Source organism: Lithobates pipiens, unplaced genomic scaffold, assembly GCF_037356315.1.
Source record: "Lithobates pipiens isolate NorthernLeopardFrog02 unplaced genomic scaffold, aLitPip1_a1.2 Scaffold_22, whole genome shotgun sequence".
NCBI classification, from domain to species: domain Eukaryota; kingdom Metazoa; phylum Chordata; class Amphibia; order Anura; family Ranidae; genus Lithobates; species Lithobates pipiens.
Window position 1 is genome coordinate 295,196,960 of NW_027507784.1, and position 144,179 is coordinate 295,341,138.

The 144,179-nt window shown below is 42.8% G+C and overlaps 2 protein-coding genes and 1 pseudogene across 3 annotated transcripts in view; 1 reads left to right on the forward strand and 2 right to left on the reverse strand.

The window, feature by feature from the left end:
• Positions 1-12,732: 12,732 nt before the first annotated feature.
• Positions 12,733-12,854, reverse strand: LOC143925778 (U2 spliceosomal RNA; annotated as a pseudogene).
• A 4,691-nt stretch (positions 12,855-17,545) lies between these two features.
• On the reverse strand, positions 17,546-75,841 carry SCNN1G (sodium channel epithelial 1 subunit gamma). 2 transcript variants are annotated; one of them, XM_077449171.1, is made up of 13 exons: positions 75,596-75,841; positions 64,262-64,591; positions 47,804-48,104; positions 45,023-45,216; positions 43,138-43,241; positions 41,278-41,441; positions 38,226-38,324; positions 36,094-36,211; positions 33,626-33,704; positions 29,886-29,943; positions 28,881-28,942; positions 23,742-23,817; positions 17,546-23,131 (listed from the first exon to the last, which is right to left on the reverse strand). In XM_077449171.1, the coding sequence occupies exons 2-13, from the start codon at positions 64,582-64,584 to the stop codon at positions 22,736-22,738; spliced, it is 1,974 nt and encodes a 657-aa protein (XP_077305297.1). In that variant the 5' UTR covers positions 64,585-64,591; positions 75,596-75,841; the 3' UTR covers positions 17,546-22,735. The 2 variants fall into 2 exon arrangements, with proteins under 2 accessions (XP_077305297.1, XP_077305298.1); XM_077449172.1 differs by lacking the exon at positions 75,596-75,841 and adding an exon at positions 67,270-67,406.
• A 41,345-nt stretch (positions 75,842-117,186) lies between these two features.
• Positions 117,187-144,179, forward strand: part of USP31 (ubiquitin specific peptidase 31) — a 165,119-nt gene continuing 138,126 nt past the window's right edge. The window contains exon 1 of the mRNA XM_077450182.1: positions 117,187-117,873. Within this exon, the coding sequence (XP_077306308.1) occupies positions 117,388-117,873 (486 nt within the window). The 5' untranslated portion in view covers positions 117,187-117,387. The remainder of the gene's footprint in view (positions 117,874-144,179) is intronic.

Below are 144,179 nucleotides of genomic sequence, written 5' to 3' on the forward strand. Positions count from 1 at the left end.
ATGTTTCTGCCAGTTAAATTGTATGTTTTTATAGAGTTCTGAGCTAAAAAGGGGGACAAATCAGGAGGAAAACCAGCCAGTATTTGGTTCCAAAATAGGGACAGTTTCTCCAAATGAGGGACAGCTGCCACCTATGAGACTTCAATTGGCCTTTTATCTTGTTTTAATTTTTTTAGAAAATGTATTAAAAATAATCAAATGAAATAAGGAAACAGTCGCAAGCAACATTATAAGAAGTATTTCAGTGGTCATGGATGTTGAATGTCCATTAAGAGTATTTAAGTGTATGTAAACCCAAAATTTGTTTACTATTTTTGTCTTACTGTATACTGTTTCCTTAAACCCTTTATGACTGCCTAACATATTGTTTTTTCTATAACAAGCTCACAATGTGGTGCCCAAAAACAAAACACTGAATGTGAACCAAAAAAGTGTATGTGAAGACTCACAAAAAAGTACCCCTCAGGCGTACACATGATCGGACTTTCCGGCGGACCGGAATCCGTCAGACAATTCGATTGTGTGTGGGCTCCAGCAGACTTTTGTTTCCCAAAAGTCAGACGGACCTAGAAATAAAACATGTTTCAAATCTTTCCGACTGACTCAAGTCTGGTCGAAAAATCAGTTCGTTTTTATGCTAGTCCGACGGACGAAAACCGACGCTAGGGCAGCTATTGGCTACTGGCTCTGAACATCCTTATTCTAGTCCGGTCGTATGTCATCATGTTCAAATCTGTCAGACTTTGGTGTACTTGTGTGTGGCCAGGTCTGTTTGTATGCAAAGTCCATTGGAGCTCCGCCAAAAGTCAGTCGGGAAGACCGTCGGACCTAGTCCGTCGAAAAGTTTGGTCGTGTGTACGCGGCATTAGAGTGTGTCATATGATCCCCTGCCAAAGTGGGAGGACCTTCCCTGGCCCCCTGTGGTGCAAGATTCCTGATAGGGGCAACACATACTTAGATCCACCTAGCCAAAAAGCCTTTCAGACCCTGTTCATCATGATCAGCCAACCAATCAGTACTAGGTTGACACATAAATAAGGGCAGGTGCAAATAATAAAAATAAATAACAACATAAATAAGGACCAAAGTGCAGCGCTTATTCAAGTTCAATCATTGAAGAGACTGCTGTAGAAACGCTTTATGATAGTGAGAAAGCATTCACCATTTCCAGAAAGTGCAAGGAAAGTCACAAAACACCCAGGTGTATCAAATCTGCTTACCAGAGCACAAATAGAGAAGTGCATCAAACCATATATATCACAGCTTCCACTTCTCCACCAAATAGGCAGAAGATCACCAGGATGGGGCCACTTTTAGTTGATATCAATCTCTTACAACCACCATGCATGTATCCAAAGAAGCAATCAGGATGACTCATTAAACTTCAGGCTCCAGCAATCCAAAAAGTTTACATATGACATGTAAAGCAAAAGGTGAAGCAACAAAACATAGTGAAGTCCGTAAATAAAACTATATAAATTTTATTGTAGTGCACTAACAGTATTGAAGTTACACACGGGCGTCTAAAAAAGCAGTAACGTCAGAATTCCATGTTCAGCATGCTTGCATCAGTCAGCCTTACATGTTCCATCATGCTAAGAGGGTGGCTCTTGCCAATGGAGGGGCAGTGCCCCCCTCAGGCCCTGGTCCATATTCTAAACCTAATGTTGCTGTAGTCCATGTGCGTGATAGGAATGATAATAGTAATCATACACCGAATGGGAGCTGGAGAAGGGTTGGTTTCAAGAAACCGGCACAACTCAAGCACCCACAATTAAAAAATGATCATCACGGTAGCCATATGGGACAACAACGTGGTGGATATAATCAATATCCCCCGTGACCTTATCCTAATGATATTACGCTATACAATCGCTATGATGCCCCTGGTGGGAGCCATGGCGATAATTATGATGGTTATAATGGAGACAATCGATATATTGTTCAACATTCATTAGTTCCCTCTCCTAGGAATCCCTATTTGAGCTTTAGACAGATGGGATAGTCCAGGGTATTTTCCTCCCAGGAGGGTGCAATAATACAATGATGGCCCTCCTTCATATATGGTCCCCTCCACATCTTCTTTTTTTCGTCAGGCCCCTGCGCTAAACAAAAAATATGGGGATCCAAGAGAGGCGCCAAAGGGGGGCGGAGAAACAGACAGAAAAAGACCTAGAGTATAATAGATTCAGGTATATTTAATTTAAGCAGCTGCACTCTCTCTGATAATGAGAAATTTGTACTTTCACGTGGACTTAAATTTGCTCCTGATAAGCCTTTGAATACATGTAATACCTTTATAGACTTTCAAAAGTTTATGAGAAGAGTTAATATTAAAAGAATTTTTTTTTATCCCAGCCTAGTGTATCATCATGTGATAACATGGAGACCATTAGACATTAAGGGTTGGCAAATGCCTCATTGTTCAACCCTCTGGGGTTTGTTCCCCCTTCTGTTTCTGTTTTTAAGGAATTAGTTATGAAAGACATTGATAAATTGAAAGTGAAAAAGGGATGTAATCGTTTTAGATTCCGGGATGGCTTATGCCGCGTACACACGATCAAACAAGCGGATGGAAAAGTCCGGCAAACTCAAGTACAGCGGACAATCCCCCCATGTGTAGCCTCCGGCATACTTTTTTGACCCGAAAGTACGGCGGACTTAGAATGCCGTGTTGCACTCCAATCTTCCCGCCGGACTCTCATTCCGGCAGACAATCCGGCCGTGTGTATGCCAGTCCGCCGTACTTTTGAAATGAGCGGACTTTTCCCGCCCGGAGAAAAGTCCGCTCATTTCGAGCGGGTCTCCAGGTAGGCGGGGCCCACGAAGGAGACGTTGCTGGCCCCGCCGCCTGGTATGGACTTAAAGGGGAACCCCAACGCCGAAAAAAATCTGCGTGGGGGTCCCCCCCAAGTCCACAACAGACCCTTGTCCGAGCACGCTACCCGGCCAGCCAGGAAAGGGGGGGCGAGCCCGCCCGCAGACCCCGACAACCAAAGGCCAGGGTTGTCGGGAAGAGGCCCTTGTCCTCATCAACATGGGGACAAGGTGCTTTGGGGTGGGGGGGCCACGCGGCCCCCCCTTCCCCAAGGCACCCCCCATGTTGAGGGCACGCGGCCTGGTACGGCTCAGGAGAGGGGGGCGCTCGCTCGTTTTTTTTCGGCGTTGGGGTTCCCCTTTAAGTCCATACCAGGCGGCGGGGCCAGCGACGTCTCCTTCGCGGGCCCCGCCTACCTGGAGATGCGCTCGAAATGAAAAAGTGCCGTGTGTGGGCAAGTAGCCCGTTCGGAAAGTCCGACGGACAGTCTGGCGGGAAGTCCGCCAGACTAAGTACGTCGGACAGACGGCTACGTGTGTACGTGGCTTTAAAATCACTTAAAGAAAGAAGGGACATTGTAGTTCGTCCTGCTGATAAAGCGGGGGGGGGGGGGGGATTGTGGTACTTGATAAAATAGCCTACATCACTGAAATGAATCATATCCTCTCTGACACTGTTACTTATGTACCATTAAAATATGATCCGGTTTATAAATACACCAAGGAGTTGAAAAAGATCATAGATTATGGTTTTAATCAGAAAATTCTAAATAAGAAGGAAAAATTATACTTCGGACCTGTAGCTACTAAAAAACCTATTATGTATTATTTACCTAAAGTCCATAAGGACCCTGTAAATCCCCCTGGAAGACCCATTATTAGTGGGCTGGACTCTATTACTTCACGTATTGGAAATTATGTAGATGTTTTTTTGCAACCTCTTGTCTCTGATTCCATCTTATATGAAGGACTCTGCTCAAGTGATTCAAGCACTTGAGGGATTTGTAGTGACTGAAGGTTTAATTATTGCCACAGCAGATGTGGTGTCATGGATCTGCCACCTAGGGGTTAAAATAGTGCAGACTAATTTCAGTGATTGGTAACAGACTGCCTTATTTAAACACCTCAGCAGCACTGTGTCTTTGCTGTCTGGTCTGCAGCTCATACCTGTTCCAGTGACTGCCTGTTCCTGTGATCCGATCTGTTTCCTGTGTTTGACTCGGCTTGTTTGACTACGATTTGATCTCTGCTATCCTGACCTTGGCCTGCCTTGTAACCACGCTCTGCTCTACACTGCTTGATATCCCGTTGCCGAATTTTGCCTGTATCCTGACCATTCTCTGCCTTTTGTCTATATCTACATCTGATCATCTGTTACCAAACCTGGCTTGTCTGACTACGTATTCAGTGTCTCCCCAGCTTACCAGCCTGCTTCCTGTTTCCTGCTGCACCAGCTGAACTGACAAGACCAAAGACGAACCAGGCACCCATGCACCGCCAGGCTCTTGTGACCACTGTTGCAACATCGGTGGCCCTTGAGCCGGGGTTGTACGAGACAGCCTTTCCACTGCACATCAGGCTCATCCGGCAGGTACGTAACAGTACCAGACAGCCATGTCTGAGCCTGCAAGTGGGAAGTCAGCCATGGCTGACATCTGTCAGCATCTTGCAGCCCTTACCCAAGCAGTCAAATCTCTACAGGAGAGTTATACACAACTGGAACAACGTGTACAGACTATAGCTACACCAGCAAGCGCTACTACGCCTTCTGCCTCAGGGACTGCCACTGCAGCAACCTCAGTGGTGATGTTGCCCCCTGAACCCAGAGTTCCAGCACCAGAGAGATTTTCAGGTGACCGGGGGAAATTTCGATCCTTCCGTAACGCATGTGAACTGTATTTCGCCTTGCAACCTCGAACCTTCTCCCTTGAAGCCACCAAAGTAGGATTCATCAAATCACTGCTTCAGGGTGAGCCCCAGTCCTGGGCTCATCGGATGTTGGAGAAGAACGATGTCTTGTTACAGTCCATGTTCGCCTTCTTTGGCGCGATGGCCGAATTATACGATGACCCGCAACGAACCACCACAGCAGAGGCTGCCCTTCATGCACTCCAGCAAGGCCGCAGAACAGCCGAAGATTACGTTGCAGACTTTAGATGCTGGAATGCAGACACACAGTGGAATGACGCAGCCCTGCGACACCAGTTCCGCTTGGGGTTATCAGAAGGTCTGAAAGACGAATTGGCACGTGTCGGAGTCCCAAATACCCTGGAAGCCCTTATCACACTGACCATTCAAATTAACCGTCGGCTCCGTGAGCGAGTCACGTTCGGTCTGGATGATGCCACGGATCCCAGCTCCTACTCACTCTGCACCTGCTTGCTTCACTCCAGTTCAGCCAGCTCCTGTTACTATTGCCACCGAAACACCAGAGCCTATGCAAGTTGGCCTAATACGCCCCTCTCTGTCTCCAGCGGAACGCCTGCACCGACGACAGAACAACCTCTGCCTATACTGTGGGGAAGCGGGCCACTATGTACGTTCCTGTCCAACCAAGACACGTAAATGGCGGATGTTTTCTTCCGTTAATAACTTTTCTTCATCTACCAACGCCACCAACCTAACCCTTGCCATCTCTTTCCAGCTGCTAGAAAGGGAAGTGCCAGTTACCGCAATCATTGATTCCGGGGGCCTGCAGTTGCTTCATCGATCTAACCTTTGCAATACAACAATGTATCCCCTTAAGACCTAAAGCACAAGGACTTTCTGTTTTTCTAGCTGACGGGTCATGTATCAAGTCTGGACCTGTGACCCAAGAGACAGTTCCCTTACCTGTGTTGGCTACCTCTCAACATAAGGAAATCCTAAGCCTTGATGTCATCTCTTCTCCACTATTCCCTGTTATTCTGGGCCTACCCTGGCTGCAGGCGCACAATCCACGAGTTGACTGGGCCACAGGGAAAATTGACTTCCACTCAGCCTATTGCCAGGAACACTGCCTTCCAAGAGCCCCAGCTTCTTCTACAACACTACTTTGTGTGGACTCTGAGTCTGAGGTGCGGCAAGTCGTACCTGAACCATACCATGAGTTCCTGGATGTCTTTAGTAAGCGAGGGGCTGACACTCTTCCCCCGCATCGACCATATGACTGCCCAATTGAACTGCTTCCAGGGTCTGAAATCCCTTTTGGTAGAATCTTCCCCCTCGCTGAACGAGAACAGGAGGCACTAAAAGAATATATCCAAGAAAACTTGGAAAAGGGGTTCATCCGACCCTCTACCTCCCCAGCAGGAGCAGGAATATTTTTCGTGGAGAAAAAGGACCACTCCCTACGACCTTGTGTGGACTATCAGGAGTTCAACAAAATTACAGTTAAAAAATGGTATCCTCTCCCTCTAGTACCCAAACTATTTCAGAGATTAAGGTCGGCAACCATTTTCACCAAACTAGATCTACGTGGTGCCTACAATTTAGTCCGCATCCGTCAAGGGGATGAGTGGAAGACAGCTTTTCGCACCCGATTCGGCCACTATGAATACCTGGTGATGCCCTTTGGACTATGCAATGCCCCGGCTACCTTCCAACACTTTATCAATGACATTTTCCGAGACTTCCTGGATATATTTTTGATTGTTTACCTAGATGACATCTTGATTTTTTTCCATTTCCCTAGAACCCCACTGAGATCATGTCAAAAGGGTGCTGAGCCGGCTCCGCCAACACGGACTCTATGCTAAAGGGGAAAAAAGCGAGTTTGAACGAAGCAGCATCCAATTCCTGGGACTGATAATCTCACCTGAAGGCATTAAGATGGACTCTATAAAAGTCTCTGCTATCTTAGACTGGCCTGCACCTACCGACGAGAAGATGGTGCAGCGCTTCGTAAGATTTGCCAACTTTTACAGGAGGTTCATTAGGGGCTTCTCCGCTATCATAACCCCTATCACACAGCTGACTAAACAGAACCTCCGCTTCCATTGGACACCCGAGGCACAAGCCACATTTGATACCTTGAAGGGACTGTTTACTTCAGCACCTGTTCTTGGGCACCCAGACCAGTCTCTGCCTTATACACTAGAAGTAGACGCATCTGAAGTTGCTATTGGAGCAGTCATCTCCCAACGCCAAGGCCCTAAGGATCTAATGCATCCAGTAGCCTTTTTCTCCTGCAGGCTGTCTCCAGCAGAGAGAAACTATGACGTTGGGGACCGAGAATTGCTGGCCATAAAGGCAGGCTTTAAAGAATGGATGTACCTCCTGGAGGGAGCAGCGCATCCCATATTGATCTATACTGACCACAAAAATCTTGAGTACCTGAGGACTGCTAAACGCCTTAAGCCACGGCAAGCACGTTGGGCCTTGTTCTTTTCCCGATTTGTTTTCCACATTACGTACCGGCCGGGCTCGTAGAATGTCAAACCAGATGTACTGTCTCGTATGTTTGATGACCCCAAGGAACCACCAGTGGCAGATACCATCTTGTCTGAAAATAACTTCCTACTTTTACAGGGCAACCTTCTCAACCGAATGAAGCAGGCTTCAACAGATGTTCCTAGCCCTCCAGGGGTCACGCTGACACTCCAGGAAGGATTGCTGTTTAACGGAAGCAAGGTATTTGTGCCTGAATGTCTACGTATAACCATTTTGGGTCTGTGTCATGATCATCCCCTAGCAGGTCATTTCGGGGTGCACAAGACGCTTGATCTCCTGAAACGTACGTTCTGGTGGCCAGACCTGGAAGAAACCTGTAAGAGATACGTAAATTCCTGTGCAATCTGCAACCGGAGCAAGGGTACAAAGAACCGAGCCTGGGGTCTACTTCGGCCACTGCCAGTCCCTGACAGACCATGGAGAATGATAGCCATGGATTTAATTGTGGTACTTCCCCCATCGGAAGGATGCACAGCGATCTTCGTGGTTGTGAACCGATTGTCCAAAATGGCCCATTTCTTGCCTCTGAAAAGTACTCCCTCTGCCATGGAGACGGCTAAAGTATTTATCAGAGAGATTGTTAGGCTTCATGGAGTCCCTATGAACATTATCTCTGATCGGGGGGTTCAGTTCACTTCCCGATTCTGGAAAACTCTGTGTGAAGCCCTTAAAATTGAAAGATCTTTGTCCTCCGCCTACCATCCCCAGACCAATGGACAGACAGAGAGGACCAATCAGACGTTGGAGCAGTATATCCGATGCTTTATCACTTTTGTCCAGGATGACTGGGTATCGCTGCTACCACTGGCGGAGTTCGCCTACAATAATGCCACTCACTCAGCCACAGGTCAGTCACCCTTCTTTGCAAATTATGGTTTTCACCCATCCTTCTTGCCCGACTTTATTCCAGGAGATCCGACTTTATTCCAGAGACCACAGTTCCTGCTGTCCAAGACACAGTGGATTTCCTCAACCGCAACAAAAAGTTACTTCAAGAAGTGGTTACCAAGGCACAAGCAACAAGCAAGAGGGCTTTTGACAAGAAAAGAAGGGGTGAACTGATTCTCCACCCGGGAGACCAGGTATGGCTGTCTACTTTGAATCTCAGGTTGGCATGTCCCTCAAAGAAACTGGCACCTAAATTTGTGGGACCATTCCCAGTCAAGAAGAAACTCAATGAGGTTGCTTATGAATTATCTTTACCTGATTCACTTAAGATACATCCTGTCTTCCATGTTTCTCTCTTGAAACCCGCAGTCCCTGACTCTTTCCCAGATAGAGTATCCAGGCCACCAGAACCTGTGACCATCAATGGCGAAGAGGAGTACGAGGTAGAGGCCATCATAGACTGTAGGAAAAGAAGGAATCAGGTACAGTACCTAGTTAAGTGGAAAGGTTATGGCCCAGAGGATAACTCTTGGGAGGCTGAAGAGGATGTGCATGCCAGAGACTTGGTTAATGCCTTTTTTCGCAGTCATCCGCAGAAGAGAGACCTGTTGGGCACCCGGAGGTTGCCCGTAAGAGGGGGGCAATGTCATGGATCTGCCACCTAGGGGTTAAAATAGACTAATTTCAGTGATTGGTAACAGGCTGCCTTATTTAAACACCTCAGCAGCACTGTGTCTTTGCTGTCTGGTCTGCAGCTCATACCTGTTCCAGTGACTGCCTGTTCCTGTGATCCGATCTGTTTCCTGTGTTTGACCCGGCTTGTTTGACTACGATTTGATCTCTGCTATCCTGACCTTGGCCTGCCTTGTAACCACTCTCTGCTCTACACTGCTTGATATCCTGTTGCCGAACTTTGCCTGTATCCTGACCATTCTCTGCCTTTTGTCTATATCTACATCTGATCACCTGTTACCAAACCCGGCTTGTCTGACTACGTATTCAGTGTCTCCCCAGCTTACCAGCCTGCTTCCTGTTTCCTGCTGCACCAGCTGAACTGACAAGACCAAAGACAAACCAGGCACCCATGCACCGCCAGGCTCTTGTGACCACTGTTGCAACATCGGTGGCCCTTAAGCCGGGGTTGTACGAGACAGCCTTCCCACTGCACGTCAGGCTCATCCGGCAGGTACGTAACATGTGGCTTCCCTTTTATACTATCATATCACATACTAATGGACTAAATGCTATTGACTTATTTTTACAGAGAAATGTCAGTCTGATTAATTATCAAAGATGTTTCATTTTAAATTATTAAAATTTGCAATGACACATAATTATTTCTGGTTTGGTGGGGTTCACTACCTACAGAATTGTGGAGTTGCCATGGGCGCGAAGTTCGCGCCTGGTATGGCAAATCTGTTTATGGCCAAATAGGAAGAGGATGTCATCTATGCCAACAGGAGATCGGAGTTGGTCTTCTGGGGTAGATACATAGACGACATCCTCCTCTTATGGAATGGTGACACGCAGTCACTGTCACTGTTTATGGAACAACTGAATGGAAACTCTTTGGGTATTTCATTACAGTTTGAATTCAGTACTTCTAAGATACATTTTTTGTATCTGAACATTGAGATTGTGGATGGAAACTTTATTACCTCCACATATTTCAAAAGTATTGACAGAAACGGCTATATTGGGAGGGGAAGTTGTCATCATCCTCAGTGATTAAAATCTGTACCAAAGAGCCAATTTATATGTTTGCGATGTAATTGTACTCATAAAAAAGATTTTTTGAGACAGGCCATTGTGCTAAAGGAGAAATTATGGAGGAGGGTTATGTTGTCATCGACTTGGATCCATTAATTGAGTCAGTTGCGAATATGGATCGCCAGTCAATGTTTACAGCTAAAGATAGAACATCTTTTGGAGAGAACAATTTCAGTTTGGCCATGGTTACCACTTATTCCCAGCAGCATTACGACATAAATAAAATTTTATCAAAACATTGGAACATACTTAAGAACGATAAAATTCTTGGGTCCACCCTACCAGATAGTCCACGTGTTATTTTTAAAGGGGTACCCCCACTGAAGCTCTAAGTGGCGCCAAATATTTTGGACACACCGAATCATGTTCCTTTCTTTCAGAAGTCTAAAGGCTTCTTTCCTTGTTGGAATTGCAGAGTTTGCCGTCATAATATGATTAAGGATTGAAAAATGTGTCAATTTAAATCTAACGTCGATATCAATACATTTATCAATTGTACCTCAATGAATGTGGTTTATTGGATAACTTGTCCATGCAGCCTACAATATGTAGGTCGCACTATACGAGCTATGAATGTTCGTATTAATGAACATATTGGCAATATTTATAGGGGATTTCCGAAGCATAATGTCTCATGGCACTATCGTGATTGCCATAAAAAAGATCCCCAGGGTACAAGTTTTATTGCTATAGATAGATTTACTGCTTAGGAATGAATATAGACTGGGATGTGAATTGTTTCATCAATAATAGTTAGACTAGTTTATGAATTTTTATACATATATATATATTTATTATGTATATATTTTCTATTTTTTATTATTATTCATTTTTTAAAATGTATGATTATGTTTGACTTGTATCCCTAGAGGAGTGCTAGTTAACAATCATTTGATTAATTAGACTTTGGAATCACTGATTATATATATATATATATATATATATATATATATATATATATATATATATATATATATATATATATATATATATGCATTGCCTCAATATAATTTGTTTTATTATGCTGATTATATATTATATAAATTTTTTATCATATTTTTATCATTGCACATTTTATTTGTTAGTATTTTTATATAGTTTTTTTGCTCCATATTGATTTATTGTATATATTCAATGTCTATTTTTTTCATTTTGGATGTTGATAAAGATCTGGCTTTAAAGGCTGGTTCTTGGTTTCATATGTCTATTTTATGGTTCCTGTGTTGGCTGAGATGCAGCGCAGAACGGCATACTGTGTTGGCTAGAAAGGCTATCTCTACATTGTTTTAAGCCCTCCCTCCCCCTGTGATTGTAGGTGGGAGATCTAGGTTCTACTGTTTACTGTGGTCTCCATTGGAATGGGCATTCTCTGCGCTTCAGTGACCACTTCTGGATGTGTTCCAGTGATCACTTCTGGTTTTCGGGTGTGCTCCAGTGACCATTTCCGGTTGACAACTTCCACCCTTCATCCCTCTATTGGAGTGGAGTGTAGGTGTTATCTCTCACCTGATAGGGTGAGAGATTACTAATGTTTCAATCTATTAGGTTTGCCGAAATTTGCGCCCCAGTGACCACTTCCGGTTTCCGGATGTACGAACTGGTGCGCTCTAAATTACTACATCCGGTTTATTATGGGGATTTTCCAGAGATTATCATCTCCTGTTTCTCTTACCTGATAGGGTGGGGTGTTTGCAGGAACGCCTCCTGGGACACTCTGGTGAGGGAGTTTTTCAGCCTCACAGTGCGCATGTTCTGATGCTAAACATACTTTTGCATACAGTTGCTGCATGGAATGTGAAACTCAGCACCTGACATTCATATTGGGTTATTATATATAGAGCATGCTTGCATCTTTTGGTCATGCCTCTGATGATATCCCTCTTGGATGAAACATGTAAGGTTGACTAATGCAAGCATGCTGAATATGGAATTCTGACGTTACTTACTGCTTTTTTAGACGCCCGTGTGTAACTTCAATACTGTAAGTGCACTACAATAAAATGTATATATTTTTATTCACGGGCTTTACTATGTTTTGTTGCTTCACCTTTTGCTTTACATGTCATATATAAACTTTTTGGATTGCTGGAGCCTGAAGTTTAATGAGTCATCCTGATTGCTTCTTTGGATACATGCATGGTGGTTGTGAGAGATTGATATCAACTAAAAGTGGCCCAATCCTGGTGATCATCTGCCCATTTGGTGGAGAAGTGGAAGCTGTGATATATATGGTTTGATGCTCTTCTCTATTTGTGCTCTGGTAAGCAGATTTGATACACCTGGGTGTTGTGTGACTTTCCTTGCACTTCCTGGAAATGGTGGATGCTTTCTCACTATCATAGTGTTTCTACAGCAGTCTCTTCAATGATTGAACTTGAATAAGCGCTGCACTTTGGACTATATTTTATCGAGTTTGATGATCAACGAACTGTGCTGGTTGCTATAGTTTCTCTTTATATTGTTTGTCCTAGCGCTGTTACCAATTTTTATTTCTAAATGAATAAGGGAAAAAAAAGTATGCCAAGGCAGTGGCAAGGCCTTGTGACTTTATAACAAAAGCTAGGCCATTTGCCAAAAGGCCTAGCCCATGAGGTATGGTACAGAAAAATACTTTTAGTGCTGTGGTCTAATGCAGTTTCATACAAGAATGTCCAAAATCCATAATACTACTCTGGCACCCCCAGGATTCCATTCTCAGAGGGAACTTGACATTGCGGGCCCTTAGCTTTCCCAGTCCTCGGCCAGATAAGGTAGCACAGTTCAGGAGGCACTATGCTCCTCGGAACCCTCCACACTAGGGAAATGCTCCCAACCACCACTTTACCCAGTGGGTGCCTAATTTTGTTTCTTTCCTAAGCAAAGGACTCTCAGGACCCCATCATACAAGCATCATACACTGATAAGAACAGATACTACACTTGATCTTAGCCAGAAGACCAAGAAGCAATAACATACAGTATGTGCAGAGGTGGTAGGCTTTAATGCCATATGCACCATGCTGAAAATGCACTCACTGTGCACTCCTAGCACAGAGACCGAGCTGTAAAACACAGCTCTTGGTCCCTTTTAATGATCAGTAGGAGATTATGTGACCACTGTGACAGTCAATCACAATGGTCATGTGATCAGTCAAACTTTACCACCCCCCCAGACCAACCCACCCATGACATTCACAACTTTTTAAAGGGCTACTGGGGCAGGTTGGCAAGATGTATTCACATGGCTTTATGCCCATAACTTGGCACCCAGTATGTCCAGTGGCTTTAAAAGCAAGAGGGTGTGGATTTCTCTTGAAGCTGCTGGACATACTTGAGGCCAAGTTGTGGGCACAAATCTACGTGAGTGCATTCATGTGTGTGTTTGTTTGGTGATTTTACTATTAACATATTGCACTATGAGCACCTTTGTTTTGTGACTTCCCTAAATGAATGTGAGTGTTACATATATATGTATTTATTTTGTAAATACTTGTATTTTTGTATTTTTAGGAGAACATTTCTATTTGATCTATTTCATTTTCCCTAGCGCTGCTCCAAGTTTTTTCTCATGGTGTAGCACTAAACTCACTAAGTTGAATAGCAGGCTTTGGTCACATACACAATTTTGTCTGGTTTATAGTATTAGAATTTCATATTCACAGCCTGTGGAGCAGGTAATATTGTTTTGTCAACTACTTAAGCCCCAGAAGATTTTACCCCCTTCCTGACCAGAGCCCTTTTTACATTTGTGCACTGCATCGCTTTAACTGACAATTGTGAGGTCATGCAATGATGTACCCAAACAAAACGTGTGTCTTTTTTCCCACAAATAGAGCTTTCTTTTGGTGTTATTTGAGCACATCTGCGGTTTTTATTTTTTTGCACTATAAACAATAAAGAGCGACAATTTGGGAAAAAAAAAAATATTTTTTACTTTTTGCTATAATAAATTTCCCTCAATTTTAAATAAATAAATAAATAAATGTCTTGATCAGTTTAGGCCAATATGTATTCTTCTACATAATTTTGGTTAAAAAAATCGCAATAAGCATATATTGATCAAAAGTGTAATAGGTGGTTGAGAAAAGAGATATATAATTTATGCTTGAAGGTGCTACTTCACTGGTGGGCTGTATGTGGCCAGGCAAAAGTAAAATGTAAAAGTCTCACACATGTGGTATTGCCATACTCAGGAGGAGTAGCAGAATGTATTTTGGGGTGTCATTTTTGCTATATACATGCTATGTGTTGGAAATGTCTTAAAATTTCCAACTTTGTGGAAAAAAATGCGTTTTAATTTTTTTTCCACATTTTCCAAAAACTTCTGGAAAAAAAATGAACCATTCAAAAGACTCATTATGCCTCATAGATTATACGTTGGAGTGTCCACTTTCCAAAATAAGATCATTTATATTTAGGGACATATTTGTACTTTCCTGACTTGTTAGGCTCCATGCACACTGAAGCTCAAAAAAGCTATTTCTGGACGCCAGATTGCTGGCAGAAAACGCTGGTTGAAAAACCTGCTTTTAACACTAGCGTTAATGAGCGTTAATGAGCGTTTTACAGCGTTAGCGTTAATGGGCGTTTTTTATAAAAATACACAGAGGACACTCCAAAAATCCCACAATGCATTGAAAAATAGAATGCCGAACACTAATGAACGAGCGTTAATGAGCGTTAATGAGCGTTAATGAGCGCTTGTCGTTTTTTGCCGCTGAAAAACGGCACTTTGAACGCGAATTTCTGGCGTTCAGAAAAAAGCCCATAAACTCCACTGCTCATTAAAGCTGAAAAACGTCCATGTGTGCATGGACACATAGGCTAACATAGAGTGGAGTTTATGGGCTTTTACAAAAAATGCCCAAACGCCAATAAACTGCAGTTTATCAGCTTCAGTGTGCATGGAGCCTAAGTGTTTCAAAAAATGAGATAGGTCTTCAGTACATCAGGTGTGATCATTTTCAGTGATTTGGCACCATAGCTTGCAGACTCTATAACTTTTACAAAGACCAAATAATATACACTAATTAGGATTATTTTCACCAAAGATATGTAGCCTTATAAATTTGGGCCAAAATGTATGAAGAAATATTACTAATTTGCAAAATTTTATGACAGAAACAAAGAGACATTTTTTCACCAAATTTTCAGTCTTTTTTTATTTATAGCACAAAAAAACCCCCACTAATGATTAAATACCGCCAAAAGAAAGCTCTATTTGTGTGAAAAAAGGACACAAATTTCATTTGGGTACAGTGTTGTATGACTGAGTAATTGTCATTCAAAATGTGAAAGCGCTGAAAGCTGAAAATTGGTCTGGGCAGGAAGGGGGTGAAAGTGCATTGTAGGCAAGTGGTTAAAAGTATCACAATTTTCTTTTTGTTTCTCTTTGCATTCTCTTTAGAGATGTGGTGCCTAGGATACTAATTCATACTAATTTCTATATAGACTCAGAGAATTGTATTTCCTTCTAGACTGCTTTTATGAATGGTTTTCCGACAGCCATTTAAGACTGGAGTCATTATGTCTTTTGGAAAATCAGGTCGAAGTAGGGATTATGATTTTTTTCATTCTTTTATCACAGATCTACTTCATGTCAAAGGAGAGAGGATAAACATTGCTTATTTAATGGCTGCCCACATGTCAATGGCATTCGTTTTAGATTAGTTTGAGACGCTTCTGAAATGAATCAGACTTCATTGACAAGTGTATTTGATCCACAGATCACCATCTCCTGACCTGCATTTTGAAATCAAATTGGGGTCCAGACTCCAAAGTTCTCATGATTAAACTTTAAGAATTACCACCTGTAAGGGAAGTCACAGCCTCAACACCCCACATCAACTGCCAGAAGTCTATATACAAGGGCTCAGCCAATGCAAAATGTTTTGTTTGTTGCTTCAAATCTTATTCTTCCTTCTACTGGTTGCTAGTTACCACTGCAATGACTATTTTGTATAGACTTAGCTGTTTAGTTTAACTATGAATGATGGAATTGCTGGCTGTTTGAGTGCACTTCTGAATTTTGTTTACATGAATTTTCCTGAATGGGTCTGAGAGTGTGTTTGGCAGACCTAAACTGTTCATTCAAAGAAACTGGACAGAAGCCAGACTTAAAGTGCACTCACAATGCCTGTGCAACGTTATATCCACCTTCTCTGCTTCCTGTTTCATCAATCACATTTAAACTATCAAGACAAGTTGGAGATGTACTTGTGGAAAAACATCTTAGTACTGGCATGTTTTTAAATCACAAATTCAAAAATATTAAACATAGGAGGTCATAGATTTTCCTGGTACCCCAAAAACAGAAAATAAACTCAATATAAAAATATCAAAGTTTATGACAATAGTTAAAAATATTTTTTTTTATTTCGTTTGTTTTCTGTCTTTGAGGTCTTGGGAAAAACCATGACCTCCAATAATGTTTTTTCGTTTGTAGTGTAATAGGATGTGGTATCCATTGTTTTTGAAGTACTCTTTTGGCACTTCCTTATTGATATATGTTTTTAAATCAGGTGTTCTGTATTTAAGAAACAGTATGGTTCCTGCAGTTGATGTGTTTGGGAATAGCTCTCCTGCTTCAAAAGCATGGGTTCTCAGATCATTAATTTATCAACTAAGTAGTGGGTTAAACCTCTATACTACAGTATTACCTAAAATAAAAAACAAACTAAAATAGTACAGTCACGTGGTTTGGATGGTTGGTTGTTTTGTCGTTTCCCTCTCTTCCAACATTCCTTAGCAGACTTCCTTTCACATAGTTTAATTTTTCCCTTAATTTTTGTCACTGATTCTGGGTAATTGGGTTAATTTCTCCTTTTATTTATCCAGGTACACCTACAGTAACATCAGCCTATAACCTTTCTGGTATTTTACACTATAACATTATTACTTTACCGTGGCTGATCTATAGTTGGATACAAATATATAATCTTATTTGACATACAAATACTGTATATTTTTCACAGCCATCACTCAGGTTGATATGTTGGATTGGACCTATTGCCTTTGTTGCCTGTACTACATCCTGCTCTGTTTATCCTCATGGGTCCTTGCAGATCCTATGCCCACAACTCCCAGGTCAGACATTCCTGGTGGTCACCATTGTTATATAATCATGTGCTTTAATTTTTAGCAAATTTGTAAGTATGGGTCACCTCATGGTGAACCTCAGCTTTAACACAGTTGTATTTTTTACCAACTTTGTCATGTATTTTAAAATCATTTTACTTTACAGATATTTGTGTGTGCATCAACCCCTAAGGAAGTGAATGTTGATTAACAAAACGAATCAGGTCTTAAAGATGCACCTTTTAAACTAATTGTTTACTGATTTTTGGAATACTGTATTTTGTTAGGGTCATGTCAATTACTACAAATCTGCCTATTAGCATGGTATTTGTCTGATATGCTATTTTAGTAGTTTTGTACCATTCAATAAATCTGCATATCATTTATTCCTTTAGTGGGTGTGTTGCGCCTCATTCAAAGTCCCAAGGACAAATCTGTTTGTATATGTTTGCACTGGGAATGGAGTTGCTTTACGGGGTGCATCAAACCACATCCTATATTTTAGAAACGAATATACCAAGAATATCCTTTGTTGCTAAAGTTTGGCTGCTGAGCATCATTATTTTTAAAGCCAAAACACACAATGACACTCAATGGAAATATTTTATTAAAAAGACAAAATTCACATCAATCTTAAATATAGTATACTAATATACATACTATCTCTCTTAATATGTACATACATGAGTACAAATATATATATTTTAAAATATCTATGTATTTATACTTGTTGTATAAAGAATGCTTAACCTGTACAGTACATTCATGTTGCTGGTAACCTGAAGGTGCAAGATAGTGCTACAGGACAGTGTTCATCCCTATTGACCTCTTTGTCAAGCCACAGAATAGGCTAGTAACTCTCTAATAAACATAGCAGCATTTTGTGCACAGCACAAAAATCCTATAGCACGCAAAACAAGTGTTAAACAAGTCATAAAGATCAGTAAAATGTGTTACAAATAGTTATGAATACCAAAAATTTTGCATTTTTTGGATAGGTACATATTTCAAAAATAGGTTTACGTAAGAGAATTTTTTTCTGTAAAATGATGCAATTTCAGCTATAGGGTTTTTACCTACAGGAAATCTGTCCATGTTTGTTTTAGTATAAGCAGAATTTCACTTCTAGGTGAACACAGCTCAGATGATTAAAGATGATTAAAGAGAGATGATTGTGAGTTGATTAAAGCAGAATGCACAACAAACAGCAAAATATACGATTTAGAATAATAGCACCAAAATGTTTGTCATTCGGCCTAGCTACTCTTGGGACTCATATTGTTACCAGGCTGTATAGCTAGTGGGTAGATAATTTAGAGCCTGCATTTCTACTTTCTGTGTCACCTCTCCACCTCAAGTTTATTCAATAAGATAGGTCTGTGTAACCTAGCCATATTGGCTTACAGTCCTACAGTCCCACTTTCCTCCTCGCTTTTGGAATGCAGTGGATAATGTCAAGTTAATATAAAAGGCAGACTTAATGGAATATTATTAGTATTATTTATTAACCGAATTCATGTCATTTTGATTAACCAAATAACTCAGCTACAGGTTTTATACAGCATCTGCTGGAGTTTCACTTCAATATCTACTGGGAAAGTATGGTGGTAGACAAGAGCTTCTAAGTTGACCACCGAATGAATTACTGGCAGAACTCAAACATGTCCTAATACTTTACTCTAAATCATGTGTATCCTGGTCAGTGCTGAGGTCTGTGTTTAGTGTTGGATAACCTCTCCTTAGCTTCTAGTGAAAAAAAAAAACTAGCTCCTACAAAACCTAGACTAGCCAGGTACATAAACCCTAGTCCACAAAATTGGCATTTAATGACAAAAACACAAAACTATATTCATTTCAATCTCCTGAATCACCCGAGTGGAAAATGATCAACTTTATTGGAAGCACTAACTAAGGTTAGGTGACCTAAAGAGGCATTCTACCATAACTTGAATATATTGATATATAAAAGACAAGTTCCCTGAGTAGGATTACATAGGGACCCAGTTGGGGTGAGGAGATATTAATACACTTTCTGAGTTTTGAAGCACTGTGTCACACCAGAAACCTTCTCACAGAAACTGCTGATATGCTGAGGGATCTGATGGACAATATATTTTGTATACTTTCTGCAGCTATGTTTACTGGGAACTTCTGGATGCAAGCCGTGTCAGTGTAAAGGATAATTGGATGCAATTAAAGCTAAGCTGTTATGTTTTTAAAGAAAACTTCAGATTTTCAAAGACTTTAAACATATTAACATTTAAAACATGTTAAAGCTTTTACAAAGTTTTAGTGACTGGGTTTTCATCTACTTTAAATCCACTAACTTTTAGTCTGTGATCACTTATTGGTGGAATTACTGCCATAGCAGACCATGTGGCATCAGTATCCTAGAGATGAGAAGGGTCGGCAGGAGATGTTCTGTTCTTCCAATCACACCAGGCAGCCTAACCCCATCTAGACCTCCAATCACACTCGACCGGCAAAGGATTTGACAGTTCATCTGACCACCGCTACCATTTGTGAACACAGAAGTCTGCAAAGGAATTCTTCTATCACTCAGTTCTTCTGCCATATTCTGCAATAGTTATCATCTGACTGAGCCACAGAAGAAGTTAGTAGTGGAAGACTTAATCTATTTGCTTCGGTGTTTACAAATTGCAGCAGTGATAAGGTAAGCTGTCATATCCTATGTGGCTCATTTGCTGTTCTGTCAATTACACTTCTGTTCTTTCAGTGTGAGATTGACAGAAAAGGAAATCTTCTACCCAGCACTTCTCATCCCTGGGGTTCTGACCAACCATCTCACCCCCCCCCCCCCCCCCCCATTTCCCTCTGACTTGATGATGGAGGTCTTAAAAGGGTCAGCTTGAGCAGCAGCAGCACAGATAAGCCATTTTTTATGACCTTTATAGCTACTCTCCACTGTCTCACTCTGTTGTAAGTTCCCTTCACCACAATGCTTTATTTCATATGGCATGCTTGCCATGCACCATTCTGCATCCCCTTGTTCAAAGTGCGATGCTGTCCAATTCCTTTTCGCATCCCTCATTCCAAATGCAATGCTGTATATTACCTATGTTGCCAAGCATCATTCCGTATGCCATGCTTTACATCCTCAATCACACCCCATCATTGCATATGCCATGCTGAATAATCCTAATGCCATTCAGTATAAAATGCTATACATTTCTCATGCTGCACCATCTCATTCCACATTCCATGCTGTATGTTCTCTATTTCCACTGCCTCATTCCATATAACATGCTGTATATTCCCTATTTAACAACACCTCATTTAATTTACCATGCTGAACATTACATAAAATCTTTCCATGGTGGGAATGTGAGAGGATATGCCCCTTTCTGGACTCAGGTATTTAAGATATATAGTACAATTTATGAAGAGCCTCTAACACCAACTCCAGCAGCTCAGCAGCTTATCCCCTTATATTGGAAGACTGCCACTACATCACCATTCCCCCTCTGTGAATGACATCATGAGAATGGAGGAGAAGCTGGCACTGGATAATAACACATTTGACAAATATAAGGCTTTATGGTATATTTTGCTCCGCTTCTCTTTCTCTGATACCCTCACAACCATGCTCTCGAACCCGATGGGGCCATCTCTGGCTTTACCTTGACACAGGGCTTCTAGTGATGACACTACTAAAAACTTGATGTTATCAGAGTATTTTCCCAGCCATTCTTTCCTCCTTATTTTCTTCTCTCACCCTCTGTATCCTCCCCTCCCCCAGGGCTGGATTAACGTAGGGGCTATTGGAGCTGCAGCTCCAGGCCCCTACTTTAATATAGGCCCAGCCACCCAAAAAGGACAGACTGCCCATGGACTGCCCATGGACCCAATGGGTCGACGGGAAGAGATCTCTCCTGATGGGCCCTGCATTCCAAATGCACCGCCTGGGCAGGGTGGTGGGATTGATAATGGGCACTGCATGAGCAGGAGTCCTAACAGAAGCCTGGGGCACGCCAATGCAGGGCTGTTACAGAAGTCTGGGGCTTCCATAGTGTTAGGCCTGCGCAGCTGCACTCTTTCAGCTCGGAGTGCACGCCAATGCAAGGCCCTTACAGAAACTTGGCAAATCAAATACCAGGCTTCCCTAGTGTTTGCCTGTGTGGTTGTACTCTTTTGAGTTGTGGCACATGCCAGCACAGGCTCTTGGAAAGCAGAAGGGTGCCCAGTAAAAGGTCCACCAAAATCCTCAGCACCAAGCACATGATGCTCTTAATCCGGCCCTGCCCTCCCCCTTCCTACCCTTTCCTTTGGTTTCCTTTTTCCTATTTTATTTCGTTTTTTCTCTTTTTCTTATATAAAAGACAGATAAAAAAGGTTCTGGTGTTTTATAGTGACACTCCTCACAATTTTTCTACTATATTGTTAATATGTACAAGTCATGCTATGGGCGATAGCCATTGAGCAGACTTACTGTTTAATCTTGTGTCTTACATATGTGTTTTGACTGTTTTCATAAAAACGTTTTCAACCCCAATTTACCACGCTGAACATTCCCTATTCCACACCACCTCCCTTTTTTGCCCTTTTTCACTCCGTGTGGCATGCTGTAAAGTCTCTATTTTACACTGCAGCATTCTTTTCAGTCTTTTGTCACTGCCATTGCAATTAGGGTTCTACACAATAGTGTTTTGTTTTGTTTTCTGTTGGGGCCCGTTAAAAGTTTTGCTACAGGGCCCTGTGATTGCTAGTCATGCCCCTGTGACCACTCCATGCAGACCATATGATTTCTTTGAGTCCACCACAAGGTTTGTATATTCTTTCTGTTGATGATTGTTAAATGTATTGATATAACACAGTGATGGTGAACCTCGTCGCCCCAGATGTTTTGGAACTACATTTCCCATGATGCTCCGGCACTCTGTAGTGAAGATGAGCATCATGGGAAATGTAGTTCCAAAACATCTGGGGTGCCAAGGTTCGTCATCACTGATATAACATTTGTATTTGCTTTTAAGCTTATTGGCCATTTGTTTTGCTATCTGTATTAAATGTCTTCATATCCACAGAACATATTTGAGTTACTATCAGGCTACCAAAAACTGCTCTGCCTGAAATTAGTACCCTGAAAACAGCTAAAACAAGTAATATTTTAAGAAAAAAATACAGTTTTTGTAAATCAATACAGTACCAAAAGGACCATCAATTTCATTAAAACTAGCCTACACCTAGGCATTAGTGTCCCACCATATTATTACAACTGCTCATATAATCAATAAAAAAACGATTGAACTTTTAGTTTAAATTTGTTAAATGCACTTCAGGTGCATTAAAACAAAAGGTTCTCAATGTCTAATGGCATACAGAAAGACCACTGCTTCCCTACACAGATCAGGCTGCTGGCGGGAGACAGGCTTTTCTACTCAGACTTCTTTCTTACATGAACTGTTAGACATTGAGCAACTTTTGCTTTGATGCATCCGAAATGCATTTAGCAGATTTAAACTGAATTTTCAACTAAACTTAAAAATACCTAGTTGTGAAAGTCAAATTAGCATTATATGCAATTATTTAATAATCATAGGTATATAACTAAGTGACAATACCAGCCAGTGAAAAATTGTCAGCTCAGTTGTTGCACATTGTGAGGGATCAAAAGTCTACATTGAATTTCAATCAAGCACCAAAAATAACATTTACTACCAAGATCCTTTGAACAATTCAGCTTCTCTTTTGAACTATGGCTTTTTTAGTGTAAGAATTCATAAGTGACTAAAAAGTTCTCTCTATGAAGTTTCTTACATATATTCTATAGACATAATATCGTCTTCACTTGGAGACAACTCATTGAAAGTTGATTGTAGCTGTAGAGACCTATATAAGGGTGGTGGTGTTCTTGGTACTTGGCAGTGTTGAGTTTGAGGCAATTGTAGGGCTGTGTTAAAAGTAGGTGGATCATCATCTGTCAGGCATGGGTTGTCATGACCAGCTATGCCTGAAGAAGGTGGGTCAGGGGTATGTTCTGTTTGTTCCTTACGATTCTTCCACCATCTGATGAATTTGTTCCATTTCTGACGTAAGACTACCCAGAAGGAGTCAATGAGGAAAATTTCTGCAATCTCTAGGACGCAGACCATAGAGCAACTCATCCACAGACCCAACTGACCTCCAAAGTTAGACAGTAGATTAGAAAGCTGTAGAAAAAGAATAAGCTAGAGTTAATAAAATAAACACTCCTCTGCCCTTTAAAGATTAAATCTATCTATTATGAAAATGTACCCTGAGAAAACACTACAGGATTGTCAGCTTTTCACCAATGCTCTGTTTTCCCAGAGTTTATACAAACAGAAGAAACCAGGAGGCCATAAGATTAGTATCTCATCTAGAATTTTTCTCTTTGCCTCTTCTCTGGACTGTCCGTGTTATTAGTAAAAACAATTGAAGATGGAACTGTGAAGTTACACTATGCAAGACCTCTTGAGGAAGTCATCTGATATATCTTGGTACACTTATCCCATCAGCTTGGAAAAACTAATCCACACATCTGTTCAATAAAAATATTACTTTCAATATATCATGCTAGTGCTTCAAATGTGCCAACCGATACTTGGCAAGATTTATACTTATGTGTATGGTATAATTGTTTTTCAACCATATTTCTATGGAATTACTAATTGTTGTACATAATTTCATTGTGTAATTGCAATTTTACATTCTATGATTAAATGGTATGGCTTTTAGATTTGGTTGTGTACCTAAAAGCCTCATTCAGTATTAGGCTTTTCTAAATCATTCTTTACTTACACTGGTAGAAGGGCTCTCAGCTATTGTCTTGAGATTTAGGTCTTGGTAAAATATGCCCAGGTTTGCCAGATCATATCTAAAAAAGAGAGAGCAAATGGGATTATTAATTGTTAGATGATGACAATAATGGATTCATAGATTCAGTATAGAAGTAACCTGAAAGTCTGAAAATTTAGTGACATTTTCTAATTTAAGGGGAATATTCCAAGAAGCTTAGAAAATCTTAGCTGGAAGCAGCTTATTCTTGACTGCTACAATTCATCTACTTTGAGACAGTAACTTCAATAACAGTAAGCTGAATAGCTTTAGCATAACTGCACTGAAGCAGGTATATTACCCTTGAATCTGGAAAAGTTGCTTCCAGCAGCTGAGTTAGGTATTTTGCTAAAAACCTAAAACTGAAATTCCAGCTTTGGATAGATTCAGGGATTAGAAATCGTGGAGGGAGTTCCATTAAACAATTGCTGGAAAATTGTGGAAAACTCATTGTTGCCTGATGGAGGCCCAGTTGGGTTCCTAAGAAAATGGTCTTGAATGGAGTGAAAGGATGAGAGCACTTTTATACAAGCGTTGGATAGATGGCATCAGGTTAAATTAATGCATGTCATGGTATATAACTCCTGAGGAATGGGGAAATGGTTCCCACTTGATGCCACCTGACATGATCAATGAAAGAGTTTTTCACTCTACCTATTGGTTTTACAGCCATTACAGAAAGAAAACATCAACAGAAAAAGTGAGACTTTATGATACTTGGGGTGCATTTATACAAAAAGAGGTGGCTGGAAATACACTTTAAGAGGTCTGTTTATAAATGTCTTTACACAAGAATCACACAGCTTTCACCCATGATTCACACATTTTTTTCAATTGAATCCAATTAGAAATTGTTTCAATCTTTAATGAATGATGTGTGAATCTTGTGTGAAGACATTTATAAACAGACCTCCTAAAGTATATTTCCAGCCATCGCTGTTTGTTTTAGTTTTGGACTGAGTGAGAACTTATGTTAGATTTTTATTGTTACCCAAGGCTTGTTAACAGAGATTTCCCCTCACTTAAGCTGCACATACATTTGTCAGTTTTTTTTGGGGTTGAATAAAAAAAAAACTGACCTCATTACTCCATCCACACACTTGAGGTGGATGGCAAAATCCTCTTTGTATTCCGACAGGAGGTAGACTTCCCCACTGTCATGATACACTGGGCTATAGAATGCGCCACTGATCAAGCAGCAAAAATCCAACAGGATGGTTGAACAGAAGTCAATCGGTAGATTAAGCTTTGCTCAAATACAGTGCCCACACATGGATTGAAATTTGTCCGGTCACTCCTGAAACGCTCAAATTACAATCAATGTATGGACCGCTTTACTCTTTCTTTCACAAAACAGCAAGCGCGGGAAAATCTACAAAAGAAAACCAAACATAAATAAAAATACTTTTTTTTAATGGGGGGGGTTCTAGAACCCCTGTCAACTTTTTATTGCTATCTATCTCCCAGCTGCAGATTTTTTTTTTCTTCACATCCTGACTCATGTAACCACTGTCTCCATTATAGGAATTGAAGAGAAACAGAACTCATTAAAGCCATGAAAACTGCTATCTAAAACAAAAATGGATGAAAAAGTGGATGATTTGATGCTTCAGCATTTATCCATGACAAAATATCAGCATTTTAGGACACACAGGGATAGGGAAAACATGGGAGCATGTATAGATGGTAGGAAAAAAGTACCCTGACCCTAAGATCCCATATCTACAAAAGCAATGATTAGATTTTGACATCATTAAAGCCAAATAAATAATCTAAGAGCAATTATCCAAATGTTGGGTGAATGTTAAAACCCCAACACCACACAGACAACACCAATGGTGCTAATATATACACGTATTAAAGCATAGTAGCAAACAGGACTTTCAAATCGTGATTACACAGTGTATACTGGATGTTACCACTAATGGTGTTCTCTGTGTGGTGTTGGAGCAGTAAGGTTTACCAAGTATTTGGATAACTGCTGTTAGGGTATTCATTCACCTTTACTGATGTCAAAATAAAATCATTATTTTTTTAGATCTGGCGCTGGCAGTGTGCTTTTTGCCTCTTGTCTGTACAAACTTTGGTGTTTTTAGGATTTATTTGTAGAAAGAGCACCCTCCTAATTTGGCTGCACCAGTCAGATGAAATGAAGATGTGAAAACACTTACTACATATGTTTTTCTTTGAAGAAAAAAACATGGATGCATATTACCATGGGCTCAATGTAAAAGAAAATGTATAGACAGAGATTAAGTGCTAGCAACCAATCAGAAATAAGTTTACTGCCCACTCTATAGCCTTTTATCTCTATTAATCTTCAAGACGGTCATAGAGGGTTCGAATTGGAATCTTGACTGGTCCCTGATGAACCAGCCAAGCTTCTAGCTATATATAGGCAGGTCCAATGCACCCAAGTTGACCCATCGATCAACTTGGGTAAAACCAGCATGTCGGAATAGCCGCTAGCAATAATCGCTGTGTTCTCCTGGCAGGGATAGCTCCCCCCCTCCCTATTGATCCCAGCTGCTGGGGGATCTATTGTTGCTGGGGATGTCGACTGCTGCTGGTGGGAGAACTTTTGTTGCTGGGAGGCATCTACTGTTGAGGGAGAGGCTATTGTTGCTAACTGCTGTAGGGTCTATTAATGTTGGCTGCTGGAAGATCCATTGTTACTTGCTGGGGTCTATTGTTGCTGTGGTGGATCTATTGTTGCTGGGGGGGTATTTTTTTGTGGGGAATCTTATGTTGCAGAGAGGGTCTATTATTTTTGAGGGATCTATTTTTGCTGGGGAAGGGGATCTATTTGACTGCTTTTCCTATTATCATCAACACACAAATTCCATACAAATTATTTACCACAAAATGATACTTGGTTCTGTATTCCCTAAAAGGGGCGGCACTGGAAGGTAGGTAGGGATGGAACCAAGGGTTGTGCTTGGAGATAGATAGAGGGCGGAGACAAGGTTGACTCAGAAGTGGGGACTGCCTGCGTCTATTCTCTATGGAAAAAGAAGCCCTGCCTGCAACCCACAGTTGCAGGAAAGAAAATTGCACCATCTATGGCCTACCTTACAATGCATGTGTCCCAAAAGTCCATAAGTATCTATGGACTTCCAGGGTTATCATCAGAGTCAATGGGCATTATTTATAAAAGTATCAGCTGTTCTGGTTGCCCATAGAACTCAACTGGATTATTTCCTTCATCCACGTGAAAATTGCATCTAAATGAGACAAATGCAAATGCACGTTTAATTTGGTGAACCCGTATTACCAAACTGGCAAGTCCTTTCTTAATGCACTGTAATTTTACCAGCTCTCCTAAATAAACATAGTTCACTAAACTGGAAATTTAATCTTCCTGTAATTAAAAAGTCATTATTGCAAACAGAATGTAAGGGTATAATTTAGCTGCATGAAGTCATTGTTAGGTACAGCCCTTTTTATAGGGATGAAAAGATGACTCTACTGTATAGGACAATTTAGGAAAGGCAGTGATGTAAAAGTCTTATAAGGAGGACAGAATAAAAGCAGAAAAACATTCAATGGCTGCAGTATAAGATTCATTCTATATGAGAATACATTCTGTACATGGCAAAATCTGCAAAAGTGACAAATGAATCACCACCAAGGGCAACAAAATCAAAAGGGGCATGATATTTAGAAGGTGAGCAGGATTTCAGAAAAGTGGGAATATTTGTGCAGATTTAAAGGGAAGATGGGATTCAACTGCAAAGCTGAAGTTAGGGCTCTCCTGAATGGGTAGGCTTGATTTCCTTTACAGAAATTATTTTGCAGCCTCTCTTTATGTCTTTTTTTAAATACCAATGGGAAAGAATATGACGCACGATATCTAAACATGTTGGAAAATATAAGTATTTTTATCTTATATTTACATTTACATTTTTGTTTAACCACTTCCAAACATCGGCTGTTTGAAGAGGAATATCGTTGTTATGGCAGCAGCTAGCCACCATAACCCCCGATATCCTCTTCTTCAGTGAGCGTTCTGGTTTCAGATAAAAGTGGTCTCTGTGGCGGGTTCACCACGAGATCACTTTTATCGGTGGCAGGAGAGGGCCCTCCCTCCCGCTGCTTACCGGAGCCATCGGCGGAGGCGATCAGATCTTCACCCTTGCTGGCCATGGAGACAAGTGAGTGGAAGATGGCCCCCACCCGTCTCTATAACAATGCACATCACTTCCACCCATAGCACCTAAAGGGCCATTTTTTTTAAATTATATTTTTAAATTACACTTTTTTTTATTGCATTTTAGTCTAAATATGAGATCTAAGGTATTTTTGACCCCAGATCTCATATTTAATAGGTCCTGTCATGCTTTATTTCTGTTACATGGGATGTTTACAATGTTTTATCAATAAAAGGTAAAATAAATAAGAAAAACATTTTGTTTTTAAACGCACCCTGTCCCGACGATCTTGTGTGTAGAAGCGAACGCATACGTGAGTAGCGCCCGCATATGAAAACGGTGTTCAAACCACACATGTGAGGTATCGCAGTGATCGGTAGAGCAAGAGCAATAAGTCTAGCCCTAGACCTCCTCTGTAACTCATAACAGCAACCTGTAGCATTTTTTAAACATCGCCTATGGAGATTTTTAAGGGTAAAAGTTTGTCGCCACTCCACGAGCGGGCGCAATTTTGAAATGTGACATGTTGGGTATCAATTTACATTATCTTTCACAATATAAAAAAAATTGGGCTAACTTTTCTGTTGTCTTATGTTTTAATTAAAAAAAAAGTGTATTTTTTTCCAAAAAAAAGTGCGCTTGTAAGACCACTGCTCAAATACGGTGTGACAGAAAGTATTTGCAACGACCGCCATTTTATTCTCTAGGGTGTTAGAAAAAAAATGTATAATGTTTGGGGGTTCTAAATAATTTTCTAGCAAACAAAAATGTTTTTAACTTGTAAACAACAAATCTCAGAAAGAGGCTTGGTCCTTAAGTGGTGATAAGAGTGGTTCTTTTTAACAGGTTTTTGTCAGCATGACCTGTTAATAGAACTCCAATACACTTATATGGATTATGGCTTACTATAAGGAAAAGAATGAAAATTGGTTTAAGGGCTAATCAGACTTACTTTGTCAGGTTTTTATCGAGTTTGCTTCCAAGTTCCCAGGACAGAATCCGCAATGTCCACTCCTGACAAAAAATAAAAGCACAAATGTGACATATAATGGCAAAAAAATTTAAGTGCACCTGTACAGCAAGAAAATAAGCTGACATTATTTATTAGTTTTAGTGTAGAATCAAATTCACTGTAGAAACAAAAGCAGGCCATTGATTATGTGATTTTTTTTTCATTTTTAAAAATTACTAGATTCCCCTGTAAATACAGTCAGTGTTGATGGGGGAATCACAGGCAGAAGGCACTAGGAGCCATCCCAGGTGGGAGAACACGGTGGTTACTGCTAGCAACTATAGCCACTGGCAGTAATCACATGCTAACCAGCATATCCAATATGCTGGTTCTACCCAAGCCTGGAAAAGGAAAACTACTACAGCCACCGCATCTAAGGACGGACTGGTAAACTGCAATATATCACATTTTATTCTTGGCCTGAACCACAAAATTTGAATCTGGTGTATATAACCTTGACATGTGGATTTCTATTTAACCCAATGTGCTAGGACCGACATTATGTCTCAAATATGACTCTTCGAAAAAATCTTTATCATGGGTAGAACCACATAAGGTGCACTTTAAATACTAACTTTTTTAGTTTTGGATAGGGTGGGTAAGAAAATACATTTCTGTTAGTTCTTTGTTCTCTCCCATTGGGGAGATGTCCCCTCACTTCCTGTCCCTTTGATGTCCACACAAGAAAAATGGCATGTGTTTGTCAGTGGGACAGCAATGATAATAACCTGTTCCTATTCTCTTATTCTACTAAAAATGTGTTTTTGAATAAGTCGATGGAAGTACAGTATATACCCCTGACAGGAGGTGATGAGAAATCAACTCCACCTTTCTTATTAAAGCTGACAATAAAAACCTGTCTCTGCTTTATCCATAATAGAAAAAGTCCTGGGTGGAGTTGGGCTTTAATGAAATATATTTGACAAGATCCTGACATGGACCTACCTCAGATTTCACTGATGGCCAGTCTGCCACACTTCTTATAAATGCCCATTCTTTAAAACTGAAAAATAACAGAGAAAACATGCAATTTCCACCATGGTGTGAGATTTTTCAAATAGTATAATCAGGCCCCCTTCCCGCTGATGATAAGCCACACCTACCATCATGGTAAGTCTCCCTCCCTGACACAAAAAAATACTTGCCCATTTTCCTGAAAATGGGCAGAGCCTTTTTTAAGCGGGTGGCTAACAGAATAAGCTAATTTCTATCTTCATGAAAGTCAACTGTTTTCAAGTATGTCTTTTAACCAATTAACATGCAGTACTAAATCATAAATGCTGCTAATAATTTAGGCCTAAATTTGTTGGTAGTCTTCTTTTAAAGCCCAAATTGAACTCTCTTGACTTATTACTGTAAGGCAGCCAGGCTGCATAGAGAGTAATAGATATGATTGTCTTTTAGGCCTTATTCACATGGGCAATTAGGGCCAGTCTGCGAATTCTGATGGCAAGAATCAACAGTCTCTTGCAGCTGAAGTCACCAGTGTTTAGCCATGGGTAATCACAAATGCCGGTTGTCCAGAGGTAATAATCTGTCCCTTACACCAGGCAAATGCTTCCATGGACTGCCACACGTCAGCTTACCATTCACCCACACAGTCAGAGCAGCCACAGCTAACAGTAAGTAAGTAAGTAGTAGATTCTGTCAAGCGTATTTATTGGTCTATGCAGCCTGACTTCACTACAAACAATAAATCAAGAAGGTTCATTTTGACTTTGACGTAGCAGCTTTATTACACTTTTTCATTTTATTTTGTGCTATATTTTGATATGGTCAAATGCAGTTTATTATTCTATAAGTGTTTAAAGCTGAAGTTTAGATATAGTGATTTTTGCATAATTAAATTGGCCCAGCGTGGACCAATGTAAGTATGTATGATCCTGGTAGAAGCTGGATATCACTGTGGTAGGCACCACTAATGCAGGGATTGCCAGTAGCTTTATGGTTCAATGCCAAGAGGCTACCCTGCTGCGTTTTGTGAACACAGGAGATTGCTTGCTTGGCCCAGCATCATTCAAGGAACACTTTGCATTTTTTCAATAAATGCTAACTGTTTTTTTGGTCTGATATATAAACCTCTAATAAAAAAAAATGTACTATTCAATTACTAAAAGAGTTATAATATGCTAAAACTTTTATCCAACCACTAAATATATGGGAAAACTGAGCATAAGCTCAAACCATCAGGGAAAAATACTCAAAAAAGAGAGAATTTCCTAATAGTTAAGTGGGAACAGTAGGGAGTATTACGGTATCGTGTAATAATAGTAATACATAAAATTCAAATATATTTTATTATAAATAAGTATACACAAATAATGACAAAAAACATATATATATATATATATATATACACAACAAAACCAAAATAAACAAAATACATTCAGTTCAAAAAAGAAAGGACAGAATAGATTCTGGGGTGAAGGGAGTTTCCTTCCTTCCTTTCTTTAAAAATGCCTTAAAAATGCTCTAAATTGTTGGTTCATTTATTCAGATCCATGAGCCCTCTCTTTTTTTGTCATTCATTCTCACTTACCTAGGCGCCAATACCCTTTGAATATATCCAGCATTTTAGTATAAAATGTTACCTTTAAAGTTTATATTTAATTGTATCCTTTTTTCCCATTGTGAGATTTTGAATACATTTGATTTTGGCAATCTCCTGTTGGGATGGTTTTTATTTAATTATGTTCCAGTCTTGGTGGCTGCCGTCGGCTGACGGTTCTGGCTTTCAGGGTGGGACTACTAGTTTGGGTTGCCCCGCTCCGTGCCCGGGCCCTCAGCCGTATGACCGCTATCAACTTTTATATGTTTTTTGTCATCCTTAATGTGAATGTCATGCCTCCCCCTTGGCTCTGCCTCTTCAGCCACCGAGACCTGAGGAGTTCATTCTCCCCCCCATGGGCGGACATGTGGCAGCCATTCAGGGGTTTTTCACCACCTATCCCCCTTCATTCCACTGCGGACACTATGTTCAGCAAGGAATAGTAGCGCATATGTAATTCACAATGCGCTGGCTGCCTGACCCGGATTTACCTCCATTCATCTGGAGTGACGGCGGACGGGGACCGCTTGGTATGTAAGTCCCCGCCGAAGTCACGCCCTCCAGCTTTTCCCTTGCTCCATCTTGTTTATTTTCTTCTGCGCACGCGCGTATCCCGCGCTTGCGCAATAGACGGAGGGACACTGAGAAGGAGCGCACAGCTGCGCCCTGATCACTTCCGGGTTGGGGATATGTAAGGCGCTGCCGGAATTTAATTCTTAGAGCGACGCCGTGGTAGATGAGAGACACACACGTGTATGGCTGCTATCTTCAAGGTAAAGCCCCCACTATATCTCTGTCCTGTTGCTGCTTTCAGCTTAGCTGCATTTGTGACCTTTGCTGATATAATCTTTGTTTTTAAACCTTCTATTAGAAAATGCCTCCTATTGAACTTGTTGGTATTATACATTGAAGATTTGTCGGGTTCCTTAGTATGCAGTATACTTTTTAGTGACCTGGACAGAGTCTGGGTAGGTTTTACCTAATAGCTATGCTCCTTGGCTTTCACTTAGTGATATAGACCATGGATCACGGGGTGCTCTTTTTCCTTTGGTGTGATAGATTCATCTATCTATTTTCTAATAAACTTAACCCCTTAAAATTTCTTTGTCCATGGTCTTTAATACATCTCCATCCATATATATTTTTAAAGGGACTATGTTATTTATTCTTTATTCTAGTCCTATACTCGTTGTGTAGAGCCTCTCTACCCACTATACATACCCCCCGTGTCCGCCCCCAGGGGGGGCACCCCAATTTAGGGTGTCTCGAGTTTGGTCGCTTGGCTGCAGATGGTTTGGGAGATCCGGGGGTGAGTCATGACTCATTATTATCTCTTATGATGTATTATATTTGGCTTATGACTATTATTTTCTGATTGTATCCGATTATATTTTCCATTTATGTATTTATGGTTATAAAATTTTATTTACTGTATCCACTAAAAATTATATTTTCTATATATATTAGATTTGTAAATTGACGTTCCCTGAGGAAGCGGTGTTTCAGTACCGCGAAACCGGTCGGATCTATGCGTCAACTCCACATTCCTGTAAAAAATCCCTTTGCTGGAAAACCTCTTAACCATTTCTGAATCTATTCTGTCCTTTCTTTTTTGGACTGAATGTATTTTGTTTATTTTGGTTTTGTTGTGTATATATATATATATATATATATATATATATATGTTTTTTGTCATTATTTGTGTATACTTATTTATAATAAAATATATTTGAATTTTATGTATTACTATTATTACACGATACCGTAATAGTCCCTACTGTTCCCACTTAACTATTAGGAAATTCTCTCTTTTTTGAGTATTTTTCCCTGATGGTTTGAGCTTATGCTCAGTTTTCCCATATATACTCATTGGGACGATGGTATCATATTTAAAGTTGAGGCTGCCACATTGTCCCCAACCACTAAATAGTAATTTCTGTTATTTTGTACAGCCAATATAAAGGAAAAATAGTGGTGATAAATACACTTCTGGGTTTAACCAATCATTTTGTTTTTGCATATAATTTTTTATGATCCACGTATCTGGAGACCTGGAAGGGCGCGTCCTTCACCTACATATCTTGTAATAAATAGTGTTCCTTTTACCATGTCAGAAAGTTAGAAAGTTAGTTCTTACCTGCAAGACTCACGACACGTGTCCTGACATCCCAGCTCTTCCTGGACAAATCTTTTATGCAATTTGAAGTAACAATAAACTAAAATGAAAAGAAAAATAAATGTAAGTGACAGGCAAGGTTTCTGAAAAAAAAAAGCATTGGGGAATTATTGATTCTCAAATAATTTCATATGTTTCCTAAATATGACTAACATGGGACTCTGAGGGGTTGATTTACTGAAGGCAAATAGACTGTTCACTTTGCAAAGGAAGTTGCATTTTGCATGGGAATTTAGAGCTTAGAGCCAAAGCTTAGTGAATCAGGTGAAACTGAAGACTTCTATCGTCCAATCATATGAAAGCAAAAATGCTATTTTTAACTTCCTTGCATGTGATTGGGTATTCTTTGAAAAGTGCAAGTGCATGACCCCACGGATCCAACATGCGCACCCTTCTATATTAACAGCTAGCTACACCGCGATGAGCACTGAGACCCGGGGTTCCGGCTTGGGCGCTCCAGATGTCCCATTCCACTTTTCTCTTCTCTCTCTCCCATCCTCTTTTCTTCTTTAACTTCCCTTGTTTATTTTTGTCTAGTGAATTTTATACACTGACATCATATCCACCAGTGTCTGTTTTCCTGGTATAGGCGCATTGGATTTCCTCCCTTGTTACCTACAATGTTTTTCTGTTGCAATATAATGTACTTTACGACATACTTAATGTTCTGTCATTTGCTATGACTTCTCAATTTGATGTACGATTGCTTTTGACTTGCAAGTCATCGACCTTATGCTTTTATCTGTGTGCCTGACACTGACAGCGGTCACAAGCGGCATTCTTTAAAACGTTTCAATAAAAATTTATAGAAAGTGAAAAGTGCACCACATTTGCTAAGCTCTGGGTAAGATGAGTTCTTTTTTCTGTATCTAAAAATGTATAAAATTGTGCCATTCGGACTCTGTAATTAGAGTGACAATGTAACACCTGGGCTACACATGATTGTCTATATTGATCTCAGTCACATGATTTTCATCAGTCTAATCTACCCTTATCATATTCAATACTTGCCGAATCATATGACCTACAGGTATGCAGAGAAGAAGTTCTATCTGACTTACTGCATACTGGCCAGCTCTGTCAAGTTCCTGGCCAGTGACTCAGAATATTTTTTTAGCCAAAGACTGCCAGTTACTACCATTCTCAAAAAGATTTTTGAAATGGTATCCATCATATATCTCTCAGGAAAGGACCCTTTAAGTTGTTTGCACTGAGCTATTATGCGTGTGCATTTGTCATTCTGCAACTTGAAATTACCTGTGGAAATTGCACTGTAAACTTGGCGGTATAAATAAAAGTAACTATTTTGCCTCCCATAAAAACTCTAATGGAGTGAAACGATGCTTATGCTATTTTTGTTTCATCAACACATTTTAAAACCTGTAATTTTAATATCCATGCCAACCGTGCTGTTAATAGGGACATTCAAATTGCTTTTGTGTTTTTTATTTTGAGAAGGGAGTTCCTTGCTTCAACTAGCTGATACATGTATTTAATTAATATATTTTTCTTTTAATCCTTAGCGCTGAGAGATTCGAATTTGATTTGTTTGACACGTGTTTAAACCTTGCCACGTATACAGGAGATGTCCCTTTATCTACGCTGCCATGTGTGAGTATTGTAAAAATGCAGCATTTTAGCGCATTTTATTTTTTACATTTTTAATTACCATTAAAAGAACGATATTTAACATCAACCACAATATTTCCAGTAGACATCTTCCAAAAATACTAAATTAAACATATTCTAGAAACAACCCTTTTACACTTGGCATCTGTGGAAATGGCATTACTCCCTAAATAATGTACACGCACCTCAGGAAAATAAAGAAGAGTTTGGGGGAAAAAATCAACCACCATAGTCTTTTTTGCACACATATATTCATTTTCCAGTAGGGACCCAATAGCCATTCCCCATAAACAGCTGACCCCACCCCCTCTGACATTATGTGACGTCAAAATGGTGAAGGGTCACCTGTTTACATCACCAGGTGGCCCCGCCCTCAGTTATATAACAGCTGGCATCGCAAAGAGGCCTCAGTCAATGGGAGCCCCCCATGGAGGCAGAGTTTTTTCTGTTTTTTTTTTTTTTTTTATCGGGTTGCCAGACGCTGTGATTGAAGATGAATGGACATCATGGGATAGTTTTTTTTTTAAATAAAGGACTTCTCCCAAATTGTCTACTATCATTTTTACCATTTTGACACTTTTTTTGGTGAATGGGCAGGGGTACAATGTACCCGATACCCATTCACATGGGGGAGCTGGGATCTGGGGGTCCCCTTGTTAAATTTTAGTGCATGATTAGTCTTCACAGGCCAATAGACAGCAAAGCAAAGGCTAACATTTGGTAAAACATACCAGAAAATGGCAGAACCCATGGTAAGAACATATACTAACATAAAAAAAGAAAGTTAAGTTAAAACTTACTCCAGCTGGGGTATTCTTCATAATTGCAGTATTTTGCTCCTTCTGGCAGGGGCTGGTCATAGTGTGCACAACCACAGGTTTTTACCATTTCGAGCTGGAAGCAGGAATAAAGGCAGATCTAGCAGAAGGAAAGACATGAAAAAGTTAAATACTTGGCATAGTGTACTTTAATGACCATTACTAACAAACCTGTATATATGTAAAAAAATAAAATCAGGGAACTGATCTACAGAATATTTCTTGAATGAACTCCAGCTTTCCAACAAATCATTGTTGTCAGGTATCATTATCAATTGTATTAATCACCTAATTCAGGGATATGCAATTAGCGGACCTCCAGCTGTTGCAGAACTTCAAGTCCCATGAGGCATAGCAAGACTCTCAGGCCGCGTACACACGCGGGGACTGTTCGCTCAACTTTGTCCGCTGAACAGTGTTTCGGCGGACAGTCCGCTCGTGTGTGGGCTTTCAGCGGACAGTTTCAGCGGACAGTCTGCTGAACAAAGTTTTTCGGAAATTCCGAAAAACTGTCCGCTGAAACTCTGTTTCAGCGAACAGTCCCCTCGTGTGTAGGCTTGTTCGTCAAACTAAGTTCCGCGCATGCTCAGAAAGGATTTACACGCCGAAGTTTGCATTGCAGTGTATAGGACGTCGTATTTTTCGTCCCGTCGTACGTGCCGTTCACGTCATCGCGCACGGTTTAAGCGGACTGTTCGTTCGTCGTGTGTGGGCAAGTCCGTCCATGCTAATTTTGAGCGGACTGTCCGCTGAAACTGTTTGACGGACAAAGTTGAGCGAACAGTCAACGCGTGTGTACGCGGCCTCACAGCCACAAGCATGACACCCAGAGGCATGATGGGACTTGTAGTTTTGCAACAGCTGGAGGTCCGCTAATTGCATATCCCTGACCTAATTTATTCTTTATATTGTCAATATGGACAAATTCAAAAAAAACATATGATGTCATGAGTGACATTAAAGTAGAACTATAGACAATTTTTATTTTCATCTTGGATAGAGTAAGGGAGAGTTATAACCTCTGTCAGATATTTTTCTGCCATCTGTGTCTAATTGTGGATATTTCCCTTCAATTCCTGCCCCATAGCCAAACAGAAAGTGAGAGGAAACCCCTGCAAATTGAGGGAATTCCTTGGGGACCCCCAGGTAACCAGAACTAGTGCACCCATTGGAGGATTTCCTCTCTATTACTTTTCTGGGGACAAACCAGGATTCTTGATTTTCTTTTACTTTCAATGATAATGATAAACAAAACTTAATCAGGAGACTAACCGGGAGGTTAAATCTCATTAACCTGGGGCACAAACAGCAATAAAATCATACAAGTGTTCTAAACTAAAAAAAAGTTTTGCCTTTGGTTATACTTTACATAATGGTTTTCCTTTTTCTGAGCCCCCCATAACATAGTCCTATTAACTGTAGATCCTACAAGTAAGGGTCCTTTCCCACGGGGCGGATCAGTGCTGATCTGCCCCGTGGATATCCGCTTGCACAGCGGGGATCGCCGGAGCGATCTCCGCTGAGCAGGAAGATGACAGGTCCGTCTCTGCACACTGCACGGGGACGGACCTGTCACAGCGCCGCTCTACCCTATGGGAGATCGGGTGACGACGGACCGCAGTGTCCGTCGTCATCCGATCCGATGACGGATGGAAAAATAGCTTTTTCCTCCGTCACACTTTTTTGGATCGGAGCGGGTCGGATGTCAGCGGACTTGTCACCGCTGACATTCGATTCTCCATAGACCTCTATGGAGCATCCGTTCAGGTCCGCCTGAAAAACTGACAGGCGGACCTGAACGGATCGTCCATGTGAAAGGGGCCTAAATCAGTTATTTCTCCACTTTCTTTAGGGTGCCAACACTGTTTATTCTGCAGTGAAATCGCACAGTAGAATTGTTGCTCTTCAGACAGCATAGTCTTGGACATATAGTTTTAAATGGACTTTAAGTAAAAGATCAACAAATCAAAGCCCAACTCTAGCTAACACTTTTTAAGCAGGTAGAGTGACAGTTTTTTTTTTTTCACTTCAATTTCCTGGTTTAGCCTTTTCGATTCCACAGTCACCTCTCCACCTCCAACATGCTAAGAAATATTTTAACCACATACACATACCTGATAAGTGTACGTCTTGTTGTAGAGATTTGGGACAATGATATCACTTCCATCAATAGTACACTCGCTGTAAGGGCTACTTAACTTTGACGACTCTGTCTGAAATCAGAATCAAATGGTATCAGAATATATTGTTTTACTGTTGGTTGTTTATAAAAATCCCCATAAGACTTATTTTCCCACTACAATGTTGAGTTACCTTAGGGCACTTTCACACTGAGCCATGCCAGGCTTCAGCGGTAAAGCACAGCTATTCTTAACAGCGCCTTACCGTCATTTTAGCAGCACTTTTCGGCCACTAGCGTAGCACTTTTAACCCCCCCTCTGGTGGCTGAAAAAGGGTTAGAAGCGCTGCGGCGCTCAATGGGCAGGGTTGCTTTAGGAGCAGTGTATACATCGTTCCTAAAGCACCTCAAAGAAACTGCTTGCAGGACTTTTTTGAGCGTCCTGCCAGCACACCGTTCCAGGCTTTCACACTGGAGTGACAGGAGAGGCACTTTGCAAACGATATTTTTAGTGCTATAGCGCCTGTAAGGCGTCTCGGCGTGAAAGTGGCCTTAAAGTTGCTGGCATCTATTTCCTTATTTACATTAACATACATTTACATTACGATAACTGGGTATGATCATGTCAAAAAAGAGAGTTTCTACTTAATATACCAGCCTTCCCAGAAGAGTTGAAGCTAGGGTGGGCCAACTCAATATTGAACCCTACGGACTAAGACTGGAATGCCATTAAACTTCACGTGCGCATAAAGGCAAGCATCCCAATACTTTTGGATATATAGTGTATCACTTACTTACTGCAGAATTAGTTTACTGCAGTGCACATGAGCATTACAGTTCATGACCCAGGGTTTCCTAAGGTGCCAGATGTACCCCAGGGCGGTACTTCTGGCACCTTCACGGGGGAATTCTGCTTGTTGTGGTAGCATCTTCAGAACAATATCTACAATATCTAACAGTTAAAAGCTTGGATATAAAATAGATCTTACAAAGTACTTAGTTATTTCTTTCTAAGGGAGAATTCTGAATATGTCTGAAAAAATATGAAAACAGCAACCCCAATATTTCTTTAGATACGCAATTAGCCTTACTGCTCAATAGGGTGAATTAAACAAAGACAAATAGACTGTTCCCCTTACATTTTCCGTGGAGCTTTCTCCAGTGCTTAGTACATGTGCTTCCAATATCCAATCATGTTCAAGCAAAATGCTGTTTTTTTTAGTTTCTTTGTACCTGATTGGATATTCTTTGCAAAGTAATACTTTACCACATTTACTAAGCTAAGCAAGAAAGATCCGGATGGCTGCACTCCCAAAGAAAGGTCCAAAAAATGCCTTTATTGATAATTCATATAAAAACAGCTCAGATGTACAAACAGGGGAGGGAAGAGGTTTACATGTTTTTATGCTAGAAAAGCACTCGAAAATTAAATGACAAAACCATTTTGGATAATGCAGGTAATAATAAGAACCCCTATCATGTTTTTTTTTCATCTACAGTATGTTCCATTGGAGAGGTTTCCACAGCAGTGAGAGAGAAAAACTCTCTGGATAAGAAACATACAGGTATATCCTCTCAGACAGTCATCACCCCAACAATTGTGCTTATTGGAAGATTTCCACTCTATTCCTGTTTCAGTGCTAACTCAAATTTTTGGATTTTTCTATCAATTACTTTGGCAGTGATATTGGTAGCATTACAAGTAGATAGGGTGTCACAGACAGCAATATAAACCTGACTGGGTTCTAATCACTGTCTATGCTATGCAAAACTATCAGCAAATGTTGTTTACATATACTTTAAATGCTAAAGTGAATCAACTGACTCCATAATGCATTGGTCTGACTTTAGCAAAGTGAATTCTGATTGGTTGTTCTGTATTATTATTCTTAAAAATAAGTACCGTATTTATCGACGTATAACACGCACCCTAATTTCAGAGGGAAGTTTCAGAAGAAAAAAACTTTCCACAGCCCCCTGCACAGTACAAAGAACCCTTCACAGTACATAGACCCCCTGCACAGTACACAGACCCCTTGCATAGTAAACAGTCCCCCTGCACATTACACAAACCCCCTACATAGTACACATAAATACCATATTTCTACAGGGGTTATAAGTAGGAGCCAATGTAATCAGTGAGTCTCCATCACTTTTAAAAAAAAGAGGTTACCTCTTACTAGTCTAAAAAACATTTTCCAACTGTAATGCTTAAAATAGCTTGTTTAAAGTATAACTAAAGGCAAAACTTTTTTTCTTTTTGGATAGAATGGAGAGGGATTAGAATGCCTGTCAGTTTTTATTGCTGTCTGTATCTCCGTTAAGGAGATTCACCTTCTGTATTTGTTCTATTTACCATTATCATTGAAAGTGAATGAAAAAGAAAATAACAAATTGTGGGTTGTCGCCAGAAAAATAATAGAGGGGAAATCCTCCAATGGAGACGCTAGTTCTGGTGACCTGGGGGTCCCCAAGAGTTTCTCTTAATTTACAGGGACTTCCTCCCACTTCCTGTTTGGTGATGGAACAGGAAATGAAGGGACACAGATGGCTAAAAAAAATAATCTGACAGAGATTATAACCCTCACTTGCTCTATCCAAAATGAACAAAAATGTTGCCTAATATTCTACTTTAATCTTGTCCGAAGAAGCCTTACGCACAGAAAACAGCAGCCTAAATATTTTTTCCTAGCCAATGTTTGTCAGTGAGAGCAAGCATGATTAGGTATTGACACCACTTGCCACTGCCGATATGTAATGGGACCAGAATTGACATTGTTTGTAGCCTGGTGAGACTTTTGCTATTGCAATAAATGAGGCTGAGCATTCCACAAAAGATCATATTGGCCCATACAAGCCACCTGCTACCCCAGTCCTTATGGCAAATGCCAGAATTAACACATAATCTGGTTAGGTCTAATTTTGAGTCATGCAGTCATCCAGCATGTGAATGAAAAAAAGAACTGAAAGCCTATGTTGGTTAGGTTGGGATTCCAGAGCAGGAAAACTGTAACAGTAATGTTCTTTTCACTCTGACATTTACTTACCAGATGCATGCCTATAGATGTCTGAGCTGCTGTCTGAAGTTCAGTCCCTGACTCTTCAATGAACGGATAATCATTTTGGTCATGGACTAATATTTTGGCACCAGCTGCTGTAACTAGGAAGGGGTTATATTCTTCTTCATCAATGAAAATAACAAGCTTCAGCCCTAAAGAAAGATAAAATAATTATAGTACTACCATAAATAGAGGCGTGATAGATATATCAGATGAAAAGCAAGTAAGGAATAATTAAAGGGCTGACTCAAGACAAGCTTGTATGTGGTCACACCTCTTTACGATCTTTAAAAGCTCAATTGAGTCTTAAATTTAAATAAGCTAAAGAGATTACAGGAAAAAAAAGATGTGCAATGTCTTCCAGTTCATTTTCTTTCTGAATCAGCCACAGCCTAAGTAGAAAAGCCTATTCCCTGCCACCAGCCACTGCTCTCTCTGCTCATACTGTGGAAGTCCACGCACCCCCTACTGAGTCAAACCTGTAGTTCTGCAATCATTAAAACTCAGTGATTAAGAACTTCTAACTCAGCAGGGGCTTGGACCTCTGCAAAAAGATTGCTGCTTCCCCAGAGAGAGCAAAGGTCCCATTCTGTAGCATGCTGGCAGGGCAAAGGCTTTTTTACTCAGACTGTTGTTCTGCTTTAAGACTCTTGTTTTAATCAGATAATTTTTATTTAAAATAATGTTTTGTGGTTTACAATGCACAAAAGAATGCACAGAAAATAAAGGTAGATGCGTATGTTAAGATATACCCTCAATAGAACAATATTCCACAAAGTGTAGGATTTCAAGTATCGGTTATACAAATTGTATAGTGATGCAGTTTAGAATATCAACTCGAAAAAAGTGAAATAGAATACATCAGAAGCTAAGAACAAGGAATGGGATGCCTTATACAAATAGCATATGGTCAATCATCACCGTTCGTAAGTGTGATACATGTGCCCTAACCAATCAGAAAATTTGGGATAAGACTGCATCTGTGAAACATCTGTTAGAATCGAGATTAGGCCAAAGGAATAACAAAGGTTTCCCTTTAAAATGCGCTGCCTTGAAGTATATATATCTCAAAAGCAGTATTAGTGCTGTGATTTGTTTCTAGTGTGGTCTACTGTGACAGCTCTGGGAGCTTCCATCCATGCCCCCTTTTTTTAATGTCAATTTCTCCAATCAGAGTGTGGTGTTGACCTCCCTGATCCATTGGACAACTGTAGGGGGAGCTATCAGCTTCTGGCTAAATACAGTAATCTACCAATGGCTATAGTCCATAATCGGTTGTCCCCAGGTATGTACAAGATGCATAGTAAGAGATTTAAAGCAATACAAGTACCAAATGTTAGGTTAATTAAATCAACAATGTCATGCCAGTATCTAAATTATTAACAGCATCACCAGAACATGTGAATTAAGTATCCAGTGTCCTTCAAGCACCTGGGGCATAGAAGAAAATCACTGCGGCTGTATTGATGCAACCATTCAGGGGTGCAGTAGGTTCTAGATTGTACAGTTGAGACAGATATCTGGAATTAGAAGGGAAGACTAAGGAAAACCTTTGTAAGACAGATTCCCACTGATCCAGAAATGCCAACATCCTGTTGCAGTTTAAAGGGTTTGCTTGCAAGATAGAGATATGTAAACTTGTGCATACATAGGAAACATTACCCCTCTACCTGTCAGCTTTGAGTATGGTGTTGAACACAGGGGGTCTGGAAACTAGTGCAATACAAAATTCTATCTCTAGTTGCCAAATTTTAACTGGAACGTCATGGCTTGACTAACATTGGTATAGACTTAAAAAAGGCTTGCAGTAAAAAATGATGTGTGATATATATATGACTGAATTCTCACCAGCTTCTGCTCCACCCATAGAAGATACAAACAGCTGCTCTCTTGATGCATCATTGAATGTGTAGCAATTTCCATACAGAGGGTGAGTAAATAGAGTGAAGTCCCTGTATTGGAAAAAATATTTTTCATGAGTTTTTCTGTCTCTTAATTAATAGGTCAGTTAACCCAAAATTGATGTTTGAACAATAGTTGGACATTTGTTAGTTGAATCCCTCATTGATCTTCTAATATCTGTAGAAGAGATTAGCTGGATGATATTGCCAGCTTCTTCCCCAGACATGGCCAATATGAAGCCAAGTGAGTAAATCTCACGCCACCTGCTGAATGCTCTATATAGCAAAGTAAATTAAAATTGTATATTACAATGAATGGCCTAAATGATTAGCCCTTTTCCCTTGCAGTACTAGACATTGAATTGTTAGCTCATTTGGGTAGCAGGCACCGGGGTGACTCAACTACTCTGTATATTCCTTGGCTGACACGAAAAATATAATACCTAAAGTTTATGATTCAATCTATCAATGTTCACACAACTTTATAGATCAGTTTCAGGTGGAGTTTATTCCATAGATGTTTGGAACATTTAAGTTCATCTGCATTAATTAAAGGTAATTACATGCATGGGTGCTCTATAAAGAAGTATTTTCCCAAATATCAAATTCAGTTTCTTGAATTTGTTTTGGAGCTGGGGTAACATGGTTGAGACAAACCATGTAACACTGACAGGAGTGGTTATTATGGTCAGTTTTTATTTATGTAAAGCCAACAGTTGCTGCCTAAAAATGTTAAATTAAATTTGGATTTAATTTGTAAACCAAGGGGCGAGCGCGGGCGTCCGCCTCCCCCATCAAAAAAAAAAAGAAAATTTGTAAACCAAGTTTATTTAAATCTGCTAGTACATCTAACACTACACTCTTCCAAGATTGCAAATGCTGCTGTACAAAGATGGCTTTGTTGCTCCTTTGTTGCTCCTTCATCCAAACTGGAGACGAGCCGTTAAATATTGTCACCTTAAGGAAGAGGCTCTGGTAACCCTTGAAACAACAGGGGAATTTAGTAACCAGTCATCTTGGAAGTTCAGATGGAGTGCTGTTTTTTTTTTCCATGTTAGGTTTTTATTGCTGTCTGTGTCGCCTGGGAAGAAACACCTACACTGCTTGTCCTGGTGACAAGGGGTGAGCTGGATATGAACTCAGTCAAACCTAGTTAGGCAGAACCCATGGGAAGCTGTCATATGATCACATCCCCATTGGGGCAATCAGCTGCGGCTAAGACACTCACCACCCTGCAGCTGCACATATACAAAAGGAAAGGGATGCTCATACCATCATTGAAATAACATGGCCTCTAATAAGCAAGCAGAAATGCAATCACAAGACAGCTTCCCATGGGTAATACCGATCTGAATGTGGATTGAGTTCAGATTGAACCCAGCTCATCTCTGCTGGTGACCCTTGTCCTCAGGAGAAGAAAGTAATGTCTTCCAATAGGTACACCTTTTCCAGTAAGAACTGTTTAAGAAGGAATTTCTATACAATTTAGGGAGAGTTCTTTTTACTTCCTATGTGTCTCAAGGTCAGAAAGTGAATGGAGATCTCCTCGATGGGACACAATGTTAAAAGTTTTTGCTATAGATACAGTTTGATGGAAAGGGTGTTTATGGGCACAGGAGGCATGGATTAACATCACCCTTTCATAATCACCTAAATCCTTCGTAATTTATAAAAAATGTAATCCCTTTCATCATATAGTTTTCTCCAGGACTCTGGATTTACATTAGGCTCCTTCAGAGGCACAAGAAGATACAAATAATTTAGGTAAATCCCTATGATATTTATTGCTGCTATATAAAATAATTTAAAAAAATATTAGAAGTTAATTTCACCTTGCACTACAAGACTGACCATCAAAGGAACAACTGATAAACAGGTCCTCGGCAGAGTAACCCATTTTAATCTTCTTTTCTGTCGGAATCTTGGCCAAGATGTTTGTATAATGTAACCTGTACCACTCCTGGATGGCATTGATAGCTGAGCTGAAGGTGAACACTGTGCAATCTGAGCTGTTGTTTGGGTCACACTAGAGCATGAAGAAGAAAACAAATCTAAATTAGTAGACATATTTGCAAAGTTTACCAGTCAAGTAACATAAACCCAACCAATCCAATCTACAGTGCCCAAAAAATATTGGGCCACATGGCTAATTTTAAAAGATCCAGAAATGTGTCTCCCAAGATATGAGTTGTGTTCATGCTGTGCCTCTGTACGTGTACAATAGGCAGTACCGGTGTGATTAATATAGTGAATAACTGGGTTTAGATTACCTATGAATGGATAAGGTACCTAATATTGCAAATGCAGTGATTCTCAGGTAATCCTAATGGCAAGGTAAGGTAAACATTCCAATATGTTTCCTATACATCCACAAATGGGACAAATGACCAATTACTTGTGTTTTAAATCTAAGACCCTGTTTGCTGATGTTTAAGTATTCTAGACTTGCTGCAAAGTATAGAAATTCTAGTTAAAAATTACAGCATTTATCATTAATATGTTTTTTTTCCCCTTAAGCAGGTGTAGGCAACCTCGGCACTCCAGCTGTGGTGAAACTACAAATTCCATCATGCCTCTGCCTCTAGGAGTCATGCCTGTGATTGTCAGGGTCTTGCAATGTCTCATGGGACTTGTAGTTTCAGAACAGCTGGAGGGCCGAGGTTGCCTACCCCTACCCTAAAGTATGTACATCACCTGAGATTGTTGGGTAAAGTACACCTAAACTTAGTGATGATCTCACTAGGTTTAAAATAAGGCATGTAATAAAAACAGATAAAAACCATAAATAGTGTACAGCGCTAATACAAATGGCAGAAACTATTGCAATGAAAACAAAGGTTTATTTTAAACATTTAATTTGCATGTTGATGGGGGTGGGGAGTAAAGTTCATCTTTAAGTATCAAATATGCTTGAGAAACAAGTGGGTTCAAAACAATCAAGAAGGCTTGCATTGAACCAATGAAAAGCACAGTTGAGCCAAGTTTCACCTCTGCCATAAATCCCCAAAATATAAGTTTTTTATCCCTCATTTTAAGTTAGTCTGTACAAACCAGGTGTTCTGGAAGTATGGGAACCAAATGATGAGTACTATAGCTATAAATAATTTGGAACAGGATTATCTGGGGTATTAAACTGAAACCAAAGTTGAAAAATTGGCATGATGCAAGCAGCTTGGCTAAAAAGAATTTACCTTGATTCTATTTCTTGATTGCACAAAAACTGCAGAAATGGCTTCCTGAGTTGCAATAAGCTTGTGTATTTGTGACTTGCAGATAAAATACTTATGATTTTTATTCAATTGTTCTATTTTCAGCTATCCATATGAAAGTAAAACCAAGCTATTGACATATTTTCAAGTCATATTTTTTACCAAATAGTACTGGTGATGAAGATGATCTGGCAAAAGTCTTTATGGGGACATACTGGACAATCGATTAGGGATCTATAATTAGGAAAAGTTTAGGAACCACTTATTTAGACTATTCACCATTGGCAATAGACACCATATGTTTGAAATTTGTGATAGAAGTGAGACTTTCATATACCTGTTTTAAGAAGTATTAATGGTGCTACATACTATACTTGTAAATCTATAATACTGAAGTGGAAATACAGTCTTCGATGCTTCTATATTAGATTAACCCAGTTTAAAGATACCTTTCCCTGTAAACAATATTATTCAGAAGTAGAGGGTGTCAAACATTTGAGATGATGTAGGGAATTTGAACGATTCGATTTAAACAACAACAATTAATCATTTCATGTGAGATAAGTTTTAGGGTAGAAACTTCTAGCATAAAAGATGTAGAGACAAAACTGTTCTGAAGGTTTATGGTTAAACTTAATTGTTTTAATAGCTTTATTGTATATGCAGAATTAATCAAAATAATTTATTAAATGTGTGTATATCTCTCTACAAAGTGATGCAACCTCACTGCTTTCTAATAGGCACCATGAGTGGTGATTGCTGGGTCTGTTCTTTTGGTTTAATGTGGTATGACCTATTGAGGGTAGCATGAGGGATGGATTTGACATAAGCACAATACAATCTATTTCATTTAAAGGGATGGAACAAAGGAAACATTGCTTCTAGCGGTAGTAAGGCCTCATGCATGCTGGACGTTTTTGGATGTTTTTGCAGCTGCTGTTTTTGGCTTCAGACTTTTTTTCTACGGTAAATAAACATCCCATCATGTTATCCTATGTGTCCATGTACACATAGGCTGTTATCAATTGATTTTGGCGCGGGTGTTTTTTTGCCTGGGAAAAAAAAAAAACTAGTGGTCTCTGAGACGGGTTTTTCAGCTGTAAAAACGCTCTAATGTCAAAAACTCATAGAAATGCAGATAAACACTCAAAAACAAGGCTCATTAGCATCTTTTAATGTTTTTGATCCCATTGAAAAAAATTCTTAAAAACAATAATGCTAAAAAACGCAGAAAAATGCTAAAAAACGCTATTGAAAAACTTTGAAAAACTCACTGCAAAGCTACTGCCATTTTTATAATGTTATTATAACATCCAGTGTGCTTGAGGCCTAAGGTGCAGTAAAATGGAATTGGAGGCCCCCCTTATCATTTAAATAGCATTATGGAATGTTCATGTGACTCACCAACTTATAACCAACAATATTTCCAGCTGTTCTTTCTCTGTTCTGGTGGACCACTCTGGCGTTCATTCTGGAACGCCTACCTGTACGAATGTCATCAGTAACGACCTCATTTCCATTTATACTCCTAATTTGAAATAACTTGATTTCTTTAAGGTACTGTAACTTTTCTTCGGGAATATCCTCTTGTTGTTGTAAATCTCTGCGTCTACGAGTAAGAGGATTGGAGAAACCATATATGTCCCTCAGTGCCTGGTTGGTCTCTAATTCCAGTCCAGTCAGATATTCCTTGATTGCACTGTACCTGTAAATCACAGAAATTAGGTAAAAAAATAAATAACATGACTAGACTACCTAGACCAGTTAATATTATATAGCAGGTGCATGCAGTGAGGTGTGCCCCAAAAATACTCCAAATATATATCCAAATGTTTAAATGTACCAATCTTTACGCATCAAACCGCTCATTCTTGTGAGATCTGTGTATATGCGTATATATCTAATTGCTGGTATAAAATAATGCACAGCGAAAACACTGGAGAGTGTTGGCAAAACAGATTTAAATAAATAAAATAATAATAAAAATAATCAGGGCTTATAACCAAGCAATAAAACTGCCATGTAATCATAATTACAGATGCAAAGGTTGGGCAATTTTATTTCTCCATCGTTAGAATCAGGGCCCAATAATATTTCAGTGGACGTACATTGCTCAGGCTGCCTGCTTGCTTCCCATTTAGCATATTTTTATCTGGTTAAGTTGTGGAGCATCTTCCAGACTGTCAAGAGTCCTTTACAACACATTACTATAGCATTTTATCTCTCCTTCTACCGGCTTTTGTGAAAAGATACCTTTGCATTTGTAATAGTGTTTGGATGCAATGGGATTTTTATTTTTTAGTTATAAACCCTTTTCAAATCATTAGTTTGTAATCGTTTTTTACTTAAAGAGGAAAAAGTGAGCTAACGGACTATTGCGGTACATGTGAACATACAGATCACAAATTGATATAACACCAATAAAATATAACCAAAGTTTATTTGAACAATAAAAACAATTCTCATCAAGTGAATTCATACAGATGGTGATGTATTTCAACTAGTTTCGCTCTAAATGAGCTTCTTCAGGAAAATACATACGTCTATAAAAGAACACATGATAGCAATACATCAGATAAAAGTTGGTTGACTTTTCAAAGCCATATAACAAAGTATAATGGGAAAAAATACAAAAATCACAAAAGAAATAGTGGTGTAGCTCTTACCCACAACAGCGTACCGACACGATGTCTAGAGGGCCCCCTGGAAGGTCTCACCGGGCGACTGGGGGAGGCATTGCAGACAGACAGAGCAGCATCTATGTACCAAAATATATAGAATATATATATGATGATTGTATGTTAGAGAAACCCAATCCTAACATATTTGGGAGGAGCAGATGCTAAGGTCCGGCAATCCATGCGATTTTTGTATTTTTTCCCATTATACTTTGTTATATGGCTTTGAAAAGTCAACCAACTTTTATCTGATGTATTGCTATCATGTGTTCATTTATAGACGTATGTATTTTCCTGAAGAAGCTCATTTAGAGCAAAACCAGTTGAAATACTTCACCATCTGTATGAATTCACTTGACGAGAATTGTTTTTATTGTTCAAATAAACTTTGGTTATATTTTCTTGGTGTTATATCATTTTGTGATCTGTATGTTCACATGTACCGCAATAGTCCGTTAGCTCACTTTTGCTCCTGGGTAGTCTGACATGGGAACCAGGCTCCCTATCTTCTTTTTGGTTTCCTTGGTTTATTGTCAAAGCGTAATTGAACAAGCTGAAGTTAGAAGGTGATTGGCTACCATGCACAGCTGCACCAGATTCTGGGTGCTTCAGTTTTAGTAAAATCTCCCCCTTTGCCTACTCTATGTAAGTATACCGAGAACCAACACCTAGAAGAGTAGAAAAAACTGCTGACCTTTTCTTGTGGCAGTTTTATTTTGTAATTTATTAGTTTTAGTTCCAGAGTAGATGAATTGTAGGTACACAGTACACTTTATCCATCAACAAATAAACACAAACGGTGCAGGAACAGCTATGATAATTGCTTAGCCTGATTTGTCTGATAGGCAGGGTGGCAGTCTAAAATAGCCATTCTCAACCAAGATTCCTCCAGAAGTTACCAGGGTTTTTGGGTGTAGCTGATTGGCCTCCTCTTTGATGGTGCCTTTTTCATTTCAAGGCCAAAGCCACATGGCAAAGACAGCAGCATGACCCTAATTATCTCTTTTAGCTATCTGTAAGAGTGGCATTTTGGCCACCACTGTAAGGGTTGTCATCTTCCTTTTGACCACCAATGTAATAGGCCTTTTTCCTATTGGCCCACAATGAATTGGTTATGTAGGTGTCCCCCGAGACCGGAACATTATTTTAGGGGTTCCTGTTTTAATGACAGTCGGTAACATGGTGTATGCTATGTTTACTTTTTCAGGCAGAATTTCACTTTTCACAATAAATAAAAGCCTTTTCTAATGTCTTTTCTGTCCAAGTCATTCCAATATGCATATATCTCACTTGCCTATCCCAGGGAAGCTTTGAAGCTTGACCTCTCGTTTCAAAATGTATTAATATGCATTCTGAGCCCTGACTTCATGTGGTATTATGTGACCATCCAGGAAACCTTATATCCCAGGGATCTGCAATTAGCGGACCTCCAGCTGTTGCAAAACTACAAGCCCCATCATGCCTCTGCCTCTGGGTGTCATGCTTGTGGCTGTCAGAGTCTTGCTATGCCTCATGGGATTTGAGTTCTGCAAGAGCTGGAGGTCCGCTAATTGCATATCCCTGTTATATCCTATCATGCACTGCCTTACTGCATCACAGAATAAGGCATGTTTTACTTCTGTGGACAAGCCTCCCTCATACATGTACCACCTTTTTAATATTTCCACCCACATTCTTACTTCTTTAAGTTCACTATACACATTGTTCAGGTAGTTTCTCTTGTTACATAGTTGTGGTAAATTTAAAGAAATTTAGTGTTTTTAAAAAAATGAATTGTATGGCCAGCTTTATACAAGTACATGGGGGGGGGGATTTATCTGTCAATGTTCTTGTAATCCAGGTCCAACTCAAGCTCAGGGAGGGTGTAAACACACAAATTTCACACAGCGTATTGGAAGTGCATGTTCTTTGATGTGCATTTCCCATGGCACGCATAGGGCAGCCCATTGGTTTCAATAGGCTGCCCTACGTGCAACAAATGCAGCAAAGTAGCTAATGGGGCATTTTGGTGCATTGCAGTTTGCAAATTTTTTACTGTGCTTTTTTTGTGCGCTTCTGCATTCGACAAGATGCGTGCTTGCTTCGGGTGCATTGGGGTTCCATTAACAATTAACCTCCCAAGCGGTATGATTATTTCAGATTTTAGGTGCTGAAAGTGGTACAACTATTTTGCATGGAAATTTGGCGTTTTATATTGTAGGCCTGCAATTCTTAGGATTAACTCTCTTAAATCTGTTCAAACAAGAGTCTAGTAGACATCCTGGGTATGATAAAGTTTATAATATAATAAATAATGATAATAAATAATAATAAAAATTATTCAATAATGTAATCAAATCCAAAAACACAGAAATTTGCTAGTTTGCAGAATTGTCCCTGTCATTAGATTTAGTGTTTGATGACGAATTTCCCCACAAATCGCTATCGCTCAATTCTGCAAGTGATTATAATTTATTATCGCTGTTTTCTAGTTGGTCTAAAATCACTTTTGACATAAAGGGACACTTTTTGGTTGCTATGGACAATCTCCAAATTCCAGGCAGAAAGAACAGTATTTATAATAAAAAAATGACATGCAGGGCACTGGACAGACCACTAGGGACAAAGGGGATGTGTATTTTTTTATACAGTACTGTAATCTGTAAGATTACAGTACTGTATGTGTTTTGTGTATTTTTTCTTTTTTGAATTTGGTGCCGATCTCTGCTCCCATGCGTCATAATGTCACAGGGAACGGAGCTCTGCGGCACTTGGGCACTGTGTGAATCGAGCGGAGGACGGCTCGCACACACAGCGGGGGAACATCGCTGGATCCAGGGGACAAGGTAAGTAACTTCTCCCTGTATCCTCCCTGTATCCAGCGATGCGATCCCGAGTCTGGCTCGGGGTTACCGCTCGTGGTACTGAAATTGCAGCCCGAGCCAGACTCGGGATTACCACTAGGGAGGTTAATGGCACTGAAAGTGGAATTAGTTGATTTTAGTTGTATAAAGGTGGCCATACACTGTACAATCTCTGTACAATCTCTTTTAGTTTAATCTAAGCTATATAAATAGGACACACCTATCTACCTAATTGCTCTGCATCCAATTGGCTGATGGTAGATCTAAAGGAAACTGTACAATCAGATTTTATAGCATAATGTGAGCTTTATACACTTTCAGGGACACATATCTCCTGTTTTCAATGCTACAGCTCTGCTCCACATAGGCTGTTATATGATCACTGAGCTCCTGCACACTCTGCCAAATGAACAATCTATGCAAGATGAAGGTAACATACAAAACAATAGATCATCCATCGGATGACATTGGCTGTGTATTCTGGGATAATGGTGCTCACTGACTGACTGCCTTGGAAAAGCATAAAACTGCAGAGGTGGGCGGGGGGCAATCTCCTCGAGGGGGAGGGCAGGTGCAGGGTGTGTCTTAATAAGATCAGCTGCTGAACTACTTCCTTAGTTTGCTAACAGTTTTTCCATCCCAAATACCAGAGCTAATACCAGAAAGTAATGGAGGAGTTTTCTATAGGAGTCAATAGAGGCCCAAATAATGCCTGTCCTAGAATATAAAGAATGTTTTCTTTTCTGCAACAGAGGTACATTAATGGTGCAATTGTACACAAGGAAGCTGGAATTTAGAAAAAGAAAGGTGAACTAAGCCTTTAAGGACCTAAGTCTTGGCTTCTGTTGCAGAAATCAAGTTCTGCCAATAGAAATATCTGTGTTGCATTCCTGCAGAAATGGAATACATAAATGCGGATCTTATTTAGTTGTGCAACCAGATTCGAAGCTTGGAGCCATACAATATGGGGAGTATATAATGACATGAAGATGCACAGATAGTCAGGAATGGATTACCATCACTGGGGCCTGTAAACACAACAACTTTACTGCTCAAAGCAATACCCCTCTGAAATTTGCAGAGAACCTTTTCCTGTTTTACTGGTTACAACCCAACTTAGAATAAAACAACAATATATAAATAAAACTACATTGACTAATGAGCGATACATGCATGATATTATGAAATACCAATTCTGTATAGAATGCACTGTGGGAAATGACAGGGGAACAATGCATTCCTTCACCTGTAATGTATCCTTAGGCTATACAGAGAAGTCACACTGTCTTGGTGTTTATTATGTACCTGCAGGGCACAGAAATGAACGCGGGAACAAAGTGCTGTGGTTATTTGTCCTTTGTCCGTAAGAGCGAGAAAACAGGTACAATGCATTCTTGTATTAGTGCTTAGTTGTATTACGTGAGTGCGTGTCTATGAGTGTGGGAGTGAGCACACTTAACTGAAATAAGGGCTCCATTCACACAAGATTACCTGTTATTTGTTTTAGCTTTGTGACTGTAATTTCCAAATCTCATTAAAAAATAACTGAAAATACCTATCACTTTTTTGAAAATAAGCATTGTTATTGTGGTGTGTAAACTTGCACTCAATGAAAATTTAAAATGCAGTATTGAAAATAACAATCACTCAACAAGGAACTGATTTATCATGAACAGTATCATCAACAAATCAGAATATTTATATTTCGTTAAAATCTGGATTGCAGAAATGGCAGATAAAGCGGAACTAAAATTTATTTTTAAAGTAGAGATTTATGGCAGAAAAGTCTATTCTGTATGTCTCTTCTGCCGTAAAAACTCTTTTCCTGCCTGCTATAGTAGGGTTTTTTTTTTTTTTTTTTTTTTTGTATACTGATTGCCATGCATATTCATATTAGTGTAGAATCCTAACAACTGTAAAATGCCAGTAGTAAAAACTAGGTGCTGGGGCAAAGTAATTCCCATGTGTAAGAGGTATGTCATCCATGGTCAGCCAATAGTAATTTCCAGACCCAGATGAAGAACTGGAGAACATGGCAGCAGTGGTAAGAGGGAGATGATAGCAGTGTTAATTTAGTCGACTAAAACATTTTAGTTGACTAAATGAATACTATTTTAGTTGACTAAAATACGACTAAAACGAAAACAATTGAGATGACTAAAATACGACTAAAACTAAAATGGGACTAAAACTAAGATGCCATTTTAGTCAAAAGACTAATACTAAAACTAAATTGAAATTTGACTTCAAAATTAGCATTGGTTTGTAGTGTATGTTCATACCTCAATACCATAAATTATAACATATGAGATTTTTCACTCCAGCAGTATATAATGAGTTTGGAAATTGTAGAGAAATGTTAACTAATACATTACAATTTAGTTACACCCATTTGATTTTAGACAACTAAAATGAGTTTTAGTTGACTAAAATGTACTGGAGATTTAGTCAACTAAATACGACTAAAACTAAAACAATTGCAGAAGACTAAAATGGGACTAAAACTAAAATGACATTTTAGTCCTGAGACTAAAGCCCCATACACTTCACGGTTTTGGTAAAAAATTAGCAGAAAATCTGATAGTGTGTATGGGGCTTAAGACTGAATCAAAATTAGCTGGAAAATTAACACTGGATGGGAGTAAGTGTGGACCTTTCAGCACTGAACAGTAGCATATTATGCATACTTGTATATAATGGCAAGAACTATGGGTACCCATATTGGCACAGTTCCATTTGAATTGATTGATAGAAATAGCATAGAAAAGCATTTTACAGTAAATGTATTAAAGGTCATGTTCCTTTTGAAAAGGGGCCTGTTCATACTTACAGTATCTCACAAAAGTGAGTACACCCCTCACATTTTTGTAAATATTTTATTATATCTTTTCCTGTGACAACACTGAAGAAATGACACTTTGCTGCAATGTAAAGTAGTGAGTGTACGGCTTGTATAACAGTGTCAATTTGCTGTCCCCTCAAAATAGCACAACACACAGCCATTAATATCTAAACTGCTGGCAACAAAAATGAGTACACCCATAAGTGAAAATATCCATAATGGGTCCAATGTGTCAATAGTTTGTGTGGCTCCCATTGTTTTCCAGCACTGACTTAACCCTCTTGGGCATTGAGTTCACCAGAGCTTCACAGGTTGGCACTGGAGTCCTCTTCCACTACTCCATGACGAAATCACAGAGCTGGTGGTTGTTAGAAACCTTGCACTCCTCCAACTTCCGTTTGAGGATGCTCCACAGATGCTCAATAGGGTTTAGGTCTGGAGACATGCTTGGCCAGTCCATCACCTTTACCCTCAGCTTCTTTAGCAAGGCAGTGGTCATATTGGAGGTGTGTTTGGGGTCGTTATCATGTTGGAAAACTGCCCTGCGGCCCAGTCTCTGAAGGGAGGGGATCATGCTCTGCTTCAGTATGCCACAGTACATGTTGGCATTTATGGTTCCCTCAATGAACTGTAGCTCCCCAGTGTCAGCAGCACTCATGCTGCCCCAGACCATAATATTGGTGTTAGTGTTAACCAACAACAAAAAACATTGGTCCCAGGTGCCAGTGCATGAAAATGTTAAGTATTCCACTTCAGATGGGACTAAAGTAATATTGGAGTGTCTTCCTAAAAGCACCATTGTATGAGCATAGTTTGTCTAATTTGCTGTCACCCACAAAGTCCCTGCAGATATTCTTTAATCATCTTACCACCTATAAAGCTGCAAGAACTGTAAAGTGACAGATATCAGAGAACCCTAAGAAAAATGGTCAGCCATGAAACTTAATATGTTACTAATCCCAGGACCCTGCATTCACTATATCCGGTCTTCCACAGTACACAGAACATGGAAATGCAATTATGTTAGTAAATGCATTTTCTCATCAGCAGTATGTAGCAGTCTTGTGACTTCTATCAGTGTCCAGCCAAGCACTGGTTAAAGCTTATAGGAGGAGTTTTCTGACTGTCCTATGAGACTGCAGGCCACACCACTCTGAGCATGTGCATAGTGCCCCCGAGGCTCTGTTCTCTCAGGAAATTATTAGGGGACAATGGAAAGGGGGGAATCAGAGAAGACAGGATCCAACAGCCTTTTTACACAATGTGGAGGATTATCCCCTTAGGTTCCACAGTGGGCCTAATTTTCAGTAGCATCTAACAGATTTTATGTTGAAGGGATCAACATGTCTTAGTATGCTTCATTTTATCATACAAAGTTATTATTGCCAATTCCACAGACTGTGGTAATCAATAGACAAACCAGGCTTTTGGTTTGCCAAATGGCTTTGCAGTGAAATTCACTTTATAGTTCAGCTGTCCCCAAACTACAGCCATGAGCTACATATGACCCCTTGCCTGCCTTTATCTGACCTTTAGAGCAACCTCTGACACAAATAATGGGGCACAATTGCTCCCGTTGACACCAACTATGGGGCACAATTCCTCCTTCTACTAGCCACAGGTGCTAGGTAATTTTTTTAGGCCCATGACCACCACTGGGGCATTTTTTGCTCCCATAGGTCACAGTCTGGTCCCTTTGAAGTCTGAAGGACAGGGGCCTAGCTCTTTGTTTAGAAAGTTTGAGGACCACTTTACTGAATAAAAACTGTTATGACGCCATGTATTTACTAGGGAATTTTTTGCCTGTGTAGCATACCCAGCAAACAAGTGTCCTTGTTTCACATGAGACCATAAAGTTATTTATCTAAATGTTTTAAATCATTCAGTGCAGTATTAATTTGGTATGAGGCATTACCTAAGTTATATAAAACTCTATGTTCACATCCTCCCTGATTCCTTTTTTTAGAATTCTGTTTTCAAAAATAACGACATATCTGTCTTGCCTAACCATTTATTTTTTTCATTGTACAAGTAGGTATAGGGATAGCCACATGCGACAGGGTGCTATCTTTGTTCCAGGTACAGCCCGAGAAACTCTGTACTGCATACAACTCATCCTCCAGCTGGATAGTGGCAGAAAGCAGTAAATGGCTAGGATTTCTGAGGTCACCTCCTGACATCAGTGTTTGTGGATAGCATTGGATAGCTTCCCCATTTGTCATTAAACATTGATGTCATGATTCGACAACAACAAGCAAAGTAATTAGACAGCCTATGCTTATGGTTTATGTGTATGGATAAGCACAGAACTTGTATGAATGTCAGTGATGTCTCTACAAGTCAGTTCACAGTTCAGAACTTATTGAGCCTATGGTATGCATATCTCTTGAGTTGTCACTCTTATGTAAACTGTGCCTGTTTACACTATAAAAAAATGTTACAAGTGGCGTGGTTTACATCATTTTCACTGCTGGTTCACAAGCCTGTAGCTTGGCAATCAGAACTTGACCACACCTAGTCCCGCATTTTGCTTCTGGAGCACTTCCTCTGTTGCTGAAGCCCCCCACTGTGAGCTGCAGTGTCTGGTTGGGGAACGTGTGGGACACAAATGAGGGAGAATTAGGCTCAGTCAGCAAAACTCAAGAAAGCAATTTTTTCCATTCTGCAAGGCTCGTGCATCACAGTAGTTGGATTTTAAATTTGTCTTACAGGAGAATTTAGTTGTCCTTTAAGCAAAGTGCTACCTATTGTTTGGAATTTTCTTCTATTTTAGAATAAAGGAGATCTGATAAAGCCTGTCTAGTTTTACGCAAAGGTGTTAACAAAGGAGAAGCAAGCTGTGTAAGATTAGGACTCTATACATAATTACAATTTTATATTAATTATTTTCCATTTCCATAAAAAACTAAAAATAAAAAAAAGCTCTGGAAACACAAATGTTATTAGTTATTCCTTCAGAAGAACTTGTTTGTAATTGAGGTTTATTGGCCCTTTGCAGGAAACTTTCCATCCTGTCTGAATGTATAAGGCCACATTTGTATAGCCTCTCAGAGGCAATTAAGTCATTGCTGGGCACTCTACATTTAGCACTTCAACATATTTTGTAATATACTCTTGATACTAAGCTGTATATAAATTTAAAAAAAAAAGTTAACTATGAGAAGATGTCTGTTCAACACATCCCGGCATTAGTCTACAGCAAAGGATAGAAATGGCCTGAATCAACAAAGTTATTATTCCTAAGTGGTAACTCTTAAGTGCAGTAATCCACAGTTCACTGATCAGACTATAAGAGAGTGGATGTTGATTGGTTAATATGGGATACTGCACTTAAAAATAAGCACTTCAAACTCTTTCGAGTTCAGTCAAAAAGTCAATTTACCATTACCATAATACCTTGTTCACAACTGTATGTAAAATTACAATACTATCCACATAAATATCAAGTACCGTTAAAGTGGCATTTTTTATTGCAGAACAATTAAATAATTAATGGTGGGAGTTGTATTTCCTAGTCATCTTGTTCCTTTGGGGCTGATTCTCAAGGGCACCATTGCAGTGACATTTGCTGCTCTTCTGTGCTGCAGCAAAATGCAGGAGCAATAGAAAGGAAAGAGTTTTCAGTGGTGCCTGCTTTTACTACAGCGCTGCTTACTGAAAAAAATATAGCTGCCCCCATTTTCCTGCATCACAATGCATTGCAATCCCCCTATTGTTTCAGAATGCATTTTTTAAGTATTTTATAGAAAGCAGATCATTATATGGCATATCATAATAGCCAACAACAGTACTGCTTGTCTCCTGCTACGTGGTACTCCCTTGCTTGCAGAAATGCAGCAGAATTTCACCTACCAGCAAAGAGCAGAGATGTAGAAACACCTCACTGGTTAAGTGGGTGACTTAAATTATGCTGCTAGCATTAGTAAATAGATAGGAAAATATATAAAATGTACTTGTTTTAAACTTTTTTTTTTTACATTTTTTCAGTTACTTCCTGGTTTCTTGCCTAGGCAAATGATGTCATGCATCCCAGGAGTCTTCAGGAGGGGAGGAGAGGCGAAGGGTTTTCTCAGCTAAACACACTTTTCTGTAGGAATACTTGAGCTAAGGGCAGGAAGTAAATTCTACATGAATCATTTGCCCTTACTTAAAGAGGGATTCCACCAAAAAAAAAAATATTAAAAGCCAGCAGCTATAAATACTACAGCTGCTGACTTTTAATAAATGGACACTCACCTGTCCCGGGTTCCAGCGATGCCAGCAGCCGAGGCCAATCGATCGCTCGGCTCTCGGCTGCTGCAGTCACCATTCTAGGTGAGGGAATCAGGAAGTGAAGCGAATCGGCTTCACTTCCCGGTTCCCTACTGCGCATGCGCGAGCCGCGCCGCGCAATAGGAAATCTCCGCGCTGTCACTGGGACCCGTGTGTGTCCCAGCAGACAGCGCGGCAGGGCAGGAAATGGCGTAGACTCCCACGGGAGTCTATGCCCGGAAGTGGGTGAAAATACCTGTCTTTGACAGGTATCTCCACCCCCCTCCCCCCTGAAAGGTGTCAATTGTGACACCGGTGGGGGGAGGGATCCGATCAGCGGAGGTTCCACTTTAGGGTGGAATCCCGCTTTAAGATGACCATGGTCAGAAATGCTAGGGGGTGATTTTCAAAGTGATTTCTCAGAAAAATAAAGCATTGAGACATGGATGGGTGGGGGAGTTTGCTTTGAATAATAAAAATGAATTAAATAGCGTTTTTTGTTTGTGGTGCTCAGATGCAGTGAAGAACTGCTTTACAGACATCATAGGAGCAGGAGAGTGCCCTTAAAGCCTTCACACAGATCAAACATATGGTGCTCACCGCTCACCAACATCCCCACCTATCATGTCACTTTACAACACCCATGAAACCACAACTGTGGTGCCCATTCCTTTCACTTGTACTTGCACGTTCTTCTCCTCCTGCCATAGTCTTACAACCCTGATGCCTATTTCCCTCACCTGTGCTGCCAAAAATCTTCCCCTACTGTCAAAGTGGTACAACCCTGGAGCTCCACCAATTTTGTGTGCTCAGGCTGTTTCAACACCCTTATTAACCTTTCCCCTCTACTATGCTAGCAGACCACAATCCTTTTAAGAGGCCCACTGGCTGAGAGATAAATTGGCATTCACATCGTAGTCTTCAACTTGAAGATGGGTCAGAAATATTTCTGTCCTGCACACAACTAATCAAAAAAATTGCCTGAGCCTAATGTGTCTACATAACTCTAGCTTAAAAAAAAGGCTTATCTGCTCATCAAATAATGGAATGTTAATTTGTAATTTTCATCACTAGTGCCACACTAGTTACAGTCACTAATCTATAACTTAAAGAGGAGCTCTAAATAAGTTAACTACTGGGCACACAAGGTAGCAATGGTATAACTATAGTCATAGCAATTGACAAAGCTGCTATTGGCTTGAGGGTGAGTGGGGGTAAGGCAATTAGGGAGGCTGTTGATGCAAAATAACAGAAAATCTGTATTCATCAGTGGATCCAACACTCTATCATTAGGGTTTGCGATGCTGTAACACAAAAAGAAAAAAACAATAAAAATTACTTTATGGCTCTACGGCCGCGTACACACGCGGGGACTGTTCGCCCAACTTTGTCCGCTGAACAGTGTTTCGGCGGACAGTCCGCTCGTGTGTGGGCTTTCAGCGGACAGTTTCAGCGAACAGTCCGCTGAACAAGGTTTTTCGGAAATTCCGAAAAACTGTCCGCTGAAACTTTGTTTCAGCGAACAGTCCCCTCGTGTGTAGGCTTGTTCGTCAAACTAAGTTCCGCGCATGCTCAGAAAGGATTTACACGCCGAGGTTTGCATTGCAGTGTATAGGACGTCGTTTTCTAGTCCCGTCGTACGTGCCGTTCACGTCATCGCGCACGGTTTCAGCAAACTGTTCGTTCGTCGTGTGTGGCCATGTCCGTCCATGCTAATTTTGAGCGGACTGTTTGCTGAAACTGTTTGACGGACAAAGTTGGGCGAACAGTCCCCGCGTGTGTACGCGGCCTACCTCTATTAGTTACTGATCGAGCCAATAGAAGGAGGCTATAACTGGCAACTCCTAATACTGGCTCCCTTAATGCTCCCACCGCAGAAAAAGTTCTCCAAATGAAGTCTGGGGTGTGTTCCTCTGAATTGATGGAGCATACAGAAAAAAAGTGGGGAAAAATTAAAGAAAAAGTTTCCAAAAGCAATTCTTCAAAGAGGAACAAGCAAGTTTAAAAAAAATATAAATAATTTTTATTGCACATATTCACTTAACACTAATCAAAAGATAGAAAATACCTCCACCAATTTCATTAAAATTAGAAAACCTTGTCTACAGACTCAGATGGCCACCACACACATACATATACCCCCTTTGAATGACATTATACAATTAATGAAAATGACTGATAATTCATATAGATGATAATTTTATCAGAAACAATATGCTGAAATAAAAGTCAAACAAGGAATCAGAGTCCCAGCCATGAATCTGTATGGCCACAGTACTGTATGGTAGTAAGGGCAAACGGCTACTAGAGCAAGTTTTGAAATTTCATAAGCAGATCATGGGTTAAAGGCACCAGGAAAGAGCAGGCTCTTGAAATACAATATTGGTAATGCAGGCAGATATTACTTTCTTCACTGAGCTAGTAGGTACAGCACAGTTTGTTCAGGCTAAATACCACCTATGCTGGCGGGTAGGAAATTATCTAGGGGGCAGGGGAGTGTATGTGTATCTACCTTCCTCCCAGCCGGGAGGTGTAACACATTATATCTCGCTGCTCTCCCACTGACCACCTCCACCGATGCACTGGTATGAAGCCAACACTGTGTTCGCCGGTAGCTCAGGGTGCAGCTCCCGTCTAATAATCCAGTTTCTCTAGCCAGTACTCATGGAAGTCCTTCAGGGAAGTAGAAGCCTGCAGTACGGTATGAGGGTTATGGCAGCTCTTTTGAGTGTTCGGGGAATAGCCAAAGAGGGTTTGTTACATGGTGGGCAGGTCTGAGTCCTCGCTACAGGAACCGTTATGGCGTCAAACTGACGCGTTTCAGTTTCTTCTGGGCAGACACCTATTGGATGTCCTTAAATAGCCTGTGCGCAGTACAACGCAGACAGGTGTCCGCATAAAAAATTAGCAGCCATGCATACAACATAGCAAACACAACAATACTTAAGCTGGCCCGTCGGGGAATGCGGAGGTCCTAATAGTCACACATGGAAAAACATTACATTTCAACTGTAGTTGATGGTGATACTGACCCTCTGTGAAGCCTTAAGTCTAAAAAAGCTATGGTCTATAGTCTAAAAAAAGCTCTCCCTCACTTTCTCTTTGCAGCAAGCTGCATATAGGATTTATATGTAGATTTATTACCCTCAGAAAGTATGCTAGATCCTGATATTAACTGTGTAAGACATAACATAGTCTTTCTAAAGCTGTAAAAAAAAATCCTGGAGTGTCACCTCAGCTAAAAACTGACAAGACAACTGAAGTTTGTAGTTCTGCAATAAAAACACAATTTAATGAAGCTTGTTTTAGGTTTAGAGAGTAATTTTGTGTAGGAGCACTAAAAACCCTGCCACAATCTAAAACATTATGGTTATTGTTATTGCTATTACAACTTGAGGGTAGGGACCGAAGTGAGTGTGCAATATACAGGTATAGGGACAATTGTAGACACTCACTCAGGTTGAACTGGATGGACTGGTGTCTTTATTCAACCTTACTAACTATGAAACTATGAAACTCGGTCACTACAGTGACCGTATTCTTCAAATAATACTGATGGCTGCCACTTAGAAAGTCCCTTCCAAATTTAAGGGCCCCATGATCCATAGCTATGCCTGTGCACAGTAGCTTGAATAATCTAGAAAAAAAAAATCCGAGCAGTCTTTTGGGATTTCATGAACACCAGAGGTAAGTTTTAAAGTAATTTACTATTTTCACAGGGTTGCTTCAAATTTGAGATATTTTTTAGAGCTTAGAATTTTAGATCATCTCTGTATATGTTACATTACTGCATTTTTAGTGATTATATAAAATATATTTTCTGTTTGTAATAGAAGAAATGAGTCTCAGATTGTTGGCTGTATAAAGTTGACAGCTGCTAGTTTTAATGCTTTGATGTCTGAAATGTATATAGTGTTTGTCACATTACTATTCCACAATTATGGCTAGGAAGCTAATTGTTTGTGTTGGTACCTCATAAAGATATATTCTGAATAGTGTGTGTTTATACATTATGTGTTAATGACGGGTGTAACTAGATCCTGGCACCCTGTGCACTTCTGGTGCTTTTGGTTCTCGTTTTCAGTAATTGCAGTAACCCAAATATTGAAAATACACAACTTTGGTTGTGAGATTTTATTTGTATTTTATTCATCCATTCTCCTGACCCTTTTTTAGTAATTGTATTTTCCCCTCATAGTATTATGTTAGGTAAGTTAGTTAAAAAATTTGGAATTTTTTTAAACTACTGACTTTCAATGTATACCGCTATTTCGTAATTCGTATTCCTTTTCAGTTTACAAGAACATTGCCCTATTACTAAAAATGAAAAATTAAATGATATATTCTATGCACAATATGCTTTGGAACATTGTGCACTTAACGTTGAATCATTATTTTTTTAACTAATGATAAAACATTTTTGTTGTTTTAGCCATGTCATCGTGTTTACAAAACTACAGTTATGACTGTTAAAATTCAGTTAGTTCCTTTCAGAAAAAAATCTGACTTAGGCCCGGATGTAAAGGTGGTGGGAAGCAGTGGAGTTGCAAGATACTTTTGGGTGTCCTGAGTGCCCTGCTTCTGAGGACACTGTCAGAAAAGATAACATGATGAAGCCAAAAATCTGTGCTTTTCCACTTTTATTTTATGATACAAGTCCTGTCATGTTCCATACAGATGTCCAAGGTTACCCTGGATTTTTTTCGGGACCCTAGCTACACCCTAGTACACACCTGGTTTGCTGTACCTGAATACAAGTAGGTATATTATTGGACAAACTTAATACTAAGTTTAATACTATCTTATCTGATGTTGATGTATAAACACACATAAAGTGATATATACTTAACAAGAATACAAAAAAACACATACAAACTGACATTAAAAATACATTTTGCTACTTCCTTCAAACATGCTTCTGCATGCTGTGTGAATGAAGTCATAAATGAGACTTTTAATTCCATAGTAGCCTGTGATTAACACCTTATTGACTAATCCCTTTTCTGAAGCATATTAAAAACAACATGTTTAAATAAGTTAAGATCCAACTAGCATTCACTCTCTTGGTACTAAGGGATTAAGCATCCGTTAAACTCATCCTTTAAGCCTCTATAAACAAGGAATATAATAGACTTAAGAAGATCATTTGTTGTAATGTCGGCTCCTTGCATGCCTTGTTCTACAAACAAAATTGTTCACAGAGACTGGTAGTCAGCAACCCGCTTAACGTAAGCCCAAAATTTCTTACTTGTATGGGTTCATGTTGCAGATGGTGATGGCCGGGAAGGTCAGTTTTTGGAAGTTGACAGTAATGGAGACACTCACACTATAATAGGACATGAGCAGCAGAGCACATTGCCAGAATATAAGGGCCACTGCTATTAAAGTCAGGACAATCCATATCCATTTTCTTAAGCGACCCTTAGATACCACTATCCTCCTGCAGCCATGGGTGTTGGTGGTCAAGCAGTACCATTGCATCAGCTCATACAATGTAGGAGCTTGTGGCCCTGTGACCGGAAGGGTCTTTTTGAGCTTCTGGGTAATTTTTTTCTTCGGCCCATTGGACATGATGAATCTAGTAGACATAGAAAATAAATAATTAGAACTCTAATTTATCTTTGCCACCTAGAACATGCTAACCATTGTCATTGTTTTACTTAGCAGAGGCTGTTTCCAGTGCTAAAACACCTGGAAACCTTCCAGAGAATGAAAGGGGTCTTAAGCCCCATACACACTATCAGATTTTCTGCTGATTTTTTCCTTCGGATTTACCAAAACCATATAATATGAGGTCAAACCTTAGGCGTTTTAATGTGTATGCAATCAGGCAGGCCCTTGCACTACATGGTTTTGGTAAATCTGAAGACAAAAATCAGCAGAAAATCTGATAGTGTGTATGGGGTTGAAAGCAGGTAATCTGATTTCCACCAAACATTCACTGCAGGTGAATCTTTCCGGGGCATGCACTTTAATTTACAGTGATTTATTAACCCCCAGTAAATGTTTAATGAATATTAAATTTACAAATTTTTAAGTATACCTCCCTGTGTCCCAAAACAGGCATATGAACACATTGGGTTTAGGATCTCTGATAGAGACATCTGAGAACAGAGACTAGGGTAATCTCCGTGAAAATGTATTAATATATGTCTTTCATTTTTGTATAATCATTTATTAGTGGTTTTTCGTTTTTTTTTTGGGAAGGGACCAAAAGCCTCCATATAAATGTATTCTTCTACAACTACTTCAGTAACATTTAAAATTTGACTGCCTTTAGATTCAAAAACTACAAAGCCAAATAGTTAATTTTTTTTATAGGATATCCACAGAACATGTCTATCTATGAATAGTGATGTATAGCGATGATAGTTTTTTATGTGAAGATTATTTGGATTTTAGGTTCAGTAATCCCCTTAAAATGAAAAAATCTGCTTTTGATATCTACATAAACCAAAAGTGACAGAAAGCGTGTCCAGTTCTAAGAAAAGGATACTTGTTCATGTCTGCAAACATACATATATACATATGTACATATATTATCTATAAAAATATATATATAAATAATACTGCTAAAAAGGTTGTAAAGATATCTGGTTAATGAGTATTTTATATATATATATATATATATATATATATATATATATATATATATATATATATATATATATATATATAAACTGTCATCTACAAATAACATGAGAGCCACACATAGGACTTCCAAATTGAGAAACCTAAATTTAAATGGTGCCATTTCCACAACGGCGTTGTTACATATATTTCTACAGAACGCCACTGTGTATGAACAGTAGCCAAGTGTACCAGGGTTAGCCATTGAAAAAAGTGGAAATTTGGATTTAGAGAGACACCATCTATTGACTAACTAAAAAGACTCTACTGCAGTCTTGTTTCAGACTGTAGAGTGACTTCATCAGTAGCCAATAATCTGTATGAAGTGTGTGTACTAATGCTAGATATATCTGGGAAATGTCACCACATTGTGCATTGTATATAGAGCTCCTGCTGGATAATATGATGTAATAACATAACATAACAAACAAGCTAAAATTTCCAGGAACAGGGGAAGAACTGAACATTTGAGCCAACTCTGTTGTGTCCAATTCTATGAAAAGTATACTTGTCTATGTCTGTAAACATGCATATATATACATACGTAGCTATATTATCTAAAAAAATTATCTATAAATAATACTACTATAAAGGAAGGTTGTAAAGATATCTGGGTAATGAGTATATATATATATATATATATATATATATATATATATATATATATATATATATTATATATATATATATATATACGTATGTGTGTGTGTATATATATATATATATATATAAGAACAAATATATATATATAAATATATATATATATATATAGATATATAGATATATAGATATATATATATATATATATATGAAAAGAATATATTATATATATATATATATATATATATATATATATATATATATATATATATACACACACACACACACACACACATATATATATATATATATATATACACACACATATGTAAATGAAAAAAAAAAAATAAAAATATATATATATATATATATATATATATATATATATATATATATATATATATATATTCTACAAATAACAAACAAATAGTGAAAGTGCCCAGCCTAGACAAATTTTATTCTCTATTTGAATAGGCCGAAATAAAAAAAAATAAAAAAAATATTCATTTAAAAAATATATATATTAATTTAAAATTACAATGAAATATACATACAAAAGACAAAATAACTGGTTAATAAGTATATAAATATATATATATATATATATATATATATATATATATATATATATATATATATATATATATATAGATAGAGATAGATAGATAGATAGATAGATAGATAGATAGATAGATAGATAGATAGATAGATAGATACACTTATTGACCAGATGCCTTTATATTTATATATATGAGTACCTATACATAAGTGTATATCTATAGATAAATGTGTGCATGTACAGCATATAAAAATAATATAAAAAGATATCAATGTCAATGAGCATCCATATATAATTGCATATATGATAATAATAATAATAATAATAATAATAAATAATAATAAGTAACTACCACTAAAAATAAGAACCTGCAACAACCTACCTGTATAAAGTCACCCCGTAATAAATTAAAATAAAGGGAGGGGGGGGTCACAATAAGTAATTATTGAATAAAAGCTTGATCTCACCTGTCGCAGAGAGCAGTAGGTATAATCTAGATGAGATCTGTGTTGCACACAACTCATAAAGATCAACTAAGTCTGAACTGAATGTACTTTCCAAACCACCCGTTGAGTCTGGTCTGAAGCAGTAAGGACTGTCTCAAACTGGACTAGATAAACTGACAGGTAAATCAGGTCTTACAGACAATTATGTTTTGTTTAGTGTTGGTATTTCGATGTTGCTTTAGATCTATAAATTGGAACTGAGCTATTTGAACTTGGATTGAGCATTAGATTCCAAGAAGGCGAGACTGCCAAAGGGAAGATTAGGCAGAACCTAAAAATTATCCTATTGGATATTTATAGATGACAAGTCTGTGCAGAACATTTGCATCATGCATGAAAAAAAAAAAATGATGACACATCAGAATGAATTGAATAGTGATCTGTAGATTGTGAGTAATCCTGGATACTGAGATGAGGATCCATAACCTATGCACATATTAATTCTGTCAATTGCATCAGTGTTGTAGAACACATATAGAGATCACTATTACTTATTACAGCTAAGCAGCGTTCCCAGAGTAATCAGCGATGGTGGCAGCGCCCACCTTATCCCCCGATTCTATGGCTGCACAGAACAATGTGACTTTGAGTTTCTTTATACTCCCAAAAGCAATGATTTATTATATGGCAGCTTATCAATTCTGAGCCCTTGTACACACGGTCGGAGATTCCGACAACCAAATCCGACGGATTTTGTCCGATGGATCTTGTCCGAAACTGTTGCATACACACGGTCGGACGAAGTTGTTGGAAAATCCAATCGTTCAGAACGTGATGACGTTATTTCGTTACGTCGGGACTACGTTCAGGCTAGTAGCCAATAGCTTTGGTGTAGGAATTTGATCTGAGCATGCGTGGCACTTTGTCCGATCGCAATTCTCTACACATGATCGGAGTATGTCCAATCGGACCAGTTTGTCGGAAAATATTTCCAGCAAGTTGGAAAATTTGGTCCGACGGATATTCCGACGGAAACAGTCCGATGCAGACCACACACAGTCGGATTATCCGACAAAACGGTCCGATAGGACACATTCCGATGGATTCTCCGACCGTGTGTACAAGGGCTTAGATGTGGTGGTTGCATTGTTTTGGTTTTTGGTTTTTTTTAGGCTTTTTTACGTCTTTTTTTGATAGACCAGTAGGCTTGTTTTCTAACAGAACATGCTGTCTTGCAGATTTAGCAGAGGATTGGGACAAACCATTTACCACTGACAGGGTGCTTATAATGATCAGCGTTTAATTATTTATGTAAAATCTTTATCCCAAAAGGAAAACAACTGTTGCTCTCAGGGGTCTCAAACTGACGGCCCTCCAGCTGTTGTGAAACTACAAGTCCCACGATGCATTGCAAGGCTGGTAGTTACAAGCATGACTCCCACAGGCAGAGGCATGATGGGACTTGTAGTTTCACAACAGCTGGAGGGCCGTCAGTTTGAGACCCCTGCAACTGCTTAAAAAAAATGCTAGCTGGAGTTTGGCTTCAATTTGTAGGTCTATTCAAATGAAAAGTACAGCTAACACTCCCTCCCTCCACACTGCCAATGCTGCTGTCCAAAGGTGCCCCCTGTGCTCCTTCATCCAGAGTGGAGGCACTCTAATACAGCAGGTGTGTTACTGGCCAGGTGAAAACAGAGGGGAAAAGGCAAAAAAAAAAAAGTGAATGTGCAGCCACCACATCTAATGAAGGGTGACAACCTTATATGGTGACTCATGTGAAACTGCCCTCTTTAAAAGTGAAATTGTTCAATATATTTTGAATACATTTTTAGTTTTGAGTTTAAGGGCCAGTTCACACCACATGCAGTCCAGTGCATTTTTTTCCGCATCAGAAACACGTGGATACAGTGGCAGCTGGTGCTCAAAATTTTTGGGGGGGCGCAAACAAACTGAAAAAAACCCCAACAATTGCAGCCTCACTGTACCATCAATTGCAGCCACAGTGCCATCAAACGCAGCCACTGTGCCCATCAATTGCCACCACTCTACCATCAAACGCAGCCACTGTGCCCATCAATTGCCACCACTGTACCATCAAACGCAGCCACTGTGCCCATCAATTTCCACCACTGTACCATCAAACGCAGCCACTGTGCCCATCAATTTCCACCACTGTACCATCAAACGCAGCCACTGTGCCCATCAATTGCCACCACTGTACCATTAAACGCAGCTACTGTGCCCATCAAATGCCACCACTGTACCATCAAACACAGCAACTGTGCCCATCAAATGCCACCATTGTACCATCAAATGCAGCCACTGTGCCCATCAATTGCCGCCACTGTGCCATCAAACGCAGCCACTGTGCCCATCAATTGCCACCACTGTACCATCAAATGCAGCCACTGTGCCCATCAATTGCCGCCACTGTGCCATCAAACTCAGCCACTGTGCCATCAATTGGTGCCACTGTACCATCAAACACAGCCAATGTGCCCATTGATTGCCGCCACTGTGCCCATCAAACGCAGCCACTGTGCCATCAAACGCAGCCAGTGTGCCATCAAGCGCAGCCACTGTGCCCATCAATTGCCACCACTGTGCTATCAAATTCAGCCACTGTGCCCATCAATTACCGCCACTGTACCATCAAACACAGCCACTGTGCCCATCAGTTGCAGCCACTGTGCCCATCAGTTGCAGCCACTGTGCCATCAAACGCAGCCACTGTGCCATCAAACGCAGTATGCCCCTCGCCCACTGACTCCACTTACCCTTGTCTCGTAGGACAGCTCGTCGATATCTTGTTCTGTCCTCTCTTCCCATTCTCTGCTATGATCGGATGCCTAATAGGCATCCAATCACAGCACCTGTCGTTTCAGCCAATCAGGTGACTGGTAACAGATCCAATCACCTGATTGGTGGAGAGGCTGTTTAGTGTTAGGAAAGTGAATATTCATTCGCTTTTCTAACACAGCTAAGTGACCTGCTCACTGGTCACCTTTTTTGACGACTATTAGAGCCTATGGCTCTAATCAGGTGCTTCAAAAACACCCCCCACTGCTGTAATTCAGGCGCCCTGCACCCGAAAAGTGACTGGGCGCCTGAATGGGGGGTGGCAGCGGCGGCCATAGATAAATTCATGCAATGCATGAATCTATCTACTGGTGCTAGAGGGGGTGGCTGGAGAGAGGGGGCAGTGCCCGTGCACCCTTATGGACAAACCGCCACTGCATGGATAGTAGGGTTTTATGGTTTGCAATGGCATAGTTCACACCAGTGCAGCCAGTTCCAGTGCATTCCGGTTCCAGGAAAAAAAGTAGAACATGCTGCATTTTTTCTGCACTGAACTGAACTAAAATGCGGTAAACCGCACTGAAATGCACATAATTGCACCAAAAAAGCACCGAAATGCACATATCATTTAATGTGACGAAAAAAAAGAGGGGGGAAAAATGCATTGGAAAGCATCAAAAACCTGCATGCAGAAATGCATCCAGAACGCCCCCGGACTGCGTTTTTATGGTGTGAACTGGCCCTACCGCTTTAACCCTTTTGCTGCCAGGTCCATACGATGTATGGACCTGATAGCGGGGAGAATCAGCCACCAGGATTGTGTGAAACTGACAGACAGACTCCTGCCTGTCAGATGAGAACATACAGGCGGCTCCGCTGCCGCCCGATTGGTTGCACACACCCCCGGTACCAGCGCCCCGACCCCCCGCCTCACCCCACCATGCTTTCTGGGCTCCGCTTGACCAATGGTGGGCCCGGGATCTCCATGGCGGGTGCTGGTGTCCCATCATATAAGGTCCTCCATCCGATAGTGTCCGCTGCATACTGCGCATGCGCAGTACACAGCAACACAGATTCCGAAAATTGCAGAGGATGAACGGCGCCTGCGCCGTGAGTCCAGGTTCTAGCCCCACCATCCAAGTGGACATAGAGTAGGAATAAAAAAGAGCCGAGCGCAGCGAGGCCGAGCCCGAAGCGTGGCGAGCGAAGCTCGCCCGCAAGGGGCCCTCTAATATTCACAACCCTATGTCCGCTTGGATGGTGGGGCTACCACCTCCACTCACGGCGCAGGCGCCGTTCAGCTTCGGAGATTTTCCGAAGCTTCATCTGCTCCATACTGCGCATGCAGCCGGACACTATTTGATGGCAGGACACTATACGGCAGAACACCGGCAGGTGGAGGAGAAGGAGAAGAGTGGATACAGGTCCGCTTTCCTCCCCTTCTTTCTGTGACCCGGAAAGCGACATCTCTGACGTCACTTCCGGGTCAAGCTCTCCGTGTCCCCGGCTCACTTTACAGGGAAAGGATGTTTTGCAATGCGATTTGCATTGCAAAACATTTAGTGGAACATGGGGGGGGGGACATGCAGAGTCTTTTAAACCCTGCATATCTCCGTAAAGAGAACCTGTCACCTAAAAATCATCACATTTGCCCCCTATGCGATGAAAAAAAAAGTTAAAGCGGAGTTCCACCCAAAAGAAGAACTACCGCTTATTTTTCTCCTCCCCCCAGGTGCCACATTTGGCACCTTTTGGGGGAGTGGGGACACCTGTTTTTGATAGGACCCCTTCCCCACTTCTGTCGGACCTCACCACGGTACGTCGGAAGTCTGGCCCTCTCCTCCTTTCTCTGCCGCTGTACCAATTGGAATGCGCAGCGTGCTTCTCGCAGGGAACCGAGCGTGAAGCCGAAAAGGCTGCCCTGCTGGGTTCGCTTACCACCAATGACTGAGGTGCCGACATCGCAGGCACCCTGGACATGTAAGTGTTAATTTATTAAAGGTCAGCAGTATTTGTAGCTGCTGACTTTTCATTTTTAGTGGGGTAAAATATATATACTTTTTTTACTAAAAATGAAAGATACACCCAAGCACATAAAATACCCCCCCCCCCCCCAAAAAAAAATTGAAGTCCCCCCACCCTCACGTATACGAACAAACATAAGCGTTTGCCCTAAAATTCACTTTAGTGTGTTTTTTACTGAAGTTTGGCGTTCCCTAAACCTTTATAGTAATAACATGTAACAGAAAAAATTGGAACTACCACTATTTTATTCTCTAGGGTGTCTGCCTTCAGAAAATATATAATGTTTGGGGGTTTTATATAATCTTCCGGCCAAATAAAATATTTTTTTTTAAACTTGTGTGCAAAGAACGCAAAAGGGTTAAGGGCCAGTTCACACCACATACAGTGAAGTACGGTTTTTTTTCTGCATCAAAAACGCATGGAAAGTAGGTTATATGGTTTCCCATGGCATAGTTGACACCAGTGCAGTCAGTTCCGGGGCTTCCAGTTCCAGAAAAAAAAAGTAGAACATGCTGCATTTTTCCTGTACTGGACTATACTGGAACCGTGGTAAAACACTTCATAAACACGCACTGGAACACATAAAAAAAACAGGAAAAAGAAGAAAAAAGCATCTGGAATGCATCCGAAAATGCACCAAAAACATGTTTAAAATGTGCATGCAGAAACGCACCTGGAACAGATCTGGAGGGCGTTTTTGTGGTGTGAACCAGCCCTAAGTATGCAACATAGTAAAAAAAAAACAAAAAAAAAAAGCTAAAGACTTTAATTCTATATATATTGGCAACCTCTGGTTTTCCACTTGTGAGAAGCCTGTAATAAGACAAGAGTTTGGACAGGCAGGTACTTAGCGCACTGATCCAAGCAACATCAACATGAAAGTCACATGGGACTTCCAAGCTGCTGGCAGAGGACCAGTTATCTGAGAAATCTAAATTTAAATGATGTCATTTCTACAAAGGTGTTGTTTAATTAATTTCTACAGAAAGCCACTTTGTATGAACAATAGCCTAGTGTTGTACCAGGTTAGCCACTGACAAAAGTGGAAATTTGGATTTCGAGAGACACCATCTATTGACTAACTTATAAAGACCGATGTGCCGTCCAAGAAGTTTGACTTTGGGGTGACACACCCTTTATTAGTCAATAGATTGTATCATCCCGAATCCAAACATGTACAGTTTACAAAGATAATTGCATTTTAAAGAGTATAGATTATACTAAGGGCCGGTTCACACAGCGAGGCGCGGCGAGGCGTCTCCGACTTGCCTCGCCGCGACCTGCGGGGACCTCAGCGGCGACTTGCAGAGGACTTCTGTATAGAAGTCAATGCAAGTCGCCCCCGAAGTCGCCCCGAAGTAGTACAGGAACCTTTTTTCTGAGTCGGAGCGACTCGATTTGCTCCTCTCAGAACGGTTCCATTGTACAGAACGGGGGCGACTTGCGGGAGCGAGGCGAGGCGAGCCGTGTCGCCTCGCATCGCCTCGCTGTGTGAACCGGCCCTAATACTCACAAGAGCAAGTTTTATTTAAAGCAGCATTAAACCCAAAACCAAAAATGTAATCTATTTCAGCTTACCTTTTATTAGATGTGGTAGCTGCATTATTTTTCTTTTTTTTTTAGGCTTTTTAGGCTTTTCTCCCTCTATCTTCACCTGGTGATCTGGCCAGTAACACACCTCCTGTATTAGAGTGCCTCCATTCTGGATGAAGGAGCACAGGGGGCACCTTTGGACAGCAGTACTGTTAATCTGGTGAAGGGGAGTTTTAGATGTACTAGCCAATTTAAATAAACTAACAAATTGGAGCTAACACTTTAAAGCAGTTACAGCAACAGATTTATCTTTTCCTTTTGGGATAACGCTTTTACATAAATAAAACCTGATCATTGCAAGCACCTCTGTCAGTGGCAAATGGTTTGTCTGAATCCTCTAACTGCTGCCTCTTCAAGAGAGCTTGAAAAACAACAGACTTACTAGCCAGATCCCCTGGTGAAAATAAAAGAAAGTAAAAAGAAATAAAGTCTAAAAAAAAAAAAGTAAATTAAAGTACCACAGCTTAGAATTTGTACGTTGCATCACTTTGATAACTGCAGTTTATTATAAATTGAATTCATTTCCTTAGGTTGTAAATTATAGAGTAGCATACTCTTGTTTTTGTGTGTTTATTTTTATTTATTTATTTCTTTTTTATGCAACATCTGTACTTCAATATTATATTTTAATATTTTTTGTTAAATATTCTGTATTTGTTGTTATTTATTGTTTCTAAAACAAATAAATCTTTTGAACAAGATAGAATTAGTACACTGCAATATAATAAATGTTTGCCTTTGGGTTTATTTTGCTTTAATCTTATATATTAGGTAACCTCTGACTGTCCCCTTATAATAAGCATGGGGGGTTATTTTTTAAAGGAAAATCTGCTTTGCACTGCAAGTACACTTGGAAGTAAAGTCGCTGTAGATCCGAGGGAGACATGCAAGGAAAATAAAAAACAGCATCTTAGCTTGCACATGATTGGATGATAAAATCAGCAGAGCTTCCACTCATTTCAGATCTACCCCTTAGATTTAGAGCGACTGCACTTCCAAATGTACTTTCAAGTGCACTTACAGTGCAAAGGGGATTTGCCTTTTGTAAATAACCCCCATGGCGTGTTACTGGCCAGATCAACAGGTGAAAACAGAGGGGAAAACCTAAAAAAATAAAATGAATGCAGCCACCACATCTAATGATTAGTAATCTGCAATATATTTTTCGTTTTGGGTTTCATACTGTTTTAAATATGCAATATAGTAAAAAAAAAAAAAAAAAAAAAGTTAAAGATTTTAATTCTATACAATAGGTAGCCTCCGGCTTCCCGCTTGTGAGAAGCCTGTAATAAGACAATCCAAGCAACATCAGCATGAGAGCCACATGCGACTTCCAAGCCACTGGAGGACCAGTTATCTTAAAAATTGAAATGAAAATGATGCCATTTCTACTAAGGCGTTGTTTCTTCAATCTCACCAGTTTGTATTAACAGCAGCAGATTGTCGTACCGTGTGTTAGTCAGTAGATAACATAACTCTAAATCCAAATTTCCACTTTTTGGCTAAGTAGAAAGATGTACTGCAATCCAAGAAGTTTAGCTTTGGGGTGACACACTTTTTTTTTATTTAGCCAATAGATGGTATCACCCTAAATCCAAACATGTACCGTTTATACAAAGGTAATTGCATTTTGAACAGTATGGCGTATACGCAAAAGAGCGTTTTTATTTAAACCAAAACCCCCAAATTTTATATATTGCAGTTTACCAATCATTAGATGTGGTGGCTGCATTCGTTTTCCAAATCCAAACTTCTATAGTTTGTACAAAATAATTGCATTTTGAACAGTAAATAGTATAAGAGTAATTTTGTTTAATAATAAAAAAAACAATATAATAACAAAATCAGATTTTTTTTTTTTAATCTAGAATTTTTTTTGTTCGGATCATTTTATTAATCTGCGGTAATCAGATTAGAATGGACAGCTCACCTGTGTAGTAGCAATGTAGAAGGCTGATTGTAGTAGTAACAGACTAAAGATGATGCTGGCACACTGGAAGAAGAGCAATCCACAGCAAGGATCTGTTTTTTTTTTTTTTTATTCTACCTGGATGAGTTGGTAATTTTCCATCGGCATGCCAATGTTCTACATCACTGGGCTGACTGCATTCTTGGCTTCTGCAGGTACTAGTACTGCCTACCTGCTAGCTCCATCTCAGAACACTGACTGCCTGACTGTGTTTGCCTAAAGCACAAGTCAGCACAAAATTACCTACATCCCTCCTATAAGGACAGGCAATGGGGACATGATAAATCCTCTGTCCCCACCTAGTGGCACATTTATGGAATTACTCCCACCTTAGACAATTTGGTACAGCACTGCAGCCTTGAAGGCTGATTGCATGCATTAGAGCAGTGTACTGTACAATAGCGCCATCTGCAGGTCTGTAACCATAATGGAAGCTCATAGCACAAGTTTGGTAGGGTTTGGGTTACTCTCCCAGTTCCAATCAAATGTAGTTACAGCAAAAATAATATCTAAGACACCTATATATTTTAGTTTAATTTTCCAAAGTACGAATCTGATGGGTCACAAAGGGCAGCAACTTACATTTCTACATTTTCTTTTCTTAGTTTTATTTGACAATATAATATATTAAAATCTAACATAATATAATAAAAATAAGCTATGTATTGGGGGGGGGGGGGGGGGGGGGGGGTTAAAGCAGTATTAACCACTTACAGATTTTCCCCCTTAATGACCAGGCCATTTATTGCAATACAGCACTGCATCGCTTTAACTGACAATTGCGCGGTCGTGTGACTCTTGTCGTGTAACATTATTCAGATCCTTTTTTGCCACAAATAGAGATTTCTTATGGTGGTATTTGATCACCTCTGCAGTTTTTATTTCTTCCGCTATAAACAAAAAAGCAGCGACAATTTTGGAAAAAAACTATATTTTTCACATTTTACTATAATAAATATCGAAAAAATAAATAAAAAAAAACAAATTTCTTCATCAGTTTAGGCCAATATGTACATAGGTAAAAAAAAAAAAACGCAATACGCGTATATTGATTGGTTTGCCCAAAAGTTATAGGGTCCACAAAATAGGGGATAGATTTATGGCATTTTTATTTTTAATTTTTTTTACTAGTAATGGCGGTGATCTGTGATTTTTTTTTTGTGGGGTGGCGACATTGCGGTGGACAGATCAGACACTTTTGACACTTTTTTTGTGACCACTGACATTTATACAGCGATCAGTGCTAAAAATGCACTGATTACTATGTAAATGTCACTGGAAGGGAAGTCGTTAACACTAGGGTGCGATCAAGGAGTTAAATGTGTTCCCTGGGAGGTGTTTCTACCTGTGGGGGGGATGCGACTGACTGGAGGAGGAGAGAGAATGCTGTTCCTAATCACCAGGAACAGCAGATCTCTCTCTCATTCCCTGTCAGAATGGGGATCTGTCTGTTTACATTGACATATCCCCATTCTGGCTCTCTTTCCCACGATCGCAGGTGGTCAGCAGACATCACGGCTGCCAGCCATGTGCATTGGGTCCCCCGCTGTGCAGCTGGTGCGCGCGCATCTCTGGTGGCATGTTCGTGCCTGCTATGGCTCTTAAAGGAGCCAACGTATACCTATGGCGATTTGTAGGAATGAGCCAAACTAGCGCAGTATAATGATGGCGGGCGGTCAGCAAGTCGTTAAAATGGGAGTAAACTGCCATGCATGAATTTTACCTATAGATAAGCCTATATTAAGGTAATTAGGTAAAATGTGCACTGTTTAGGAGATATTTACTGTAGATGCAGCCGGTGACGGTCTGAAGGAACGCCCACCCATGCTATTCCTTCAGAGTCCTGTGCAATGAAAGGCAGGAGTTACGTCCTCGCGGCTCCAGCCACTCACACAGCAGTGACAGCGTGCCGCTGGAGGGTTTCCTTCTAAGGTAGGTTTCACATAATGTGCTTGTATGCGGTGAATACTAGCACAATATGACATTGCCTTGCAGGTTTAAAATTTAAAAAAAAACAGCAGTTTACTACCACTTAAAATGCTATATTTGTTTCTAATTAATAATAATACATTAAAAACTTGCTATTAAACATTGTCCTGCACAGAATTAGTTTGGTACAAACGTTTAGCGAACGACCTGCTTCGCAACACTTTGGGGGTTATTTACGAAAGGCAAATCCACTTTGCACTGAAAGTGTACTTGGAAGTGCAGTCGCTCTAAATCTAAGGGGTAGATCTGAAATGAGTGGAAGCTCTGCTGATTTTATCTTCCAATCATGTGTAAGCTAAAATTCTGTTTTTTATTTTCCTTGCATGTTCCCCTCGGATCTACAGCGACTTTACTTCCAAGTGCACTTGCAGTGTAAATTGGATTTTCCTTTAGTAAATAACCTCCTTTATCTCCTTCTATGGACAGATGTAGGTGTCTACCGGGAGTATGCATGCAAGGGTGGCTCCTTAGAACCCCTACATGGGAAAGGAGCAATGAGCTGCACACCAAAGAAATTCAACTTCAGCCATGGTTTATTGCGTTGGCAGCTTATGCTCAATTAAGGCCCTGCTGTGGATGAAACAAGCTAAGGGCATAGCTTTGGGTGGAAGTGGGTGGTGTGATGTCATTGGAATAAACCTTGGCTGAAATTGAATGTCTTCAGTATGCAGGCAGTTATTTGGAAGGTGGATTACAGTGGGACAAGAGCTGACTCCAGGGCCTTGGCACCAGGCTAATTGCAGGGAAACAAGCACAATACAGGCTGGTCTGTGAGCAGAATAGGAGTTTGTCCTTTTAGACTTCATTTACATGTGTGGCTTGCAGGTGTTAAAACCAGACAGTTGATCCACGCTTTTACTGCCCCTCAAACTATTTTCTTAAACCTGGGCGTGCAGCCACTCAGGGCTGTACACATGCTGCAGTAAAAAATAAACAGGATGTAGACAGGTGCATTCTACTTACTCCACTGCAGGTGACGCTCGACTGCAGCGGCAATGCAGAGAGAGAGGAAGTGACGAGGAACATGGTTCCTATCTATGGTTTCCTGGGTCACTGGGGAAGCTATATGATCAGAGCTGCTGCCTCTATTTAACCACTTAAGGACCGCCGTATAGCCATTGTACGTCATTACAATGGCACAGGCAGGCACAAGCACGTAACTGTACGTGCCTGCCTTCCAGCGGGTGGGGGGTCCGATCGGACCCCCTCCCGCTGGATACGGCGGTCCGGTTCGCTGCCGGAGCGATCCGTGATGAGGGGATGGCCGTTGGTTTCTGGCCATCCCCTCTCGATCGCTCCTGGCCAGTGACGAACTTCCTCCCCTGTGAAAATGTAAACACAGGAGGAGGAAGTGATGTCACACTCCTCGTGGCGGTCTTTTTGACCGGACAGCGCGGAGTGAAGACATACAAGTAAGTGCACCAACAGTCCACTGACACATAGGTACACATAGGCACACATTTCACCCCAGTCACCCCCCGATCACCCCCCCGATCGGCCCCCCGCCCCCCCCAGTCACAGTGTCACTAATTGCAGTGGTCATTTATTTATTGATCACTGCATTTAGTGTCAGTTGTGACTGTAAAAAGTGTCAGGGCAGCTAGTGTTAGGCCCCTTTAGGTCCAGGGTAGCCCCCTACCCCCCCTAATAAAGGTTTAACCCCTTGATTGCCCTCCCAGTTAACCCTTTCACCCCCTTTTACCAGTGTCACTAAGCGATCGTTTTTCTGATCGCTGCATTAGTGTCACTGGTCCCGCTAGGAAGCTAGTTTTTTTTTAGGTTCAACGCCAGGTTTTTATAGTGTTTGGTACCCCGATATATAACCTAATAAAGGTTTTAACCCCTTGATTGCCCCTAGAGTTAACCCTTTCACCAGCGATCGCTGCATAAGTTTCACTGGTCCCGCTAGGAAGCTAGTTTTTTTTTAGGTTCAACGCCAGGTTTTTATAGTGTTTGGTACCCCGATATATAACCTAATAAAGGTTTTAACCCCTTGATTGCCCCTAGAGTTAACCCTTTCACCAGCGATCGCTGCATAAGTGTCACTGGTGACGCTGGTTAGCCAGTTAGTTATTTAGTTATTTAGGTTCCCCGTCAGGTTTTTATAAAGCTTCAGGTACCCCCATATAAATACCCAATAAAGGTTTTAACCCCCTGATTGCCCTTAGTTAACCCTTTCACCAGTGATCACCGTATAAGTGTTATGGGTGACGCTGGTTAGGTAGTTCGCTTTTTATAGCATCAGGGCACTCGCCATTTATTACCTAATAAAGGTTTAACCCCCTGATCACCCGGCGGGTGATATAAATTTGGTTTTAGGGTCAGAAAGGGTCTGCGTCGCCCCAGGCAGTGCTAGGTTAGTGCCAGTACCGCTAACACCCACGCGCAAAGCATACACCTCCCTTAGTGGTATAGTATCCGAACAGATCAATATCTGATCTGATCAGATCTATACTAGCGTGCCCAGCAATTTAGGGTTCTAAAAAAACGCATTGTTAGCAGGATCAATCCAGATACCTGCTAGCACCTGCGTTTTGCCCCTCTGCCCAGCCCAGCCCAGCCCAGCCCACCCAAGTGCAGTATCGATCGATCACTGTCACTTACAAAACACAACACACATAACTGCAGCGTTCGCAGGGTCAGGCCTGATCCCTGCGATCGCTAACAGTTTTTTTTGTAGCGTTTTATACAGTCGCTGACAGGCTAGGTGCTTTTTTACCTGTGAGTCTCACTACTGTACCCCTAAATTTAGAGCCCAAAATGGCAAAGCGAAGGTACACTAGTGAAGAGGCCTACACGTTTCTGAGCATGACAGATAGTGAAGAGGAAGACACTGATCTGTCAGATTCAGGCTCAGAATACGAACCTGTAGAGGACAGCGCCTCCATGTCAGATAGCTCTGACGACGAAGAAGAGGTCCCTGCTAACGTCAGGCGTACCCGACCCCGATCTTCTGATGTTGTTGAGGTGCAGGAACCGCAAGTCCCTCGTATGGAGTATAGAGCCAGTACTAGCGCCGCTCATCCTTTTGGTGAACTGGCAAGCACCAGCGGCCTAGTACACCCTGGACGTACATCCAGCACTGCAGTATCACGTGGTGACGTGGCGAGTCCCATAAGTGCAGTTCAAGCTGGCGAGGTGGCAAGCACAAGTAGTGTCCCGCTGCCACCAAGAAGACGAAGACAGGCCCGTCGTTCCCATAGTGCCCTTCCTGCAGAATTTGCCAATCCTGATTGGGTGCCCACCACTTCTGCAGCACCAGTACTTCCCCCATTCACTGCCCAACCCGGTATTCAGGTGGATACAGATGATTTTACGCCACTCGATTTTTATTCTCTGTATTTCACGGAAGATCTCTATAGATCTATTGTGGACCAAACCAATTTATATGCTGGTCAACACATCGCCGCTAATCCCCAGTTGCCGTCTCTTGCCAGAGATTGAAAACCAGTTACGTTTTCTGAATTTAAGACCTTTCTGGGCCTTTCCCTCAACATTGGCACACATAAATTCATGACGTTGCGGGCTTATTGGTCCACGCATCCGACTGACTACATGCCCGTGTTCTCTAACTCCATGTCCAGGAAACGATACGAGCAGATCTTGCGGTTCATGCACTTCAGTGACAATGAACTTTGTCGTCCTCGTGGAGACCCTGAATAAGATCGGCTCTACAAAATTTGGCCCCTCATAAACCACTTCAACCAACGTTTTGCAGACTTGTTTACTCCCCAAAAAGTTGTCTGCGTTGATGAGTCCCTGGTTAAGTTTACTGGTCGCTTGTCATTCAAACAGTACATTCCCAACAAGCGTACCAGATACGGGGTCAAGCTCTATAAGTGCTGTGACAGGGCCACAGGCTATGCATGGAGCTTTATGGTTTATGAGGGTAAAGATAGTTACGTAGAGCCGGAGAACTGCCCTGACTACATAGGAAGCGCTGGCAAGATAGTGTGGAAATTGGTGTCACCCTTATTCGGAAAGGGGTACCACTTGTACGTGGACAATTATTACACCAGCGTGCCACTGTTTAGTCACTTGTTTGATAATCAGATTGGAGCATGTGGCACCGTGCGACCTAATCGCCGGGGCTTTCCCCAGCGGCTTGTAGATTCCCGTCTTAGGCTGGGGGAGAGAGCCTGCTATCGGTGTAATAATTTGCTCGCTATGAAGTGGAGGGATAATAAGAATGTTTTCGTTCTTACCTCCCTTCATGCAGACACGACGGTCCAAATTTCTACGGCGACTGGTATTGTGGAGAAACCCCTCTGTGTCCAGGAATATAACAAAAATATGGGAGGGGTGGACCTCAATGACCAGTTGTTGGCGCCGTATCTAGCTTCCCGTAAGGCCAGACGCTGGTACAAAAAAGTGTCTGCTTACTTATTTCAATTGGCTTTGCTGAATGCTTTTGTGCTATACAAAACTTCAGGCGGGACTTTAACCTTTCTTTTCTTCCAAAGAGAGGTTGTCACAGAGCTTCTGTATCCAGACGGTTCTGCACCTCACCATTCCCAACCAAATGCAGTAAGCCGGCTGCATGAGAGGCATTATTCTTATGTCCTCCCGAGTACCCCTACCCAACGAGCCCCCCAAAAAAGATGTCGTGTCTGTACCAAGCGCGGATTTAGGCGTGACACCCGTTGTTATTGTCCACGCTGTCCTGGCAATCCTGGTCTTTGCCTTGGTGAGTGTTTTGAACGCTACCACACACTAGTGAAGTATTAGCGTAGGGTACAGCATTTTACAGGCTAGGCACACTAACACAGAGTCTCCCAAGATGCCATAACATTTTGAGAGACCCGAAATGTTACAGTTGTTACAGTTTACAGTTCAAAAAAAAGTGTATAAAAAAAATAAAAATAAAAAGTTAAATATAAAAACCAAAAAATATATAAAATATAAAAACCAAAAATAGTTGTCGTTTTATTGTTCTCTCTCTCTCTCTCTCTCTTCTCTCTAATTTTTTATACTTTACTGTTTACTGTGTTTTATTGTTAACCATTTTTCATGTTTTCAGGTACGCCATTCAGCTGCAGCGTGGATTTATTTATCTTGACAGCAACAGCGTTTGCTCCCACGATACATAAAGCCGCAACTCCAGTGCTGTAGGAGGTGATTTCACCACCACAGTTAAAAAAGAGCATATATGCCGAAGCATGGGGGCATAAGGGGTGGAGGAGCGATTTTGCTCCTAATGCCGCGTACATAGGGTCAAAATTCCGACGGAGGGCTTGCCCGTGGAAAAGTTTGAACGTATGTACGCGGCATAACTTTTTTGCGGGAGGATGCCCCCATGCTTCGGCATATATATATTTTAGGCACAGGTTGTGTTAAAAAATGTTTTATTTTTTACAGTTTTTTTTGGCATTTGCTTTGCAGGTATGGTATGGTAAGGTTTTACTGTTATACTGTGATGTTACTTTGTTTTAACGTTAACCATAATTTTCTTAGCAGGTACGCCATTCAGCTGCAGCGCGGATTTATTTATCTTGACAGCAACAGCGTTTGCTCCCACGATACATAAAGCCGTGACTCCAGTGCTGTAGGAGGTGATTTCACCACCACAGTTAAAAAAGAGCATATATTCCGAAGCATGGGGGCATAAGGGGTGGAGGAGCGATTTTGCTCCTAATGCCGCGTACATACTGTCAAAATTCCGACGGAGGGCTTGCCCGTGGAAAAGTTTGAACGTATGTACGCGGCATAACTTTTTTGCGGGAGGATGCCCCCATGCTTCGGCATATATATATTTTAGGCACAGGTTGTGTTAAAAAATGTTTTTTTTTTTACAGTTTTTTTTGGCATTTGCTTTGCAGGTATGGTATGGTAAGGTTTTACTGTTATACTGTGATGTTACTTTGTTTTAACGTTAACCATAATTTGCTTAGCAGGTACGCCATTCAGCTGCAGCGCGGATTTATTTATCTTGACAGCAACAGCGTTTGCTCCCACGATACATGAAGCCGTGACTCCAATGCTGTAGGAGGTGATTTCACCACCACAGTTAAAAAAGAGCATATATGCCGAAGCATGGGGGCATAAGGGGTGGAGGAGCGATTTTGCTCCTAATGCCGCGTACATACGGTCAAAATTCCGACGGAGGGCTTGCCCGTGGAAAAGTTTGAACGTATGTACGCGGCATAACTTTTTTGCGGGAGGATGCCCCCATGCTTCGGCATATATAAATGGTGCATGTATGTCCATCATTAGAAGTGGGTGGATGAAGGGAGGTATTCTAATGGTGGGCATACCCACCGATCAATCTCTTTTTTTTCGTTCAGACAACATGACTCTCAGCAAATAGCTTGGGGTGTCTACTTTCCAAAATGGGGTAATTTGGGGGGGTTTTGTGCTATTTTGGCATTTTATGGCCTTCGAAACTGTAATAGGTAGTGAGGAGTGAAATAAAAAATTTGCGCCCTTAGAAATCCAGAAGGTGGCGATTGGTTTTTGGGGCCCCGTACGCAGCTAGGCTCCCAAAAAGTCCCACACATGTGGTATCCCCGTACTCAGGAGAAGCAGCAAAATGTATTTTGGGGTGCAATTTCACATATAACCATGGCATGTGTGAGCAATATATAATTTAGTGACAACTTTTTGTAAAAAAAAAAAATATTTTTATTTTTTGTCATTATGCAATCCCTTGGAACAAAAAATAAATAAATATTCAATGGTCTCAACATGCCCCTCAGAAAATAGCTTGGGGGGTCTACTTTCCAAAATGGGGTCATTTGGGGGGGGTGTTGTGCCATCTTGGCATTTTATGGCCTTCAAAACTGTGATAGGTAGTGAGGAGTGAAATAAAAAAATTAATGCCCTTAGAAATCCTGAAGGCGGTGCTTGGATTTCGGGGTCCCGTACGCGGCTAGGCTCCCAAAAAGTCCCACACATGTGGTATGCCTGTACTCAGGAGAAGCAGCAGAATGTATTTTGGGGTGTCATTTCACATATGCCCATAGCATGTGTGAGCAATATATCATTTAGTGACAACTTTGAGCAAAAAAAAAAAGTTTGTACTATTCCCACAACTTGTGGCAAAATATAAAATATTCCATGGACTCAACATGCCTCTCAGTAAATAGCTTGGGGTGTCTACTTTTCAAAATGGGGTAATTTGTGGGGGTTTTGTGCTATTTTGGCATTTTATGGCCTTCGAAACTGTGATAGGTAGTGAGGAGTGAAATCAAAAATTTGCACCCTTAGAAATCCTGAAGGCGGTGATTGGTTTTCGGGCCCCCGTACGCAGCTAGGCTCCCAAAAAGTCCCACACATGTGGTATCCCCGTACTCAGGAGAAGCAGCAAAATTTATTTTGGGGTGCAATTCCACATATAACCATGACATGTGTGAGCAATATACAATTTAGTGACAACTTTTTGTAAAAAAAAAAAAAAAAAAAATTATTTTTTGTCATTATTCAATCCCTTGGGACAAAAACAAATTTTCAATAGTCTCAACATGGCCCTCAGCAAATAGCTTGGGGTGTCTACTTTCCAAAATGGGGTCATTTGGGGGGGTTTTGTGCCATCTTGGCATTTTATGGCCTTCAAAACTGTGATAGGTAGTGATAGGTAGTGAGGAGTAAAATAAAAAAATGTATGCCCTTAGAAATCCTGAAGGCGGCGCTTGGATTTCGGGGTCCTGTACGCGGCTAGGCTCCAAAAAAGTCCCACATATGTGGTATCCCTGTACTCAGAAGAAGCAGCAGAATGTATTTTGGGGTGTCATTTCACATATGCCCATAGCATGTGTGAGCAATATATCATTTAGTGACAACTTTGTGCAAAAAAAAAAAAAAGTTTGTAATATTCCCGCAACTTGTGGCAAAATATAAAATATTCCATGGACTCAACATGCCTCTCAGTAAATAGCTTGGGGTGTCTACTTTCCAAAATGGGGTCATTTGTGGGGGTTTTGTGCTATTTTGGCATTTTATGGCCTTCGAAACTGTGATAGGTAGTGAGGAGTGAAATCAAAAATTTGCACCCTTAGAAATCCTGAAGGCGGTGATCGGTTTTCGGGGCCCCGTACGCAGCTAGGCTCCCAAAAAGTCCCACACATGTGGTATCCCCATACTCGGGAGAAGTAGCGGAATATATTTTGGGGTGCAATTCCACATATAACCATGGCATGTGTGAGCAATATATCATTTAGTGACAACTTTTTGTAAAAAAAAAAAAAATTTTTATTTTTTGTCATTATTCAATCCCTTGGGACAAAAAAAAAAATATTCAATGGTCTCAACATGGCCCTCAGCAAATAGCTTGTGGTGTCTACTTTCCAAAATGGGGTCATTTGGGGGGGTTTTGTGCCATCTTGGCATTTTATGGCCTTCAAAACTGTGATAGGTAGTGATAGGTAGTGAGGAGTAAAATAAAAAAATGTATGCCCTTAGAAATCCTGAAGGCGGCGCTTGGATTTCGGGGTCCCGTACGCAGCTAGGCTCCAAAAAAGTCCCACATATGTGGTATCCCTGTACTCAGGAGAAGCAGCAGAATGTATTTTGGGGTGTCATTTCACATATGCCCATAGCATGTGTGAGCAATATATCATTTAGTGACAACTTTGTGCAAAAAAAAAAAAAGTTTGTAATATTCCCGCAACTTGTGGCAAAATATAAAATATTCCATGGACTCAACATGCCTCTCAGTAAATAGCTTGGGGTGTCTACTTTCCAAAATGAGGTCATTTGTGGGGGTTTTGTGCTATTTTGGCATTTTATGGCCTTCGAAACTGTGATAGGTAGTGAGGAGTGAAATCAAAAATTTGCACCCTTAGAAATCCTGAAGGCGGTGATCGGTTTTCGGGGCCCCGTACGCAGCTAGGCTCCCAAAAAGTCCCACACATGTGGTATCCCCATACTCGGGAGAAGTAGCGGAATATATTTTGGGGTGCAATTCCACATATAACCATGGCATGTGTGAGCAATATATCATTTAGTGACAACTTTTTGTAAAAAAAAAAAAAAAATTTATTTTTTGTCATTATTCAATCCCTTGGGACAAAAAAAAAAAATATTCAATGGTCTCAACATGGCCCTCAGCAAATAGCTTGTGGTGTCTACTTTCCAAAATGGGGTCATTTGGGGGGGTTTTGTGCCATCTTGGCATTTTATGGCCTTCAAAACTGTGATAGGTAGTGATAGGTAGTGAGGAGTAAAATGAAAAATTTATGCCCTTAGAAATCCTGAAGGCGGTGCTTGGATTTCGGGGTCCTGTACGCGGCTAGGCTCCCAAAAAGTCCCACACATGTGGTATCCCTGTACTCAGGAGAAGCAGCAGAATGTATTTTGGGGTGTCATTTCACATATGCCCATAGCATGTGTGAGCAATATATCATTTAGTGACAACTTTGTGCAAAAAAAAAAGTTTGTAATATTCCCGCAACTTGTGGCAAAATATAAAATATTCCATGGACTCAACATGCCTCTCAGTAAAAAGCTTGGGGTGTCTACTTTCCAAAATGGGGTCATTTTGGGGGGTTTTGTGCTATTTTGGCATTTTATGGCCTTCAAAACTGTGATAGGTAGTGAGGAGTGAAATCAAAAATTTGCACCCTTAGAAATCCTGAAGGTGGTGATTGGTTTTTGGGGTGCCGTGCGCGACTAGACTCCTAAAAAGTCCCACACATGTGGTATCCCCGTACTCGGGAGAAGTAGCGGAATATATTTTGGGGTGCAATTTCAACATATAACCATGGCATGTGTGAGCAATATATCATTTGGTGACAACTTTTTGTAAAAAAAAATTTTTTTGTCATTATTCAATCCCTTAGGACAAAAAAATAAATATTCAATGGGCTCAACATACCCATCAGCAATTTCCTTGGGGTGTCTACTTTCCAAAATGGGGTCATTTGGGGGGGGTTTGTACTGCCCTGTCATTTTAGCACCTCAAGAAATGAGATAGGCAGTCATAAATTAAAAGCTGTGTAAATAACAGAAAATGTACTCTAGTTTGTAGACGCTATAACTTTTGCGCAAACCAAAAAATATACGCTTATTGACATTTTTTTTACTAAAGACATGTGGCTGAATAAATTTTGCCCTCAATGTATGACTAAAATTTAGTTTATTCGATTTTTCTTATAACAAAAAGAAGAAAATATCATTTTTTTTCAAAATTTTCGCTCTTTTTCCATTTATATCGCAAAAAATAAAAATCGCAGAGGCAATCAAATACCATCAAAAGAAAGCTCTATTTGTGGGAAGAAAAGGACGCAAATTTCGTTTGGGTGCAATATTATAGGTTGCAATATTATATTATAGGGTATTATATTATTATAATATTATAGGGTGCAATATTATAGGGTGCAATATTGCAGGTTTCCGTTACATCAGAGGGGGCGGGGTCACCCACACGTCACTGGGGAACCCCTGGCTCCCTTCACCAGCGTCAGAGGGGCGGGGTCAGGTGACGGGTGGCCCCGCCCTCCTAATATAAGAAACGTCAGCGCTGGGCTCTCTGCAGTGTCTCCGGAGTGGAGACAGAAGAAGGATGTATGGACAGCGCTGGACTGAGAGATCCCCCGTCACTGGATATGATCATCCATCGCTGGACCCCGGAGATCCGTCGCTGGATAGCAAGAGTGGATTAGCACCGCTGGAATCTTTTTTTTCTTTTTTTCATTTTTAATAAAGGAATTTTTCAAAAGTGTGTTTGTCTTATTTAACCATTTTGACACTTTCTTTGTGAAATGGTAGGGGTACTTTTGTACCCCCTTACCATTTCAAACAGGGGGGGGCGGGATCTGGGGGTCCCCTTGTTAAAGGGGGCTTCCAGATTCTGATAAGCCCCCCGCCCGCAGACCCTCACAACCAACGGCCAGGGTTGTGAGGATGAGGCCCTTGTCCTCATCAACATGGGGACAAGGTGCTTTGAGGGGTCACAGACTCCCAAAGCATCCTCCCAATGTTGAGGGTATGTGGCCTGGTACGGTTCAGGAGGGAGGGGGGGCCGCTCTCTCGTCCCCCCCTCTTTTCCTGCGGCCTGCCAGGTTGCGTGCTCGGATAAAGGGTCTGATATGGATTTTTAGGGGGACCCCACGTCAATTTTTTTTTTAATTTGATGCGGGGTTCCCCTTAATATCCATATCAGACCTGAAGGGTCTGGTATGGATATTTAGGGGGACCCCCAAGTCAATTTTTTTTTTATTTGACACGGGGTTCCCCTTAATATCCATGTCAGACCTGAAGGGCCTGGTAATTGAATTTAGGGGAACCCCCACGCTTTTTTTTTTTTTAATCAATGAATGAATGAATTGTCGGCTAATACAGAGAACACTCATTGAGTGTTCTCTGTATTACTGAGACCCGAGAATTAAGCCGCAAGTGATTTTAACCACTTCCCACCCGGCCAATGCATATATACGGCCGGGTGGGAGCCGTCTACTCCTGATAGGACGTTCAGGAACGTCCTTCAGGAGTAGCGGGATCGCGCGCGCGCTCGCCCGCGCAGCGGCGCGATCCCGATGTGCTCGTGTCACCCGGACACGGCACATCTCAGATCGGCAGGAGGGCTCTGTGATTGGCCCTCCTGGTCCAATCACGGCCGTCATGTGATGTAAACAAACAGCCGGTTGCTAGGCAATCGGCTCTCCTCTCCTCACACGGAAGTCACCGCTGAGGAGAGGAGAGCAGAACGCTGCAGCCGGCTGATGATCAGTGAGTATGGGCTGCTTTTTACAGCTTTTTACTCACTGATCATCAGTGTAGTGTAAACACACAACACACCACACAGTACAAACACAGTCCCCACATATGTCCCCAAAACACACATGTCCCCAAAACATACATGTCCCCAAATAATAAAAACACATGTCCCTAATAATAAAAATATGTCCCCCACATATGTCCCACTAAAATCACATGTCCCAATGATTATCTGCACACATATGTACGTGATCACCTGCACACATATGTACATGATCATTTGCGTACATATGTCCGTGATCACACAAACCAATTATTATACACTTAACGGAATTTTTTTTTCCAAAAACATGTAGCAGAATACATTTTGGCTTAAATTTATGACAAAATTTGATTTTATTGGATTTCTTTTCAAATAGAAAAAAGAAAATATTGTTTTTTTTCCAAATTTCCGCAATTTTTGCGCTTATATCGCAAAAAAAAAAAAAACGGAGTCGTGAATAAATAACACCAAAATAAAGCTCTATTTGTGCGAAAAAAATGATAACAATTTCATTTGGGTACAGTGTAGCATGACCGCGCAATTGTCACTGAAAGCGCTAGAGCGCTGAAAGCTGAAAATTGGGCTGGGAAGGAAGGGGGTGAAAGTGCCCTGTATTGTAGTGGTTAAAAGACTTTTTTTCCTGCATAAATGACACTTTGTGCAGGGACAGTTCTAAGCACCAGAAACATGCGCCCCTTCACAGGCATACTATAGATACCCCCCAGCTACGAAATTTAAAGGAATATTACACTTTTATTGTTTCACTTTAATCATTATTAAAATCACTGCTCCTGAAAAAACGGCCGTTTTTAAAACTTTTTTTTGCATTGATACATGTCCCCTGGGGCAGGACCCAGGTCCCCAAACACTTTTTAGGACAGTAACCTGCATATTACCATTTAAAATGAGCACTTTAGATTTCTCGAATAGACTTGTATAGGGTGTTCCGGCTTTTCGAATTTGCTGCGAACAGCCCAAATTGTTCACTGTTCGCTGAACAGGCGAACAGGCAATGTTCGAATCGAACATGAGTTTGACTCGAACTCGAAGCTCATCCCTAATTGTGACACATGAACATCCATTAGCATACATTGTATAGGGAATAGAGCACCAAGCCTCAATTTGACTCCTGTGTCTAATGAAAAGTCCACATATTGTCAACATGTGGACTTCTCATTAGACGCAGGAGTCATTAAGCACATTTGAGGCTTGAGCTTTACTACCTGCTGCTTATAATATATATTTCCTGACAGACTCCATGGCAGCAACGTGTGGGTTAAGTCCCGCCTCCACTACCCTATAGGACACTACTCCCATAAATCTTTGCTCCCTGCCCATGGCCGTGTTCTTTTTTTGTCCTCCTCCGTAGGACCAGACGTTATGGTCTTTCTACCTGAAGATTGCTCCCACACGGTTCCATTGTTGGTTTGGCCGAATTGCGACTGGATGGAATTGTCGCTTGACTCCGTTAAGCCCTAGCTACTAGCGGGGTATGGAGTGGGCATTGGATATAAGCGCTGGAGGAAGCCAGAAGCCTAGCCACTGGCAGGCAGGCTGCGCACTTGGTCGGATAGCCCAGCTAAATAGCAGGTGACCTATTTTGCCCTGAGAAGTCCGGTATGTATTGTGCTTACCTTCGGCCCGGAGACGATCGTGTGGGAGCGGTAAGATTGTTCCTCTTTTCCATGGCAGCAGTTTGTGTTTATTTTCTTGTCGTTTCTCCTTCATTTTCCGTTCGTTTTCTGTGTATGTGGGTATAGGCGTGACGGTCGGATTAGCCTGCGTTCCGCCGGTGCTCACTTCCGGGTCTTCGTCGGTACGTTCGTTCTGCGCTTGCGCGCGTACGGCACAGGATCAAGGCTTGGTTCGCGCGTGCGCGGTGGCGGCGGGATGACGCTATTCTCGCATGCGCAGTAGCGGTACACAGGACGCGGTGATGACGTCATTAAGGCGCCTTATTTAAACTTAGAAAATAGCCTGCAGGCTTTGGGAATGCTTGCAGGTTATTTCGTGACTTCCCCTTGTCCAGGTTTTCTGCTGTGGAGGTAGGTGGCCTTCTGGGAAGAAGGGGGTGGGCGTGTGTGTGTTTGATGCCCTCAGCCTTACTTATATGTCTTTGCAGCATTTATGGAAACCCCTAGAGATATGGACTCACCTCCGCCTGTATGTGGCCAGCCCTCTCATAATAGGTACTGTCTGGGGAGGAAGTAAGGGGGGGGGGAGTGGTCCGGTATTAGTCAGTGTGTTATCTTTCCTTATCTGTATGTCTCTTCTATCTCTGTCTTAGCCCATCTAGATCAGCACAGCAATGCAGCTCAACGCACAGAGGAAGCGATTCTTCTAAGTCTTACCACCGGCACTCATATTCTAAGTCTAAACATCACGGCTCACCCTCAAGATCTGGGCGCCGTAGCGAGGATCGATCTCGCTCCTCCAGGGCTCATTCCAGCCACTCTGTTATTAATACTTGCTGGGGATGCAGATCGCATGTTCCTATTGGGAAATCCCTGTGTGACCTCTGCTTTTCCAAAGCCTCTAGTGAGAGAGGGGGTACGGACCAGCAACTAAGATCCCTTGTGGAAAAAGTGGTGAAAGAATCCCTCAAGGGGATCGGGGCTAATCAGACCCCTGTGCCTCAGTCAGAATCACCTCAGTCACCAGTCAGGGATTCGCATGCTCAAGAGCTTTGGGAGTCCTCTTTAACAAGCCACCATTCAGCTGCTGCTTCAGACAGTGAATCTGAGGAAGATAGCCCCTGTGTGGGGTTTGACTTCGCCTTACTTTCTCCCTTGGTGAAGGCCATCAGAGAGGCTTTGAACTGGGAAGATGAGGTGGCTAATCCTTCCAAACAAAGGAAGTATTTCAAGCAACTTAAAAGGGAGCGTCTTAACTTTCCATTCCTGTCTGAACTTGGTGAGGTCATCACGGATGAATGGAGTAAAGTTGAGAAAAAGAATAGTATGCTCTCAAAAGTCCTAAGGTTATATCCCTTTAAGGAGGATGAGGTCAAGTATCTGGAATCCGCTCCACTCGTGGATGCAGCGGTGATGAGATTAGTAAAACATGTGACCCTTCCATTGGAGGATACAGTTTCATTCAAGGATGCCTTAGATAGGCGGATTTATTCCGATTTAAAGAAGGTCTACCTCACTGCTGGTATGGCATGCAAGCCAGCATTGGCTTTAGCGGCAATGTCCAAAGCCATGGAAGTCTGGACGGACGGTGTGGATGATACTCTCAGAAACATTTCGGATGAAGTCGCTAAAAACTCTCCTATCCAGGAGTTGCGGCTTGCTTCGGCTTTTCTGGGGGAGGCTTCGATTGACATCATCCGCCTAGTGTCCCGGGTCATGCTTTCAGCTGTAACCGCCAAACGGGCCCTTTGGCTTCGTCCCTGGCTGGCTGATCCAGCATCTAAACAGGTGTGGTGCCGTATCCCCTTCGAGGGTTCTTCTCTTTTGGGAATAAATTGGATAATGCCATAACCCGGGCCACTGGTGGTAAGTCGGGGTTTCTTCCCCAGGATAGACGCTTAAAAAGCCAGAGGAGATTTTTTCCTAAAAAGCAGTATCAAGAGCAGGCCAGGGAGGCCCGTAGCTATAAACCGGGTCGGGAATATTCCAGATCATGGAAATCAAGGCAGTCATCCTTTAAGAAATCCGCCAAGAGCAGTGCGTCAGGAGAGAGGGAACCAACCAAATCTTTTTGAGATTGGGCCTGCTCAGATAGGCCAGGTGGGGGCTCGTCTTCTACATTTTCGGCATGTCTGGGCGGCCTCAATCCGGGACCTCTGGACCGTCAGAACGGTCTCTTCAGGCCATTCTTGGACCTTCTGCAGGTCCCCAAGACTAAAGTATGTTCCCACTTCATTTCCAGCCACAGAAGAAAAAAGGCAGATCTTGTTGGCCTACGTGAAATCTTTATTGGCTCAAGGCGCTGCCGTACCCGTGCCAGACTATCAACGAGGGAGAGGAATTTATTCCCCTCTTTTTATGGTCCAGAAGAAAAACGGTTCTTGGAGACCAGTTATAGACCTTACACATCTGAATCGTTTTATCAAGAAGGAAAGGTTCAAGATGGAAACCTTGTCTACAATACAACAGTCAGTCCAGTCAGGAGACTGGGTGATTTCAATAGACCTAAAGGACGCTTACTTTCATGTCCCTGTGGCAGAAGATTTTCAGCAGTTTCTGCGATTTTCAGTAGGAAAACTACATCTCCAGTTCGTGTGTCTCCCGTTCGGACTTTCAACGTCCCCCCGAGTGTTCTCAAAGGTGTTGTTGGCCGTAGTGGCTCTATTGAGAACCAAGGGAATTCATCTTTACCACTATTTGGACGATCTTCTACTGCTAGCCCAGGACAGAGACCGTCTGTTACTGCACAAGGGTCAGGTTATCTCCACTCTTCAAGAGTTCGGTTGGATCCTGAATCTAGAAAAGAGTCAGTTAATTCCCTCCCAGTCTCTTGTGTTCCTAGGCGCACTCTTCAACACAGTGAGGGGTACCATCTCTTTACCCGAAGAGAAAGTAGTGGTAATTCGAGACAGAATTCGTCTGGCCCTCTCAGCCTCCCATCTTCCGGCTCTTCAGTGCCTGAGGATTATTGGCACCATGGTGGCCACGATTCCAATGGTGAAGTGGGCCCAATGGAAGATGAGACCGTTCCAAAAGGGGTTTCTTCACCAATGGCTGGGCAACAAGATGCAACCTATCCGGATCACATCTTCAATGAGAATCTCTCTGCTCTGGTGGCTTCGGAAGGAGAACCTATTCAATTGCCATTCCATTCTCCCCATCTCATGGGTGACAATAACTTCGGATGCCAGCAACAGGGGCTGGGGCACCCACTGTTTGACGGAAGTAGCACAGGGCACCTGGGACTTTCCTTCCAGGAGGATGGTGTCGAATATTCTAGAATTGAGGGCAGCCTTCCAGGCGCTCCTAGCCTTTCGGCATCTGGTCTTAGGAACCTCGGTCCTACTCAGACTAGACAACACTACAGCAGTGGCATATATAAGGAGACAAGGAGGTACTCGGAGTCTGTCCCTTCTTCAGGAGGTAGAGCCAATCATGTCTTGGGCTCAGAAGAACCTGGTCAACATTACAGCAACTTATGTTCCAGGAACGCAGAACGTCCAAGCGGATTTTCTGTCTCGGGTCAATCTGGACAACAACGAATGGTCCCTTCACGAAGAAGTTTTCAGGTGGATTCTAACGTTGTGGTTCTCCCCAGAGGTCGATCTATTTGCTTCCCCTTGCAACAAGAAACTGGCGAGGTATTATTCCAGGTTTCGGGATCCTCAGGCCTACGGAGTGGATGCGCTGACGGATCGATGGTGGTTCAACAAAGCTTACGCCTTTCCTCCAACTCCTATTATTCTGCAGTTCCTGCGGAGACTCAAAACAGAAGCAGTAGAGGTGATAGCTGTAATACCTTATTGGCCCAACAGGCCATGGTTCCGGCTTCTAATGCTCCTCAGTGTCAGAGATCCGATTCCCTTACCTCTCAGACCCGATCTTCTATCCCAGGGCTCGAAGCTCCATCCCTGTCCAGCCCACCTATGTCTGAGGGTCTGGTTTTTGAGAGGGGAAGGTTAGAGGCTCTGGGTTGCCCAAAGGAGGCCATTCCTACTCTCATGAGTGCAAGGAGGAAAAGTACCAACCAGGTATATGAGAGGATTTGGTCTAGATTCACAACTCACTTGTCTTCCAGGTCTTGCTCCAGTGGTAATTTGACGGTTCAGGATGTTCTCGGTTTCTTACAGTCCGGACTGGACATTCCCCTATCTGTCAGCGCTCTTCGTGTGCAAGTCTCGGCAATCTCGGCCTTTTCTGGAGTATCCTGGGCTAAACATCCATTGGTTCAGCAATTTTTTAAAGGAGCGATTAGACTTAGACCACAGAGGAAACCTAGGTTCCCCAAGTGGGATTTACCGCTAGTTCTCGACTTCTTCTCTCATCTGGACAGAACACGTTCAGTCAAAGAATTGTCCCTAATGACATCTTTTTTGGTGGCCATATCCTCAGCAAAAAGTCTCTGAGATTCAGTCTTTAGGGTCAAAGGAACCTTTCCTCACATTCTTCCCTGACAGAGTGGTCCTAGTGCCAATGCTGGGTTCGAACCCAAAGGTTACCTCAGTCTTTCACGAAAATCAGGACATTACCCTTCCTACCTTTCATTCGGCTGGGAATCAGGATCTTCATCCTCTCGACATGGGAGTTATCTTGAAACGATACCTGGAGGCGACAGCTTCTTTCCGGCAATCAGATTATCTTTTTGTTCTTTTTCATGGTAAAAGCAAAGGCCTTAGGGCTTCGGTCAGATCCATCTCCACGTGGGTGGTTCAGGCGATCCAGTGGGCTTATAATGAGAAGGGCTTGGCTCCTCCTGAGGCGGTTACGGCGCATTCCACGAGAAGTCTCTCTACTTCTTGGGCAGCTTCACGTCATGTGGCTCCTGAGGTTATCTGCAGGGCTGCCTCTTGGTCGTCCATTCATACATTTATGGCTCACTATTGTGTTGAACCTGCCAGTCTATCTTCTGTTGATTTTGGCTTAAAGGTGCTGTCGGTGGACAGTGTTAAATACATTTTTTGTTCAGCATTTTTTGCCCACCCGAGTGTGTTTGGCGAGTTATTTCCCACACGTTGCTGCCATGGAGTCTGTCAGGAAAACGGAAAATTCCTATCAAAATACTTACCGTAATTTTCCTTTCCTGATGGACTCCATGGCAGCAGGAGTTCCCTCCCAAACTGGCTGGAGTAGGCTAGTTATCGAACACGGCCATGGGCAGGGAGCAAAGATTTATGGAAGTAGTGTCCTATAGGGTAGTGGAGGCGGGACTTAACCCACACGTTGCTGCCATGGAGTCCATCAGGAAAGGAAAATTACGGTAAGTATTTTGATAGGAATTTTCCATTATTTAATTAATTTCACATTTTATATATATATATATATATATATATATATATATATACACATATATTTGTGCACTGCATATATATCTCCAGGGTGCGCAGGCGGGAGGGGTTTGTAGATCGCTTCACATTTTTTTCATCATTAGTAGAGTAGACATGTGCAATTCGTTCCGAATTGAAATTCTGACAAATTTTCAGTTTTCAGAAATTCGGATGTATCCGAATGTTCGATTTACAATAGTACCGAATTTAAACAAATGCAAAATAATAGAAAAAAAATCGGAAGAAATTCAAATCAATTTCTAATAGTTTTCGAATTCGAAAAGTTTTCAATTTGTTTTCCAATTTCCAAACATAATAAAATAGAATAGAAAATAAAGGAATAGAATAGAAAAAAAAGAATAGATTAGAAAAGAAAATAATAGAATAGAATAGAATAAAAAAAAGAATAAAATAGAAAGAATATAACCATCTTCTGAAATTAAAATTTCAAATAGAATAATAATGAATTTGAATACATAAGAATAGAATAGAATAGAAAAGAATAGAGTAGGAAAAAATAGAATAGACGATAATGGACTAGACAAGAAAAGAATAAAAAAAAAATAGAATAGAAAGACTATAACCATTTCCCAAAATTCAAATAGAATCAATTTGTAATTTAATAGAATAGAAAAGAATAGATTAGAATGGATACTTATTTTCTATCCTATTCTAATCTATTATTTTCTATTATATTCAAATTCAAAATTGGTTTTATTTGAATTTTGGGAAATGGTTATATTCTATTTTTTTTATTCTATTCTTTTGTATTCTATTCTTTTCTGTTCTTTTTATTTTATTCTATTATTTTATTCTATTTCATTCTATTCTATTGTATTCATTTCTATTATATTCTGTTCTTTAATTTTCTATTCTATTTTGTCCTGTTTTACTCTATTATATTATATTCCTTTATTTACTGTTATATTAGTTTCTATTTTATTCTAGTTTTTTCTATTTTATTCCTTTATCTTCTTTTCTATGCTATTTTCTTTGGAAAATGGAAAACAAATTGAAAAATATTCCAATTCGAAAACTTTTCGAATTTGAAAACTTTTCGACTTTGAAAACTTTTCGAATTTGAAAACTTTTCGAATTTGAAAACTTTTCGAATTTGAAAACTTTTCGAATTCGAAAAATTTTAATCAATTTGAATACAAATAAACAAACCAAATTCCGAAAAACAAATTAAACGAAACAACTTTAACTAAATGAATTTATGTAAATAATGAACCAAAACAAAACAAAATAAATTGTTTTCGTTCTGCACATGTCTAGGGCACACAATTCACACACAAGAATCTCAATGTCAAGAAACTGATTATTGCATTCTGAGAGACCCTAAAATCTAAATCTGGAAAGTTTACATTTACGATTCTGTTAAGTCAGGCCCCTTTCACATGTGCGGACCGTTCAGATCAGCCTGTCAGTTCTTTAGGCGGATCTGAACGGTCGCTCCATACAGCTCTATGGAGTGATGGATGTCAGCGGTGACATGTCCGCTGACATTCGTTCCGCCCCGATCTGATCCGCAAAATCCAGACGGATGGAAACCCTATTTCTAGCGGATCGGATGAAAACAGACAGGAGGTCCATAATCATCTGATCCCCAATAGGGGAGAGCGGACTCTCTGACAGGTCTGTTCCCTGCACAAAGTGCTGAGACGGACTTGTTATCCGCCGGCTTAGCGGGGATCAACAGAGCGATCCCCACTGAGCAAGTAGATGCTAAATACGGACAGCCCCGCGTGAAAGGGGCCTTACAAAAAACAGTTAAAAAAGGTAAAATAAAAAAGTTGTTGTTTTATTGAGTTAATGTTATATTGTTACCGTGTTTTAGTTGCATAGTTACATAGTTGGTAGGGACAACAATCCATCCAGTTCAACCTGTATTGGTGTATGTGTGTGTGCGTGTAGAAAATCATTATCCATATCCCTGTATATTGTTTTTGCTAAGATGCACATCCAAGAGTCTTTTAAAACTATCCATACTTCCTACCGACACCACCGATTGTGGAAGAGAGTTCCACATCCTTACTGCCCTCACAGTGGAAAAACCCCCTACGCAGCTTAAAGTGGTTGTAAACCTTTACAACCAACTTTGACCTACAGGTAAGCCTAGATTAAGGCTCACCTGTAGTTCCAAGAAATATCTCCTAAACCTATACGGTTTAGGAGATATTTACCCGAAGACAGACACCGCTGTCTACGGCGCATGCGCCGTAGACAGCAGCACACAGGCGCACTGGGCAGGCTGCAGATCGCGGCGATATGCTGCGAGTGTCGGCTCCCGTTTGCATGCGTGGGAGTGACGTCATCGCGACTCTGGCAAATCACAGCGCCGGAGCCGCGAGACTCAGGAGGCGCTCCGGGATACATGGCAGCGGCGAAGAGGAAGACGGAGGACCGCTTCGGGGGCTTCATTCTCAGGTAAGTTATTCATAATGAGTTAGTATGCTATGCATACTAGCTCATTATGCCTTTGCCTTACAGGGTGTATTTAAAAAAAAAAAAAATGTGCCTTTACTTCCTCTTTAAAGGGGTTGTAAAAAGTCAGAGTTTTTTTATCCCAATGCATTCTATGCATTAAAATAAAAAACCTTCTGAGTGCAGCAGCCCCCCTAATACTTACCTGTGCCCCATCTCTGCCCAGCAGCTCATGATTGGCTGAGACACAGCAGTGACACCATTGCATCAGTTAGCCAATTACGAGAGAGAGGGGGCGGGGCCGGGTCCTGTGTCTAACTGGACACAGGAAGCTGTGACTGGGGTGCCCCTATAGCAAGCTGCTTGCTGTGAGGGCACTCAAGAGGAGGGAGAGGCTATCATATCTCCTCTCAAGCATCTCTTCTTCAAAGTGAATAAATAATATTAATTTACTTGCCCTTCTCTGGACTTTCTCCAGCTCTAGCACATCCTTTCTTAAGATTGGTGAGCAGAACTGGACAGAATAATTTAGTCCATAGCCGAGCCAGAATTTCATAAAGTGGTAGGATTATCGTTTTATCCATGGAGTAAATTCACTTTTTAATGCATACTAATATTCTGCTGGCCGTGCTTGCTGCAGCTTGACACTACATGCTTTTGCTCAGTCTGTCTTTTACTTGGACCCCTAGATCCTTCTCCATCCTGGAATCCCCTAGGGATTCCAACTTCTAGGCCATCTTTTTTACCAACAGAGCTGCACCCTCCCCATTAAGGTGCAGCCAGTCCCTACTAAAGAGCCGGTAACCGACTGAGAAGTCAGCCTAGTTCTTCAGGAACCCAAAGCCCTGCTACCTACACCAGTTCCTCAGCCACTTGTTAATTTCCCTAATCTCCTGCTGTCTCTCTGGTGTGGCTCGAGGTACCAGCAGTATCTCTGAGAACCCCACCTTGAAGTTTCTTCTCTTCAATTTAGTTTCTAAAGCCCCATACACACTATCAGTTTTTTTCTGCTGAGTTTTTCCTTCAGATTTACCAAAACCATATAATATGAGGTCAAACCTTAAGCCGCGTACACACGGGCGGACTGTCTGGCCTACTTAGTCCGCCGAAACACATTTCAGCGGACAGTCCGCTCGTGTGTGGGCTTCAGCGGACATTTTCAGCGTGCAGTCTGGCGGACTAAGTATTTCGGAATTTCCGTAATACTGTCCGTCGGACTCGCATTTCGGCGGACAATCCGCCCCTGTGTGTGCCAGTCCGCCGTACTTTTGAAATGAGCAGACTTTTCCCGCCCGGAGAAAAGTTCGCTCATTTCGAGCGCGTCTCCAGGTAGGCGGGGCCCGCGAAGGAGACGTCGCTGACCCCGCCGCCTGGAATGGACTTAAAGGGGAACCCCAACGCCAAAAAAAATCGGCGTGGGGGTCCCCCCCAAGTCCACAACAGACCCTTGTCGGAGCACGATACCCGGCCGGCCAGGAAAGGGGGGCGAGCGAGCGCCCCCCCCTCCTGAGCCGTACCAGGCCACGTGCCCTCAACATGGGGGGGTGCCTTGGGGAGGGGGGGGCCGCGCGGCCCCCCCACCCCAAAGCACCTTGTCCCCATGTTGATGAGGACAAGGGCCTCTTCCCGACAACCCTGGCCGTTGGTTTTCGGGGTCTGCGGGCGGGGGGCTTATCGGAATCCGGGAGCCCCCTTTAATAAGGGGGCCCCCGGATACCGGCCCCCCACCCTATGTGAATGAGTATGGAGTACAATGTACCCCTACCCATTCACCTGTAAAATAAAAGTACCAAAAAAAACACAACACACGAGATAAAATACTTTATTGCACAGCTCCGGGGGTCTTCCGTCTTCGGGGGTCCTCTCGCCGGACTCCTCCGCTATCTTCTTGTAGCTCTTTTGCTCTTTTGTAAAAGAGCTATAAGAAGGCGCGGTGGCCCGGCAGAAGAACCGAAGAGGGGGACAAGACCCCCGAAGTCGGGAGAAGAGGCCGGCGGCGAGGAAGAAAGCCGGACTCCTCCGCTAGCAAAAGAGCTACAAGAAGATAGCGGAGGAGTCCGGCGAGAAGACCCCCGAAGACGGAAGACCCCCGGAGCTGTGCAATAAAGTATTTTATCTCGTGTGTTGTGTTTTTTTGGTACTTTTATTTTACAGGTGAATGGTTAGGGGTACATTGTACCCCATACTCATTCACATAGGCCGGTATCCGGGGGCCCCCTTATTAAAGGGGGCTCCCGGATTCCAATAAGCCCCCCGCCCGCAGACCCCGACAACCAACGGCCAGGGTTGTCGGAAAGAGGCCCTTGTCCTCATCAACATGGGGACAAGGTGCTTTGGGGTGGGAGGGCCGCGCGGCCCCCCCTTCCCCAAGGCACCCCCCATGTTGAGGGCACGCGGCCTGGTACGGCTCAGGAGGGGGGGGCGCTCGCTCGTCTCCTTCGCGGGCCCCGCCTACCTGGAGACGCGCTCGAAATGAGCGGACTTTCCTCCGCGTGTGTGGGCGAGTCCGTTCATTTCAAAAGTAGGGCGGATAGTATGGCGGACTTAGTACGCCGTATTAGTCCGCTCAAAAAGTGCCGTGTGTGGGCAAGTCCGTTCATTCGAAAGTATGACGGACTGTCCGTCGGATTGTCTGACGGACTAAGTTGGCCAGACAGTCCGCCCCGTGTGTACGCGGCTTTAGGAGTTTCAATTTGTATGCAATCAGGCAGGCCCTTGCACTTCATGGTTTTGGTAAACCTGAAGGAAAAACTCAGCATAAAAACTGATAGTGTGTATGGGGCTTTAGTCCCTGAAGTTACTTTTTAGGATGCTCCACCTTCCTCTTACTTTGTCACTGGTATTAACATGTCCCATGACAACTGGGCCCTCCCCAGCCCCACTCAATAATCTGTCCATTCAAATTTATGATGTGTCAAACCTGAGCGCCCGGTAAACAACAGCTATCGTGGTCTTTGTGGCAGATTACCTTATCTGTGCTTCTAATAATTGAGTCCCCTACCAACAATACCTGCCTACCCTTACCTGTATCCTTGCCCCCTTCCTTGCCGGAGCAGTCATTCCCCTGGCAGCTAGGGGAGAGCATCTGCTCCAGCACTGCCACCCCTGAGTTGGTATCCCCAACATCATGCAACTTGGCATATTTGTTGGGGTGTACCAACCCAGGACTATCCTCCCTAGCACTCTTTCCTCTACCCCTCCTTCTGCCTGTCACCCAGCTACCTACCTCTGGCTCCTGTGTCTCCATGTCTCCACCTTCCTCTACACTGGCCCCCGCCAGCACCTACTGATTAACGTCCAAACTTCTTTCAAGATTGTTGATACCGCGCAGTGTTGCCACCTTGTTTTCTAGATTCAGGATCTGGCAGGGGCGGACTGACCATTTGGCCACTCGGGCACTGCCCGAGGGCCCCATGCCACTAGGGGGCCCCATCAGGGTTGCCAGCCTCAGTAAAACCAGGGACAGTATGTAAAAATCTGTGTTTTTTTTACATCTGTCTTGAAATGTCCCTTACCGACATCCTTTTGGTCTAAAAACCAAGCCACCTCTCCGGTACCTTAGCCAATAGAAACATGTCTGCGTATACTATGTGATTGTATACTGTGTGTGTGTGTTTGTGTATACTGTGTGGCCCCATAATCTCCTATTGCCCGGGGGCCCCATGAGTTGTCAGTCCACCCCTGGGATCTGGTCTTCCAGAGAAACAACTAGCTGACATCTCCCACAGCAGTATTCGCCCTCAAATGGCTCTTCAAGGAAAGCATACATGGAGCAAGATGTGCACTGGGTCGCATCACCAATCCTGTTGTACATTTTACCCGCTGCTCTAATGGGGATATTAAAGTGGTTGTAAACCCTATTTTTTAACTTTATGCTACAGGTAAGCCTATATTAAGGCTTACCTCCTGTAGCTAACCAGGATATCACCTAAACCTGCACGGTTTAGGAGATATCTCCTGTCCCCTATCCCCTGCATGTGTTCCCGCTGACATTGGCACATGCGCACTAGAGCAAACTGACGCAATGGCACCTATGTGCCGCTGCATCGGTCTGCGTGCCGCTACGGGCATCTCCCGTGCGCATGCCAATCACAGCGGAAGTAACTCTGAGATTACATGTTGGCGGCTGGAGGGGGAGACGAGGACGGCTTCGGGGGCTTCAATCTGAGGTAAGTAATACATAATGAGCTAGTAGGCTATGCATACTAGCTCATTATGCTTTTGTCTTGCAGGTTGTCTTTTTTTTCTTTTTTACAAGAGTTTACTTCCTTTTTAAATGGTTACTCTCAGTATTCTATACTACTCAAGTTACTCTTTGTGCTACAGCTTCATGTTGTTTCAAATTACTCAGTACCCCCAATACTTCAAGTTACTTTAAGTTACTCTAAAACACTCCCAGAACACCAAGTCGCTACCTAGTACCCAACTTATCAGTCTTTACTCAGAGTCACTACTCAGCACTTCAAGAAAGTACCTAGTACTCCAAATCAATAACCAGTGCTCAGATTTGATATTCAGTACTCCCAGGTACTACAGTTATTACTCCTGGTATCCCAGTTTACTACAGGTACTACTCTTGGTACCCCAAAGTTACTACAGGTACTATTCCTGGTACTCCAGAGTAACTACAGGTACTACTCTCAGAACCCCAAAGTTACTACAAGTACTGCTCTCAGTACCCCAAGGTTACCACAGTACTCTCAGTACTCAAATGTACTACAGTTATTATTCCCAGTACTCCAAAAGTACTACAGGTATTATTCCCAGTACTTCGAGGGTATTACAGGTATTACTCCTGATATCCCAAGATTCCCACTAGTGTTATTCCCAGTATTCCAAAGTTGCTTCGGGTATTACTCCCAATACCCTAAAGTTAATACAGGTATTACTCCCACTGTTACAAAGTTACTACAGTATTACTTCCAGTACCTAGGCCAAAACTGGGGGGGGGCACCTGCCTTGAGTGACGCATCTAGGGGGGAACCGCTGCTCTAAGGGTGTCACTGCTGCCCGATCAAGTGTAATGGACAGGCAGGTTTACCTCCTAGTTCCGGTGAGTGGGGAGCTAAGGGGGTGAGCACGGAAGTCACCTGAATTTTATGTTCTTGAGCACCAGTCACTTTCACCTACTGCACCTATTTGAAGAATTTGTGGACAACTAATAATTTTGTTCTCCTTTTATTTGATTTTTGGACTGCACTGCGTAGGAGATTGCCATGAACTATTTTTGGGGTTTTTCTATGAATTTTTTGTGAATTGTTTATCATAGAAAATTTTTATTTTTTCATAATTTTTCACACATTTTTTCACATTTTTTCACATCTTTTATTATTACATTTTTATTTATTAATTCGTTTACTTTGAGGGCACTGTGCACAGTTTTTTCTGTATTTTTACTGTATTTTTAGTTCCAATTAACTCTGTGGTCACTTTACAATACACTTACTAACCTAGTGGTTAATGATTATACTTTGTATACCACCTTTGCACTTTATGTATATTTTTGTACTTTATGCACTTTAGTAGTATCTCCTGAGGTTTTTGGGTAATGTTTATGTATGTGTCTAGAACCCTACTGGTTGACTATAGGTACGGGTGTGCATCATCAGTGGTACTGGTACCTTACTAGTAATTTATATCAGTAGAGGTTACTTTAAGGGTTTTGTTCTGTATATTCCCCTTTCCTCCCTTGCAATTTATTTATTTTTTTGGACAGGCTTGATACCTACCTTGGTAACCATTGTGTTCTTGTGGAGGCCAGTGGTGTGCGTGTACTCACTTTTTGCACACACCCCATTGTAGTCAATTAACAGTGGTGCCGGTCCCCGTATAAAAATATTTCTGTTACCTCCTAGTCCTGCCCAGTGTGCAAACAGCATGTGGCTTTTCTGCGTGAGGCATCCCAGAGAAGGGGAGGCTTCAGTGAAGGCCCTGGACTGGAGGAGGGGTGCAGAGGAGGCCCTGGGCTGAGGGGTGGTGCAGAGGAGGAGCTGGAGTGGGGGGATGGTGCAGAGGAGGCCTTGGATTATGAGGGGAGTACACAGGAAGCCCTTGACTGGGGGGTGCGAGGAGACCCTGAACTGGGGGATGCAGAGGTGACCCTTGACTAGGAGGGGAGTACACTGGAGGCCCTGGACTTTAAAAGTGGGGTTGATAAAGGACCTGGATTCGGAGAGCAGGGTGCAGAGGAGGCCCTTAACTTGGGGTGGGCTGTAAGGGAGGCCTTGGAATAGGAGAGGAGTGAAGAGGAGGCACTGGACTAGAGGGCTGGGTGCAGAGGAGCTAGAACTTTGACTAGGAAATTGTGGTTAGTGTGGCAAAGGCTCATGGATAAGGGGGTACAAGGGATATACTGGACTAGGTGAGGGGTTGTCTGGAGGTCCCAGATTAGGAGAGGGGGTGTCTGGAGGCCATGGACTAGGGCAGCAGGTCTCTGGAGGCCTGGACTATGAGAGGGGGATCATGGAGGCCCTCTGGAGTAGGAAACAGGGGGCCTGAAAGACCTTTCAGTTTAAGGGAGAAATATCCTGGATTTACAGCCTGGGCTGAGGAAGAGCCTGCCTAGTTACTGGAGGGTGAGTTCACAACATAAATGGGGACATTTATCAATTGTAGCAAGTAATGCCAATGAAAGATGGGTCGTGCAAGAGATTTAATAAAGGAGAAATACAGCCAAAGCCTGTTTGGTTGTACTTCTCCTGTTGATCACATCAGTGCAGATTGTTTTTCCACTCCTGTTACCCATTTTCAGCTGAGAGCTCGGCTGATGTGACAGAGTCGGTCCAGGCTAGGGAAAGATCACAACCATATTGTTGGGATCTGCTCACATGCCTGGACCGGCACCACTTCCACCCCCTCCACAGCCCAGTGTTTCAGTAAGCACTGGGGGGGGGGGGGCAGAGCAGAGAGCAAGAGACTGACAGCCACCAGCACTCTTCTCATGGAGCACTAACTGAGTAATCGGCTGTTTGATTACTCGCTTCTCAGCCTTAGAGCAGGCGGTGGACAGATGCAGCATCTACCTAGGTAAGTATGATTCATAAATAAAATTCCCATACTTTTCTTTAATTACCCCACATCTCCTCTTTTCTGCTATCTGGCCCACATGACAATTAGGCTTCATTTACATGGAGCATATGCATCCATGCCCAGTGTGATGGCTGTGTACCGTGTGGGGATGCATGGTGTTCTGTGCATCCCTATGCAGGCAGTCCAGTCAAAGTCAATTGGGACGCAGCAGCTGCATGGACATAGTCAAATGTCAAAATTTGACATGCAGACAGGAAGGGATGCATGTATACAAACGCACAGTATCTGCATTCAGATCTGTGCACCCATTTCTATAGGTGAAGCTCCCTGGTGGATGCAGATGCAGCAAAAAGTGGCTGAGCATACAGGGCCTGTCTGAATGAGTCCTTAGGGGAATTTATCAAAACTAGAGCAGACAGAATTTGGAACAGCTGTGCATGGCAACAAATTAGCTCATAGCTTTCATTTTTAAAGCCGAACAAGCTGAAGATAGAAGCTGATTGGTTGCCATGCACAGCTGTTCCAAATTCTGAATGCACCAGTTTTGATAAATTCCCCTCACTGGGTTTTACATTTCTTACTCCTGACTACTGCATTCTAAGTACAGCACATTCTTTGTTAAAGTGGTTGTAAAGGCACAACATTCTATGCATGAAGGTAAAAAAACCTTCTGTGTCAGTAGTAAGAAGAGCCGGTGTTCTGGCATATTCAGTCCGGCCATCATATAGCATCCGCCCCGTACTGCGCATGCGCAGTACGGGGCAGAAGAAGCTTCGTAAAATTTCCGAAGCTGAACGGCGCCTGCGCCGTGAGTGGAGGTGGTAGCCCCACCATCCAAGCGGACATAGGGTTGTGAAAATTAGACAGCCCCTCGCGGGCGAGCTTCGTTTCGGGCTCGGCCTCGCTGCACTCGGCTCTTTTTTATTCCTATTCTATGTCCACTTGGATGGTGGGGCTAGAACCTGGACTCAGTGCACAGGTGCCATTCATCCTCGGCTATTTTCCGAATCTGTGTTGCTGTGTACTGCGCATGCGCAGTACACAGCGGACGCTATCTGATGGGGTACCTTATATGATAAGACACCGGCAAAACTGTAATCCTTGAAGTGTCGTTTATTGGTACATCAGAGTGACAATAAAACAATAAACTGCCACGTTTCGGCAATAGCCTTAGTCGTAGCTGAAAAAACCTTCTGTGTGCAGCAGCCCCAATCAGCCCCCCTAATACTTACCTGGGCCCCCTCTCAATCCAGCGATGTCCACGAGAGCCTTGACTGTCTGGGGATTTGCACTCCTGATTGCTGTTAGCAGCAGCAGGAGCCATTGGCTCACACTGCTGTCAATCACAGCCAGTGAGCCAATCAGAAGACAGAGGGAGCGCAGTCAAGCCATGGGAGACAGAGGGAGCGCAGTCAAGCCATTTCATGTTTAAATGGAAACACAGAGTCGCGGCTCGGGAGCATACTTGCTTGGGTGCCCCCATAACAAGCTGCTTGCTGTTGGGGCACCCAGAAAGAGGGAGGGGACAGGGGTACCAGCGATGGACCCAAGAGGAAGAGGATCCAAGCTGCTCTGTGCAAAACCACACAGAGCAGGTAAGTACAGCAGCAGGGTGTTGCCCACAGAATGCATGTGTCAGTGCCTACAGAACTGCAGGAGGAGATTTCTCATCCGCTGTTAAAAAGAAGAATGTAAACACCCAAGCATGAGGGGCCCGGAGTGTTCAGTGGATGGTTTGCACTATGCTTTGGCATATATATTTTTAACCTTTTTTTGGCACCGATTTTAGAAAAAAAAAGTTGTTGTTTTATTAAATGAATGTTATATCGGTCCAGGCAGTGCTGTGTTTTAGCCTACGCCAACAAGGCCCAGGCCTGGGGTGGAACTTTGCGGGGGGTGGCAAAAAAGCCACCCCTCCTCCACGAAAAAGGCACCCGTGCCCTCCTCCTAACTCCCGTATGCAGGGCCACCAGCTGTGGAGTACAGCTGAAGAGAGCAGTGGCGACACAGGTGCAAAGGAGGCCAGGAAGCAGGTAGGTGCCGTCAAGCCGCCCCCCCCCCCCCGGTAAAGCGGGGACTCTCTCTCTGATGGGCCCTCTCTTGTGGCCAATAATGGGGAGGGAAGAAGCGTGCAGGAAGCTGGGCGGTGTGGCGAGCACAATTAGAGCCGCTCTCTCTCTCCCTTTGGCTGGCAGGAGAAATGGGAGGGGGGGCGAGCGGGAGAGATATACAGACAGCCCGTAACTCGCCTCTCCCTGTCACATCGCTGCTGCCAAGTTCTCCGGCAAATGGAGCAGCAGCGCTGTGACAGGGAGAGGCGAGCTGCGGGCTGTCTGTATATCTCAAACAAAACAAAAATATAATTGTGCAACCAAAGTGAAAAAATAAAAATGATGTAAAATGCACCTGCCAGCATCAACAACGATTGAATTATGTAAACAGAAAAAACAAAAAAATGCAGCGCTGCTGAAACATAACCTCTACCTAATAACTGTAGGGGAAATGGTTCAATCAAATGTAAATATAATGACAGTAATGTGCACTGTGCAACATCATATAGTGAATAAACACATACAGTCTTTATGTGAACAGCTCAAAAGGATGATCCAAATATCATACAGTTTCTTTAAACGTGCTCAATATAAATATCCTTTGTGATAAGGCAACAATTAATAGGTGCAGTTCATCTTCAAGGAAGGTATACAACTTCAAGTGATGGAACTCCAATATCAATGTGTATTAAATACTCTTACTCTCAACTGTGGACCCACACACGCATGAGGTGGTGAATCTAACAGGCACGTGAGACAATCCTCTCTAGTGGATCCTCTAACCGATCGTCCAGGTGAGGTGGTCAGGCTTCAGATATCATGTGAAGAGGAGGACATCATGGCTTCTCATGTACTGGATATCCCGATCCCAAAATACCGTATCAGTGCCAGAACGGTTAATTGCACCCAAATTGTATATGGGAAAGAAACAAAAAAAAAGACCCCTATGTAGAGCAGGTCATTCCGATAAAAAATGGATTTATTAAAAAATATAACAGCATACAAAATAAAATAATATATGGTTTTCCATTTTATTTTATTTTGTATGCTGTTATATTTTTTAATAAATCCATTTTTTATCGGAGTGACCTGCTCTACATAGAGGTCTTTTTTCTCGTTTCATTCCCATATACCATTTGGGTGCTATTAACCGTTCTGGCACTGATATGGTATTTTGGAAGTGGGATATCCAGTACATGAGAAGCTATGATGTCCTCCTCTTCACGAGATCTGAAGCCTTACCACCTCACCTGGACGATCGGTTAGAGCAGGGGTGCCCAGGGCCGAATTAATAGCATCATGTGCTTGGTGCTGAGGATTTTGGTGGGCCTTTTATTGGGCACCCTTCTGCTTTCCAAGAGCCTGTGCTGGCATGCGCCCAAACTCAAAAGTGCGCAGCCACACAGGCATAACACTAGGGAAGCCTGGCATTTGACTTGCCAAGTTTCTGTAAGGGCCATGCATTGGTGTGCACTCTGAGCTGAAAGAGTGCAGCTGCGCAGGCCTAACACTATGGAAGCCCCAGACTTCTTTAAGAGCCCTGTATTGGCATGCCCCAGGCTTCTGTTAGGACTGCTCATGCAGTGCCCATTAACAATCCCACCACTCTGCCCAGGCGGTGCATGTGGAATTCAGGGCCCATCAGGGGAGATCTCTTCCCGTTGACCGATTGCTTTCCATGTCCTTTTTGGGTGGCTGGGCCTATATTGAGGTAGGGGCCTGTAGCTGCAGCTCCAATAGCCCCTACGTTAATCCAGCCCTGGGGGTGCCCAACCAGTGGCCCGGGGGCCACATGTGGCCCGCGGAACCCTCTGATGTGGCCTGTGACCTCCTGCTCTGGGATGGTGGGTTGGCAAGCCCAGATTGCAAGTTGTCTACCCACCATGCCAGAGCATCAGTGTTGTGAATGAAGCCTGCGGTAGAGGAAACAAGCAGCTGTGGAGCAGAGCTGCATAAGCCAATGCTTCCTGTATAGCACCGGCTCCTGTCATAGGTGGAGTGATACCAAATGCACTCTGCCTGGGACAGCAAAATCCCTTATGTCCATATATACACTGTGATTTTTAGTAATATCTGGGCTGCTTTTAAACTGATTACCTGCAGCTTACCTGCACTAAGCCATAGACTTCTCATCTTACCTGTGGGTTTGGTGCACTTTCAGAAAGAAATTCTATGGCAAAGTACAGCTAACCTGCAGGAAAGCCACAGGTGCGGGTAGACCACAGACCATCAGTGTAAAAGTAGCCTTGGGCCCCTTTAAAGAAATTAATGGCTTTAGGATGTAATAAACTATAGCTTAATAGTGTGCACCCTCATCCCAGTGAGGTAATCTAAAGAAAGGTGTTGATATCTCTGGTCTCCTATCAGAGGTGTCAACAATGGAAATGTGAGCAGGGGGACTATCACGGAGCACATGTAATCTTTAGGAATAGTTAAGATCAAGGCATTTAATTGATATAAAAACTATTTATTCAAAAATACAGAAATACAAGAATATATTATCTCAAAATATGAGTCACAATTTTGTAGAGACGAATAAGGTAATTGCTCGACTAGTTTCGCTTCACAGCTTCATCAGGACATTACCTACATCTGAAAATACATTAGTTTAGTATAACAAGTCATTATATATTATGATCACAATATAGAATATATGGTCATTTCAGTGTGGAGACACAATTTAGAACAATTCAATGTGAAAGCGCATTCCTACCTCTCCAACCTTGTTCCAGCACCAGGTCAGATCCAACGGTGCAAAAGAGAGAGGAGAGAGTCTTTCCTCCCAGTCGCCGGGAAAGACTCTCTCCTCTCTTTTTTGCACCGCTGGTTCTGACCTGGTGCTGGAACAAGGTTGGAGAGGTAGGAATGCGCTTTCACATTGAATTGTTCTAAATTATCCATTACTGTTCCCAGGGACTGAGCCATTAGGAAGTGTCTAACCTGAATATCCTCTAGGCCTCATTGACCGCCACAACGAGCTCCAACGCTGGACCTCCAGTCCAAAAATAGGGGGTGGTGACACCATTTTTACTGCACCAGGTGACACCAACCCTAATGACGCCACTGTCCCGGAGCCCAGTGCCACAACAAGATCCGGGACTAAGCTCTGGCACCTGGCTAGACAGGAGTGCAATAGTGTGGGCACCCAGGACATCTGCCGCCCGGGGTCCCAAAAGCAGCTTTCTGCAGCAGCCGATACGTCTCTCCCCACTGTCAGCCAAACACACTCCTCGGCTCCTCCTCCTCCTCAGCTCCAATATTCTAGTGTACACAGCCAGGAGGAACCACAGAGGAGGGACACGACTTCAGTGCAAGAGCCGCGCTGCTGGTCTGAGGTCTGTGTATAGTTTACAGTGGAGAGGGACACAGTAACCAGGAAGGGGGGAGGCAGATAACACATGGAGTGATGGGAGGGAGGGGGTAAGGGGATATGGGATATGTGCTGGGTGCTTTGGGAGGGAAAAGGATATGTGCTAGTGGGGGGGGGGCATGATCCTCCACCCACCACTAGCACATGTCCTCTCCCCTCCCAAAGCACCCAGCACATATCTCCTTACCCCCCTCTCTCCCCCGAAATGAAAATATGCTGCATCCCTCTCTGTCCCCTTCTCGCAGCGTCACTCTGTCCTCCTCCCCTGAAGATGACAGGGCAGATCTTAAAAAGGAAAGGGTGTAGCCTTGACAGGAAGGGGTGGGTCATATTTAAATTTGAAGGTGTGCGAATTAAGTCAGGCATAGGGCAACACAAAACCTAAATACACCACTGGGTCCAGGTGCCAGTAACAGTTATTGTTAATTGTGGTTGTTTGCTTTCAGGAATGTCAATCAGCTGCAGCACTGATCTGTTTATTCTGACAGCAGCAGAGTGCTGCTCTGAGAATACATTCGTCAGTGCCTGCAGCTTTGCAGGAGGAGTTTTATGATCCGCAGTTTAAAAAGTAAAAAGTAAAAAAGTCTATTCCTTAGCATGAGGGGCCTAGGGTGGTCAGTGGGTGGATCATTCCCATGCTTTGGCATAAAATGTTTTCACTTTTTTTTTGACAGATTTCTTCATCCAAATCCTTCATTTCTTGACTACCTATCACAGATTTGGAGGCCCTGAAATGCCAGGATAATACAAAACTCTCCCCAAATTACCCCTGTTTGGAAAGCAGGCACTTCAAATGATTTGCTAAGAGGCATGGCAAGTATTTTGCAGATCTCATTTGTTGCTACAAGTTTTTGAAAAATGAAGAAAGTAAACAAAAATCTATTTGTTATTTTATTTTTTTATATTTCAAAACCTTGTAACAAAAATTGAGATCTGCAAAATACTTACAATGCATCTTATCAAATTCCTTGGAGTGTCTACTTTCCAAAAAGGGGTCATTTGTAGCGATGGGGTGATATTTGCACTATCCTGGCCTTTTAGGGCCTCCAAAACTGTGATAGGTAGTCAGGAAATAAAGTGAGGGAATTACATGCTTCGAAAGTCTGAAGGTGGTCATTGGTTTTTGGCCCCCTGTATGTGGTTGGGCCCCCAAAAATTCTCTCACATGTGATATCCCCTTACTCGGAAGCTGTAGCAGATTGTGTTTTGGGGTGTAATTCCACATATACCCATGACATGTGTCAAACATATCTCATTAAAGTGACAACTTTGTATAAAAAAAAAGATTTGTTTTTTGTCATTTTTCAAGAACTTGTGGCAGAAAATAAAATTGTCCATGCCTCTCTGCAAATACCATAAGGTATCTACTTTCCAAAAAACTGTGATTTGGGGGAAGGGGTGTTTGTACTATCCTGGTATTTCAGGGCCTCCAAAACTGTGATAGGTAGTCAGGAAAGTGAGGGAATGACTCCCTTCGAAAGCCTGAAGATGGTCATTGGTTTTTGGTCCCCCGTATGTGGCTAGGCCCCCAAAAGGCCTCTCCCAACTCAGAAGCTGTAGCAGATTGTGTTTTGGGGTGTAATTCCACGTATACCCATGACATGTGTGAGAAATATCTCATTAAAGTGACACCTTGTATATAAGAAATATATTTATTTATTTTTGTCATTTTTCAAGAACTTGTGGCAAAAATTAAAATCTTCCATGCCTCTCAGCTAATACCTTGAGGTATCTACTTTACAAAAAGCTGTAATTTGGGGGAAGGGGGTGTTTGTACTATCCTGATTAAGGATGAGCTCCGGCGTGTTCGCACAGCCCACGTGCTGAGCCCGCCAGGAAGTTGGCACTGCGCTAATCACAGGCAGTGAGACATTTTTCAGATGCGCGGCTGCAGAGATCAGGAAATGTCTCACTGCCTGTGATTAGCGAAGGGCAGTGCCAACTTCCTGGCGGGCTCTGCACACGGTCTGTGCGAACACACCGGAGCTCATCCTTAATCCTGATATTTTAGGGCCTCCAAAGCTGTGATAGGTAGTCAGGTAATGAACTGAGGGAATTAGACCCTTGGAAAGCCTGAAGGTGGTCATTATTTTTTGGCCCCCTATGTACCTGGGCCAACAAAAAGTCCCTATGCTCAGGAGAAGTAGTAAAATGTGTTTTGGGGTGTAATTCAATATATACCCATGGTGTGTGAGAGCTATGTAAGTTAGGCCTCATGCACACGAGACGCAGATGAAACCTCTGTTAAAAAAAGCTGAAACGCGCGTTTAGAAACGCGCGTTTTGCCGCGTTTGCATGCCGCGTTTAGACGCGTTTAGACGCGTTTGCGTTTAAACGCGTTTATAAAGATAACATCATGTAGACCCTCCCCAAGCTCTCAAAGCATTTTTTTTAACTATTTCTGCTATTTTGATCAGAGTGAGCAGCAGCAGCATAGAGAGCAGTTGTACACTTGCATTTGCCGTGTCACTTGCCACGGCACCTGCCACAAGTTGTGGATTGTCCACTTGCCACGTCACTTGCCACAAGTTGGGGATTGTCCACTTGCCACATCACCTGCCACGTCATCTGCCACAAATTGTGGATTGTCCACTTGCCACGTCACTTGCCACGAGATGTGGATTGTCCACTTTCCACGTCATCTGCCATGCCACCTGCCACAAGCTGTGGATTGTCCACTTGCCACGTCACCAGCCACATCACCTGCCACAAGTTGTGGACTGTCTACTTGCCGCGTCACTTGCCACATCACCTGCCACGTCACTTGCCACGTCACCTGCCACAAGTTGTGGATTGTTCACCTGCCACGTCACCTGCCACGTCACCTGCCACAAGTTGTGGATTGTCCACTTGCCACGTCACTTGCCACAAGCTGTGGATTGTCCACTTGCCACATCACTTGCCACGTCACCTGCCACGTCACTTGCCACGTCACCTGCCACAAGTTTTGTATTGTCCACTTGCCACGTCAGCTGCCACGTCACTTGCCACGAGATGTGGATTGTCCACTTTCCACGTCATCTGCCATGCCACCTGCCACAAGCTGTGGATTGTCCACTTGCCACATCACCAGCCACATCACCTGCCACAAGTTGTGGATTGTCCATTTGCCACGTGACTTGCCACATCACCTGCCACGTCACTTGCCACATCACCTGCCACAAGTTGTGGATTGTCTACTTGCCACGTCACTTGCCACTTCACCTGCCACGTCACTTGCCACGTCACCTGCCACAAGTTGTGGATTGTTCACTTGCCACGTCACCTGCCACGTAACCTGCCACAAGTTGTGGATTGTCCAATTGCCACGTCACTTGCCACAAGCTGTGGATTGTCCACTTGCCACATCACTTGCCACGTCACTTGCCATGTCACCTGCCACAAGTTTTGGATTGTCCACTTGCCACGTCAGCTGCCACGTCACTTGCCACATCACCTGCCACGTCACCTGCCACAAGTTGTGGATTGTCCACTTGCCACGTCACTTGCCACATCACCTGCCACGTCACTTGCCACGAGATGTGGATTGTCCACTTGCCATGTCACTTGCCACGTCAGCTGCCACGTTACTTGCCACGTCAGCTGCCACGTCACTTGCCACAAGATGTGGATTGTCCACTTTCCACGTCACCTGCCATGCCATCTGCCACAAGTTGTGGATTGTCCACTTACCACGTCACCAGCCACATCACCTGCCACAAGTTGTGGATTGTCCACTTGCCACACCACTTTCCACGTCACCTGCCACGTCACCTGCCACAAGATGTGGATTGTCCACTTGCCACGTCACCAGCCACATCACCTGCCACAAGTTGTGGATTGTCCACTTGCCACGTCCCTTGCCACGTCCCCTGCCACGTCACCTGCCACAAGTGGATTATCCACTTGCCACATCACCTGCCACAAGTTGTGGATTGTCCACTTGCCACGTCACCTGACACAAGTTGTGGATTGTCCACTCGCCACGTCACTTGCCACATCCCCTGCCACAAGTGGATTGTCCACTTGCCACATCACTTGCCACATCACCTGCCACAAGTTGTGGATTGTCCACTTGCCACGTCACCTGACACAAGTTGTGGATTGTCCACTCGCCACGTCACTTGCCACATCACCTGCCACAAGTGGATTGTCCACTTGCCACGTCACTTGCCACGTCCCCTGCCACAAGTGGATTGTCCACTTGCCACGTCACTTGCCACGTCACCTGCCACAAGTTATGGATTGTCCACTTGCCACGTCACATGCCAGTCACCTGCCACAAGTTGTTGATTTTCCACTTGCCACGTCACCTGCCAAGTCACTTGCCGCGTCACCTGCCAGGTCACTTGCCACGTCATCTGCCACAAGTTGTCTATTGTCCACGTCACATGCCAGTCACCTGCCACAAGTTGTTGATTTTCCACTTGCCACGTCACCTGCCAAGTCACTTGCCGCGTCACCTGCCAGGTCACTTGCCACGTCACCTGCCACAAGTTGTCTATTGTCCACTTTCCACGTCACTTGCCACTTCACCTGCCACATCACTTGCCACAAGTTGTGGATTGTCCACTTGCCACATCACTTGCCACCTGCCATGTCACTTGCCACAAGTTGTGGATTGTCCACTTGCCACGTCACTTGCCACAAGTTGTGGATTGTCCACTTGCCACGTCACCAGCCACATCACCTGCCACAAGTTGTGGATTGTCCACTTGCCACGTCCCTTGCCACGTCCCCTGCCACAAGTGGATTATCCACTTGCCACATCACCTGCCACAAGTTGTGGATTGTCCACTTGCCACGTCACCTGACACAAGTTGTGGATTGTCCACTCGCCACGTCACTTGCCACATCCCCTGCCACAAGTGGATTGTCCACTTGCCACATCACTTGCCACATCACCTGCCACAAGTTGTGGATTGTCCACTTGCCACGTCACCTGACACAAGTTGTGGATTGTCCACTCGCCACGTCACTTGCCACATCACCTGCCACAAGTGGATTGTCCACTTGCCACGTCACTTGCCACGTCCCCTGCCACAAGTGGATTGTCCACTTGCCACGTCACTTGCCACGTCACCTGCCACAAGTTATGGATTGTCCACTTGCCACGTCACATGCCAGTCACCTGCCACAAGTTGTTGATTTTCCACTTGCCACGTCACCTGCCAAGTCACTTGCCGCGTCACCTGCCAGGTCACTTGCCACGTCATCTGCCACAAGTTGTCTATTGTCCACTTGCCACGTCACATGCCAGTCACCTGCCACAAGTTGTTGATTTTCCACTTGCCACGTCACCTGCCAAGTCACTTGCCGCGTCACCTGCCAGGTCACTTGCCACGTCACCTGCCACAAGTTGTCTATTGTCCACTTTCCACGTCACTTGCCACTTCACCTGCCACATCACTTGCCACAAGTTGTGGATTGTCCACTTGCCACATCACTTGCCACCTGCCATGTCACTTGCCACAAGTTGTGGATTGTCCACTTGCCACGTCACTTGCCACAAGTTGTGGATTGTCCACTTGCAATTGCAATTGTTTAAAATATTTTTCTAATGGTTTTTCATCATTTTTGAGATTTTTAATGTAAAAAAAAAAGGTCACCTTTAAAAACGCATATAAACGCAAACGCGGCTAAACGCGGTAGCGGCGTTTTGCCGCGTTTTACCGCGTTTTGCGTCTGAAACGCAGAAATTTTTGTTTCTGAACGCATTTTTTTGCTTCTGGAAAAACGAGATTAAACGCAACTGCATATAAACGGAAAAAAACGAGACTGTGTGCATGGACACATAGGATAACATTGAATGAGTTCAGGTGCAGTTGAAAAAACTGTCCAACTGCATCTGAACGCGCGTTTAACTGCGTCTCGTGTGCATGAGGCCTTATCTGCTCCATGCTCTCTGGTCAACTGGAGGTACAGCTGTAGCTATGCCTAATGCCACGCCCCCGTGTCAGCACATCACCGCCCCCTGCACAGTGACAGCCGCGCCTAGCAAGTTATTCGCCAGCTTGCCACTGAAGTGGGCGGTGATAAATTGGCACCATAGCAACCCCGACTGGCGACGCTCCCTTTTGCCCTCAACAAAGATGGGTCCGGGCGACTTGCGTCTCTCAGTCACGTGACCGGCGCCGCCGCCGGTGCGGGTGTTCTGCACGGTGTACCCCCCCTATCTACCGGAAGGGAAGCGTGCTGCAGCCGGAGGGTCCTGGGCGCACTGTACCCGGTGTGTGCAGGACGGGGGATGCCCTCATGTCGCAGGCGGCGGTGGTGGTGCAGGGCGGGAAGGAGAAGAAGGTGGGGAAGAAGCTGTTCTGGCGGCGGGGGGGATTTGTCAGCCGCTTCTTGCGGACTCTCAGCACCTTATCCCACCTGAGCAGCGAGCAGGAGGCCGAGACCCCCAACCGGGACAAAGGTTCCCCCTGCCGAGAGCCTCAGCCCGACCCCCCCACTGATGGCAGCTCGTCCCCCGCCCTCACCGCTCCGGGCAGCCCCCGCACCCCCGGCCTGTCCGGCCTCAAGAATCACGGCAATACCTGCTTCATGAACGCCGTGCTGCAGTGCCTCAGCAACACCGACCTGTTCGCCGAGTTCCTGGGCTTAGAGCAATACAATGAAGGCAGCCCGCTCCCCAGTCCCGGGACCCTGGACCGAGGAGAGGTCACCGAACAGCTGGCCAAGCTACTCAGATCCCTCTGGACCCTGGAGTACACCCCCCAACACAGCCGGGACTTCAAGGTGATACACCCCCCCACCATCATCATCACACCCCCCCCCCCATCATTATCCAGTACACCCCCAACACAGCCGGGACTTCAAGGTGATACACCCCCCCACCATCATCATCACACCCCCCCCATCATTATCCAGTACACCCCCAACACAGCCCGGACTTCAAGGTGATACACCCCCCCCACCATCATCATCACACCCCCCCCCCCATCATCATCCAGTACACCCCCCAACACAGCCAGGACTTCAAGGTGATACACCTCCCCCCCACCATCATCATCACACCCCCCCCCCCCATCATCATCCAGTACACCCCCCAACACAGCCGGGACTTCAAGGTGATACACCTCCCCCCCACCATCATCATCACACCCCCCCCCCCCATCATCATCCAGTACACCCCCCAACACAGCCAGGACTTCAAGGTGATACACCTCCCCCCCATCATTGTCATCCAATACACCCCCCCATCATCATCACACCCCCCAACACAGCCGGGACTTCAAGGTGATACACCCCCCCCCCCCATCATCCATTACACCTCCCAACACAGCCGGGATTTCAAGGTGATAACCCCCCCCCCCCCATCATCATCACACCCCAAAACACAGCCGGGACTTCAAGGTGATGCACCCCCCCCCCCATCATCATCATCATCCAATACACACCCCCCCCAATCATCATCATCCAATACACCCCCCCCCATCATCATCATCCAATACACCCCCCCCCCCCATCATCATCATCCAATACACCCCCCCCCCCATCATCATCATCCAATACACCCCCCAACACAGCCGGGACTTCAAGGTGATACACCCCCCCCCATCATCCATTACACCTCCCAACACAGCCGGGATTTCAAGGTGATAACCCCCCTCCCATCATCATCACACCCCAAAACACAGCCGGGACTTCAAGGTGATGCACCCCCCCCCCCCATCATCATCATCATCCAATACACCCCCCCCCCCCCCCAATCATCATCATCCAATACACCCCCACCCCAATCATCATCATCCAATACACCCCCCCCCCCCCCCCCAATCATCATCATCCAATACACCCCCCCCCAATCATCATCATCCAATACACCCCCCCCCAATCATCATCATCCAATACACCCCCCCCCAATCATCATCATCCAATACACCCCCCCCCAATCATCATCATCCAATACACCCCCCCCCCAATCATCATCATCATCCAATACACCCCCCCCCCCAATCATCATCATCATCCAATACACCCCCCCCCCAATCATCATCATCATCCAATACACCCCCCCCCCAATCATCATCATCATCCAATACACCCCCCCCCCATCATCATCATCCAATACACCCCCCCCCCATCATCATCATCCAATACACCCCCCCCCCCATCATCATCATCCAATACACCCCCCCCCCCATCATCATCATCCAATACACCCCCCAACACAGCCGGGACTTCAAGGTGATACCCCCCCCCATCATCATCATCCAATACACCCCTCCAACACAACCGGGACTTCAAGGTGATGCACCCCCCCATCATCATCATCATCCAATACACCCCCCAACACAGCCGGGACTTCAAGGTGATACACCCCCCCACCATCATCATCATCACACCCCCCCCCATCATTATCCAGTACACCCCCAACACAGCCGGGACTTCAAGGTGATACACCCCCCCATCATCATCCAGTACACCCCCCAACACAGCCGGGACTTCAAGGTGATACACCCCCCCCACCATCATCATCACACCCCCCCCCCCCATCATCATCCAGTACACCCCCCAACACAGCCAGGACTTCAAGGTGATACACCTCCCCCCCATCATTGTCATCCAATACACCCCCCCATCATCATCACACCCCCCAACACAGCCGGGACTTCAAGGTTATACACCCCCCCATCATCCATTACACCTCCCAACACAGCCGGGATTTCAAGGTGATAACCCCCCCCCCCCCCATCATCATCACACCCCAAAACACAGCCGGGACTTCAAGGTGATGCACCCCCCCATCATCATCATCCAATACACCCCCCCCCCCCCAATCATCATCATCCAATACACCCCCCCCCCCAATCATCATCATCCAATACACCCCCCACCCCCAATCATCATCATCCAATACACCCCCCCCCCAATCATCATCATCCAATACACACCCCCCCCCCAATCATCATCATCCAATACACACCCCCCCCCCCCAATCATCATCATCCAATACACACCCCCCCCCCCAATCATCATCATCCAATACACACCCCCCCCCCCCAATCATCATCATCCAATACACACCCCCCCCCCCAATCATCATCATCCAATACACACCCCCCCCCCCAATCATCATCATCATCCAATACACCCCCCCCCCCCCCCAATCATCATCATCCAATACACCCCCCCCCCCCCCCCCAATCATCATCATCCAATACACCCCCCCCCCCCATCATCATCATCCAATACACCCCCCCCCCCCCATCATCATCATCCAATACACCCCCCCCCCCCCCCATCATCATCATCCAATACACCCCCCCCCCCCATCATCATCATCCAATACACCCCCCCCCCCCATCATCATCATCATCCAATACACCCCCCAACACAGCCGGGACTTCAAGGTGATACCCCCCCATCATCATCATCCAATACACCCCTCCAACACAACCGGGACTTCAAGGTGATGCACCCCCCCATCATCATCCAATACACCTCCCCAACACACCTGGGACTTCAAGGTGATACTACCCCCCCATCATCATCATCATTACACCCCCCAACATAGCCGGGACTTCAAGGTGATACACCCCCCATCATCATCATCATCCAATACACCCCCCCCCCCAACACAGCCAGGACTTCAAGGTGATGCACCCCCCCATCATCATCCAATACACCCCCCAACACAGCCGGGAAGTCAAGGTGAAATGACCCCCCAACACAGCCGGGACTTCAAGGTGATACACCCCCATCATCATCCAATACACCCCCCATCATCATCATCATCATCATTCAATACACCCCCCCCCCCCATCACCATCCAATGCACCCCCCCAGCATCATCATCATCATTATACCCCCAACACAGCCGGGACTTCAAGGTGATACACCCCCCCCATCATCATCCAATACACCCCTTCATCATCATCATCCAATACACCCCCCCAACACAGCCGGGACTTCAAGGTGATGCACACCCCCCCCCCCCATCATCATCATCACACCCCTCCATCATCATCATCATTACACCCCCCCAACACAGCCGGGACTTCAAGGTGATGCACCCCCCCATCATCATCATCCAATACACCCCCCAACACAGCAAGGTGATGCACACCCCACCCCCCCATCATCATCACACCCCTCCATCATCATTACACCCCCCAACACAGCTGGGACTTCAAGGTGATACACCCCCCCCATCATCCAATACACCCATCATTATCATCCAATACAACCCCCAACACAGCTGGGACTTCAAGGTGATACACTCCCCCATCATCATCATCATCCAATACACCCCCCAACACAGCCGGGACTTCAAAGTGATACAACCCCCCAACACAGCCGGGACTTCAAGGTGATACACCCCCCCATCATCCAATACACCCCCCAACACAGTCGGGACTTCAAGGTGATACACCCCCCCCCCCCATCATCCATTCAATACACCCCCCAACACAGCCGGGACTTCAAGGTGATGTGACACCCCCCCCCCCCATCATCGTCATCCTCATCCTCCAATGCACCCCCCGCATCATCATCCAATACAAATCTCCATCATCATCATTGAATACAGCCCCCAACACAGCCAGGACTTCAAGGTGATGTCACCATCCCCCCCCCCCCCCCATCATCATAATCATCCTATACACCCCCCCCCCCCCAAATCATCCAATACAGCCCCCAAAACAACCGGGACTTCAAGGTGATATGACCAAGCCCATCATCATCCAATACACCCCCCCGCATCATCATACAATACAACCCCCCATCATCATCCAATACACTCTCTCCCCATCAATACACCCCCCAACGCAGCCGGGACTTCAATGTGATGCAACTCCCCCCGCCCCCCCCCCCCCCCCCCCATAATCATCAGACAATAGTACCCCCCCCATCATCATCCAATACAACCCCCTATCATCATCATTACACGCCCCAACACAGCCGGGACTTCAAGGTGATATGACCCCCCCCATCATTATCCAATACATCCCCCCCATCATCTTTACACCCCCCCCCCCCCCCCCAGCACAGCCGGGACTTCAAGGTGATGTGACCGAACGCCCCCCATCATCATCCAATACAACCTCCCCATCATCATTACACCCCCCCAACACAGCCGGGACTTCAAGGTGATGTGACCGAACCCACCCCCCATCATCCAATACAACCTCCCCATCATCATTACACCCCCCCCCCCCCCCCCCAACACAGCCGGCATTTCAAGGGGATAGAACACCCCCCCCCCAACACAGCCGGGATTTCAAGGTGATATGAACAAACCCACCCCATCATCATCCATTGCAATCCCCCCCCCCCAATCATTACAACACCCCTCCAACATCAACGTTAAACCCCCCAACACAGACAGTACTTCAAGGTGCTCAACACAGCTCTGTGACCCAACCACCTCCCCCAATCATTTTCATCACTGTCCTCCAATATAACACCCCCCTAAATAAAATCATCACTGTCCTCCAATCAATCAATGCAACCCCCCCATCATCATCCAATATAACACCCCCATCACTATCCTCCTCATTACAACCCCCCCATCATCATCATTGTCCTCCAATACAGCACCCCTCCACCAATACAACACCCACCCTCTCATCATCCAACCACCCTTCTTCATCAACATCCACCTTTTTACACCCCCCCCCCCCCCATCATCTTTGTCCTCCAATACAACACCCCTCCATCAATACAACCCTCCCCCCAACACAACAACCAATACAACACCCCTCCCTCATCATCCTCCTCATTACAACCGCCATCATCATCGTCCCCAATACAACACTCCTCCATTACAACCCCCCCATCATAATCGTCGTCATCCTCCTCCAATATAACACCCTCCATCATCATCTTTGTACTGTAATACACCTCCCTCCATCCTCATCCACCATCAATAACCCCCCCAGCCGTCATCATGATCAATAATCCTCATTCTCCTCCTTCAATACAACTCCCCCCATCATTATCCTCAAATACACCCCCATTCCATCATCATCATCATCTTCCAATACAAACCCCTCCCCCCTCCATTCCATCTCCCTCCCCTCCAATCTTGATTGTCCTCCAACCCTTCCCACCCCCACAGAGGGACCACAATAACGGTCCCATCCTAAAACGAATGGTGAAGAAAATCCCTTACGTTGGTTAGACTGCCCCACTTGCACTGTACGTTTTGATTAATGTAAAGAACCCTCCCCTTTGTTGTAGGAACAATTGGACACCCCCCCCCCCCTTACATTGGCAGTTAGTGCGAAGAATGCCTCCTTACGTTTTACATTGGTGGTCAGTGGAAAGAATGACCCCCTTAGCTTGGCAGTCAGTGGTAAAATATCCCTCTACATTGTACGTTGGTAGTCAGTGGAAAGAATGCGCCCCCTTAGGTTGGTGGTCAGTGGGCAGACTGCTCCCCCTGAAGATGGCCGTCAGTGGGGAGACTGCCTCTCGTATATTTCCCATCAGTGGACAGGATGCCCCCCCCCCCCCCTCCCACCCCTTACATTGGTGGTCTTTGGAAGAATGCCCCCTTACATTGCTGATCAGTGGGAAGAATGCCTTCTCTTACGTTGGCGGTCAGTGGCTAATGTAGGTGTCCCCCCTTATATTGGGGGGGGGGTCATTGGAAGAATGCCCCCTCACACTGGTGGTCAGTGGGGAGAATTTCTCCCTAGCTACAGATGAGTGTCTCAGTACTGGTAACAGCTTTCTGGTGGGTTTGGACTAGGATCCGAACAAGCCTGAGCTCAACTCTTTCCCCCTTTACGTCGTTGATCAGTGGGAAGAATTCCCCTCTTAAATTGATGACAAATGTGAAGAAAGTTCCTCTTACGGCTAAAAAGATAATCGGTGTCAGGCTACTGTTGGTTTTGCCAAGTGAGATTGGACCCAGAACTATGTAAGCGAGGCATATGCCCCCTTATGTTGTACATTGGTGGTGAATGTAGCTACAGCTCAAGAACACTTAGGGTTCCATGGAACGCTGTTTAAGATTATTATGTCTAATAGAACACTACACCTGCTGTTGACATGAGAGAAGCAACAGCAGAAAATTCCATAAATGTGCACACGCAGACTAGCTGAGCATGCATGGTTTGTTTCTATGTTGCTGGCCCAATCATAAAGAGGTAATAGGGTTTGGTTGGGAACATCTGGCCTATTCTTTCCCAAGGTGCCTGGGCAGGGCGGACTCTAAGCATATGATTGTTTCTCAGGCTAGCCATAGAAACAGGAATACCATTTTTGCCACTGTACTGTGACACGTGGGGGTCCATTTGTTTTAGATGTGGGTTGGGCAGATGCTCGGACCTCTCTCTGTCAGCTGGGTACTGCCCACTTCTAGGGAAGTGACAAGCAGCAGGAATTCTTTGGTGATCTGCTTCTGGTTTAATAACTGTATGGTGTCAAGCTGTACCTTTTTTCACCTATTTCTTTGCAATTAATAGGTTAGTGTAATTGGCCTGTAGTTGTCTGAGGGGTCCAAAAATTGGTCTTGCACAGGGACCCTATGATGACTTGGGTGTCCCCACCTGGACTTCAAGATAAAAAGGAAACTATCCATCTGCATGACTTTTATGCTTGTCCTCTTGGTCTAATAAAACATCTGGTACTTGCTGTAGATATGAGATGTAACATCCAACCCTTCCATAAATATGCGTGTGCCAAACTTAAACATGCCCTGTTGTGTGGGGCTTTGGGGTCCATTCATGGCAGGTGCTAGGCCTCTGTATCTGACCGCTACACATGGGTACTGCTAACTAGAATTTTGTGAAGTATCGGTTTTCCTCATGACAACCTAACTGTGCGTCTGGTCTGTTAAAATCCACATTGTGTCAGGCAGCAAGCGCCTTCTACTTATTTCTTTATTGTGAATACGTTTATGTACTTGACAAGTAATGGAATTGGGGTCCCAAAAGCTAGTCTTGCACAGGGACCATTTGGTGACTGTCTGCTGCTGATTGGCCAGAGCTGGCTGAACTCCTCTTGTGTCTTTGTATACCTTGAGATGATTGTTGCCTCAGCTGGTCAGTAATTGCTGTTTCTTATTGGTGCTGACACATCAGCCTTCCAGAAAGCAATAGCTGTCCGGGTAGAATTTCATCTGATATTCCCAGCTGGGGGCTCTGGAGAGAGCAGATGGCTACTTGCTGTGGTCAGTGTGGACTGGCCCCAGTACAGTCAGGACCTGACGCTGACATGGGGAGCTGTCCAGCTTTATAGCTTCTTTATTGCTCTCTGCAACTGCATGCCTATGATTTTTCCACTTGCAAGATGTGATGGTTGATCATTAATAAATGTGTGTATGGAGTAGCTGAGCATGCATATTTAGTTCTCAATTATCCTTTTACTTGAAGCGTGATTGCAATCAGTCAGGAGGATCTTCCAGCTCTATTCTTTACCAAAGATCTGGTGGCAGGACAGGTCAGACCCTTTAACATATGATTGTGTCCCAGTCTGCTCAACGTGAGTGAGTGTGTATATGTATATGTGTGTGTGTGTGTGTATGTGTATGTATATTTGCCTGAATTTGGTTATACCTACTGTTGCTGACATACCAGCCTTTTTTTAAAAGAAGCAATATTTGTCAGTGTCAAATTTATCACTGATGGTTAAGACCCCTTTCACACCACACCGCCCATAGCGTCGGCAGTAACACGGCGCTATTTTTACCGCACTTTTCGGCCGCTAGTGGGGTGCTTTTACCCCCCTGCTAGCAGCCGAGAAAAGGTTAAAACTGCCGGCAATACGCTGCAATAGCAGCGCTGCCCCATTGATTTCAATGGGGAGCAGCGGTGGAGGAGCGGTAAACTCACCGCTCCAAAGAAGCTGCTGGCAGGACTTTTCCTGACGTCCTCCCAGCGCACCGCTAGAGTGTGAGCCTCGGGGCTTTCACACTACAGACAATGGTGCAGCAGTTTTAGGGCGGATTTCATGCAATATTTCTAACGCTATAGCGCTTGCAAAACGCCCTGGGTGTGAAAGGGGTCTAAATCTGCAGCTGTGGTCTCTGAAGACCAGGCAGTACATTGCCCAGCAGAGCGGAGTCCTCAAAGAGGAGCTGTCTGGCTACATATTGTCTAAATTGTTCTCTGCGCCCAGATGTTTGTTAGTGCTCCAGAAGAACTGTCATAAGCAGATCATAGGCATTAGTGGATGTGGAAGAATGGTAGACATTGCCACTGCTCACTTATGATGTGCTGCATACATGTCATCACAAGGCCATTGCACAACCCAGAAGAGACAGCTGGCCCCACCAGTGATGTCAGCCAGCTCTATTGCTGGCCTCTGACATCTTTGGTCAGTTTTTGTCCATGAATTCATCTTTGGGTTTTGATTGGCCAAGGCAAGATAAGGTCATTCCCATGCATGTGCTGAAGTTCATTCATCTTGGCAAATGTAGAAATTGTATGTGCAGCTCTGTGTACATTGCAAACAGGAAGGTAAGAGTACCTTTTAATACTGAACAGACATGGTGGGTGCAAAATCTGGCGCAGCTTTGCATAGAGCCCAATCGGTCTCCACTTTTTTTTTTTTTTTTTGTCAAAGCTTGATCTAACAAGCTGAAGTTAGAAGGTGATTGGCTACCATACACCGCTGCACCAGATTATGTATGCTCCAGTTTTAGTAAATCAACCCCAGTATGTCTCTTCTGTATTATCATGACTTTATTTTTTTTATTATGTTCCACTTTCCGGCACTGTTCACATCCCGAGTGTTCCCACTGCTTAAGTTGGACATTGAGTTTTTTAGGCAATTCTGCCAGAAAAATCCATTTACTTGAATGGGCTGCCCAATGCACATGGTGCCCTAAAATAAGCTCCTGCTTCTTGTGTGACAAGCTTCACGTGATTGTGAAGGTGAAGGTGGGGTTTTGTGGCACAAAGAAAGAAAGATAATGGCACCCAACTGTGCCTTGTCACATGATTTGGGATTGCAGGGAAGAATTGCAGCTTTTCTGCCCGCAATCCCAAATCGCGAGATGTGCCGGGTGCGTCTACTACTGAGCTTCCTGTAGACCTGGGAGTACACATCGCAGCAGTGCTGGAACATTGAGTAAACCTGACGCAAGCAAAATATGTGGACTGCTGTTGGCATAGTGAAAATGCTATTTGTTAGTTGGACCCTCTGACTTTTGTGTCACTGCCCTGGAACAAATCTGAAGATTAAAAAAAAAAAAAAAATTGCTTGCATATTGAGACAGAGTGACACAAAGTAATGGGACCAAAACACCCGTTTGCAGTGTATAGCGGTAATATATGGATCGCGTATGTTGGCTCTTTGAGGTGACGTTCATTCCCAGCCAGGGTTCCCTTTCTCCAGAGGTTCCTTGAGAAATTTCTGTGTCTCAGACAAGTTCCCAGTGACACCATTGATATTTCTGTAAGGGGCTAATGCTTCCCAATGTTCACAAGCGTAAGGAGCATTCTTCCCAATGACCATCACACTAATGTATTATGAGTTGTAAATATAGTCATTTTTAGCAGGGGTGCTCTTCATTGTCCTCCCTATTCACTCCCCTTTGAGTTTGTCATGTAAAAAGTGTCAGCCCAGATCATTCCTACAGCTTAGACCACTCAATGAAGATTTCAGGCAGGCGAGCAGGAACCTTATGAGGTTTTCTGCAGATTGTTTCTCCAGGCTGAACACATTGAATATTAGCTGCTATTTGAAAACCATTGAGTTCATTTGTAGGACTAAGCATTCCGATTTGGACCAGTTGATCAGAGCAGATCTTGGCTCTTGTAGATTCCGTGGTTGTATTTTTTTATTTTTGGTCAAACTCCACTATGCAATGTGGTGTTCTCAGTGCATGCAGGATCTAGGATTTTCTGGTTATTATAAAAGTGAGATAACCCCCCACCCTCCCTAGTTCCCCCCCATCCCCACCCAGCAAATGCATGTGCAAAAATGTAAAAAATCTAACTACATAGGTGTGACCAAAGCCTTAGTTTGCATGTGACCATGCAAGCCTTTGCACAGCTTAATTATTAGTAGATCTAAAGAAAATTGTACAATTGGGCTGTAATGTATGGTCAGTCAACATTCGGGCACCCTAGGTGGTTTTGCCTGGGTGCATGAGATGGCATTTTGGTGCAGGTGGAAGGCACGGACTCGCCGCACAGCCCTGCTGTCGGCAGCCTGAAACACTCCTTGAGGCTGAAATTTTCTGTGGTTTGAAGGTGCACTGAATTCTACTAATGTTTGAGCAGTATATGCCCAAGGATAAATGCCAGAAATGCAAGCAGGTTGCATTGTGAGGTTTTTGTCCCGAGACATATGCTGCCCTAAATGTTAGTGCAACTTTTAGCCCCTTGTGTAGTGTGTTTTTACAGGCTATTGGTGTCGGGGCTGGATACTGAGACTGCCTTCCACCCGCTCCAAAGAGCTGGAGTCTCCTCCATCCGGGCTAAATATCCAGGAAGCATGGTGCTTTGATAGGGGGTTCTAGAAAGCGCTGCTTTCGTTTTTGACCATTGTCTACACTCCAGCATGTCTGGAGCTTCAAGGTGTCAAGGGGAGCTGTCCAGCTCCATCAGCTCAGTTACCATGTTAGGTATAGTGTGTTGCAGTCAATGATATAAGTGGGAACTACAGAGAGTTTCCTTAGTGTTACAGCTGAGATCCCTATTGCTAGGGGTTGAAAAATGGAGAGCCTGTGGTTCATGTTGGCATAATTTTGGGGAGGGTTGGGGAACTCATCCATCACCGATGGGAGAAGCTTGTGGGAGCTTCAACTGCAATGTACAACATATACACTCACACACAGAAGATGTTTTGTTTGGGCCGTTATCTAGAATACATTAAAGATCTTAGTGTGATTCTTTAAGAATTTCTGCAATACGCACCGGCTCATCCTTCATCATCTGCATTGAATTCTGAATCGTAGGAATGTTGCGTATTAGAGGAGGGGGGTTTGTGTGGCTGTTTGGTGGAATCTTTGTAGAATAGGCTGATAAACCTTGTAGGAATAGCTGTCTCTCATGCTCATTGTCATGCTTCTATTCTGAGAGATGCAGCAACACTTTAAGGGTCAAAGCTTTGATAAATATCTATAGAATTTTCACCAACCTCTTATAGAAAGTGGAATAAAGAGAATATAGAACAATATAGCTCACTGTCTTCTTTGTACTTCAGTACCTGTTGAAGCTGCTTGTGTGCACTTGCTAATCAAGCTTGCTAAGCCATTGATTTATTCTATTTATTTTTTTACTTTTCTTTGTTATAAAATTTAAGAAATAATCTATCTTCGTAAAATTAGGCCAAAATGTATTCTGCTACATATTTGTTTTTTGGTAAAAATAACCCAAAACCGTGTATATTATTTAGTCTATGTGAAAGCTATAGTCAATCAAACTGATATGGTAAATGGCAGTTATGGGGGTGATCAGGACCCTGGTATGGCGATGTTACTATGGGCACTTGTGACACCGGGAAAGGTGACAGGGGCTAGCTGCTCTCTTTATTTGTATTATGCTGGGGGCAGTGATCAGGGACACTGGGGCAGGCAGCCACTGCAGTCTGTGAGTGTACATACACTGTGACAGGCTGCTGTATACTCACAGGATGCAGCATCAGTTCTCTCTGCTCTCACAATTGATCTGTGAGAGAGCAGAGAGAACTCTTGTTTGTTTTTTCGGTTTCCATTGAGTACTATGTGATTTGACATAGCAATCACATGGTACAGGACTGTGTGATCCACTGTGTCCGGGGGACACACTGATTCTTGGGCTCCTGGATGCACACTCTGTGAGCTGCAAGGGAGCCAGTGATGCGGACAGACATACAGGTACATTAACTTGCATCGGCACTGCTTCTTGTCTGCTGTGGGCAGATGGGAAGCGCTTAAACAATGCAACAGAATGATAAAAATGAAATCCATAGCTCATTCGTGTGTGTGTGTGTGTATAAAATGTGGCAAGGTTAAAAACCTCAGTGCTGTTTAATTTTTGTTGGTGTATGTGTCCAGCTGGGGAGATTTCCTTTCACTTCCTGTCCTCCCGACTGCAACGGGAAACGAGTGGACATCTTATCATACAGGTGTCCCCATTGGATGAGAGCGTGGGAGACGACCCTATCCCCACCTTAAAAGGTACATTGTCCCCATGTTTGTTGCAATCCCCACCTATTGTCCCCCAAAAGATGTAGGGGTTTGCCAGGGGTGGATTTAAAAATTTTTTTTATCATCTGAAAGCCCCCTGAAAAGTAGCTTTTCCTATGGGGTACATAGTTGCACATAAAAGGACACTGGGTGTGCATTTTTTTTTTTTTTGTTATGTAAAGGACAACATCAACCACACCATCCAGAGATGTAGTTTGTTAATAACGACAACCCACTGCTAATCCTTTCAGAAATGAATAGATCCCCCAGCCAGCTGGCCATATTTTATGAATGATATCACTTGGTATTTAATTTTATATAGTAGGCCGCTTTTGGCTGTCTATTGTGGTGTGGTATTTCCGTTTTTAAATTCCCAGTTCTACCACAAAAGGGCAGAGTACTGCCTCTCAAATGCCTTGCTGCTGCTTTACTGCCCTCTTAAAAGCAGTCTGGCACAGCTCACTTTTCATAGAATGAGCCATTAAACTATTACATTGAAGGACCCCCCCCCCCCCCCAAGGATTCGTATATTGACCCAACTTCAGCTACCTTACAAGACCCACTCTAAACGGAATGATCCTTTTTCATTTTTCCTGGATTGTTCCTTATGGCAGAGCTCAGTTACCTGCACACTTTTGCGTGGGGTTTTTTCCCACAAATCGCCTTTCAGGACAACCTTGGATAGAGCGTAGCTCCGCCCATTTTCCAGGAAACACATGCAGCCTTTAAATCCCTCCTCTTCCACCATGGCTTCAGTTGTGTTTCCTCTGCCACGGTGGAGGAAACGCAATAAAACTGCAAAGAACCTAGAATGCTGGGTAGAGAAGCTGAAGAGCCACGTAGAGACTGGTACGTCACGGAAAAAACTTTGAGTCTTTTCCATTGATACTGAAGGCGGTAAAATACATGGCTGATGCATCAGCCGAATCAGTAAAGATGTCGGCAGGATCTTTACAAAGATAATGGCGGAAGCCCTGTAGCCTCTGAAAGGGCCTCTGGGAAGTTCACCTGGATGGCCAAACCACTCAGGGCCCGGTCCAAAGCAGAAGCCCGCACATCCTCAAATTGGCGGGAACAGAAGGCCATTTTTCTCGGTCTTCTAGCCTTTCTACATGCTTTTCTGCAGCTTCTCCATTGGAGTATATTGAACCACAAAAGCACCGTTTTTTGTGTTTTTTAAAAAATAAATAATAAAAAAAAAAGTCCTTGACCCTTTCCAAATATGCAGCGGCTGAAAAAAAGCATAGATGTGAACGTGTCCCATAGGAAACTATGTAAATTAACTGTAGTGCGTTTCTGCAAAAAACATATAGGTGTGAACCAGGCCTAAGATGTTTAGTAACATAATGGGGTTAAAACCTAAATTGGCCTTTTTTTTTTTTTTTTTTATTATAAAAAAGCAGATAATTGTTACTGTAGGGGTTCATTTTTTCTTTTTTTTTTACTCTGGAATATTTACAGTAGCTATTTGCTCTTTTTGTACTATAAAGGGCATCTTTTTTTTTTTTTTTTTTTAAAACCCCATTATGTTACTGGCCGATTACAGGGGGTCCCCGGCTTAAGGACGGCTGATTTACAAAGGGCGCTGCAGGGGCCCTGTGCTGTTCTGCGCAGACTATCTGCACATCTCATTCTGCACATGCGTGGCCAGACGGAGCCTTGGAAAATGTCGGAATTGTCTAATTTGCCACGCATGCGCTGAACAGCATTCGACGGAACATTGGAAATGTCCATAATTGTCGCCATGTGCGGCCAGACGGAGCCTCGGAAAATGTCGGAAATGTCCATAATTTTCCGCGCATGCGCCGAACGGCATTCGACAGAACATCGGAAATGTCCGTAATTGTCATCCTGCGCATGCGCGGCCGACTTACGAACATTTCCGAATTGCAAACAGGAGGAAAGTCCCTAACGGGTTCATAACCCTTGGATCCCCTATATATATATGTCACATTACATAAACGCACACATTTTATATATACGCATATGCAGAATGAACCTAACTTTTATGAACAGACTGATGAGAGAAGTTGAATGGGTTAAATTGGTAGTACAGTTGGAAGTGATGTGTAGAGAACAGTACGAGGTTGACTGGCTGCATGATACCATAGTGACAAAAAATTGTGACAGTTAATTTTGGTTTACTAAGTGAAGTGTGCCAGTTTCAAGTGAGCAGGATGTCAAGGAGATTGGTAATATGGAAGCGGTAAAGCCGGGTAGGACTTACCTCAGCACCATAAAGTATAGACACATGTTGTTGTTTATTGATACTAGTTACTGTTGGTCGTCAGGACCTACAAAAATAGCAGTGACATAAACGAATGTAACCTGTTGAAAGTATCTAGGTATAGTGGCCAGATGTAATGATGCATTGCAGTCTCCACAATGTTAGTGGGCATAAATGGGAATGGAATGAACCATCCATATTGCCAACCTGCACACTGGCTGATTATGATGCTACAGCTTGTGTTCAGTGGTTACTTGCCCAAGTCGATCCTTGGTTGACCCTGCGATCCTCCTGTTAGGATGCTGTGTTGTGCTGTGTAAAGTCCTGTATTGGATTGCAGCCATGCAACACTTTGGCGTATGTATTTATGCTGCTGGTGTTTGAAGGGGCAAGGATGGGCGGCTTTGTAGAGCGGCCGTGTGACTTGTACGTACGCCGGAACCAGGAAGTGATTTGGCCAGTTGTTGGAACGCACGCTGTTGTTCCATACACTGCACCAGCTTGACATGGCTAACCCAATCACTGGAACCCAGTTTAGGAGTGGGCCTGTATACACGGTGACCTGCAGGAGGTTAAGCTATTGGTAGCTATAATATAGAGTGTATTAAAAGGGGGGGGGGGTGGTAAGAGGGGGGATATTAGTCAAACTACAGTAGGTGTAATCACAATAGTTTTTATATTTGGTTTAGTTGTATAAAATGGTATATGGTACTTATGGTATTTGCACTAAGGATAGAGTATATACAGAACCACCACTAATGCTGATGAGTGTTGCTGCCAGTGACACTAGATATGAAAGGGACACATGGGATATGCCGGGCACGTTATGGAGGAGCAAAGTAATAAGTACTCCATATAGATATGTGGAGCAGACAGAGCTAGGCTTATATCAAACTGGGTGGAGGGGGTTATGAGAGGAAAATGTATGCATAGTATCCAATTAGACTGTCCCATGGATCTCAAGATCTTCGTTCATTCCATCAGGAGGCAAGGAACCAAGGGTGAAGATCCAGAAAGTTTCTCTCCTCTGAAATCTTCTTTTCCCCATGAGAGTCTTTCTTGATGGCTTCTATGCCGAACGCTTTCAAGCCTGTTGGCTGTCTATTGTAGCATCCAACATAGAGGAGACCACAGGGGCAAATGATATCATAGACCAAGTACGAAGTGCCACAGTTAATGAATTGACAAATTCTATGACTGTTGCCGTTGGTCCCCACCACCTGTTTTTTGCGGTGTGACATGTACGCACAGCCCCCACAGTTTTTGACCCCACATTTTATAGTTCCCTTTTTGATCGAATATTGATGTCAAAGGACCGGTGGGGATCTTTGTTGCATTTGGGGCTTTGAGTATTCTGCACGGTTCTATCAAACTCCTAAGATCTCTAGGTTTACGGAACACAACTTCAGGTCTCGAGGGCAGGACTTGGTTCAAGATGGGGCCTTGTTTCAAAATACTCCAATTGCGCCAAATTATTTGTTGTTAGTGGTAAATTGGATGCTGAATTGAATGGAATTAGATATATCTGGCTTGTTGCAGATCCGTTTGTTCTTTTTGCATTATGGCATCTTTCTGTGTGCTAACTGCATGGCTTTCAACGTACTGTGTCCAATATTTGGTGTAGGCTTGTTCTACGTGATCTTCCTTGTATCCCCTTTTCCAAGAATTTGCTTTTTAGGATAGATCCTTGCTGCTCATAGTAGAAATTTCTGGTGCATGTTCTACTTAACCTACAGAATTGCCTGTATGGGATGTTATGAATCCATTTTGGGTGATGATGATGACTTTGTGTGAAGGTAGGCGTTTCCAGCACTCAGTTTGAGTTTTGGAAAAGATGCTACCCTCTGTCTACCTGCAGTTCAGGGTCTAAGAACACAAGGGGTGATTGGTCAACAAAGTGGGTAAATTATATATTGGAGGGGTTAGAGTTGCAATATTCAAGGAAGGAATATAAATGTGTGCGTTTTTATTTAGTATGATTTTTTTTTTTTTTTTTTTTTAAGGACGTGTGTGTGTGTGTGTGTGTGTGTGTGTGTGTATAATATATAAATGATAAAAAAAATTTGCATTTCCGTCAACTTACTCCAGTGAGGAGGGCTTTTGCAGCTGTAGTGTTTCATCTTTTGCAATAAAGCCCTGTCTGTCTGTTCTAACATTCTGAATATCGTCTGCAATTCTACCTATCCATTTGGTATCTTCCCTTTTTATATAGAGTGCTGCAATGTGGAAAGAAATACTACTAGACTAAAGGAGATTCTGCCTATAGAAATATACCATCTATCATGTGACACATCACCCATCCAGTCTTTTCTCTCTATATAGACCTACCACAGTATACAGACCATTTCCCGTTTTTTCCAAGGCTCTGATGAAGAAGAAACCCCTCGAAACGCTATTCATTTTTACCCTTGTATGGGCATCAATTTTTATAATTTTATCAAATGAGAATATTGTAATTTTATTTATTCATGAACACATTTTACAGAGTCTCACGGGAGCTCCCTTTTGAACCCTTACAGGAAGCATCCTTAAAACACTTAGTTCTTAAAACTATTTTCTGGTAGCCATCACGTCGGCAAGAGTTGGCAAGCTTCATACCCTGGCGGTTGAAAAACCCTTTCTAAAAGTATTTTTTTTCAGACCGTGTAAACATATCCAGCCTTTCTACCTAAGGTTTCTTCAACTTTTCACCGTTCACAGGAAATAGTCCTGCCCACTTTTTCCTCAGCTCCTGCCAATCCAGGAGAAGAAGCTTTCCCCGCACTGGATGTGAGATGAGGCCTGCTACACTTTCTAACAGTCACCAATGAGTTTAGAAAATCAAATGCTCTCTTCATGATATTCTCAGGTTCACGTAAAGGGGAAAAGGCTTCCAAATGCACTCTGGGCAGGTGGCTTAAATGGGCAATCTCAAGAGGCCTACGAAGCTAAGGCAGAAATGCCCCCTCAGGTATTGCTACTCATTCTCCAAGATCAACAGCAGTTTCCTGGGCCGAAAGGGCTGATGCTACGCCTGAAGAAATATGCAAGGCTGCCACATGGTCCAACTTCTCAACATAGGTTGGACCTACTGTCCACCGCAGATCAAGCCTTCGGCAGGAAGATACTGCAGGCAGTGGTCCCACCCTAGGGTAAGTTTTTCGGTTATCCTCTCCAAGGTTGTCCTGAAAGGCGATCTGAGAAAGGCTTAGTTAGACGTGACTTATTTCTAAGAGCCTTTCAGGACAACCGTTACTTAATTCCCCCTTTTTTTTTTATTTTTATTTATTTTATTTTTTTTCTTCTTGGAAGTGGTTTTAAGTATCTGTCATGGCGGTTTTTTGTGCTTTTTGTTTTCCAGAATGTCGGAGACCACACAATAACTGACACCATTGTTGAAGAGGAGGGATTTAAAGGCTGCATGTGTTTCCTTGAAAATGGGCGGAGCTGCGCTCTCCAAGGTTGTCTGTCGCAGGTAATTCTAACTAAGCCTTATTTTTTATTTTTTCCCCAGCTTGCAAATTGTCTTTGAAAAAAGGCCAAAGCATATGCAGATTTACTGTATCTCAGACTTAATTTGGGTTCATCAATATGTTCGGGGTTCATGGACTTTATGCTTGGTTTGCCGAGCCCATTACTAGCAGAACTTTGCCCAATTTGCTCATTTTTAATTACAAACAGATAATGGCAGTGGAAAAATCCTTTCAGATTTGGCCGCCTTCAAAGTTTTATCTGTTGGAACTTGATGTCCTTTTTGTTAGCATGAGTTAATGATGAATATGTTCCATATGATAGAACAAGTTGGTTCGATGTGTGCTGCTGACAAAGAAGCGAAACCTGAAAGCCATGCTTACTGCTTCTGTAATGGAGATTTTTTTTATTTTTTTTTGCTTTTGCTGTGCCACTCCTGTGGTTTCATATTTCTACGCAAGTCATTGGATTGTATCTGTGCAGTAACCAGACTTTGTGTTCTTGTAAATGTAACACATCTCATAGGTCTATTTCACTGTTTTCTTTGCATATAGAAATCCCTTAAGTAAAGCAGTCCTGTTTGGGTTAATTAGGAGATTGAGCCTGGGTTCACATTAGTGCATGCAGAACACCAAATGCGATTGGCATGGGAATCGCACCGCACGGACGTCGCATGTGATGTGGCTCAAATTGCATCCACACCAATTTGTTTTTTGTTTTTTTTTCTCCGCACCTGAATTCTGGCAGTCCCACTGCATTTTGCGATCTGTTTTGGGATGTTGTGGATTTAACATTGACACCCGCAGCAGATTGCGTGTAAATTGTGCAATTGCGATGCAGGGAAATGCAGTACATCTTGTGTGTTTCCTGCATTGCATCAGTATGAATCAGGTTTCAATGTTTGGCTCTAAAGCAACCTGTCACAACCTGAAAAATGTAAGTTTGCATTTCGCAAGTTCCTAAAAAAAATTCAAGGCAGCAAATGGAACTGAACTAATGCTCCCATGCAAGGCACAAGCTGAAGTCCAGGTTTTCTATCACTGTAAGCATTGTGGTTGCTGTGAGTGCTGCATTGTACGGTGGTAGTACTTCTTGTCTGCTACTCAAACAAAATCAAGTCAGGCTGAGTTTGCCTCAAATAGGCCTATGAATTACAAGGTCTCTGGCAGAAGCCAAGACTGTAATGTCGTTTGCTCACCTTGAAAAATTAGAGGAAGCCTTGTATTTCTTAAAAATGCACTCCCCCCCCCTCCCCATTTTTTTTCTTACCCCGCTATTCTATGGGGGTATCCGAGTCAAACAGCTCCCTGTGTCCATTCAGACACAGAGCTGTCGTCTCCCTCTCCCTCTCCCCGGCTCACTGACTCTCAGCCAAGGAGGGAGAGTCCCAGACAGCTGAGTCTCTCGTGCAACATCACTGGATCGATATGGGCTCAGGTAAGTATTAAGGGGGCTGCTGCACATAGAAGGCTTTTTATCTTCACGCATAGACTGCATGGTTTTGCACAAAGCAGCCTGGGTCCTTTTCTCAGGTCCCCCCCCCCCCCCCCGACCGGCGCTTCTGGCCCCTTCCTCCAAGTGCCCCCGCAGCAAGCGGCTTGCTGTGGGGGCACCCAAGCAGGCTCACTGCCAAGCCACTGCTCTGCATGTCCTTTCACAAACAGCTGCGGCTTGGTCCTGCCTCCTCTTTCCTTTATTGGCTCACTGGCTGTGATGGACAGCCAATGACTCCTGCAGCAGGCTCTCTCCAGCAGTGAGAGTCTCAAGAGTTGAGGTTCTCATGCACATCGCTGGATTGCAATGGGCCTCAGGTATTTATTGCGAGGAGGGGGAGGGGGGTGCTGCTCAGAGAAGGTTTTTTTTATTTTTTTATTAATTTTTTTTTTTTTTACCTTCGTGTATATAACGCAACCACTTTAACCTTTACAAGAAGGTTAGCAATGATGGCCTACATGTTTCTTCCAGTAAATGTTTACTTTCGCTCCATGCACACTGGTGTGTGTGTGTGTGTGTGTGTGTGTGTGTTTTTTTTTGTTTTTTTTTTTTTTATATAGGCTCAAACACTGGATGAAAAATGCTGATAATAAAATTTTTGTGGTATCTTTTAGGAGCATTAGCATTTTTTTACAGTACATGAGGAGGGGGAGCGCAAAAGAAGCAATTTTAAAAGCATTTAAGGAGTGGTCAGGGTTGTGGTGTTTTTTGTTTTCTTCTGCTGAAAAAAACGCCCCCCCCCCCCCCCCCCACGCTCCTATAGGTTGAAGCCCAAAAAAAACAAAAAACGGTAATGGCTTATAGTAGTGTGCATGGACTCCTAGGATAACACTGTTTGGCTTCTAGGAGCTTAAAGAAACGCTAAGTGCCCAGTAAGCAAGTGGTTAATAGACAGCAGGGATGGTCCTTCTAGGTATGGGAACAAGCATCCTAAAGAGTAATTCACAATTTCAGTTAGAAATTCTGTAATATAACCTGAGATGTGTTGGTATTTTATAATTTAGTGAGTATTTTAGAAGTCCCCTCCTTTTTAGCTTTCAAAAGGCAAATTGGATCATTTCAAATAATTTCCATTTTATAACACCCAATAAATCCACAGTCAATTTAAATGTCTGTCTTCTATTATGAGCCTATTCTATCAGCAATAAATCACTGTTATTTTCCGAAAAGGTGCAGTAGCTGATTGATGTAGAGATTATAAAATGTATTGCTGTCAGTCAGGAACGGCTTATATGGCTGTCATCAAACTTTTTCAGCCCACAATAAAGCCGTGTTTGCTTAGTTTTCACATGTGGGCAAATGCCTCATAAACCACGGCATGCAGAATCTCACCATTGTTTCCCTGTCACAAGCAGCGTATTAGAAATCTCTGCCGATCCAACAAAACTTCCGTCAGGGAACCTTGAATGTAGTGCAGACGTTTAGTATGAGCGGTGTGGTTCTCACACCTCCAGGCAATTTTATACGTACGGATACCACCCACACCTTGTATTTTACATGTAAATACTTGGACTTTGTTTTCTTTGTAACCGCGATACCCTCGTTCATGCTTGTTTTCTCATCAGATTAGGTTTCCAGGCTCCTTGTTGCAGCATGTTCAGGTTTCTTAATTATAATGCTTTTGCAGATATAGTTTATTTTTTAAATTTTATTGGAAATCAGATTTGGCTTTTGAGCCTGAGGCAGTAACACAGAAGGGTCCCCATTTTGTGATCTGCAATTTATATTTATTTATAATTTTGTAGTGCTTTGAATTCTAAGGTTCTTTCTGGTGTACCTTCACATCATATTTTGCCTTGGAGAACATTATAAACGGAGATCTAAAGTAAGTGTCTTAATACAGTGCTGCAAAAAAGTATTTGACCCTTTCCTGATTTGTTTTATTTGTCACACTTAAATGATTTAGAGCAGCAATTTATTTTTTATATTACACAAAGATAACCCAAAATGCAGTTTTTAAATTATTAAATTGTATTAATGGGGGGGGGGGGGGGGGGAATGCTGTCCAAACCTGCCTGGCCCTATATGAAAAAGTAATTGCCCTCTCCCTTGCTAAATCATGAATGAACTGTGCTTAACCATGTTTTTGTGAAAAGCCGAGTTAAATTGTACCTGCCATATCCATACCTAATTACTGCCAGACCCATTGAATCAAGAAATCTCTTAAATAGAAGCTGTCTGATAAAGTGAAGCTTGCCAAAAGATCTCCGAATATCTAATCTCCGAGATCTAATGAAATGCAAGAACAGATGAGAAACAAAGTAATTGACGTGTATCAGCCATTTCTAAGGCTTTGGGACTCCAGCGAACCACAGTGAGAGCCGTTATCTACAAATGGGGAAAACTTGAAACAGTGGTGAGCCTTCCCAGGAGTAACCCGCCTACCAAAATGTACTCCAAAAGCACAACGATGACTCATCCAGGAGGTCATTAAAAAATCCAGAACATCTAAAGAACTTGCCTCAGTTAAGGTCAGTGTTCATGATTAAACGATAGAGACTGGGAAAATATGTTGCAAGGCCAAAGCCACTGCTGACCAAAGAACATGAAGGCTTGCCTCACATTTGGCAAAGAACATCTTGATTATCCCTAAGACTTTTGGGCAAATATTCTGTAGACTGATGAGACAAAAGTTGAACTTTTTGGAAGCTGAGTGTCCCCTTACATCTGGCGTAAAACTTAACACAGCATTTCATAAAAAACATCATATCAACAGTCCAGCATGGTGGTGTTTGGTGTGATGGTCTAGGTCTGCTTTGCAGCTTCAAGACCTGGATAACTTGCCAAAATTGAGGGAACCATGAACTCTGTGCTTTAGTAGAAAATCCTGAAGGAGAATGTCCAACTATCAGGTTCTGAGCTCAAGCGCACTTGGGGGGTAATTACTTTTTCACATAGGGCCAGGCAGGTTTTGGATAACATATATTATTTTTTTATTTTTTTTACCCTAATAAATGAAGTCCTCACATAAAAACTACACTTTGTATTTGCTTGGCTTGTCTTTGTGTAATGTTCAAATTTTGTTTGATCTAAATCGTAATTAAGTGTGACAAATATGCCCAAAAAATAAAATACCGTAATCAGAAGGGGGAAAATACTTTTTCAAAGTACTGTACGGTAAATGTTGCTCTTCTCATACTTGCATGCCATCTAAATGGCCTGTAGTAAGAAATCCGGCCAGCACTGTGTGTGTGTGTGTGTGTGTGTGTGTGTGTTGGGGGGTTGTGTTTTTTTTTTTTTTTTTTTTTTTTTTTTTTTTTTTTTTTTTTTTTTTGTGCTCTTCTCCATTGAACAGTAATCCTCTATTCGTTATTTTTATTTTATTTTTTCCTATGTAAAGTATTTTAAGATGATCATGTGCTCTTCTTTTTTTTTTCTTTTTTTTTTATAGTGACCCACTTCCCCCAGTAGTAAATACCTTTTTTGTCCACTTTTGTTGCCCTTCATTCACCCACCATCAGAGGTAAAAAAAAAAATCCAACACTTTTTTTCAAATAGAGATGAGCATGTGACTCTCTTCCTCCTACCCTGTGACATCACTGGTGCCTCCTGAATTGGACCACGTCCACAGCCCTGTAAGTTCTGACACATACATAAGGATTTATTTTCCTGGTCTTGGGGGCTGGACCTAACAAATATGGGAGTGAGGAAAGATAAGTAAATGCTCTTGGTAACGGGAGTTAATTGTCAACCCGATTTACTTGTCTTGCATAGGCAATAGGAAGAGTCCTGTTCACTTTTTCTCAGGGGTAAATACACTCTTATTTGTTTTGTTTCTTGTAGCTGAGGTTCTCCATGCCTCCATATTTTTTATTTCCTTTTTTTTTGTTTGCTCTTTTTCCTGTTTCAGAATTGCCTGATGGCCATACAAATATTTTCTGTGGTTGTCCAAGTCCTCTGGAAAATGTGCACGGACATGAGTAGGGTTTATCGGCAGCCCAGTACCTATTAATTTTATTGCTTGGCAAATCTGGAAGAGTCTTCTTCTTGCGGTCATTTTATAGTACCACATTTCATAAGTTGGTGCTGTGTGTAAAATCTGTACCGGGTTGTCCTTATAAATTGAAAAGGCAGGGGGCACTGCTGGTGCTCTTAAAATCCCTATCTCAATTGTACAGGTCTTCACCAAAATTCTTTGCTGCTCTCCCACAAAACGCAAGCACACACACTCCCCTCCTATATGAATGGTCTAACACATATAATACAGGAAAGAGGAAAGGTCTGGTGTCACCAGTGATAAACCTCCATCCCTAAACAGAAAATACAGAGGGTCACCCTGGGACTTTGAGCGAGGTGGTCACAGTAGGCCAAAATAACAGCAGTAAATGCAGTACACGTTTATTAAAGAAATAGTGTACATACATGCATGGTGGTAGACAGCAGCATAGCCAATAAAAATATTGCACATGATAAAAGTAACATTGCTACATGTAGATATCAGACAGTAGGCACAGGCCGACAAGTAACCCGACAAGTTTCGTAAGGCGTAGCTCGCTTCCTCAGGGGTGGATGCATGTGTGATGTATCTAAACTGAACACAGATAAGTGTGGCAGTGATATATATTGAGGCAGATGGTGAAAGAGGCTCAAGGGTATGGAACCCCATACTCGCCAAAGTTCCAAATTGCTTTATCTCAAAAGGCGGCAGTGACAAGTGTATGGCATGGGAGCTGAGGGGGAGAGACCGACCAAAACCATCACCAGGGGACAAACGGAGTGCAGACATGGCATGGGTGGGAGTGTTTAACCCTGAAGGTCTCACATAATTTGTAAATGTCAGCCTTAACATAAATATTGGCAAATGTTGGTTATACAATGTGGAAATACAGATTGTATAATTGAGTACCGTATATACTCGAGTATAGGCCGACCCGAGTATAAGCCGAGGCCCCCAATTTACCCCCAAAAAACTGGGAAACCTATTGACTCGTGTATAAGCCGAGGGTGAGATATGCCTGTCCATCCCTGTGTGTGTGTCCATCCATCCATCCATCCCTGTGTGTGTGTGTGTGTGTGTGTGTGTGTGTGTGTGTGTGAGAGGCCTTGTGTGTCCAGCCTACCTGTGTCCCCAGCCTCCGTCCGGTCCCGAGCCTCCGTCCGGTCCGGTCCCGTCCCGTCCCGAGACTCCGTCCGGTCCCGTCCCGTCCCGAGCCGAGCCGAGCCTCCGTCCGGTCCCGTCCCAGGATCACCGCTCTTCGTCGACGCCCATTTTCCTGTTCAAATGCCGCGCCTCCCTGTCTGTGATAGGCGGAACACAATTTCCCAGCAGTCTGTGTTCCGCCTATCACGGCCATCCTTTCATCCTCGTCCGTAGTACGAGGATGAGCGGATGTCCGTGATAGGCGGAACACAGGCTGCTGGGAAATTCAGTGTTCCGCCTATCACAGGCGAAGGCGGAGCCGGAGGCGCGGCTTTTGAATTAGAATAGAATGGCCGCTGTCTGTCTGCTCGACACGCTGATCGAGCAGGCAGACAGCGATGACTCGAGTATAAGCCGAGGGGGGCACTTTCAGCCTCAAAAAAGAGGCTGAAAATCTCGGCTTATACTCGAGTATATACGGTATATGTAATGCACCAACCTGACGATGGAGCAGAGCATGGAAACCTAAGGGTAATTCTGAGGGAATGTGGGCAGAGTACAGAACCAAAAAAGAAAAATCCTTAGAGCAGACTGTTTGCACATATTGTTCAAATATATATTTATAATATGGAAAACCCAATATCTGGCATACACGTGCTGGGGTATAAGAGATAAGTGTACCTATGTAGGATGATGACTGCCAGGCAGAATCTGCTGTCCCAAGTGGCGTGAAAAACCAAGAATGAGGGAATCCCAGCCATATCCACCCTCTTATATGAAAACATATTAAAATACTGTCCGTATTTAGACATGTATATACAAAAGTCGGATTATAAGGTAATATATGGTCATCAATATAGACATCCAGACGTCAATAGTCAGAGTCTACAGGATATTCAGACACGTTTCCTGAGATTGTAACCAGCGGTCCCAAATCTTATATTTGGACGGGCATCCTCTATGAACATATAAAAATGTCTTAAAAGGCAAGGTATTATTTATTTAATGTAGCCAAGCGTTAAACTCGGTTTGAAGCTATTGTTCGTTGTTTGGTTATCACTTTTATGGCTGTGAATAAGTGTTTATTGCAGGAAAGTCTTAGTACTTTTATCTTGAAGGCCAGTGTCTTTAAACGAAATCCACTAGGTGGTTCTACTTTTTTCCTAGTGGGCCTTCACCAAAACAGAGTAGGTCATATGCACTTAAATAGAAGTCGTAAATATTCTTTCACATCTATCACCCTGGTTGACCAGTAGCCCCAAGGTGTGCTGGCATGGATATTCATAGACCAAGAAAACCAACTTCTATACGGTAAAAAATGTTTCATTTTAACCCCCCCCCCCCCCCCCCAAAAAAAAAACACATTTGACATTGCACAACGTCAATTCGTGATACTGTTAGTCATCTCCTCCCAATGTGGTCACTGCAGTGGTCTCATAGCCTGCTGAATGGTGACAGTGGTGACATTAGCTCAGGTCTTGGCCCTGACGTGTCTTTTCTGTTTAGTTGTAGTAAGCTTCTGACATGTTCAGAACCATGCTGCCCCTTTCACACGGGGCAGATCCGTCTTGCCGCTGATCCTTGCTGAGCAGGTGAATGACAAGCCCGCGTCGGACAAGGACAGAGCCTGATATGGGGCAGGCAGATGGAAACAGACTGCATGTTGGATTTTGTCAGATGGGTTGCCAGCTGACACGTCTGCTGACAATCGCCTCCCCATA

Coding starts and splice junctions, on each gene's coding strand:
- SCNN1G (XM_077449171.1), bottom strand. CDS start 64,584: ATGTCCAATGGGCCGAAGAAAAAAATTACCCAGAAGCTCAAAAAGACC. Junction 23,818..28,880: donor CTCGATAAAAACCTGACAAA/GTAAGTCTGATT, acceptor TCTCTTTTTTAG/ATATGATCTGGCAAACCTGG. Junction 23,132..23,741: donor CTGAGAGCCCTTCTACCAGT/GTAAGTAAAGAA, acceptor CTTTTTCTACAG/CTTTCTAATCTACTGTCTAA.